At 41.0% G+C, this 123,133-nt stretch overlaps 5 protein-coding genes across 5 annotated transcripts; 2 read left to right on the top strand and 3 right to left on the bottom strand.

Moving 5' to 3' along the window:
- Positions 1-33,291: 33,291 nt before the first annotated feature.
- ESM1 (endothelial cell specific molecule 1) lies at positions 33,292-42,212 on the bottom strand. The gene is made up of 3 exons (XM_009502896.2): positions 41,306-42,212; positions 37,199-37,354; positions 33,292-35,324 (listed from the first exon to the last, which is right to left on the bottom strand). Exons 1-3 carry the CDS (start codon positions 41,628-41,630, stop codon positions 35,224-35,226), a joined length of 582 nt encoding a protein of 193 aa, XP_009501191.1. The 5' UTR covers positions 41,631-42,212; the 3' UTR covers positions 33,292-35,223.
- Positions 42,213-54,428: 12,216 nt separating this feature from the next.
- Positions 54,429-60,257, bottom strand: LOC104043302 (granzyme A-like). Its single transcript, XM_064438797.1, is given in 5 exon segments — positions 54,429-54,782; positions 57,142-57,265; positions 57,945-57,964; positions 59,964-60,109; positions 60,197-60,257. Coding segments are annotated over 5 exon segments (705 nt in total).
- Positions 60,258-66,380: 6,123 nt separating this feature from the next.
- LOC104039811 (granzyme A) lies at positions 66,381-70,914 on the top strand. Its single transcript, XM_009502898.2, has 4 exons — positions 66,381-66,514; positions 68,257-68,395; positions 69,092-69,364; positions 70,148-70,914. Exons 1-4 carry the CDS (start codon positions 66,423-66,425, stop codon positions 70,304-70,306), a joined length of 663 nt encoding a protein of 220 aa, XP_009501193.2. The 5' UTR covers positions 66,381-66,422; the 3' UTR covers positions 70,307-70,914.
- Positions 70,915-75,767: 4,853 nt separating this feature from the next.
- CDC20B (cell division cycle 20B) lies at positions 75,768-98,540 on the bottom strand. The gene is given in 12 exon segments (XM_064438808.1): positions 75,768-75,931; positions 81,294-81,423; positions 81,927-82,052; positions 83,130-83,373; positions 86,619-86,704; positions 87,544-87,734; positions 89,390-89,500; positions 90,330-90,334; positions 92,193-92,299; positions 96,448-96,569; positions 98,195-98,411; positions 98,523-98,540. Coding segments are annotated over 12 exon segments (1,521 nt in total).
- Positions 98,541-100,971: 2,431 nt separating this feature from the next.
- GPX8 (glutathione peroxidase 8 (putative)) lies at positions 100,972-104,992 on the top strand. The gene is made up of 3 exons (XM_009502097.2): positions 100,972-101,201; positions 101,812-102,073; positions 104,579-104,992. Exons 1-3 carry the CDS (start codon positions 100,995-100,997, stop codon positions 104,740-104,742), a joined length of 633 nt encoding a protein of 210 aa, XP_009500392.1. The 5' UTR covers positions 100,972-100,994; the 3' UTR covers positions 104,743-104,992.
- Positions 104,993-123,133: the final 18,141 nt, after the last annotated feature.

Consider the following 123,133-nt stretch of genomic DNA (forward strand, 5'->3'; position numbering starts at 1 on the left):
CCTGTGCAGAGGAGTTTGTCATGAGAGTCCTTGGATATACCTCAAAGAGGGCAGCATCACTTGCACTGTAGGCCTTGGGAATTAATATTCAGAACCACATTACGAAAAAAGTAATGCAGCAGATGCTTGGATGAGAGGCAGGAGGTAGATAAATAGGAGTACCGAATGTGTATGGTGTGTTTGGCAGCTAAATGCAGAGGTAGTGGCACAGGGCATGTGGAAGCCCCAGTATCACATGCAGGGTCGGTGTGGCCACATTCAGGACACTGTCCAAGCAGGGGCACTCCGTGCTGGACCAGTTGCTAGCTGGAGGTCTGAGTTTAGAGAAGGGGAAAACAAATCAGTGACACAGTTGGAGATGTCACACTGCATACAGACCTACCAAGCTTTTGTGAAAAAGAATGAGGCTTTTTTTTAAATACCTTGTGGTTCATGGGATAGGATGAAATTTGGGAATGTGATGCATTTTAGGGTATATGAAACTTACAATCTATTCCACATTGTAGGTACACTCTATACAGTCACAAAAGTGTCATCAGTCAATTATTATGTGTAACCCGAGTAGGTAACTCAGCAATCACTGAACTAATATTATCTTTAAACAAAGTAATCTCTTTTTTTATTATGCTCATTTCAAAATTACCTCTCATCCAATGAAAGGCAATCCACTCTAATGCAGGAGAAGGGGCTTACAGAGCGGGATTGTTCAGCCTGGAGAAGAGGAGGCTCAGGGGGATCTCATCAGTGTTTATGAGCAGATGATGGGAGCATGTGAAGAAGATGGAGCAGGACTTCTTAGCTGTATCCAGTGAAAGGACAAGAGCTAAAGGGCTGAAATAACTAAGCCCTAAACTGAAATATGGGGAATTTCATTTAAACACAAAAATCTTCCTCACATTAGGGGTGGTCAAGCAATGGAACAGGTTGCCCAGACAAGCTGTGGGTTCTCCATCCTTGTTGATATTCAATCCTTGAGAGGACACAGCCCCAAGCAACCTGCTGTAGGTGACCCTACTTTGAGCAGAGGGGTTGGACTGACTCACACCGAAATGTCCGTGGTCATTTAAAACAAACAAACATTAAGAGACTTCCAGAAGAGAAAGGCCACATCTTGAGAAAGGCCTAAATGGCCTACATCTTTAAGCCACGTTTTCTTAAGTCATTCAGGAGTTTCCAACACTGAACACCTCTTGCTATCAGCAGGACTTTGGTTTCTTAAGAAATGTAAATCTGAATTTATCTTTGTTCCTGCAGTTGGGGGGGTTGGGGGTTTTTTGGTCACCTTTGATTTTTATTACTCAAGGATTTCTTACATCTTGCAAGCATGACAAGACTTGTTTCCGAAACAAAAAATCCTGGTCATGTGGTCAGACAGGCAGAAATCTAGTGTGTAAAACATACTGGTTTGTGTTCTTTCTTCTTCCCTTTTTCCTATATGCCAGCTGCAAATTCAGTATTTGACCTCTAGTGCTGAGTACTTCTGTGCAAATGTGAAAAATCATTCAGCTAGTTGACATTCCTTCCTGTTAATGGTGGAGATCTGCTTGTTTGCATCTGACAGCCAATCAGTGTATTAGTTAAAGCAGAATGCATGATGTTACTGATGACTAGAATTCACTACACATCAGTTTCTTTTTATTGAATTTGGTTGGAGAAAGGTTCCACTGAGAAGTAAGGAGTTTCATGTGGTACCAGAAGCCATTTTAGAGTCCAGTTTCTATTCAATTTTCAATCACCAATACTCTTTGCAGATTGCTGCTGCAGCCAAGACTTCCTTAGGGTTCCCACAGGCTTTCAACCAATTTAAGAAAACCAAAACTCACCATGTGATTTGAAACAACTTGTATCAGATTGGTTTGGTTTTGGTTAAATTATGCTGAAATTACTGTTGTGGATAAGTAACAAATGCTTAGAAGACATGGATGATTCTGATGGGAAAGATAGGACACTCTCTGCAAGCAGTCAGGAGAGGTCCTGTGCTGATAATGTAAAGATCTCCAGCTACATAGAAGATATTAATAGTCTTCAAATAAAGCACTATTAACCCAACATTTATGGCATTAAAATGACATTTTCATCTGACATCTTAATTTTAATTTAACACTGTATCAGATGGCAAATGTTCACTTTGGATTTCCTGCGTGGAGGGGCAGCATGGTGGACCAAAACTTCCTAACATCTCAGATACAAACAAGAAATTATGGATGTATGCTCTACAGTCTTCATCAAAAGCAAACACAAACTTGCAGTGGTCCATACAGGTTCCCAAAGAGCCTCGCTGTAATGACACTAGAGGGAGTCCTGATGCCGCAAGAAAATATTTTTCCTGTAACAATTTCTTAAGTAAATAGTGCCTTATAAATTAAAATGTTGCTGAAATAGAGCTTCTGGGGAAAATGAAGGAGCCATTCAATTCAGACGGGATCCAACCGTACTCAAGTTTTCCAATGATACATTAAGCAGTCCAAGTGAATTTTAAAAAGGGCATTGTTTATAAGGACTTTATTTTTTCAGTAAAGAGGATATTTAAAGTCAGCATTCAAAATGGAGTAAAAGAATCTCTTATGCTATTGTTCTGGTAATTTAAATCACAAGGGCCCTGTTCTACAAAATCTTGTGATCCCTCATTGAAGTCTTAAAAGGTAGACCATGTGGTCCTAAGTTATTAAATTAGACAACTAAATTTTTACAGAAGTCAATAACAGCTGTCAATGCACAGCACCTTGAAGCTCAGGCTACACATCTGCAACAAAAATAGGTTTCCCAAAAGTGCATGGGTGCATCCCACATGTTACTATGGGATGCTGGTCCATGTATGTTTTAAACCACTTTCACAGTTTTGAATATTGTAGGTACCTAAAGAGAAATTTGTGTGCACCCAGGACTGGCAGTCCTCAGTAGTTCAGAATGATAGCTTATCCTCTGCCACTGGGATTGAGAATACAACTTGTGCTGTGGGAGATCATAACATGCAAACCCAAAGCAAGGCAAGGCTCTCTGCTCTGAATAAAGGAGGATGGCGGCATTGGCATCACTAGGGATCCAAATGCTTCCTTTCTTCCCCTTGGTGGACCTCTTAGCCTGCTTCGGGCATTCACCATACAAACCCTGTCCCTTCCAAGATATCACAGAATGAGTACTCAGCTCTTGCTCCTGTCCTGATGTTGGGTGAACTCTATCAGAGAGCTCTGAGACTGCATTCAGGAACAGGTGATCCAGGAAACTAAAATCTTCCTCTTTTTCAGCCAGAGTGGCACAGCCTGAGGGACTCAGGAGAGGAGGCTGCAGGTGCTACTAGGAGGAAGAGGTTTGACTGTTGGAGAACCCAGAGAAGAAAATGGTGGGTGATACTGGTGGGTAGAGGTGCCCTTCACCTGGACAGCAGCAGTGTGGCTTCAAGATGACTATCACTAAGTGATAGTCCTTACTGAGCTGCTCACAGGGCCAGCCCAATGGAGATCCCCAGTGTAGTACTGTTACAACAGCAAGAGGAAAATCACAGCCATGTAGGCAGGCCAGATACTACATTTTCTCCCTGGAGCTATCCATGAAGTGAAGACTTAGGCATGCTCCTCCTCCTCTTCTTTTCCCTGTGGGTGGTAAGGCCCATTACATCAGTTTGTGGCTGTACACGTATCTACAGGCTGCGCAGTAAAGGACTTGCTGTCCTTACCTGCTGTCCTCAGGCTCATGCCTGAATTATCACGGCTGATTGATTACACTAATAAAGGCTGTTCTTTCTGCGAAAGCAATACAGTTTTAGAAAAGACATGCCATGAAGAAGCATGAGTATATATTATGATGCTGCCATGGTGTAGACTGCCTTATTCCCTACAGGATAAGTGCCAGCAAACACAGGATGCTTTCCATGTAGTCTCTCCTAGTCACAGATCAACATCTCATCTTTTCTTAGCAACACAATTCCTTAATTTACAGAATATAATAATGAGTATATTAGTTGCATAGTACGTGTTATTGAAATCAAACTATGATTATTAAAACAAATGTGGGAAGTGCACCAAACGATGCAGTAGCCTTAGCTTGTATTATTTTTGCTTGTTTCTTTGGTTTCAGTATGTGAAGATGCATTTCTTTATCCCAGGTATTTACTGATATATGCATGTGCAAGTGTCTGAACTGTCACACTGGCCTTAGAAGAAATACTCATTTGCCCCAAGTTCAGTGTTAATCATTGCAGTTTAGTGGCCTCTCTTCTGCTAATCTATATGCAAGTCTCAGGTCATTTCTTTCAAGGGAACCTATTTAAAGATTCCAACTCCAGAAGCTTCCTCAGAGATAATCTGTCAGAACTGGGACTCTTGAACCAGGTCTTCACCCCTATCTGCCAAAGCAAAACAACTGTCAGCCAGCCAAAAGTCCAGCAAAGAAAAAACAGAAACACAACTACAGCAAAAATATGCAAGTTATCTTACCACAGGGAGGAGATTAGAATTCAGCTTTTGTACCGGTCAAAGGAGGCAGAGGAACTTGAAGGGATGGTGCTAAAGAAAATGCTTTCATATCCCTGGCTTCAGCACACTGAAAGAGAAAAACAGCTCCCCAGAGAGGGCTTCACTTCCAGGGCAGTGGCACGTGATGTCCCTCAAGACATTTGCAGAGATAAGTTCTTAGGTTTTAGTGAAAAACATCATCTCATTCCGTGGCATGGCTGATTTAGAGACTGTCTTGGGATCAGACACTGCGGCAGCATATTTACAGGCAATGTGTGTCAGAATGCTGAATAAAAGTAGTAAAATAGAAAAAAATTCATACAGTTTTGAGGTTTGTTTTTCTGATGCACTTTGCTTCACTGATTTATGCAGTTTTACTATTTCTTTTTGGCTTCAGCAGGCTTTTTATGCCACTTCTGCTGATCAGTAACTTCATGATCGCTGTTTGTAACTCAGTCCCCTTTAGTTAGACCCCTACTGTCTAGGAAAATCATTTATATTCATCCACACTGATCTGTTTTTCTCATTTGCCCGTGCAAATAGTTCAGATTCTTCCAATAAGGGTAATGCACCTTTCTTTCACCAAGTGAATTCTGGATTACTGAGAACTGTCCTCAGCATCATTGTTATCATTCTGTTTGGGCATCTGGTGCTTTTTCATGTGCTGCCTTTAATGTCAGTAGAAGTGAGTGATGTCTTTACAGCCCTCCTGCTCTCATACTCACATGGCTGTCATTTCTGCTGCCTGTATTAAAAGGTGCATTTGCAAATGTGTTTTGTACGGCTTTGCTTTTGAGATTACTTACCAAATGCAGCTGTAGTTAATTCACACCATGGCTATGCAGAAAGCTGCCTCTTCCTGTAAACCAATACCCTCTGCTGAGAGTTGCTTTTACATCTGGATTGGATTCCTGTCTTGCATCGATCTTAACACGGGTGCTGCTGTGCTTGCTAAATTATCTATGGCTCATGGTAGCTATCTTTGCAGCCTTCACAGTTTTGACTGTTTTGTTGTTATTAAAGCACTTGCATTAGAAGCAATGGGAGCCTCTTTTTTCTCTGTTGGCTGTGGGTACAGAATAATGTTGGCTGTGGGTGCATAATAACGTAGGATGGAAGAGACCACCTGACTCATTAAATTCCCCCTGCCGGCTACTACAGACATTACCTCATAAAATAATTACTGTTGTTCATTTATTGAACTCTGTCTTAAAACACACAGATGGCCTGGTCTCATCCCTGTCCTGTACCTGATTCTGCCTTTGCAAAACTGCGGCTGAACATGATTGTTCTAATGCTTTGGAAACTTCTGATTTTCAGCTGAAGTAGTTTATGGGTAGCTGATATTTCACTTGTGCCAACATTGGTTTTTAATCTGAACAGTTACCAAGCCCTTGCTGCTGAGCTTTTCCCTCAGTGTATATGTAGATGGCACACTTTTTCCCCTCAGCCCTGGCTGAACCAGCCTAGCTTGTCTATCTAGCCTCCTCTCACAAATTAGATTCTCAATACCCTCGCTGTTCTTTACAGCCTTCTCTTGCTCCATCTCTGATTTGAAACCATCTCTGAGAAATCCATGTGACTAGAATAACCTGCAGTCATCCAGACCTGGTTGCAGAAAGGCCTTGTCTCACAACTTCCCCTTTTCCTTCAGAAGGTCTAACTCTACCTCTGCCTTAGTCCAAGGACCAGATTGTCAAATCTAGGGGAGACCATTTACCTCAAACCTGGCAAAGGAGGGGACAACTACAGCAGCTGGCACATGAGATGGCTGTCATCATGCTGTTCTCCGGAGACCCCAGCTTTCCCTTTTGTGCTGTCTGATAGTAACCTCTCAACAATGGCTCAGACTGATAGGAACTGCTGGACTAGCACCTATGCTTCCCCATGCCATATGCGTGGAGCACAGCTGGGATTGGCATGGGCCTTCTGCCACAGCGAGATTTACCAAACCTCTCACAGCAACCTGGAGCCTGTGGAGTATACAGTATATTAAGTCCACTACTATGGCTCTTTATTCCTTAGAATTTGGACATTATTGGTTTCATGCACCCTTTAGAAGCTGTGTGGTTTTCTTTTTCTCATATCTGAACAAGTTACCTCATTGCAGCTTTTTCTTGAGGAGTTTCTGCCAGTTCTCTGTCACTTTATCATAATTTGTTTGCCTGGGGTAACAGAAGTGCTGTGCTTCTCGCTGCATAGGCAGTTTAGAAACAAGCACAGCCCAATGGGATAGGAAATTGGTCTGATGAATAGAGGAGAGAGAGAGAAATAGTAGACTGAGATGAGGTGTGTGAGCTGGTCTGCAAAAGGGACGTTATGTAGAACTGCCTCTAGGTTTTTAATATTTTGGTCATACGTTTCTGCAATGGTTAATACAGTTAATATTTATATATATATATATAAAATATATATATATATTTATATATTGTATAGGTATAGGTTTTGCCACAGAGTTTGGAAGACTGTTTTTTGAAGGCTGTGCTCTTGGCTTGGTGCTCGGGTGCCTGGGGGCATTGCATTGGGTGAGAGGACCTGGGAAAGTACAGAAGGGATTTGGAGTGAAGAGAACATCAAAAAGACCATAAAAGCTAGTGTCCTTGATGAACCAGATGCCACAAACTCAGTGATATATGGCCTTGAATGGAAAGGGAAATAATAGTACTAACCTAAAGCCCTACTAACACAAGCAAAAACATTTGCATTGAGCTTGACAGGGCTGGGATTTAATCAAAAAAGTTTTAATCTAGTACACATAGAAACATGGAGACCTGGAAGGTCTCAAGGTGACTTGTTCACCAGTAAAAGCTGATTCCTAATGGCTACAGTTTTTGCAGGCTGGGGGGATAAGTCCTTACATAGCTTCAGTTTTTGTCACTCTGTGGCTAATTTGTCATCCAGCCAGGTTTCCCAGTGTTTCCCAGCAAGGACAGTGCCTTGTACAAAGAAGAACTAGATTGTTTTAATTTTTAATCCATTAATTTTCTTAAGGAGGGTGTTGGTTTGAAAAGCTACCTCTTAGCACTTAAAGGCATGTTTGACTCATCCTGTCTGGCAGATCCCTCAGTGCCCTAATAAACCCGGTGTGAACACTTTGTTCTGGTGTGTGGTATTTCAACCCTGAGATTACATTTTGGAAGCAGCCTAGTTATTGTATCCCACTCCACTGTCCAGACTGGCTGAACTGGAGCCAGGTCACTCTGCACTGTTACTACCAAGGAATGTTTCAGTCGTTTGGGTGACCCTGTGGGAGCTGAGAGGGAGAAAGATGTACTCTGAAACATGAGCTACAGACCATCTGTAAACGGTATCAATGATACCTACTCCATTTTATGAAGTGGCTTTACTAGTCCAGATAGTATGCCTGTAGACTGCTATATAGGGGGTACTTCCCTACCTTGTGTGTAAGCAGTCCATAAACCCAACCATTGCCTACCCACTGGCAGTGCACATAGTCCCACATCTCACTGCACATCTGCCCAGCCACCCATTCAGATAGGGGCTCCAAGATCAGTAATGCTGTCGCTCTGTGTTTTTTTCCAGCTCTCTGATCATGTGCTATTCCTGTGTATCTTTTTTAGACTGATGAAAGCTTGTTTCCTTGCTGTTATTTAGCCACGAGAACTTGGTGCAAAAGCAACAGACAGCAACAAGATGATCTGAGAGACATCAAGCTTCTCCCTTGACAGCTCATGTTCATAAAGGACCGCTTGTAAGACCAGAAATACAAGTTCAGGTACTGACCAATCACGGGTATGGCTCATCTGCAGTATCTTTCAGTGCAAAATCTCTATCAAATATTGTGAGACCTAGTTTCTCCTTCCAGCTTTTACCAGTCACCTCAGATCGACGTAGTGGTGGTGTTTGGTGTTCTGCTGGGATGGGAATCGTTTTTCTCTTCAGCAGTTTAAGAATGACAGCTGCCATGTGAGCAGGATTTCCCCACACTTTCCCACTGTCCCCAACCTGGCAGTAGCAGTATCAGCACTGGTAAAACTTGTGCCCATGTTTGAGACCTGGTCTCTAAATTTGCACTCTAAGCACTAGGTACAGTCCTCCCAGCCAGGAGAGTCTAGTAATATGGTGGTTGAAAACAGCAGCTGGGCCTGGAGACCCACCTTCACTGAACTGTTGCATCATACAAGTGGACCTGAGTGTGCTCTGAGAGCAGAAATAGGACTGGGTATGTGGACTGCCAGTATTACTTCCCCAACTCTATCCAGGCTGCCCCAGGCTGCTTCAAAGATATGTCCACTCCCCAGGGAAGTTTCAGAGTAGAAATTATTCACAGCAGCATCGTTGGAGTCAAAAGCAAGCAGAGATGAGTTGCTTCAAAACAGAGGAAGCCTGGATGCTGATGGTCGTTCTGACTTCTATCAGACATCAGGAAGACCTACAAAGGATTGTGGGGATGGATAAAGAATAGAGAGAAAGAAATGTTGACAGACAAGGAAAGAAAAAAAAATGTGTAAAGGAAAAAAGAGCAGAAGGGAAAGAGAAGGGAGAGTTTCTTCCTTGCTGCCCCTGCCTTGCTGTCTGCCCTGCAGGTGGTAGGTGGCTATCTGTATATGTGTGGCTGGTTTATAGATATCAGAAAGAAAAGTAAGTATCCTAAGGAACTAGGGAAGAGGTTTCACTGATCATTTACTTTTACAGTCTGCATTTTCCTCTAAATCCAAGGTAATCCAGAGATCTTATAATTATTTCATAGGCAGACCCCCCAACTTCCAGTCGCAGTTTTGTTGCCCTTCAAAAGAGGGGAACTTCTCTCCACTCTTTTTTATGCTCACAATGAGATGTGATTTTCCGAGGCTCTAGATTTATATTCTTTGCACAGAAAACAATACTTTTTATTGTTATGTAATCTGGCCATGCTTCTTCTGCAAACACTTTAGCTTTTAAGCACAGTATGCCTGGTTTATTTTGGCTTCCTTACTCTTTTTACCCAGTATATGAGGAAAATAGACATGCGTCTCCATTGCATTCTGCTCAGCTCTGTATTCACAGCACACTAATCTGTGCAATTTTCTGGAGACGCTCTTAGTTCTCCTGGCAGAGTTTATCTTGTGCTGCCAGTGAGAACCCTTTGAGGTAGACATTGATCAAAACACTCTAAAAGTAGAAAAAGCTTTGCTTTCCTAGTGTTGTCCCAATTTTCTTATTACCAGTGGCAGAGGTCAGCCAAATCTAATATGATCCCTGTGACAAGATCTCAGGTCTAACTACCTGTGTGGGTGTTTGCTGAGGAACAGTCTGCCCATTGAGGACCCAACTCCCTCCTCACTCCTACTGATGTGGCACCACTGAATCCAGCTGAACTCCAGTGTTTGAAAACTGCTAACAATGAAAGCCTGCTATTGTGCATTTTGCAGGTCTCTGTAATTTTTTTCAACCCACTCCTGCCTCTGCTTGAGGACTGTAAAATTGACGCTCATAAAATCTAATGCTTGACAGATCAAGTGAGTTTTTTTGTAGTTCTTACAGGTGTAGAGTTTTGAAAGAAAGCAATCAGTTGCCTTCCTTTGTGCAAATGTGGTTTTTCGTATGGAAAAAACAGAATTAGTCATCTGATAGCTGACATTTGAATAGTGGTATGTTGCAGATCATCATTTTTCCCCTAAATACAGTGTGGAGGCTTTTTTTTTTTTAAGTAAGCTGTAGCTTTCAGACATGTGATCCAATGAAAATAATTAGAAGTAGGACAGGGACTTTGTATGGATCTCAGTGATCCAAATCTCTTTGACTACACAAGTGCCTGCTGCTTTGACCATCAGAATCCATCTATTGTAAAAATGTCCTTAACATTTGGGTTTGCTCACAGAGTAGATTTAATCCTCCACCTGACAGTCAGACAGGGATTTCACTGGTACGGGCAGCCTCAGAGCTGTGTTTTGCAACTGCTCAGAATTCTCTGAATGGAGTATGACTTCAGAAATAGGCCCATTGATAGCATTACTTTCCCTGATATATAATTTTATTTATAGGATATTCCTTCGTCTGTGTAGCAGTCCTCAGGAGGGAAGTAATAACAAAGGGAAAAATTTGCTTGTTCTGTTATTCTCATCCTTTGATACTATCACCAGGGTGTGCATGGCTGAGCTCTCCATCCTCCAGCAGAAAGAAGGATTTGCTTTGTGCTTCCTGTCCTTTTCCCTGAAAGTGTTGTGCATCCAGTGTCTCCTTCTAGTTCCAAGACAAACTGCAGCACGTTTTCAAAACCCAGACAGCATGTTCACCTGCCGAGAAAATGGAGTTAAGAGTTGTACACCTCTTAACCAATGGGCTTAACTTCTTGTCTTTGTCTTCAAGCTTAGTACTCTCCAGTTGCTGCTGTTTTGGATGATCAGACTAAGCAATTATGTTATTTTGACTGTTTAACACCACCCTCATTGTGTTAATTTTCAGTGGAAAGATTTGCAGTAAAAGGTCAACGTTTGCCATAGAAACCACTGAGTCACCAGTTATTTCTATTTGTGAAATCAGAGAGTAACTGGGGAATCTCACATATGCTGTCTAGTCAGGATAGGCACATGCCAGCACCGATGTGACAGACACCACAGCAGTATCAGTCAAAGAAAAATTCTGAAGTGTGAGGGGAGATGCTTTGGAGATGGTTGAGACTTATGAATAAACATTCATTAATTAATCAGTGGGATAAGAACACTACAGTGATTTGCTTTTCCGTGGAGAACTTGTGAAAGCTTATATTAGACTGACCAGACCCGAAGCCCAGCTGAGATATAAATTGTCTCAGTTCTGCTTCAGTGAGTACAGCAATGCTGATTTATATCATCTGAGCATCTAAGTAGGTGTTGTTGCATGTAACCATGGTGGGAAAGGTGTGTTCCAGTGAGCTAACAGAATGACATACCATACTGGGGTTTAATTCTTATTTTTTTCTAGTAGAACTATATCATATTATAGAGCCTTCCCATAGAAAAAAAGAGAGGTCCTCACTTTCTCTTCATCTCATTGATGTTATAAGCAACAAGAGAAAAAGAATTAAAAAGAGCTACAGAAACACAGATACAATTTTTTATGTGTAACTTTTACAAACCTGCACTTGTTGAGGTGGGGACACAAAAAGTTGGTATGTTTATTTGTTTGCAAATATTTTGTTAAATTCCAGGAAATATTACCTACTATTTTTGTCAAAAGGTCGAAATCTTAGAGTATTATATACCATTCATTTTCCAGTGTGAATGTGTTTCATTCCTAATTTTTCTGATGACTCATTCCCTTTTCTCATCTCGTCTCCTCCAGATGTAAATTGGAAAATATATGCAGTCCTTGTGTAATTCTCAGGGTTGTTTTGGTATGTAGGTGAAGTTCACCAGGTGTTTTAAGTAATTCTTAGGAAGCATGCAAGGCAGTCACGTTGTTCTTGCAACAATAGAGAAAAATGTTTAGATTAAAATTATCTGTTATCTTTCTTTGTTAACAATTTTCTGAATACACTGAGAACAGTCAAAGAAGCAGTTAGGTCTGAAGTATTTGTTTCTTAGTCATATGATTGTAGAAAAGTGTGAATTATTTGATTTTTCAATTAGGGGGCTAAACCAGAAGAAATTGGGAGAGAAATATTTTGGGTGCACCTTGGAAAAAATGTGGTAAAAATGTGGTGAAATGAACTAGTTCTTTATTAGATACACAAAGCAAACCTTTATTTCATTTTCAGCAGTGTTGGGAAGGAAGCACAGTGAAAGAGAGTTTGCTTGCTTATAGGCCTGTGGATGTTGAAGCATTCCTAAATGGCAAGCAGATGAGTCTGGCCACTTTATCACAACAGCACTGATTTCTTCTTTCTCAGGGGCAGCAGGGAGAAGAGGCATCTTTAAAACTTTTCTAATTGCATTTAGCCAAGCTTGATTTTAAGCAGGTCTTTTAGCTTTGGTTTTTATTAATAAGAAATCTTCAATTGAAAGAATACTTTTAAGAACTCACAGGCCAAAAATAACAACTTTGTTGCCAACACCACCTCCCCTTCCCATCCAGCTCTGACAAGTACTTCCCTTCCTCTCTTTCTCCTCTTATCCAGCCACGTCCTCCAACAGCACCAGAGGCTGGGGTCTGAAAGCATACAGGAAGGCAGCTGGGGAGAGTGGAGATAAAAGCATTTTAGGTATGGGGAGGACAGAGACGTTTTCTCTTGTTTCTTGTATACTTTCTAAGCATCCTGCCTGCCTTAGAAAGACACCTTATCTGCCAACCAGCTTTGATGTCTTTTAAACTGATACCCTTTTCCTAATACAGTATTTGGAAAACTGAAATGCCAATTGACAGTCATTTCAAAAGAATATTTGAAATGGTTTACTTGGAAACTTTTTAAAATTACACGTCTTGAATTTTCTAAAAATAAATAAATTATCTCTTTTTTTCCACTCCGAAAATGTTTACAGAATCAATCTAAACTGTACCAATAGTTCCATCCAGCACCAGCAGTGCCTTTTTTTAACAGACCGAATGTCTGCAGCCTGCTCTAGTGCTTTGTCAGATCCCAAATGTCATCTGCAACCTGCCAGCCACTGACTTACATCTTGATAAACAGTGTTTTTCATTCCATGTGAACTGGGTTCTGTTCTTGTTTATACCCAGCTGTATAGAACAGCTCCTATTGTCCATTGTTCCCTTATGTACTTTCAGAAAACCTATTTTGTTTCTGGCAGCCTCCTCTTCGAGGAATGTGATGCAGAGCACAGATAAAAGCACAAGCATCTGTTAAGATGATTGGCATTATCCTGACAACAGTGTAGAAGTTGTCTGCCTGGAATGGCAGATGGGCACAGACAAACAAAATTAACAGTAGCTTCAATTTGCAGTGGATATGATAAAGCATATGCTTGAATTCAAGCATATTGAATGCAAAGCTTGCTGCTTATTTCCTATGCGTGGCAGTGGTACACACACACTGATTCATTCAGCAGGAGCTGACACTTACATAGGTGCTAAGCTCCAAAATACTTTTGAGGATAATAGTATGGATAAAGGCAAAAAACCTCAGAGTTCTTCAAATATTAGTCCATTCTTGGGAGCTTCAGGGAATATTTGCAATCCTAGAAGCTGGTACTTGACAGTCTTCAAGTGTTGATGCTTTGAGTCCTGAGTGATGGAGGGAAGTCTTCCAAGTCATCGGTGCTATTTCAGGCAACAAAAAGAAAATTATTGGTGTTTTCTCATTCACACTGTGACCTGACCTGACCCTGCTTAACTTTAAAATTTGGCAAGCATGGTCTGGAATTATTTTTCTATAGCTAAGGGTTAAACGCATATTTAAATGTTTTAGGCCTTCTACTATCAATGTTAGTTCTCTGTTCAAGGATATATTGTTCTGTTTGTCTTTTATATAGCTGATTTTGCCTAGGCATCCCTAAAAACATTTCTGTAGGGAAAAATTGCCACAAACTGACATCCTTTGTGTGTTTTATATATCTCACTAAAATATATTTTAATACCGAACTAAGAAGCTTCACCGGTGTCTGTTGAAATTTACTGCTGTGTTTCTGCAATGATTTTTTTTCTATCATTATTCCTGATTTTCTGTCTAGATTAAACAACATAACCTCCCTGAAAGAGACCAGCTGTTACTATTCCTTCCATTCTCTCCTCCTCCAGTGTTTTATTTTTGGGTTTGTAACGCAAAATGCAAGAAATCCTTTTAGATGCTTTCAACAAAGTGTCAAATTCCCCAAACATCAGCAAGCGAAAATAGCTGTGGAGGGTATCCTGCAAGACATCAGTCCCCAGCACTTTCATAAAATGATCAAAGTGAGATGACTGGCATGCAAACCAGGGAAAGACTCTCTCCCATCACTGATGTTTCTCCGTGGGCTGCACAGAGATATCAGGTTGATACTTTGATAGATTGCAATCTGTTTTCAGCAGCTGACCCAGACATAACATCATCATTTCCTGATTATATTGATATGTGTTTCTATTATTTGCTTATTTTGCGCCTTGAGAAACAATTCCTTTTTGTTGTTAAACTGTAAACAGCATTGCAAGGCCTCATATTAAATCATAATTATTTACCATGCTGTTCACGCACCTTTGTCCCTGGGGAATGTGGTGACGTGAATTTACAGGAAGATCGGGGTATTTCTCACCAACAGTTTCCTGTTATTGATATGCTTTTGTTTAGTTGTGATCTTTTTTTTACCCTTTCAGGTTCTCAGGGGAAAAATAAACAGGCACATGACATTAATCACAGTCCTTGGGTATCGTATTAGAGGCCTCACAAATACTTTCAATGTGAAATTGTGAACTAGTTTTGGATCTTTCAAAAACACCTATGACAAATTATTGTTTATTAGTACCTAATCTCCTATTCTGTTAAATTATTCCAATAATTCTTAAAAATTCTTTTGTGATCATGCTCCTCATAGGAAGCAAGACGGGTTCAAAAGTTTGTGAAGACAATCCTGAACAGTTTGCATCTGTGTGTGTATTTTTGTATAATAGGGCTACGTTTCTATTCAAGACAAAACACATATCACATAGAGATACAGAGGTAATTAAAAAATTCAGAGTACTTTCAGCAGATACTAGTAAACATGGCCAAAAATATTTTCTTCAAGATGGTTTGCCAACTTCTTTTCTTTATAAGCAAGTGAAGCCCATAGTCTTTCTGCAAAAAGATAACACATGAATTTTATTCACTAGTGTGTCAAGACTCACCAGAGTATCTACCCAGGTAGTTAGCTAACACACGTAACACATAGATTTTAAGACTTTTTCACTGGCTTTGGCTATCCAACTTCTATTTCTGTCTCTCTGGACATGTGGTATGCTCCTAGCCAGCGACCTTTGCATAATAGCTTGATTTTGCAATGAGGAGCTGCAGCAGAGCAGCCAAGAAATTTAATGTCAAACCAGATTTTGGGAGGTTTAGATTTTTTCTTCCAAGTCATTGTAGAAATATTGCAGTAAAAGGCCAAATGGCAGCATGTCCCAGAGAAGACACACCGGGAAGACGACTGAGGGATAGATCTGTTGCCTAAAACAAACCAGTAAAGTAAGCTCACATGTAATGCAGTAGCTATTCAGGTTCACTACCAAATTCTCAGGGTTTAATATTTTTGTTTCATATATTATTAAGTAATGTAAGTTAAATAAGTTAACTTAAGTTTCTGAGAAACTGTGTCATAAAATTTAGAGCAAAATCTCAGAGTCAAAACTACGTGTCCACATCCTATTAGTGGCTGAAGATTTGTTGTATTTGGTATGTAGTGTTCTGCTTTGACTGTGTGACACAGCTGTGTTCCTTCATTACTGCTGCTAGCATTAAGGACTACTAAGAACAAAAGTTGTATGTGATGTAGTATGAAGAAAAATCCATGTTATATGACATAGTATGGAGGTCATTAATTGCCTTCTTTTCTCCTTTTGGAGTATTTAACATCTGGATAACCTGTAGATTTTATCTGAATTCTTAAAATACCCAACTGTTCCTTCTAGAAGGCTATGTAATGAAAAAGACCCTGTAAAAGTTTCTCTGTGGCCATGCACAGTCCTTCTCCCACTGGATTCCTGTAAATTTGTCCTCATCTGTAAGCTCAGCCAAGGGAGACCTGGCTGCTTTTCAGGTGAGGAATTTCTAAGAAATCTCAGGTTATGAGGTTGTTCTAGTTGTGACGTTTCATCCTCTGGACTTCCAGGCCTTGAAAGCAAGTTTTTGGTTCCATTACTGAATTAGGTATATTCCCTCCCAGCAGCATCAGTTTAAGATTTCACATCCTGCGTAAAAAAAGCTTTTTCTTTCTGGAAATCCCCCTGGGAAAAAAGAAGTGAAAAAAATACAGCAATTTCATTAAGTAGACCATAACAAAGCTTCCTATTTGATTTTGTTCTCTAAGCACGTTCATCCATCAAACCATAAAAGCATGTAAACCAAGTTCTCTCCATTCCAAGTGAAGCTCAAGACGAACAGATTGAGTCCCCAGCACAGCAGCAAGCTCACCTTCCCCTCTCTGATATCACCCTTGAAGACCTTGGGTGCTGCATTCTCTCCCAGCACATAGACCTCTAGATTGGGGTCTCCTATTACTTTTTTTCCAACACACTGCCTTTTTCTGAGCAATTGTTGGGATGTCAGCTTCGAGCTGTGTACCCCTGCACTGTGCCCTGGCTATGTGTGGCCTGAACAATTGTGTGGTCTGAACAAAACAGTGGCTTCACATGTTATTCATACAGCTGATGTAGCCTTTCACCTGCTGCCAAAGCCGGTTGACCTGGTGAAGATGGACTCAGTAAAAATGCTTTAGAAATGAATGAAATGCCTAATTCCCCTGTCATATCCGCACTGAATGCGCAGAGTTTTAACACAGTTCTTCCTTCCTCTGTAAAGGTTTAAGATAGGGATCTGGATCTTCTATTTGAGTACCAGACAGGATGGAAGGAAGTCAGAATTACATTTCATCCAAGATGTTTTGGGCTCTTCATTTCTCCTGGTTTGGTGTTTGGGATCAGTCCTAAGCAGAAAGGAAGATAAAGGGTCTGTCATTTCTCTGAGTCCTCAAGCATTTTGTTACTGTTGTTCCTCTGTAGTTCTTGCTTTCTGCTAACCACCTCAGGAGCCCTTTCTGCCAAGGTGGTCAGACCAGCTTGTACTTTGTTAAATCCCTCTGAAACCTTGGTGCGTGGTTTTGATACTTCTAGTATCTCTCTGGAGAAATTTATTATTATTCTTCTGTGCCACAAGAAAAAGTTATTTCTATTGTTGTTAGGTGCTTTTGGGAAGCAGATATGTCAATCATGGTCATTACAGAATCATGGCATGAAATTGGATGCCTTTTCCTCTGCATGGATGCTTGTGGCCACTTTGGTTGGTTTTATGTTTGATGAACCAATTGCTTCCATATTTGTCACACTTGGGAGGACAAATGTTCAAGATAACAGACAAAGGATAGGTGTTCAGAAGTCAATGTTACGTAAAAATGTTTATTCACAAACCCTGTCCCATTTTCAGAAATACTCAAGTTCAGAAATATTCAAGTTCTGGAAAGATAAACTTTCTTAAAAGCTCACAAGTGTCTACTGTTTCCACAGTTCAATATCTTGTGGAAAAAGATTAATTTCACCCAGGATGTGCACTTATCTGTTAGATCAGCAGATATTTTATGTATTCCTTTTCTTCCCCAGTGACAATTCTATAATGTTCTTATTGCTTCCTGCTGGCCAAATAACACTTAAAAGGCCTTGATTTTCTTGCCAGTGCATTTTAGCTTTGTGTGATATGTAACTGGTCAGGCAGTCAGACTAGATGGTTGTTGTGGGTCCCTTGCAACTGAAAGAATCTACTGTATTCTATTGTATTCTGTTTTCATCTAAACTTCCATTCATCAACTGCAGGGTAATGTACTCCCTTGATGAGTTCAGGCACAGTATTATCCTCAAAATATTGGTTCACCATTTCCAATCTCTATATGGCTATAAATGCTATTTTAACACAGGTGCTGGAAGAATACTGTGGTATTTATCTCAGTTGAAAGCATGGGGTAGTATTCACCTGACCTAACTCAGACAACTGCAGTGTGGACACATACCTCACTACCAAGAAAAATAAGTTCTTTGAGTGAATTTCTCTCACCTTCTAGAGGACACCAAGAGTATGTCAGAGGAGTATGTGCAGTTGTTGCGACTGACCTGCGTTTAGGAGCATAGAGGTTTAGCAGGAAAGCAAATGACACTGCAGCTACAGGTGTACAAACACTTTAAACACAGAATTGTGGAAGTGATGGTGGAGGGGACACCTGGAGGGCTTGAGGCCCACCTGCCCCTCAAAGCAAGACTCACCATCACTGGATTAGGTCAGCCATAGCTTTGCGTATAGAATCACAGAATCATAGAATCAAGGTTGGAAAAGACCTCTAAGATCATCAAGTCCAACCGCCAACATAACACCACCATGCATCCTACACCACACCCTGAAGTGCGACATCTACACATTTATTGAATACCTCCAGGGATGGTGACTCCACCACTTCCCTGGGCAGTCTGGTCCAATGCCTGACCACTCTTTCAGTGAAGACATTTTTCCTAATATCCAATCTAAACCTTCCGTGATGCAGCTTGAGGCCATTTCCTCTTGTCCTATCACTTGTTACTTTGAAGAAGAGACCAACACCCACCTCATTACAACCTCCTTTCAGGTACTTGCAGAGAGCAATAAGGTCTCCCCTCAGCCTCCTCTTCTCCAGACTAAACAACCCCAGTTCCCTCAGCTGTGCCTCATAAGACTTGTTCTCCAGGCCCTTCACCAGCTTTGTTGCCTTCTCTGGACACACTCCAGCACCTCAATGTCCTTCTTGTAGTGAGGGGCCCAAACCTGAACACAGTACTCAAGGTGCAGCCTCACCAGTGCCGAGTACAGGGGCACCATCACCTCCCTGCTCCTGCTGGCCACACTGTTCCTCATGCAAGCCAGGATGCCGTTGGCCTTCTTGGCCACCTGGGCACACTGCTGGCTCGTGTTCAGCTGGCTGTTTACGAACACCCCAGGCTGTTTTCCGCCAGGCAGCTTTCCAGCCACTTTTCCCCAAGCCTGTAGCATTGCATGGGGTAAGCATGGTGTAGCTCCATGGAACCCTGGGACTAACACACACTAACTGGCCACACTACTAAGCTCTCTTAGTCTAGTCTCTTTTTCTCTACACGCGTCCTTTTAGTATGGTACGCGCTACTCAAAACCCTAGCACTGCATGTGCATACCCTTATTGCCTTCACAGTTTTTCATTGTTGCTGGGGTTTTTGGTACTGGTCATCGCATAAGTCTAGTTTAGCCATGAACCTAGCATGCAATAGGCCATGCAAATGGAGTGGTCTGCAAATTTTCACTGGGTTGTGAAATGGATGTTCTGAGGGCTCAGCCACAGTTGCAAGGAACTGCATATATATTCTGCCTTTGAGATGCAGGTGGAAACAGCAGGTCAGCCTTAGGTGGACCTGTGCACTGTCTTAGATTCCTAAATAAGATCTCAGTTTTGCAACTAAAATCTGTATTGTCTACCTGAGAGGGCAATTACACAGGTAGAATTTTAGATATGCAAATGTCCAGGGTGAAATATGCAGCCCTTTTATCTGCTGTATTTTTGCAAACAGAAAGCAGTGTCCCTTAGTATGTAAATCTGACTGATTTGAAGGTAAATATAGGCTGAAGTTAGATCCAAAAGCCAAGCGTAAATCCCAGAGTAAATCCTTGCTGGGCAAGGCTGTCAAAGCTATTGCCAAATGTTTCCATGCAGACAGCCTAGTCTTATTAAGACACTGCTCAAACCCTCTGGAGGAAGAGGGAAAGTGAATATAAAATCACTCTGTTTAAGAGTTCCAGTGGTAGGATCACAGGTCCCAGAAAAAGTCTCCAGGAAACCCAGCCAGTTTGAATATTTGAATCCAGCAGTTGCAAACAGCTTTCATTTTAGCTGAGAAAGGGTAACACAGGTCTAGTCCATTCCAGGTCCTGAAGACATTTCAGCTGTGGTGATGTCCTCTGCGGACTTATTTAGCTAATGAGAGCTGAGTCACAGCAGTCAGGAGACTGACACAGAAATGGGAGCGTTGGAGTGCAGACACCCTCTCCTTATATTCCCTATATTATGTTTACAGTGTCCCACACCTGTGAAATGCAAAGAACTGTCATCTCATGGGGGGAAATTTCCAAGTACTTTTACAGTTGCACGTTTGAGTATAGCTTACAGTATCACTTAGATGCTTAAATTTAAACACACCAGTCAAAAAGCTTATCCCACTGGAGAACTGAGCTCCCAGCCATTGAGGTCTACCACAGAGAGTACATTTTAAAAATATAAAGCCCCTCTATCTTTTCTCTTGCAAAATATTTATTCTTGCTTTTCCTAAGCTTTGTTTTTCTCCAACATTTTTCAGATATTGGTGCCAATGTCATTTTACAATAATTTTGGCTCAGAGTACAATATACTAAACTCTTCCTCTCCACACAAAACAAACAAATGAAAGAAGAAACAGAAAATCTTTTATCTGTTGTCTTTTTTTTTACCAAAAAAGTAAATAATTACCCATTGTTATGATAACCACAAATCACTCATGAATGTTAACAACATTCTGGGAAAAATGAAGGACAATATAGTTGCCACTTACTAGTTCTTAGTTTAAAAAAAAAGTGTGTTATCATAGCAATATGCACTGATTTCTTTACAGAACTTCACTTTAAAGTACAAAATGGCTATTTGCACTTAGAGTGAATTATGGCATGATACAAAGATACATGTTTTTCATTATTTTTTCTCTAGCTTTCACATAAAATTCAGCAAGCTGCAATTGAAAGAAATGTTCAGGGGAATGCAAACCTGCCATGTTCCCAGACCACTTTACTGCTGCTTTTAAGACAAAATAACACAATAATTCTTCAAAATGTCCAGGTTGCATTACTTGTTGACTCTTTATTTCATCCCACCTGCTTTCTTCCATTGCACTTGCAAGTCCCCAGATTCCATCCAGTAAAAAACCTATTCAAATGATATACTTAAATCAGCATAAGCGGCAATATATTTTCAGCCAAGGTGGTGGAAGACAAGTATGATCCCAGGAAAGTTTACGCAGGTAGAGAAATTATTTAATTCTTAACAACAAGAAAGGAGCAGAGCACTTGGCTCTTTCTTTAGGAAACTGGGTTCTTAGGCACTATGATTTGAATGAATTGCAACCCTGCAGTGAGCTAGTGTGTCATGCTAATGTTGGCTGTGAGCCAGAAGAAAATTGCCATCAAAAGCCTTAGTGGGTATGCAGTTATTGCAGAAAAAGGGTCTCCTGTCAGCGGAGCTTATTCCACGCTGAACTGGTTTGAGTGACACCAACAAAAATACTCTATGGCTCTGGTGAAGAGATGTTGCCAGTATTGCTAAAACAGAAAGCCTTTTACTTGCAGACAGCCTAACAGTATTGGTGCAGCATGTGCTGCCAGTGCTGCATGGCTGCAGAGATGATGGGTGAGCCCTGGGGGATATACATGGCCCAGCAGGTCCCCCAGTGCCTGTTTTGTTTGAAGAGATGGTTTCAGAGTGGCAGTGAGAGGTAGTGACTTCAGAAGGACTCACTTGTCAGCTCCCTGCCAGGCTGCTTCCATGGGTGCTCGATCCCTTAACCTATTACTGGTTGTGTTCGTGTCACCCTGCAGAGGTGGCATCTCCACTCCAAGAAGGGCAACGAGTTCAGATTCATATTGCCAGGTCTGTAGGGTAAGGTCCGCAGAGCCCACATAGCTCCAAAGCATTTTAGGAGGGCTGTGAATGAGATGCAAGGGGGGAGCCTGGGCAGGGTTTGGGAAGCATATGGTGCTCAGCAAGCAGCATGCCTGGGAGGAGGGAGGACCAAAGCACTAGCAGAGCAGACACACCTTGAGGAATGAAATGAAAAAAGGGAAGCACGGTGGAGGGAAATAATGTGACAGATAGGACCTGGCCAGGGCACAACCTGGTAGGCAAAGATGAGCCACTTCCCCCACTAAGGATTGCTGGGTGTGGCTTTTTGGTTTTCTCTTTCCTTTGGATTTATATGTTTGCTTGGTTTTATTTCTCCCCAGAAGTTCAAGTGTGGGTGGGAATACAATGGCAGTGACTCTTCACCCAAACTCAGAAATAATCTACAGGTTTGGGGATTTCATCTTTCAACTTGCAATACACAAATAAAGTTTTTTTCTGGAAATGGTGCCTCATTTTAACAAACCAGGTAGTAAATAAAAACCTCAAGCATAAGGAGATTTGCTGTTCAGCTGGTAATGGGTGTCTGAGTTTAAACAAGGTTTCTGGCTTTTTTTGAAATGTACTTTATTAGTAATAGACTATTTCTCAAATATAACTTTTCACTGAATCATTTATTTCAAACAAGAGGGCAGCATCCTGTGGCTGATGAAAACATTTGAAAGTGCTAAGTGTACAGCTCAGAAAGAAAAATATTTACCTTTCATGAAGGCATGATGGCAAGGAAAAGTTTCTGGAAACATTTTCAGCTGCTGCTTGGAAGCTTGGCACCGTGGCCAAGGGACTTGTTCTTGCTGTCTTTACACCCCTCATGCAAAATCCTACATGCCCTTCTGTAAGCACTTACAAGGGAAGCACTGCAGAAACAGATGCATTCATCCTCAGGGAGAAGAATCCTAAGGCATAGGCGTAGGTTTTAAAAAGTGACATATTATTTTCAACATCTCAAGGATTAGCAGGAGACCTGAGTCTGTTTCCAGCTCTCTCCTATCTGGTGGGTAAACCCCACTATGTTACATCAGTATTTTGGGTCTCACTTTCTTCCTCTTTGAACAGGAAAGGGAAATGTGCTTTAAAGATAAAGATGGAATCATTATACAAGAGGTAAATATGGCTATTATTTTATATTACAAGTGTAAGACTTAGTCATTGCACAATAGTGTTAAAAGCTTCTCAGCTTCAAACACTGGCTGAATGTTTCTTCTATTTTTTCCTGTTTTCTTTACTGTATGTTCCAGATCATGGAAAGAAACTTACCCTTACCGGGAAGAACTGGATGGAAATAGTATAAAGAAGTAAACATTTTAAATTTAATTAAAGAAAATAATTTAAACCTCTGGTGTGGGAGAGAGAATAGATAATCAGTTTTAGAACAAGACGTCATTTTGTCGTACAGAATTGGAGGAGAATGAGACATGGTTTGTCTGCTGAAATAACTTTCACTGCACCCTGGAAAAACATCTGTGGTGATAAAAATATATAAAAGAACTTTTTATAACAAGAGTTAGAAAAAGCGCAGACAGGAAGAAACAAATTAGCGTAGTAGAGAGGCTGAATTTACTTTAGCACAGCAAGAGGCAAGAAGATAACACTAAATAGGATCTCAAAGAGCTACTCTAATACAGACAGCAGTGACAGATAACATGTTGTCCATATATGAGGATATACTGCTAGTCAGATTCTCGTTGTGTGTAACCCATGCTATAGAGTCATACAGGGAATATCAGGAATACTGATCCACAATTATGAGTTACATCACTATGCAAGTTAATTATAGCCAACATTTCAAGTATACATATTTGCATATGTACATGCCTAGGTACTGGGTGCTTTTCTCAGAGCAGCATGGGTTTGCACAGCCCTGCACAGGACTAGGACTTCTTTGTACTTCACTCTTTGTAAGCTCACAGGAAGACATGGTCTTTGTCCCAAAGCATTTTAATGTGTACCTAGAAACAATAGCATGAAACAAAAAGAGGGAAGCAGAGAGGGAAAGGGACAATGAGGTCTCGCAGTTACGTGAGTCAACTCCATGTACAATAGAACTGACCTGAACCATCTGAAAGGCTCCTCGGGTAAATAGCTTTGCTGTCCTGGCACGTGTCCGGGCAGCTGGTTCTTTTACATGGTTTTGATGGTCTGTCTATTCAGTTTTTGTTCTGATGTGGAGGATGTTGTTTGCATTGTAGGAGAAGCAGGCCTGGTTTTAAGGAGGGAAACGGGACTTCCAGGTTTCCATGCCACTGCAGTGAGATTGGGAAATAAAATAAAACCTAGGACATGCAATGTTTTTTACAGCATGTCTGAGGCATACAACAGGAACTGATATTGGTGTTATCTGTCCCTCTGGACTCTTCTGTGTTTATGGTCAGGTTTAGAGATATATGTGCGCAGGGGCTGTGGAGGGGACCCTGTGATTTAGTTTATGTTCCCTGAGAAATCAACAAGATTTAATTGCAGATGACAGTCAGTCAACATAATTCATGTGAACCCTCTGTCTTACACACAAACATAATTGTGTGAAAAAATACTGGTTCCCAAAATATCTGTGTGAACAAAAACATTTTCACATGAGTCTTCCTGGAGAAAGTGTTGTGAAGACGCATAAGCCTGCTAGAAGCAAACATCTGTCCAGAACCAGAGGAAACATTCATAATTTGTGCAAACTTGTTGAGCTGTGATAAATCAAGCTGCAGCAGTAGCCTTTTTATGCTCAAAGCTTCTTCATTAAAATTTTAAGGCTCTAGGATACAGAGAAAGTACACACCCTGCACTGTAAAGTCCCCCCCGTATCAAATCATAGCAACCAGAAGTCAAACTGATAGATATCCTTCTTCTTATTAAGCCACTGAATGCATGGAAATTTGCTTTGCAAACATTTTGAAAGCACTTTGAAAAGAGGATGATCCAATATGTAGGTCACTAACCTGGTACTTGCAAAGCTGGCTGGAGCCCTTGCTTTGGCACAGAGTACCAGCAGGGTCCTGGCCAGGACACCTGGCCTCCTCTTTTCTCAGTTTGCCGTCTGCAAGCTGTAGTGCCCTTCTCTCTTTGAGTGCAGCAATGGGGAACACACTAGTGACTGCAAGATGCTCATGAAATGGTGGAGGAAGCGCCACAAGGTGGTGAAAGATTTTTGTAGTACTCAGGGCTCCCCGTTGTTATTTTCAGAAGAAAAATACTCATACCTGCTCAGCGCAGATTCAGCTGAGTTCCTACATAAATTGCATCTGAGCTTTTTAGAACACAAGAGACATAGGTGGCTCATCTGCTATTTCTCTGTATGTGAGCCGTGCCCGTTGAACTCTAAAAGCTTCTCCTTCCTTATTAAGGGTGCTATTTATAGCCCCCCTAGCTGCATTCCACCTGAAGGTCAGATTGTGTACATGGAGTGAGGACATATTGTGTTTTTCTCAATAAAGAGCACATTTTTTGATTCACAAAAAACCCTTCTTATTACCTACATAACATAACGGACAGACCTTACCTCTCACAACAGAGGCCAAAAAAAAAAAAAGTCAAATCCAAGGAGTTTCAGAGAGCAGAGATGGATGAAAATTTGAGAAAGCATAGTAAGGGTACTCATGTGCATGCCGGAAAGTAAAGAGCACCCATGTAATAAACACAAATAAATAATGCAGGGGCATTTGTCTCCATTACATTTTTAACCCGGGTCTATGTTTCTATTTCCTGCAGCAACTCCCACTTTGCTAGTAAACAGCATATGAAGTCCTGCACAATTTTGTATTCCTCAGGCAGTACTACTGTTCCCGTTTTTTATTTTCCAGTCACAGAAATTTTCCTATTTCCTTTATTGGAAACAGGATTGGGTCAAAAGTTTCGGGGAACTACAAACCCAAACAGAAAAGGAAAATGGCAGATGCTCTATAAGGTAAAATGTCAATTTATGTGAATATATTATGCATTATACCTATTTTTTTTCCCACCAAATGCCCCATGTAATATAGAAATAGTTTGTGTCCTCGTAGAACAAAAGAGTCCCTGAATATGACATGATATGGTTCTCCTTTCTCTGTGGTTTTCCAGTTCTTCAGGATCTTCTCACCTTAATATAACATGGGGAAAAGTATCACATAAATAAGAACTACTCTCTCCATTCCAACATTTGCAGACATAAATAAAGAAAATGAGCCATTTTAGGACTTTGATAATGCAGTACTTTTCAGTATAGAAGCCCATGGAACAGGCAGAATCTGTCTTCCACATGGAACCAGGTAGTTCACACAGACCAGCCAAAAGAGCTATTTTTGGCATTTTATTTTGATCCTAGGAAATTAAGTGTCCTGGGAAAGAACTCTTATCCAGTGTATGATAAGAGAGGCCAGCGTGTGGCCAGTGAGCTGATTATAGTCTCAGACTTAATGGGAGAATTAAGGGAATTAAGCCTCTCCTCTCCCGCTAATTCTAGCCACTGCCACATCATGGAGTTGCAGCAGTACAGCCTGTCCCTGAAATGCAGCCTTCAACAGCCTTTAAGCCTGGTCTTTTCCTTCTATTACTAAGATTACTGCAAAGTTAAAAGCCTAAGGAAAATAATTAAAATTTTAAAAAAGACAAAAATAAAATTAAGTAACTGGAAAGGACTTTTGAGTACCCACCACCCTGCAAAGGCATTCAGGGTACTGCATGGGAGATGCTGCCCAGCTGACCTTTATCCAGACGTATGGCAAGGAGGAAAAGAGCAGATGCAAACCCCACAGCTGAATTTGCTAACATGCTGTGGGCAGCTGGGAGGCTCATGTGGCTCACATCAGAGAATCAACAGTATGGGTCCAGGGATTAAGGTTGGATGGTTCTTCAAGAGTTATTTGAGAGAATAGAAACAGAGAGTTTCAAGGAAGTCATCCTATCTTGGACTAAAAGGTATGCAAAGCTGCAGGTGGGCCACCAGTTCATGAATTGACTAGACTAGGGTCTGCCCAACCCCTCAGTTCACAGCTGAGTCTTTCAGGGCTATTCAGCAACACAGCACAAGCATCTCTGCCACCTGCACTAATAGGTGCTTCCTAGGACAGTCCCCTGGCTTGTTGGTTATGATAGACCTGGTCACTGGAAAGAGCTGATGGATCCTGGGGAGATCCTGAGAAAAAGACTGGCAGTATGGACAGCTGTTAGGGAGGTAAAAGCTGTTATGAGGAGGATCTTGGGCAAGTAGGATCTTCAGTCTGACCTGATATGACCATCCTTACACCCTCCTTATGTTATGCTCTTCACTGAGGTTAAGCGGCAGCACTAGAAGACAGCTTTACTTTACCTGCTGAGAACAGCTACCATGTACTTCCTATGTGAATTTATGTTTCTGGTTTCCCAGTATTTGCCCCTTTGAATCGGCTGAGACTGATCTCACCTTCTGCTTTTGTCCATCTTGGCAAAAGATAGAAAACAACCTCACACTAGATCATCTACTTATCTGAGACAGAGCCAAGCTAGCAATAGACTTGAACACCATCAGGACATGGGAAATATCTGGACACAGGCATAGCCTATGCTGTCTTGGTAATTATTTAATTTTGTGCCCAGGACATTTGTGCAAAATTTTCATCAAACATTGTTGTATCGATGTTAAGCTGGGTGTAGTAGAGGAAAGGTGCTGTGGTTGGCAGTGCTGGGTATGCCTGCCCTCACACTGGACAGAGGGAGGCAGCCATTTTTACTTGTCATGGTAACAGCCAAATTTCAGCTGCCTAAGGAAGCTTTTTAAAGTAGGGAGATGAGACAATTCGGAGAGGGAAACAGATGCTTTCTCTGGTCACCGTCCGTTGTTCTGTGCTCTGGTTTCATACTCACTGTTGGGCAGTACCAATATTGCCAGCCCTGAGCTTTCAGTCTCTGTTGGGAGCCAAGTGCCAAGAAATCATGACATCAGATTCAAAATCTTGAAGGTTTTAGTTGGAATGGGTTTTTTTACCAACACCTTTTGGACTGGGCATGTGGCTGCTGATTTCTGAGTCTCTGGGTGCACACTTTCAATGAAGTGCATTCCCCTGCAATGAGGTTCATCGTGGGGGAAATAAAACTTTTCACAAAAAGACTTTCTGTTTTTTTAAATATCAGCTGAAGTTTGTAACTAATTCTGTGTGGATAGGTCCTAGGCTACTAGCAAAGCATTCAGTAACGTGAGATCTGTGTACGGTTTTAGGAGGTGATAACATTTCCTGTTCTATAGATCAGATATATGGCTGTACAGATTACAAATACTTCAATATATAAAGAAGGGGGGGGACACATGATACAGACTTCTTTATAATACAGTGTTTCACTAGAGCCCATTTTGTTCCTTTTTTTATTAAATGTCATCCTGGAATTTTAATGTGGGACTGAATACTGGCAGTTTCCCAAGTGCAAAGACCAGGACATACTGAAAAGCACACTTGGATTCTCCTTGTGTGCTGCTCTTTTCTTATGCTTATAAAGCCTGAGCATGTTCAAAGCTGAAAACTAGCAATGTAAATTTCCTAAATGCCTTTAGAAAACCAAGAACTCAACCACTGCCAAGAGAAACATGAGTTCCTGAAACTGGACAGCATTGCTTGGGTTTCCTTTGAAGAAAAAAAAAAAAAGCCAAATGCCTGAAATATGTAAGACAGAGATACACAGGAGTTAAAGGGAAGCTGCATAGGAAGCAAAGCAAAGCCCAAAATAAAAAGCGGGAATGGAAAACTAAAAATAACAAACAGGAAAGTGTGACACAGCTGCAAGGGCTCTGGTGCATTCTCCCCCAGCATTGTACCTTTTATTTTTCAGGAACATGCTAATATTGTGTTTGGATTTCAATGGCATTCCAATCCATTATTTGTTCTTCAAAAATAGATATTTCTCTTGCAAGGAAGAAAGATATTTTCAAGTAATATTCATATTATGTCAGTTATCCCAGTTTATCAAATAACACTTTCATAGGCTTCATGTTGGCTGAGCAGAAAGACTGCATCAATTATGTCATTTCAAGGAAAATCAATCTGTGTCTCATTAGAATGGTGAAGATCAGCTCACATGTAATCAACTGTTACTCTTAATTTCAGTTGAGTATTTACTTGATAGCTTTCACAAGTAGGAAGGGAGCTAGCACATGAATCTGAGTTGCAGCTACTATGGAAGCACAGTGGATGGGAGGGGATCAGGGAGGATCAGGAGCATAGTGTACTAATAAAGTTAAGGAAATCTCTGTCTTTTTCTTCATCCAAATACCAGTTTGTTTGTTTACATAAAGCATTTTGCCTGCCCTGAAAATCCTGAAGGAAGGCAGCATGGGGGATACAGGGCTGCTAGGACTGTGGACAGATTCTAGCCAGCACCTGCAGAAAAGCCAGGCTCCCCAGCCACAGCCAAGGTACCCAGCACATGCACAGGGGTCACTGGCAGCTGCTGCACAAGGAGATGGGAAGGAATGCTTCAGCATTCAGAGGTCTTAATGTATTAACACCTATTTAACTGCCATACCCACCTATTCTGCAAAAATTAAATCACACGGTTGGGTTGTGCATGGTCTGTGGCCGCCCAGAAGATAGATGGACAATTGACTACACTTGAACAATGCTGGTGCCTATTTTGGGAGAGCAAGAAAGCCAGAACATGCCAGTTTGTCAGCCAAAGTTCTCTTGGACAGTCACAAAAGCCAGTAGAAACCACATTAAGACCTGCCGAACTGGAGATAGTAGTGCCTGTCAACTTATCAGTCCAACTTGTAAAATTCCTATTTTCAGCAGACACAACAAAACCAGGAAATATTTACCAACTTTGCAGGTGTCAGGAAATACTTTCAAAGCACTGCTGTGACCTGACAGTCCATTTAAATAGATAGCAAGCATGTACAGAGGTGATAATAATTATATTTTCATTTAAAATATATACTTTGATGTGTTTGCTCTAATATGTATGTCCTAGCAGATCAGAGCAGCAAATTTATATTGTTAATATATTTATGTGTATGATCTATATATAGATCTCATCATTACTATCTTATATGATATATGATAATAAAATCGCACTCTGGTGATTAGGCAGTGATATGTCTCACAATACTCATGCAAATATGTTTGTATAACGAAGTTGTACATTAAAGTACATTAAAGATGTTTTGCACAGTTGAAGCAGATTATCCTGTTTTTCATTAGAAGTTGGTCAGCACTGAAATACATTTGTTATATATTATTTGAATAATGAATGGAACACATCTGAATGTATTTCAGGCTTTTCTGTTCTGTGTATTTCAGGTATCAACTCTAAAGCATATGATGATATATTGTTTGAACTGTGATGGTGTCTGCAACTTCCTGTAATACAGGCTGTAATAGAAACTATAATATTGCATTATAGCATACTTCTTATCAGTGTTGTTGCACATTTAATATAAAATAAGAGGCAGTGCATATATTACTAGGTTACTGCTCAGTAGTTGAGAAAATAAAGTCTACCTACTAGAAATGAGGCCTATTTGCCAAACATATTAATACTGGAAATAATATATGACCCCACTGAAAACTAATCTAGAAACTAGATGACAGGAGCACATTATGTGATGAACTATCTATTGACTTTTACCCCAGGAGAGAAAAGCATCTGTAGCTACCTTCAGCCTTGTGTGGGAAAGAAAGTTCATCTGAAAAGAAGATGCATGGAACACAGAGTTGGGCAAAGAAAGGAAAAAAATCTAAAAGAAAATCCTCAAGCAAAATAGGTGAAATGAGTTGGAGGGTGCAGTGGGGAATGAGAAGACGTGAAAGGAAAGGTAGAAAGACAAAAGGGTGGAAGATGAAGAAGAGGCTGGTGAAGAGCCCTTGGTTCCATGAACATCATGTCATGTCCCTTGGGAGGCAGTCCTGAAGGGCAAAGGAGTCCAGGAAGGCTGTACATTCTTCAAGAAGGAAATCTGAAAGGTGCAGGAGCAGGCTGTCCCCATATGCTGAAATACAAGCCAACAGGGACGAAGGCTGACCTGGCTGAACAGAGAGCTTTGGCTACAACTCAGGAAAAAAAAGGAGAGTTTATGGCCTTTGGAAGAAGGGACAGGCCACTCAGGAGGACTACAAGGGTGTCATGAGGTTATGCAGAGAGAAAGTTACAAGGGCTAAAGCCCTAGAACTTAACCTGGCTACTGCTATAAAAGACTGTCTATAAAAGACAATTAAAATGTTTCTATAAGTACAATTACAACAAGAGCAGGGCTAAGGAGAATCTTCATCCTTTATTGGATGTGGGGGGAAACACAGTGACAAAGGATGAGGAAAAGGATGAGGTACTTAATGCCTTCTTTGCCTCAGTGTTTAACAGTAAGACCAGTTTTTCTCGGAGCACCCAGTCCCCTGAGCTGGAGGACACGGACAGGGAGCAGAATGAAGCCCATATAATCCAAGGGGAGATGGTGAGTGACCTGCTACACCACTCTCACACACACAAGTCCATGGGGCCAATTGGGATCCATGCAAGGGGACTGAGGGAGCTTGCAGAGGTACTCACCAAGCCACTTTCAATCCTTCATCAGCAGTCCTGTCTAGCCGGAGGTTAGCAAATATGATGCCCATCTACAAGAAGGGCCAGAAGGAGGATCTGGGGAACTACAGGGCCTGTCAGCCTGACGTTGGTGCTGGGGAAGGTCATGGAGCAGAGAGTCTTGAGTGCCATCACACAGCATGTACAGGACAACCAGGGGATCAGGCCCAGGCAGCATTGGTTTAGGAAAAGCAGGTCCTGCTTGACTAACCTGATCTTCTCCTATGACAAGATGACCTGCTTAGTGGATGAGGAAAATGCTGTGGATATTCTCCACCTAGGCTTTAGTAAAGCCTTTGACACCATCTTGCACAGCATTCCCCTGGAGAAACTGGCTGCTCATGGCTTGGAGGAGCATAGTCTTCTCAGGGTCACAGAATGGCTGATGGCTGGGCCTGAAGAGTGGTGGTTAATGGAGTCAAATCTAGTTGGTGACTGGTCACAAGCATTGTTCCCCAGGGCTTAGTATTGGAGCCAGTTCTGTTTTAGTGCCTTTATCAATGATCTGGATGAGGGGATCAAGTACGCCCTCAGTATGCACCAAGTTGGGTGGGAATGTGGGTCTGCTCGAGGGTAGGAAGGCTCTGCAGAGGGACCTGGACAGGCTGGATCCATGGGCCAAGGACAGTTGCATGAGGTTCAACAAGGCCAAGAGCTGGGTCCTGCACTTGGGCCACAACACCACCATGCAATTCCACAGGCTTGGGGAAGAGTGGCTGGAGAGCTGCCTGGCAGAAAACAGCCTGGGGGTGTTCGTAAACAGCCAGCTGAACACGAGCCAGCAGTGTGCCCAGGTGGCCAAGAAGGCCAACAGCATCCTGGCTTGCATGAGGAACAGTGTGGCCAGCAGGAGTAGGGAAGTGATTGTGCCCCTGTACTCGGCACTGGTGAGGCTGCACCTTGAGTACTGTGTTCAGGTTTGGGCCCCTCACTACAAGAAGGACATTGAGGTGCTGGAGTGTGTCCAGAGAAGGCAACAAAGCTGGTGAAGGGCCTGGAGAACAAGTCTTATGAGGCACAGCTGAGGGAACTGGGGTTGTTTAGTCTGGAGAAGAGGAGGCTGAGGGGAGACCTTATTGCTCTCTGCAAGTACCTGAAAGGAGGTTGTAATGAGGTGGGTGTTGGTCTCTTCTTCAAAGTAACAAGTGATAGGACAAGAGGAAATGGCCTCAAGCTGCATCACGGAAGGTTTAGATTGGATATTAGGAAAAATGTCTTCACTGAAAGAGTGGTCAGGCATTGGACCAGACTGCCCAGGGAAGTGGTGGAGTCACCATCCCTGAAGGTATTTAAAAGATATGGAGACGTGATGCTTAGGGACATGGTTTAGTAATGTACTTGGCATTATTAGGTTTTCAGTTGGACTTGATGATCTTAAGGGTCTTCTCCAATCTAAATAATTCTATGATTCTATGCTTTTATGATCATTTGAATTATTTCTTCTACCAGTGTAGTCCCACTAGTGGCAAGAGGTAGACATTTCAAATGGTAATGGATAAAATTTTCTTGTATTCTAATTTCATCCTGGAACCTCTTCTGTGTGGAGCAATCTGTCACTGGAGCAACTGTGGAAATACAAAAGCATTTTACAAATTTGATGGAAAACAGAAGAAAACATCCCCAAAAAAGTTTGCAGGAGTCCTTCTTCTTCTTCTTTGTCCTGACTTGCCAGGCATGGTTCCACAGGTTACTCCTCTATCGTAAATCAAACAGTGCTGAGGAGTAGCAGTCTCTGCCCCAGGGCTACATGGTCTCTGGCATGATGGTGGCCTGGCCAGTAAAAGGACTCCCAAACCCTTCCTGCACTGGAGCTGGCCAGGGGCTGGCTGTGCCCAGTAGGCAGCCTGGATCCAGCCACCTTGTTTTGGAGGTGAAGACAATTGAATGGTAAAAGCACAAAAACCATTCTGGACATGGGCCACCACTCAGCTTCAGCAACGGAGAATTATCCCCAGCAAATTCACTAAAATAGATGCAGCCATTGTGAAACTGTTTCTGTGGATCTGAGAGCAAAACTGTGCCAAGTCTGCATGCACCATGGCTATGCCCTCACAAGCAGTCTTACTCTGTCATTAATGGATAGACACAATAGGCAGCGATACTTTCAGCTGTGTTTTTATTGAACAATAATAATCATATACATTTTAAAACCAACCAGCTTATTAGATTTACATTCAAGAACTCACAATGTCATTTATGACATTGTTGCAAAGTAGTAATAATATATGCAAATATTTACTACATTCTTTAAATAATTCTTTTCAGGCTGCTGAAGGACTGAGGGTTTGATCCTGCTTTCACTGAAATCAAGAAAAAATTACTTTTGATACCAGTAGATGAGAATCAATACACTTGCTTTAAATAGCCCAAGATAATATTGCTCCCTCTCAGACCTAAACATTCAATACAGATTAAGATGTGGTACATGCTAGTTTGAGATTTATGTTTATGTGTCTCCAGTTATCAGGATGAGAGAGCCTGCACTACCATACTGATGTTTGGATGTGTGCTGCTGTCATCGTCCTTTCCTTTCGTCCTAGAACAGCACTGTTCAGTGCTGCTTTCCCAAGAAAAAGCAGCCTGCTTCCACAAATGTTGGCTTTGGATCAAGATCTGGACTCTTTAAAGGCTTTGGAGTTTCTGTTGTTCATAGTTTTAAAAGTATGTTTTCAGATCCTGCACCAAACTTTATCTGCAGTACTGTGTGCTCCTTCTTTCACTGAAGTCACTGTCAAAGCTCACATTGATTTCAAAGGAAATAATCAATTCAAACCACATTTCCAGTGAGAGTCCTCTACGTCACGAGGCAGTTGCTAAACTCATGCAATCCAGGTTCACTCTGACACAGCTACATCAGTTTCTGTTATCTGAGGATCTGGTTGTTTCCAGGCATATTAGAAAACCCATTTCAGTGTGGATTTTTCTGTTACAAATATATCGTCCATTCTGGACTGAATGAGGGACTGACAGTTCCTGCAACACTCTAAGGTAGATAAATTATTCTCCTGGCTGAAATGGGACTACTTGCTCATGCCAGTAAATGAAGAACTGGGCACCAAAATGGTGTAGGATGTGGCTGCACTACCACTCACTGAGGGTCCAAGTCTTCCCTACTTTGGATCAGATGAACTCTCTGTAAGTCGCAGCTGGGCCACAGCCAGTGATGAAGGTGTAAAGTACAAGGGTCTGTTTGCTGGCCTCTAGCATTGGACCCACTCTTCCCCAAGAAATGCAGACGTCACCTTAACGGCACCAAAGTGGCTGCTCTATAAAAAGATATATATTTAAATAATGCTAAGCAGCTTATTTTGTTTGAGATCCCCATCTACAAATGTGTATAATTTACTAAGTTGCTTTTTCTCTATACAGAACTTAACTTTATAAATCCATCTCAATAAAGTACATGTCTGCAGTGTCAAGGCTAAGTTATTCACAATGTATAAACTGAAATGCTGGGTGTTTTCTCACTGAAGAAAGGTATTTATGTCCGAGGAATTGTCACCAAACTTCCAAAAACCAGAAAATTACTAATGACTAACGTTGGTTTATTTAATTCACACTGCTATGCTCCTACGTTATTATTATTTTTGTGATTCAGGGATGTTGCTTTCTATTCTGGGATTTGTTGATGTGTGTTTCTTTCACGTTGGCTCAACACCAATAGTTTCCGTCACCCAAACTGTCCACTGAATTCAGTAAGAGCTTTCCTGGCCTCAGGCTGCAAGAATGGGCCTCTGGCATTGTTTAAATGAGGAGGGTTGAATCATGTTGTTTTTTTAATATTACTATACATTCAGGAATCCACAACACATTTCTCTGTTCAAAATACTTATCAAAACAAATATCAAAAATCATATACACTGTACAGTCTATATTTAAGTAAACATTTTTCTCATGAAAAACAGAATCATAATTGGCCTTCAGAGGTTACATTTTCATATGCTATAGATCTACTTTGTTCTTAAAGTGTGTTGTTGCATACTCAATAATCTGTGAGAAATGTATTCACTTGAAAGTCTTATGAGTGTAAGTAAATATCAGCGAGGATTTAGCCATTTCATTACCGGAGAGCGAATAGCTTTCTCCTTAACGAATTCCTCTTTTACAGAATTGCCATCCCCTGATGCCATGTCATTCTCTGAAAATATACAAAAATAAAGGTGGATTTTGTGAAAATGAGAGAATTAAAATATTGTCCTGCAGCAATGTTCCTGCAATGTGCAGCAAATTCCCTGGTTTTGGGAATACTTCAGAAAAACCTTAGCTGACAAATCTTGCAGAAATCTCCTTGAATGCCTCCAATTATCTAGCTGCAAAATTTCTGCTAAATTATGGCATAAGCAAGATGTGTTTTCTAATAGTTTAAGCATAAGGCAGGTGATTTGAGTTTAGTTTCCAATTCTCACTGTAACACTCCAGTGTGACATGGGACCAAGTAGCACATCTTCAATAGCTATAGCAGCAAATTAAACATGCCTGGAGCTATTCTCTGACTGAGGCCAGCTGGTGTGGAGTAGCCTGGTGCATGCCACTAAACTCTCTTTCTCTCCAAAAAAAGGTAAAAGATATCCAGGTTGTCTACTGGAAATGGTCCCTGGCTGACACTGATTCCTGAGCAGTGGCTGGGGTTGTTTGGCACAGCTAGTTAGGCTGGGACAAAGCATGCTGTCCACTGCCATACTGTTTGACCATGAAGGTGGTCAAACTGCAATACACAGGAACATGCTCTGGCACTGTTAAAGTTATTAGGGTATATGTAGCTGTAATGTCTTTATGAAATACACGGGCCAGAAACTCACCTATTTAAAATACAGAAGCATTCACAGCTGGTTTACTTCATTCAGGATCTGTCCTATATGCTATAGCTACCTCTGAAGGCTACTATTAAACGAAATCCCATGTGACCATCCCATGCAGTACTACCCACAGTGTCTGTTGTCTAATTCCAGTGAGGGAACTCTGAGGACAGAAATCAGTGTGAAACCTCTGCACGGGTAAAAAACACCATTTGTTGCTAAGAGGTCAGGATCTCATCCTGGCTGGGATCAGACAAGTTACTAAACATTGAGGCCACAGAAGGTTTGGGACCAAAGGCAAGGGAGGGAGAGGAAAGGGGAGGAGGAACTGATGAAAACAGAATACCTGGGAAGATTTGGAATATAGGCTAGGTACAGAAAAAAGCAAGACAAGAATATTTTTCATGTTATTTCATCACCCTTGGTAATAAACAAAACCTGGAAAGGCAAAAGAGCACAATCATGTAGAAAAATACAAAAGGATCAGGAATGATCCATCTCAAAGTTTTTTCAAAAATCATTGTTCAGTCAAATATACTTCAGTATCATCAGGTTGAGAATAAAAGGGGAAGAAATTTTATTTCCAGCTTCAAAAACTTCAGTGATCTCTCCCTCCTGCCTCATAAAATGCTCCATTTTCTCATATGACTTTTTTTTTAAATTCTGGAAAGATCTAAAACAGGCTTCAGGCATACTCTTAAAGGTAAGAACTTATTCCAGAGATGCTGTGATAAATTACTAAAATAAAACACTTCATAAAATAGTTCATTGATACCTGAAAATGTATAAAGGTCTGTCTTCATGGAAAAATGATGTTATTTTTACCATATATTAGCTGACAGCAGTAAATGCAACCTAGCGAAATCCTGTTCTACGCAAAGTAGCTACATGGATCACATCTGAACTGACTAATGCAAATCCTAGCATAGCCTCCCATTGCACAGGTGATGTACTGCTAACACACACAACAGCTGCAAAGCATTTCACCCATGTTAGGATTTCAGAATGTTTTTACCATGTGTCACAGCTCACCTAATTCCTTGCCTTATGTTAAAGGAGCTGCCAATACAAAAAATAAATGTACCTTGTGTTGTTAGCTGTTTGCACAGCTCCACCAAAGTACACATCACTCAAACAGAGCGTACACAGTGTGGTAGTAGATCACGTACTGACCTACTTGATTTCTGCTAAAATCAACTTCCCCATGAATTCTTACCTGTGTGTGAAACTATTTTTCGTCGATTTGGAGGCTTTGAAGCAGACAGTTGAAAAAATGGGAACTTCAAACACTTCCCAGTTACTCTATCACAGATGCCAGAGGGACAGTTGCAGGTTTTCCTGCATTCCATTCCATACGTACCGTAGGGACACTCTGAAAAAAAGTAATATAGCAAAGCAGTCCTCAGTGATCCAAGTCAGCTGCCAGTGCTCTTAATAGCTGGTCTGCTTTCCTAAAAGTGGAAAACTTTTGAGTGGAGGTCAGCTAAACCTTAACTACAGGATTTCAGCATGCCAACTGCTTGTTACAAGTATTTTCCAGTTTTAAGAAACCTTGACACACATTATATATATAATTTCTTTTCCTATAACTTATTTACAATGTGCTATCAGTAATCTTTCTCTGAAACACTTGTTGTATTAAAATGTAAATTACAGGCAGTATGAATATGTAAGTATGCAATCATAGAGGATGTGGTTAAAGGATTAGCATTGGATTTAGAAAAGAAGAATACTTCAGAAAGCTCCTGAATTCATTGGGGCATGATATTATATGACTTACATAGCTGTCATGATTTGGAGCTGTAACCTATGGCTGGCACTGGGCTGCCTGCGGCAAGGGCCACTGCACAGAGGCTGTGTGGAGGCTGCCGCCCTGACCCTGAGGAGCTATCCAGCAAATGCACCCTCCGCCTGGAGACACTGCTGGCTCCTGGGGAATAGCCTTCCTCTGTGAGACAACTTCTCAGACAGTAAAGGCCTGCTGTCCCATGCCAGCCAGCAAAGAGTTCGCCTACATTTCCAGCCTGAAGAGTGAGCATGCTCTAAAGGGATCACTGGCACTAAGGCAGCTCCCTGGTTATACTGCATCTGATCACATACTGCCCCAATTCAAATCTCCCATCCCTGAGCAAGCTTGTAGAGGAGCGCCAAAGGGCAGCTGTCAGGATGGGACAAAATGTTTTTAAAAAAAAATTAAGTCAGGTACAGAGGATTTGCCCCATCCCATAGCTGGCACATATCGCACGCTGCATCATATAATTTCCCACCAGGTTTAAACTTGGGATCACAGCCCTCGTCTTCCTCTGCCTTGCTGTTGAACAGGATACCTTTCCAGGACCAGAGCTGAAGAGTTGGAGACATGGAAAATCCAGGTCAAATATCCTCTTTCCAAACCCCCAAAACAAGAGATCATCCCAAGAGAAAGGATGTCCCAGGAGAAAGGTCTTTATGCTTAGGCTGTTCTTGCCAACCTAGAGTGCATGGTCACCTTAAATGGCAAGTCCTGAGAGTTTCCTGTTCAACTCCTAAGGGCACGTGAATGACCATTCAGGGCTGGACCAAGGATCCATCCAGCCCAGGCTCTCACAAAACACTTAAGAAAGATGACCACCATAATCACAAATGATACTTCCCCCCTCATGTTCTCCCCCTTTTTCAGCTCTGGGACCTCCTGAAACAGATGTAGTATCTCTGCATACAACGCCCCACAGGAAGATTATCCTTCTCAATTTGTCCAGTTTCCTCTTGAATCAAGGCAAATATTTATTTTTGCCGTACAGCCTAGGCTATCTGAAAATCAGACTAATGCCCAAAATGAAACTAACATTTTACAGTTCTCTGCATGCCCAGTGGATATGCTTTTGTAAATGAAAAGCACAGTGAAATCAACCAATTCCCTGCTAGAGACCACACAGTGAATCCCTCCAGCCTGGAGGACCTCACTGAGCTTCACCATACTCCCCTTCCCAAGCAAGGACACTCTTTGATCTGCTGTTTGTCCAACAAAAACAAAATCCAGCCAAATCAAAACAGGTTTTGTGCGCACAATCCTCCCGGAGGGACAAGCTGAGAGCACACACCACATGGAGCATCAATCTGCCCACTGCAGGTGCTCAGCTGCTGAGCCCAGAGAGGTGGGATGCAAAGCTGTGCACAACTGCATGGAAAAAAGTCTGAGCCCAAAGCACTTGGCTCAATGTGGAATAATCCTTGCATTGATGCTGCTCTTCAGATTTGACAAAACGGAGATCTGAGTCAACTTTGCTGTTAGAAGATTTTGTTGAGCAGGAGCCTGCTCCTAAATAAATTACAGTTAGCTCCCAGTGATCTAAGGGAATCAAGAGCCGGTTCTTTACTGTGACAGACCTCAGGTTTAGAAAGTATTTACTAACAAAAGTGCAGAGTACCAGTATTCCTTAGTCTGTTTTGGACAAGAATGACATTGCTACTGACAATAATATGATGCACTCATAATACTAAAAGTACCCCAAAAATCACTCTGAAACATATACTGTCCATGTTTCACCCATTTTAGAAATCAGAAACTGAAGAACAGAGATTTCAGGTAATTTTTCCACAACTTCAGAGTAAACCAGCTGCAGGCAACCAGAAAGAATTTAGCTATCCTGACTCTGCAAATTATTACAAACATGGAAGTTACTAAAATGAGCAACTGATAAAATGAGTGATCTGGTATCATAGCTATAAATGGATGTATAAAATAACAACACTTGGACCCATACTTTGCCTGATAAAATTCACATATATACTGAAAGAGGTTGTTCTATCTCTGAGCCAAGATAAAAAAAGAAAAATAATTAGAAATTACGTAAATAATGTTTAATGCAAGTAAATATATGGGGAATATAAGCCTTAAATGCCAGCTTACAACTCTAAGTCAAGATATGGCTTTATTGAAATTAATAACAGTTTTTCCACTGACTCACTGGAAAACAAAGAAAAAAATTTACTTTATATTTTCTGCAGTGTTTCCGAGATTCAGCTACAGGAATTCAGATCTCATGTCCCCCAGTGTTTCTTTTTTCCCATTTGAAGGGTACTATTGCAAAGAAATTCCTATGAGGACAGTGAAAAGTATATAATCATTCAAAGGAACCGTTAAAAGAATTACAGATGGTTTCTTGCACTGCAATAATTTTTAATAAACTGAAGGTCAATCAACTATCTCAGTAAAATGCTTTTCTAGTGGGTACACCAAAGATATTAACTTTATGTGTAATTTCTAGTCTTTAGAAATAAAAGTAGTATTTGGGGTTTCACCCTCAAACATGCACATGAATTTGGTTCTAAATACCAATATAAATGTGTGCTGTATGTGAGTCAGCCTGAATTATTTTTGCAGCATCTGGTTCTAAGTCATTACTTTAACTAGGCTATTAATACTCCTGATATTTAACTGCCAAGACATCTCCATTTTTAAGGAAGTTATTCAAAGGCATACCTGTATCTACTTACTGAAGTGGTACATGAACACAGGAAAACTCACTGCATTCATACTTTGCAAAACCCTTTCTTAAAATTATTTCTTTTAAAAACTTTCATCCTACTTCTTAGTAATTTAATGCCTCCTCTCCTTTTAAAGATTCTCCTTTTTGCATTATGTGAGGACAGCTCTTAAAAATGCCAGTATGTGACTAAAGAAATCAGCATGCAGCATACCTGGAATAAGCTGGGAGCAGTGGCTGGCTGCTCATCTCACAGTCAGCTCCTGTTCTGTTATTCCCATCTTTCAGGCAGGGTATCTGCCTCCCCTGACCACATCCCCAGGGTAGCTGAGCACCTCAAAGGCAGGACTGAATTAAACATGACAACATCCCCAGGTGCTCAGGCAGTGCTGTTATCTCCATCTCCCAGACCCCAGAGAGAGCACCTGGTCCCTGGGCAGGCAGCTGGCAGTGAACCTCACCCCAAGGAGAGCCCAGCAGGGGCAGAGACCCTGTGACAAGGTTGAACTCACAAGATTAAAGTCTTTTCAGTTTATGGAAAGCCATCTACCAAATCAGCGGAAGGATCAGGACTTGTGCCTGGGTCTCCAAGACCCAATTAAAAATCTCATACCCGAGCACACCCCATCTGTATTTGCTTAGATATGTCCCCAAGTCTACACAGCATTCTCACATTAATAACCCTGTCCCACCTACATGAAACACCTTTTAATTCCAGCAGGTATTTTTCACTTTCTTTTTGGCTAAGGGCTGAGCTGGAAAAATCTCGTTTTAGACCTTTCAAGCAGGAGGCAAGCTCTATATGTAGGTTGCTGACAAACTGCCACAGTGGGTGCATGCAAAGTGAATATTGTTACCTTTGCAGATACCAAATTCATCACCAAAGTCATCCTCCTCAGTGTAAAACTGGCACTTCAGCCCAGGACCACACTTGACACCATCCATACCCGAGACCGTACGATAGCAAGTCTCCCCCAGAGCAGCTGCACACACTCTGCAACAGCCACAGTCATCCAGCACCGTTCGCTTACAGCGCAAGGTACTTTTGCATGCGTTACTGTCACAGGGCTCGGGACAATCTACTGCATATTTCGCACTCCAAGCAGTTCCAGCGTGCACGGGCATCAGGACGAGCGTGAGAAAGAGGAAGCCCTTCATGTCTTGCAGGGGTAAATGCTCCATCCCAAAGAGGAGGCTTTAATGCTCAGCCTGCTGGTGCCTTGTGCCGAGGGAAGCAGCAGTACAGAATCCAAAGTGGTAGCTGCACACATCAGCCTACAAGTTTATGAGCTTTATACAGTGTGTTGCCCACATGCTGCACCGTCGTCAGCTTCCTCAATCCGGCAGCGTTGCTCCTGCCAGCCTCCCTTGTTTCAGTTTATGAAATCCAGGATGAAGGTTGGATTAGCACTCTGCTGCCATCCAGGAATTGAAAAGCCTGAGCTGATGTAATCTGTTATGTTTAGTTGGTTGTTTTGCATGAGGACTAAAAACTCTCTCACATCCGTCTCAACTGCTCAAGGACGTCTGCCAAAAGAAAAAAAAAAATCCACACACAACCAAAAAAAAAAAACAAACCAAAAAAAACGAAACCCCAGCCCCGAGTAGGTTGCATACCTTCCTGCAGGACAGAGATTGCTCTGACACAGGGCACACTACTGACAGGACAGCTCTGCCTCACTAACACAGCTCATGCAGCCAAAAGAAAATCACACTGAATCATCTCACTGCTGAAAGAATAATCTTTAAAAGAATAAATCTTTGCTTTCCCCTTTGAGAGGATGTGGACAGTTACTTTAAGAAACAAAGTGAGATCATGCCATTTAACAGTCGAGCTGAGATGTTTCAGTAGTGTTTTTCCTGCCTGCATTGAAATGGTACTTTTTAATCTGTATTTAGGTGGAGGTGAATTAAATATTTCACTCAAAGATTACTGCTAGAACTAAAAACAGGTCAGACAGGAACAAGCATTTTGTGGGATCTTCCACAGGAAATTCAGAATGATCAATGAGCTCCGCCGACCTCACAACCAAAGGGGGAAATCCCCATCCATCACCAGCGCCATCTGCACAGCCTTTGTGTGGATCCAGGGGAGCTGATCATCCTCTCTCCTTTGTGCCACTTCTATGCTGGTCAAGTTCTATGGGATGCCTTGATGTTGCTCTTCAATTAAATAATTGTAAATAAACAGAATATAAGTCTCAATTTTCCCCATCCTCCCTCTTAGACTTTATTCATGCTGCCAGAGCCTTGACAAGAAATAGCAAACAACCAGGGTTCAGTGAAACAGATGAACCACCAGAGAGAGACATTTCTGCTTTAGAGAAAGATCTACAGGAAAGGAAGGAAGGAATCAAGATAGCCATAAATAAATCTCTGAATACCAAGAGTTGCTGCCACTGAAGTTAGTGGGAACTGAATCAATCTAAATTTGTATGTGACCAGCTTGACATCTGGGGATCTTGTATCTCAAGTGGGCTGAGGACACTGCCAGTAGGCTGCCAAATAAAACGAAGGGTTATAATGGAAATACAGGAAAGCAGGAAAGCTTTTTCTTCCTGAATACAAATGTGAATTGATAGACCCAAACCAAAATGCTTAACTATTCTCTCTTGTGAAGAAGATGAGAAAATCAGCATACTGTATGTTGCATTTGGGTAGGTTGTTCATATACTTCTGGTATTTGTGGGTATAAGAACCTGGATAGCATAGCATAGCATTGCATAACTGAGAAAGAGAAGCACAGAGAAAGAGAAGAGGAAGAAAAGCACAGAGAAGCAAAGGAAATGGAATGGAAGGAAAAAGAGAAGAGAAGAGAAGAGAAGAGAAGAGAAGAGAAGAGAAGAGAAGAGAAGAGAAGAGAAGAGAAGAGAAGAGAAGAGAAGAGAAGAGAAGAGAAGAGAAGAGAAGAGAAGAGAAGAGAAGAGAAGAGAAGAGAAGAGAAGAGAAGAGAAGAGAAGAGAAGAGAAGAGAAGAGAAGAGAAGAGAAGAGAAGAGAAGAGAAGAGAAGAGAAGAGAAGAGAAGAGAAGAGAAGAGCCTACTATGTTTAATACATGTCAAAGGGAGACTACACTCAAGCAAATATTTGCAGGAGTCTGTCTTATACAGTATGTAACTACTCAAAATACCGTTCTTGTAATCACAGTTGCCAGCGGGCAGATGTTTACGTGCACTAGCTCATGCCTGTTTTCACATGTAATCTTGCACCAATCAGTGAGTTTAAAGTGTAATAATTAAAGCATTAGGCTGAAGTCTTGTATAAACCAACAAAGTGCTGTTAGTAGCCATGAGGTGACAGCAATTAGTAGTAGGCAACTTCTTATTCAAAATCCAATGCAACTAGCCTCTGGGAAGTGAAGGAAATACTGCAAACCTGGAAGTGAAGATTGCAGCTAAAAACTGAGGAGGAATGAAAGTGCAAGGTTATAATGAGCAGATAAATTAGAAATGGATATACTATCCCTGACCCCATCATAACTACAACAGGAAAAAGCTGCTTTTAAAAAAAAAAACCAACCCAACATCTCCCCTATAGTTCACAGGTCAGCAGAGTGGTGTAAATCACTGCCCCTTTCTGCTGGCATAAGCTTCAATTAAAATTGACATTGGTTTATATTAATACATCAGGCTGTAACCTGTGGGGCTCAGGAGCCTATGTAAAACCCACTGGGCAATCGGTCTCTCAGTAGGAGATACAGGCTAAGTTCAATCAGAGGGCCAGAAAGAACAGCTAAGGGCTGCAACCATTTCAGTCCCCTAGCCAAATCTGCTCATAAAGGTGAAATAGCCCAAAGAAGCAGGTTGCATACTTAGTGCATGAGACTTCGCAGGTCTGCAGCAGTAAGGAGCAGGAAAGTTCTCCCTTAAGTCCCTCCCTTAAGTATTCCTTAGGTTAATTCACACCTGCCCTAAATTCATACTTGCTTGCTTACTCAGGGGAGATAATAGAGGAGTGTGCAGAGCCATCCACACATGAACTTAGGCATTTATTGCTGGTAGTAAACACCAGCTGGTAAATCTTGTTCTATAAATATATTTAGGAAATGCTCCTTGTATAAAACACCAAACAAAATCTGAAAGGGCTGCATTTCACGTCTGGGTTTCTCACAGGGAAAATGTCCTAGGGAGATGATAAATAAAAAAATTACACACAGATGTGGTGAGGAAAAGAAATCATAAAAGAAATCAGCACACTCCCCTAGCAACTAGCCAATATTATTTGGAATAAGATGGAAACTGTATTCTGTGCTTGGAGCTAGAAGCCAAAGTAAATTATTACAATGGATCAAAAAATACATGTAATGGAAGAAAACAATATGAACAGATAGAGGTCTGGCTTATACATGAATATTGTGGAGGAAATAATGATACTATGATCTTCCAATGTCCACTGATTAAGTAGTGAAATAAAGCCAATGTCACTCCCTGTGGTTTTAATGTTTCTTTGTTGTTTTACCTTTTGAATCCATCAAGCTTTTCTTTCCAATGCACAGTTTGATCCTGTGAAGCCCTGAACTGAGCTCTCCCTGAAACTGGTGCAACAGAAATTCATGAAGCTTCTCAAGCTATCAACAGCAGAAAATTTGGCACCATTATTTAACTTGTGGTATAAATATACTTTAAATGTGGAAGATTTTCTGGATCAGATCAGATTGGAGGTATTTTTTTTTCCAAATTTACAGTATAAATTGTCTTCATTCCAGTTTACATTGTAATTACATCACCATATATAATGTTTGGCATTCCTTCTAGAAGCAGAAAATGTTTCAAACCTTAGGTTCAATGCTTTACAGGAAACTGAGCAATTACTGGTTTAGTATCAGTAAGCTGTGAACTGTGTTTCCATCTGAATACTTCAGAGCACAAATTTTCTAGTTCTTTTGCAAATAATCTATTTCTCAAGCGAAAGCATCTGTGTGGGGGGTCTTGAGGTTGTATTTATGCCCTCTAAAAACTTTGACCCCAACTGTTAAATATTCCCATGAAATTACATACCTCATGATACATGATTAATCTGTGCTAATACATAGGACTCATCTATTCATTAGGCCAATACTCTTAAGGCTGTGCTCATTTTACTCTTTAGATAGAGAGAGTATCATTCATTTCATTTCTTCTAAACTGAAGCATTCTGGCCACTGTCATTATCCAGTCTTCTGAAAATTTAAAGTTAGGATAAGCAGGAAGCATTAATATCTCCTTAAATATGGGAAAAGGTTTAATACATTACCCTTGTTGCTCATTTCCAAAAGGCAGTCCCTAAACTAAAAATATGTTACCACACATTCCTGAATGATCCAAACTTTTCCCAGGCTTCCTTTACAAAAAGCCATAGGCACAATGCTATATGAGAAGCAAAGATTCAAAGGGAAGCACCGAAAGGAAGCTGAGCTGCAAAGTCCAGAAATAGGAAGTAAAAGATAAGAATCAGGAAAGTGAGATAGCAGCAAGGACTCCCCTTTGTATGATTTCTTTTCTTGTATCTTTTCCATGAATTGCTAATTACTCTTTGTTTCCACTGTAATGTGGCAACTCAACTTCACTCTGATAAAAATAGATGCTTTGGGACACTTCCTACTTGCTGAAGGCAAGAGGTGTTTACATCCTTTCTCCGGGCAGACCAGGTGCTACACAGAGAACTGGGTAGGCTGGCTGCCTATGCACAGACCTCAGGAGCTACTACAGAAATGACTGGGTAAGTCGGGGTTATCTGCAGAGAGCCTCAGGAACTAGAGCCATAGCTTGTTAAGAGCATATTCAAAATATACTTGCCCTTAACGCCACATACCAATATCTCGCATGTCCAGCCTGGGAGCTGGAAGACAAACTGACTGCACATAAATTCTGCTCTGAGTTTCTTCCCTCAGACCTATGATCTGCGTAGCACAAACCACTGTCTTTCCCTCAATGAATTCATTAATCGGGTCAAATCATTCTACTGTGCTTAGAGAAGGTGTTCAAGAGACAAAAAAAACATCACAGAGTGGTGGGAAAGCTCTTCTACATGGCAATAGGGGTCAATTTTCTCCAAGGCAGGCAAGTTTGGGTTTTTAACACACAATAAACAGGTAGCTGATATAAGTGGGGAAAATTATGAAAAAATAGGTTGTGATTCCATTATGCTGAAGTCTTTTTTCTGCTCCTTTCAAATCATCTACATTTTGAAAGGAAGAAAGGACTTTCAGTGCCCAGCACCTCTAAGATCTATATTACAGGATTTCTTAAAAGTACGAGAAAGACACATACCTTCTCTGTACTTCAGAAAATTTACTTCTCTGAATATGATGCTAAACTTGACTGATCACTCACACACAGCCCAAACCAATGGTCTGCCTTCAGACCACCCCCCACCTTATCAATAGTTTTGTCAGTAGCTGTTTCTTTGTGAGACTTTTTGGTCAGAGGAATCTAAATCACCCTGATGAACTTATAGGTCCACTTCAGAAAAAAAAAAAATAGGCTTTCCACACAGAAAAATATCTCCACTATTTTTCACAGTTATTGATGTTCAGCCATTCCCCTCCACACCCCCACCCTCCCCCACTTGTGCAGAATCTCAAAAGTGCACCATTTGGTTTTCAAATCCTAGGTCTATATTGTAGAATAAGATATTTTAGAATTGGTGCAGAGCATCCTTTTACTTGCAACTCAAGCTGATTTTGATCTCTGCTCTTTAAGAAAAAAAAGGTGACATCTCTTTAGACACTTCTGGGAGTAGAACCATATCTTACATATTAATATGATTTCTACTTTTCTCTACTAAAATGTGGTTTTGAAAACCTTGTTGTGATTAAGCAGTAGTGCTATTGCCTACAACATTTCTGCAAAAGTTTTATCTTTGCTTTATATATAGTTCAGACTTGACTAAGTAGCTATTTCCTGTAATGAATGACAAAGCTATTAAAAGCTCAGCTCTTGTTCTTGATGGGTTGCTAACAAGAAAATCTCTGATCATATGTGTGAAATGTTGAGTTGTTTGAGCTTGGGATAGGTGTCCTCATGAGCTAGTATTTCCATGTATTCTTTGCAATATCGCCAGGATAATAACCTTTCCATTGGCAGAGAAAAACAATTTTAATTAATTCATTCAGATAAGCAGAATGATTAAATTTATATCAACCATCACTTTTCTTTAAGAAGAAATCTCTCTTCCTTTTCATAAGTACCCATCTTGAAGCATAAATACTTTTCAGAAAATTAGATGATTCCAGAAAGGCCATAAGAGAACTTCAGCATCTCCTAGGTAATAAAACTTCAGGGAAGAGCCAGCCAAAGGCTGAAAGGAGTAAGGACACCGATGGGAACTATTCCGCAGTTTTACACACACTTTCTTTCCTTCTTCTTTCTGGCTTCTCTCTGCCACACAATGTCTCCAGCTCACACTTAGTCCTCATTATGCTGTTTTTCTTCACTGCTGACAATTTCATCTCTTTATTTAAATGTCCACTTTCTGTCTGATTTATATGCAGCTTTATTCTTTGCAAGTCTAGTTATGCCACGCACAAAACATACCCTAAAAATAAGAGTGGAACAAGACTGTACCCCTTCAGCCCACCTTTATTGCTTTCTCTTTTTCACAGTCCTCACACTCTGTCCATCTCGTGTATTCAGACTGAAGCCTTTTTGAAACTGGGCTAACTGGTGCAGAGTCACCTTCAAGGAGAATTTTGACAGTTGGTCTTCAGGCATTTCTATGCTATATGCAATTGGTATTGAATTCAGTGAACAGGTTTGGACACAAATTAAATTAATATCTTGGCTTCCATGAAAAGACACACCAGTCTAGGCCTCCCAGAACAATACACTAGGAGGGACCTAGCACAGGCCCAGTTGTTTCCCCAAGTCATCAATATGACCTTCACGCATGCACATACTTCTTACATCCTTTGTCCCTTGCCTCATCAATCATATGGCTGCATTTTCAAATATTTGAATATTTTTTTTGCTGGGGTACATGTATTATGGGTGAACACTGACCACAATGACATAAATACTTTTCTGCTCATTTCAGTGGGGCCAGGATTTCAAACAATATTTTCAATGTGTTATGATCTTCTCTGCTGTAAAGAAACCAAAGCCAGTTCAAAGCTTTTTGAGTGTGTGTTTTTAGTTAGAGTAAGGACAATAAAGTTTGCAAACAAGCTCTAATTAGAAAGCAACGAGGAGTAACAGCTACATATCGCCTGTGTGTCATTAAGCAACAAAGCTGCCAGAAAGCTTAGAATTATAAGACATAAACTGAAAAACAGCCTAATCACTTCCAAATCTGTTTTAGCTCATATCTCATTATTTTCAACTTTCTTAATATATTGATAAAAGAGGTCTTATAACTAAGCAGTGTTACAAGTGCAGAACACAACCTTGTGTTCTTACTCAGAAATTTTATAATTTATACACATCTATAAATTCTCTCAGCATATTTGAGAGAATGAAGCAAAATTTGATTACTTATATTGCTTTTTTATTTTGCTCATAGATAAAACTTAATTGTTTGATCAAAAACTTGATGTTAATTTTCAGTCATTTAATGAAATACCCAGAAGCTTAATCATTAAGACAAATGCCTAAAAAAAAATCAGTAAATTATTCAAAGGTGCAGCTATTTTCCCACATTACGAAACTGGCAGACTGTTTATGTGATTTCTCCATACTGGCATATTTTTCTTCTCTTTTGCTTTACCTTCTGAATTACCATAAACTGACCATGGGGGTTTTTAGATGTTTCCTGTCCTTAATAGAATAAACTATTTAAGCAAGCAGAATTTCTGAAATACTTCACATTCACATACACTTTCTTAGATGATTTAATTAAAATCAGATATTACTGCTCAGCCCCCAGACCTATGTTCTAATTGCCCCCCATGTTGTGTTAAGGATCCTCTTCACTGTGCCAGGGGTTGGCCTATAATGTTGTAAACTATGAATTATGGCCAGGTGCCGGGTAAGTATCTCATCCTGCCTGTCAAGAAGCTGCAAAGGGACCAAAAGGAAGGTCACCTACAGGTTTTTGTTGACAGTATGTGTATGCCCCAGAGTTTAATTAGTGAAAGCCACATCACTATCAGTGTAGTCCATTGCCATTTGAAAATGTAACAGGTTTTGCAGACACACTAGTCCAGAGCTTCCTTTTCTTGTCATGCAGCTGCTTTAAAAGCAGGGTAACAAGGGGGCTGAAAAGATGTGTGATGCATCTTTATTTATGACAGCTTGAGACAGGGATGTTTCAGGAAGCCTGGACAACACATCCTGGTAGGTAACATCTTCTAGATGGTTTCAAGATAACCTAAACCAACAACCATGTGCCATGTATTCATTTAAATTGAAAGGGTTAATTAAATATTCATGACTAGCATTTTTTATGACAGCAGTGATAAAAAGTGAGTTAAGTAACTTTTTTTTTCTTTTACTGGTGTCACTGTTTTAATTATTGCCTATCTTACTTTTCTATGTGGCTGCATAGAGGTTTGATATTTTATCAAAATAAAGGTTTTGTGAGAGCATGTTAATAGGGCAAAGTCTCTTTCTTTTTAGAAACAAATGTACATAAGATTGAACCCTGTGAAACTCCGTTGTTTATACATTAAATCTAAACTGTGCCTTTGGAAGTAGCTAAGATCTGCAAGTTTCTGTTCACTTTTTCATTAAAATAAGGGCTTTTTTGCTCATCTTTCTGTGGTTTCCTCTTTGTCATGACAAGGATGTGGGTCTTAGTACAGCTTTTAGAGTTGATGACTTTTTGTGAGACTCAAAGCTAACTTTCAATGCACATTTCACAGCTAATTTCAACAGCTTTGAAGGAACCTATGCCACCTTGAATTGAATTACAGTTAAATTTAACCTATTTGCAATCTGCTAGATACTAAGTATGATTAGTCAATCCAAGAAGAGCTTCGTCAGATGATTGTGGAGTTATAAACATACTGGGATGGAGCTGTCTGGACCATCTGCCAGATCATTAATGAGATGAAGATAAATTTTGGAAACTAGTAAATCCTAAATAAATGATGTAACAAACATATTAAAAGGAGTCACTGTGATTTTCTGACTATGGTGAACTGACCTATTCAGACTTTGAAAGAGCCTTCTGGTTTATCTTTATTTCTTTTTGGCAAGTATCCAAGAAAATTATCCTGAAAATCTGATGGCTTTCTTTGTTTCAATTCTATTTCCTAAATGTTTCTTCCTGATGCCAGATTGAGTTGCCCAAAAGGAAGGTTACTTTTACAGCTTGCTAGATGGCGGGCAGTTCTGCAGTCAGAAGATAAAACAAAGACTTTGACTAGGAGCTGTGGAGGCAATCCATGCTCCAAACATATCACTGCACTTTCAGGAAATAACAGTTGCTGATAATAGAAATGCCACTTTCTGGACTGAGAACTAGAAGTTTGTTTAAAAAAAAAAAAGATTTCCACATGGATTGCCATGGAATGCCATACATTGCACATCAATGCCATATGTCAAGTCTTTGCATGGCCTGGCCAACCCTACGGGCTGCTTTCTATACCTAGATATGACTATGTGACAGGTAACAAGTAAGTCATGCTTCTCAGCAAAAAATCCTTTAGAAATATCATTTACCTGGAAGACCTCAGTAAAAACAGAAATAGATTCAAATGTCTGACAGAGAAATCAACTCAGAAGAGACCAAGCTGCAAAGTACCAAGTGTAGATAGAAGCCCAGCCCTGGCCAAGGGCAGAAGGATTCCTGGGACAACACTTTAATCCACTCAGAAATTTCCAGTAAAGATAAACACATATAGTATGAGAGAGCTAGTCTGGTACAAGAAGGCAGTATTTGGAAACTGGGAGGTAATGTGTAAGGGGACACCTCACAGACACCTAGAGATTAGTGTTGAGGCGTTCCAGATTAAAAAAGACACAACCAGATTTCTCTTACTGAAGGAAAGTGGAATTGCAAATGCCGTCCTGGAAACAACTGGAATCTGTAGTAAACTGCCACAAGCTGATGAATACAAGCTCCTCTCAGTCTAGTAAGAATGCACCTCTACCTTATTTTTGTCAGGCTTTGTGGGTGTCTGTTGTTGTAAAACTACGGCGTACCTAGAGCTACTCACTGTGGCTTTCCTGTTTTCAGCTCAGTTCTGAGAACCAGCCCAGCAGTGGTTTCAGCAGTGAGTGACACCTGTGGTCACCTTGTTTAGCCAACACACACCCTTTCTGCACCTTTGCCTAGCCCCAGCTCTAGAACCGGTCATCCTTCCACTGCGTGCTTTCATGGGTGCTAATGAAATAGAGAATTGCAGAACATTTTGCAGGCCCACTGCAAAACTCCTGCCATGCTCCCTGGCCCAGACTGCCCCTCACCCAGAGGGGCAGATGAACAGGCACTCTCTCAAGACCCAGGGATTTCAACACTAGCAAAGACTTCCCTCCTGTTGCACATGGAGCAAATAAAGACTCTGCTCGCCTCAGGGTGGACTGAAAATGAGTCAAGGTTACTGCTCAGCTGACTGCTCCTGCACCTCCCTGAGGACAGGCCAAGGGCAGGCCAGGACACTGGCCTGCAGGTAGGCCCAGCTCAGCAGGCCCCAGGGCAGGGCAGGGCCAGGCTGAGGGCAACACCTGCTGCAGTGTTGCTGGGGCAAGGGCTGATGACCCTGGAGGCTGACATGGGTCCTGGGCTGTAGAAGCCCTGGCAGCTGGGCAGGGCAGTGGTGCCCTGGGGGCCTGGCAGTAATGCCCTTCCACCTGCTACATCGCCCATAAAAGAAAAAGAGGTGCTGTAAATGAAGTAATTACAGGAGATCTCACACACACACACAAATTTCAATATCTGAACTGGAGTTAACTTTCTGGGTTATGGTTTCCAGACTTTATTGCTCATTATTTCCTATCGATGACTGAGGTACAGCCACTGTTTGCATGAACAGAGGAAGTGAAATCTTTCCCTCCAATTGGTTAAACACCAATCAGTTGTTACTGTGCTGCAGGGTGTGATGATTCTCCTGTGGGAAGGGCAGAAGGATATCCTTGCTGTCATTTACCTTACAAAGGTAAAAGGGACTAATTTGTGTTTGCAACTTCCTCTAAGACCCCTCAGCTGAAAAGTGTTAACAGCGGTTTATTATTCTATCCACTTTGATATTGCTTCCCCCTCTTTCCCCCAGTTTTTCCCATTTTCTCCCTGTGTTCCAGGCCTGAGCCAATTCTCACTGGCATCTCTTAAGATCTTCCTATGACCTTCAGTGAGAATTGGATGAAGCCCCCATATGCCACCTCAGCAGATTTTATTGCACCATGGCCAACTACCAACCCAGCTACGCGGTGTCCATTTGCTCCCTTAACTGCATAGCCTTTATGAGACAGGGCTTGCTCCGCCCAGCACAGTGATGCAGCTGCTGGTCAATAATCAAGGCCAGTATGTTGATGTGTAGAAGTTACTTATTCATGCCTCTGTGACATCCCAAAGTTTACAGTATTCAGTACATATTAATGCAAAAATTAAAGAAGCAGAGAAACCCTGCAGACGGTCACTTCTAAACTGTTCACAAAAAAAGACCTTGAGAATATTTGCAAGATAATGGGAATATATCAAGCTAACCACAGGCTTAGACAAGTATAATTACTCCCTTTATAATCAGTATTTATACTTTTTTCAACAGACCACTCACTGAAAGGGTAAGATCATGAACCAAGCTGTGAGAAGAGATGATTTTGTTGATTTGATCACTGAAAAAAAAAATTAAGGAAAATAATTAGGAAAAAAAGACATTTTTTTCTCTCTCATAATAGAAGATTAATTGGAAAAATGTTTATCTGTTTAATACTTCAACTCTTTGAAAATCAATCTAGTTAAATATTTAGTAATGGGGAATTTAAGAAATTGGTTTTGAATAACGTCACAGCAAAATATTTGAACACTTAAAGCTTTTGTTCTGTTTTTTCTTATTCAGCAGGCACCTCATTCACTATCAGGCTGAAATTGAATTTTTCTGCAAATACACATTCAAAAATGTTGCCTCATCCCAGGCACAACACAGAAGGTGAGCAGTACTTTCCCATCGCACCAAGAAGTAGTGTGAAGTCCAATACAAACTGTGTTATCTAAGAGGCAGTTTCCTACTAAAGATGAGAAAGCATGTTATCTGTACAAATATTTGAACTATTCTCATCAAGCTGTGGTGGTGTTATTAAAGCTGTAAAGTTGGGAGGTACTTTTTAAGGGTGGCACACTAAAGCAGCATCATCTAGTTCTAACGCACAGCACAGTATTTATTAAAAATGTCTTGCCTGTCTCATGGATCTCTGTGAAGGGAAATTATTTCTTCTTTCCAGGCAATATATTCTTCAGTCAGTCTTATATAAACTCCAGGCATGCCTCTTCTTCCACATCCTTTTCCAAAAGAAGCATGTAGTGCCACCTGCAGTGTGTAAGCATGCTTGGAAAAGTTGCATCTAATCTGTTTCAACATACAGAATGGATCAGTTGGCTTTTGTCACTTCATAGGAGTTGGGTGAGGTATAAAGCGAGGTGGATTTTAAAGCCTGAGGAGCCTTTGATGTAAATGTTGCAGACCAGCACAGTGGTGAAATAATTCTATTTCAAAAGGTATTTTTTTATTCTTGGTATAAATTGACTCTCACTTCTATAACAATTGGCTTGGCCCTTCTGGACTCAGCACAGAAGGCATTAAAAGCAAGATTGAAACAGCATTTTTGAATGTACAGTTAATTCTGTACTATTCAGATGTTGACATCTGAAAGGGATCAGATGATTCAGACCCTAAAAGTTGTTCTTTTTCTCTGATAACTACAGGTGGTGCCTAAGGAGAGCACCTTAGCTAACGAAATGCAATCATCCCAGACTCAAATTTGCATACTCTGGATCTTTTTGTGTACATTGACCTAAACTACTCAAAGTTTTAACACTTCCTTTTCACAGCAATAAAGTCTGTTACAAATGTGGTGAAAATCACTGTGAATCTGATCAGTAATCATAATCATCACACAGCGAATCATTAAGTGTCTAGCACCACTTTGTTCCCAGTGAAAAGAGAACCATTGTTAAAAGCACACCCCCTTCTCTTTGTAACTTTGTTTCTTTCCTTGCAAGCATCTCTTCTCAAAAATCCAAGTGTCCCTTTAGCACACAACATGTTGCTTGTTATTTTTGTGTCATTTCCATATTTGCTGTCACAGCTTTTCCTATCAACAATTTTAAGGGCTGTTTGCCACAGGTGTTTTGATGGCTTTCCTGAAGCTCTGACTCCCCAGCCAGCCACCCTGCATGTTGTGCCAGGTTTGATATCTTCACAAAAGACAGGCAGAGGCAAAAGTTGCACGTATTTATTCAGCTTTGCCATACCATTCAGCTAGAAAAAAGAAGAAAAAAAATGCTTTCTCTTGCAGAAAGGAAGGAAAGTATAATCTAGTTTCACTTGGCATTTAGTCTCATTTTACCAATACTTTATAAATTACTTTTCAATACACAGGAACAGATCCTGAGCTTAACTGTCCCTTTGCAAATCCAAAAGAATTTTCCTAGTGTCTGTATAGCAATTCCCTATCTACAGCAGCAGTAGTGAGTTCAAGCCCAGCTTCCCATTGATTACAGCAGGAAATTAAAAACCTGCACAGGAGTTAGGCTTTTGGATCTATATCCTATCTGAGAACCTAACTTGCCACTGAGCGTCTGTGTTGAAATCAGACTCTGGTGCTTGACTAACACACAGAAGTGTCTCAAAGCAAGGTGCAATGCACCCAGTAACAAAGATGAAAACAAAAGCTATAACCAGTTAGACGTGACAGCAGCAACATAATTAGGGAAAAATTAAGTCTTGAACTCTTTAGACTGCCAAGTTTTTGCTCTGAGAGATTCATCATCCAAACTGTCTGTGTTTTCATGGCCTTTACCTGACAGATTCATCCTTCAGCAGAGACCAGTTTAAGCCTGCAAATCAAAGCATAACAAAACACTAATGCATATGCTCAATGTGCTTGGTAAGGGCTCACAGCTACTGAACAGAAATTTTCTGTTTTACACATGATCACTGCACCATGCTTCATTTCACAGGCGGCTAGATGTGTTGCTGAATGGTTGTCAGTTAGACGACTCTGGCTTTATACCTTTTAAAAAAGGCATTCCAACAAATCACAAATTTATCCAAAAAATCCTTACGGTTTATTATCTCCAGTACTGGTGGGAATTTCCAAAGACTGAAAATTTATCCCAAGTCACTTAGTACCGCATTGCAGCGGAACTGTAGAGGTGGGAGATAAACCCTGGTGATAACACTATCGCTAGTCTGTGTCAAATTCAGACAAAGGATTTTATGGTATCCATGTCACTCTGGAACAGAGTTGTAACTTTCAGCTCTAGAAATACTAATTCCTAGCATCCATTTTGCTGTTGTGTTCACAGATAACCTGGTGCTCCTGATAAGTTGTTGGTGGACACAGGAGAAGCCATTGAAATCAATCTGTCTGCCTTTGCAATGAATCAGATGGAGAATGCTCACTAACATCTGGGACTAGGAACTTCTCACACTTGGACTAGGAACTTCTCACACTTGGGCAATGGCAAGTCGCTGGGGGCACAAGTGTCTGTAGATGCTCCAGCTAGTTCCAAAACCAGACATTGCTAGTTTTCTCCCTGTGTCATTGTCACACCAAATGGGTGATACCATCTAAATATTAGAAATCAGGTTCAAGTCATCACTTCCTTTTCAGTACAATTCCACCAATTATTTCATAAGTGTGGTAATATTCATAATATACTGTACCTAGTCAATTATTTTACATATACATATCAATCTTTCACATAAAATTATTTCTTCATTATCACAGGTGTAACATTAAAGCATAGCCTGAATAAAGATCCATCCAAGATTTCTTAGGCATCATACTGAAGTCATGAACTTTCTAAAGGTATAGGCAAGATGATGTACAAGTCTTATCTTTCTCAGGGACTTTGGATCAGCACTGAAACTGCTGGTACCAGGAAGGTAGTCCTCCAGAACCATTTAACCATTTTCTGCATAGAGAGTGGCCTCTCCCTGTTCAAAACACCTGTGGCTGCCTCCATGTAAATCTCAGTGCTGGATTAACAAAGTTCTCAGTGCAGGGACACATGAGGCATAAACCAGACTAAGCAGGAGCTGGTATGCAGGAAATTCTTACAGCCCTGCCCCACTTTGCCATCCAGGATGATGATGTTGGTGAGGACATCTTTCCATGCTTCATTCTGCAGTGTCCTGAGCCTTCTTCACTGTGTGACCACTCTGTGCTCCTAGAGCTGAATTCATCTGTGTTCTATATTATCCATACTTTTATTTTATATGTTTACCCCAAATAATTAATAGTAAGTTTCAACTCCATTTTTGCTTAGTCCAGCACAAGGTATCCCTTTTGGATACAGCTGTGACCCAGACTCCATTGCATACATCACTTCAGCACTGCCTTTGAAAAAGTGTTTTGGGGTTTTGGAGGGGTTGCTGTGTGTGCTGTGAGTGGATTAAAGGGAGTTTTAGAGCACTGAATGGGCTTGAAGTGTCATCCCTGCTCACAGTGCCACTGATCCTGTAGCCCTCCTAAATTAGTACAACCAAGTGCAGGGTGTTCTGTGATATTGTGAAGCTACCTAAATAATGTACAATTTGATATCAAAGAATAGCCAAAATTATCATTAGCAAAATTCCTTTTATAATAATACAACAGTAATTAACCCAATACCTTGAGGAGCATTATATCATTTTCCTTGGAAGACCAGTCAAAATGAGGATTAGGAAAGTAGCACATAACCTTAAATATCTGCTGTTCTTTTACAGCTATGGATGCTTGATGGTCTCCAAGAACTCTCCCTCCTGGTTTGTTTAATCTGTAATTTAAAGAAAGTACAAGGTGCGAAGGTCACTACTGGAACTAATCAACATCTCTCAAGATAATCAAAAGACATGTAACATAATACTCACGAATTCATTTTACAACAACTTGATTAAAACATAGGGAAGGACATTATTCTTTTCGATGTTTGGCATAAGCTTGTGTTTTCCTCTACAAAGTAATATTTCTTTACTGTAAATCTAGTTTGGTGAAATAATGGTGTGATAGCTGACTTTCAGGGATTTCCAGAGTTTGGAATTAATTTAATGAAAAAGCCTGCTGGCTTTCTAAGGATAGTCCCTTGCACAAGGACTGCTGGTGCTGATGCCTTTCATTAACCTTTTAATGGTCTCCTTTGGATTTACGACCTAATCCTACAAAGGATTGAAAAATGCCAGATTAATGCATGTAGGTTGTCTTGCTGACATCAGTGGGTTGTCACTACACACATCAATACTCAATAATCATTCTGAGCAATATGCATACAGGTGAGTGTTCTGCTAAAGTGGACATCTTTAATATTAGTAAGAGTTTTGTCCTTAACTTCACTAAATACAGGATTCAGACTATTAAGGAAGAAGGATGGGTGTTAACCTAACTCAAGACACCCTTGTAGTGAATATTAAAAAGGGAGACTGCCAAAACCCAAAGACAGTTATATGTCCAGTTCCTGCTAACAAAGAGTAATAGTTAAGCAACTCATAAATCTCCCTCTGCCCAAAGCTATCTGACTATCAACAGAAATGTACGTATTAGAGTTTGTATTTCTTCATTTTGCCCTGCAAACCTAATGCAGCCCAGTAAGATGACATTGCCAGAAGACATACTGCTAGTTTCCTGTGTTTCATCTTCAGAACGTAATTTCACTACACACAGGACAACTTATTCAAGCCAGAATGAAGACTTTATCAATCCAAACAAAAAAATAGTTATTTTTTTCATTCCAGCTGCATGTCTCACTGAAAGATGTGATTCATTTAATTGTATGCAAATGTTTGCTTGTGAAAATAGCTGCAAAGGCAGTGCTGGATCCTAAAAATTTCCTTTTTTATCTACAAAGCATACTTACACAGTGAGAATGATACAAGACTCACACAACTCCATCCCGGGGACTCTCATGTATCAATGTATCATCCCCAACAGAGGTGCAATGTATCATCCGCAGCAGAGGTCCAACTGCTTGACTTGGAGAAAGCCCAGTCAATCAGTCATTGTGCATACAGAGAAGCCTGGGGAGGAAAAAAAAAAAAAAAAACCAACCCACTGCAACCTCATCCAGGTCTCTGACAGGTTGTTTGCAGGCCACCTGTTGCTGGATTCATGCTATTTTTTCTGAGACAAAAATTATTTCAGAAGTGATTAGCACATAATATTTATTGGTTAGAAAGGCTTACATGCACTGCAATTGCACCTGCTCGGAATAGTCTGGACATAGCATAGGGTGGGTGGGTTTTTCATGGGCATCATCATACAACTCAGGAGAAGGAGACCAGACAGATGTTGTTTCATTTTGCCCCCAGTGACAAAGAAAGTCAGACCAAAACAATGTGCTTGTTAGAAAATCAAACCAGTGACCAGAGCTGCCCTCTCCTCAGGATCAGAGACAAACAGTCATCTTCCCACTGAATAGTTCCCAAATCTGAATTTTTATAACCATAACTAACTGGATATCTCTAAGCCGTTGACTGAAGAGTGAGAGACTTCAACTACCACCAGAAAATCCCTTCATTCCGAAGGGGAAGGCTTGGCTTTTGTTTTGTAAATGTCCAAACCAGCACGTGCTAGGTGTGAATATTTCTACCCTTACAAAAAATACAACCAAACCTGATCCAGCTGAAGAAGTGTGGAAGTCAATTTCACTTAGAAAGAAGGAGAGGAGCTGTGTCTGCTATTTCAGACAGCTGATGGAAGAAGGCTGGCTAAGCTGCCCATGCTGTGTTTGAGGAGGTCAGGTTTGCACATTACATTACATTGCAATTACAATTGCAAATTGTAATTGGTTTGCTTTTAGTTACTCAAAATACAGAAAAAAATATGGAGAACTAAAATATGATAGAATATTTTAGCAAAAACATAGGTATTTAACCTCCTCATGTGAACAGCAAATTATATCATTACTCTGAGCCAGCTGTTCAACAGCCTTGGGGTATCCCACCTGGAGAAAGGGTGGTTGGTGGTTGTGCTCACATTTGACTTGTCAAAAGGACAATGCTTCTTGTCATTGTCATAGTCATAGTCATGACTGACATTCAGTTTTTATGAGCCCAGGTGACTTAAAATGAGAGGAATAGTGTTTCCATCTCATTCAACTTCATCTTTTTGTGCTTTGAGGCTTAGTCCAGACACAAAATTGAGGCACTTTGGAATATATCTCCAACTCTAAGACGCTGCTGTTGCAGATGCATAAATGAAGAACTGGGTCTTTTATTAGCACAGTCTCTATCCTGTAACATTGGCAGGATCTGACTAATGAAGGTAACTAACTGTACACAATGCAGATCAGCAGTTTACAAAACTACTTAAAACAGAATGACAGGATTTAGATCAGTTTGGTGAGAGAGCTGCAGCTTTTAAAAATTCTTAAGAAATCAAAACCCACTTTTCTTTGCTTACAGGCTTGTATGCCATGCCCCACCTCAGTGAATAGTTAAAATTGCCCCAGTATAAGATACTTACTTATAATGTGCTGCTGTCAAAACCCATTGCTTTTTCACAGGAGCTCCTCCACACACAGTTAAATGGTCTGCCTGGACAGCAGCCATAAAAGGCCAGGAATGAGGACACACAACATATCCCCTGATAATGTCCGTGCAGCCATCTGAAATGCAAAAGAAGTGCCATTATGTTACCTGTTATCCAGAGGAAGTGGGAATTTGGACATTTTTATCCTTAGATGAGTTCCTACATCTCAGGGGTACGATAACAGCAATTAGAGAGACCAGGAGAACTAACAGGTGGCTTGTCATAGTAGCTGCTATTTACTGACAAGAACATTGTAAGTCACAATACAGCCTTCTCTGTTTAAATGTCCCCTACAGAAAATGGTGGTCAAAACAGTTTATTAATAAGTCCCTCTCTTGAGATTTCCCTTTACATCATCGTATTTATTGTATTATTTTGTAATTTACTGCATTTATTGCAAATTTATTGTATCTATTACAAATCTATTAATTTGCAATTTATTGTGTTATTTTAACTGCAGCTTGGTTTCTTTAGATTTTTTCTTCAGGTTTATTTAAAACCTGCCTGTTTCTTGAATGCCCAACATGTGTCAATATTAATTGGTCCAAGTTTTACAAGAACTTCAGCAGCCCTTTACCACAGAAATTATATTAGAAAGCAAGCACTTAAGAAAATTCCTGAGCATTACATGGGGTGAATGTATAATAAAACCTAAGTGTCTCAGAGAATTCAATGTTCTTTCAAATTTAAAGGAAAAAAAAAAAAGGGAAATATGTGAGCAGAATTAAACTGGCCGTCTTCAAGCAGGTGAACGAAAGTGAGAACAAGCACAGGGCCACCTGAAAAGGCTTCATAGAACACCAGTGAGAGGGAAAAATGAGTGCACATAAGAGTAAAAGAGCCATTCCCAAATTGTGGACGAAGATACAGCAGCAGCCAGCAAATCCTCTGCAGAAGATGGACTAGATAATCGCTGAGGTCCCTTCCAACCTATGATTCTATGTGAATTATACTGCCCAGGTAACATTTTCAGTTGAAAGACTGAAAAGGATTAATTCATTGTTTATGAGAGCCACTGGGAATTGGCATGCATCTGTTGTCTGATAAATTTAGGAACACCTCACACAACAGACAAGCTACACACATGGAGCGCAGAGCAATTTGTATTTTCTTAGCAGCAATTTTTGAGGGTGCAGGATTCAGATGCAGAAAAACCTAGAGTGTGCAAGTGTCAAATGCAAACAAAATGTCTCATCAGTGTTCACAAGAAAAAGCTAAAAAGACACAGTGGATGTGAGAGACGTTTCTGTATTGTAAACACTGTGTCTGCACCCATGTTTTGTATGCCTTGCTGGTAAACCACTACAAAAAAACAGAATGCCCTTGTGTGAAGAACTTAAAAAGCCTGCTATGATCTTAAGTACCTTTAGAAAGGATCAGAAATGTAACTTGCCCAACATAGCTAGCTCTCGTATTTATTCAAGAGTTAGAGAATAGCAGCTCACCAGATTGTTGAATGAGATTATATAATTGAAATGCTTGTTTCTATGGCACAGAATCTTACTAGTTATAGCCCAGTTTGAAAACATGTACATGATGCAACATAAAGTAACACATTTCATATTTCAGAATATTCTTCCAAAGCTCTTTTAAAAGTAAACACATGACTTAGAATTCATCAGCTTATGAATGAGCCAGCTCTAATTACCCCAAAATCACTCTTCATCCTCCAGCTAATCCTGGCATTATTAATCCGCTGGAGGTTACCTCTGCAAGGAGGGTTCCTTGCATAATTATGTTCAAGTCCTTTATGGCTTTGTTGTCCCACTAAGTGGCTAGCTTGGAAAGCAGCATAAGAGACAAAATGGGCAACAGACCCACGTTCTGACCAGACAGGGGAAGACTTGTGTTTCCAGAGTGTAATATCTAATGCTGGATTCTTTCTGCCAAGTACATTCAACCTCATAGAAGTAATGCTGATTCGCTACAAGGCTTTGAGGACTCTCTGAGTTAACTACATCTACTTGTATTTCTGTGCTACTACATTTTCCTTTGATATCACAGAGTAAATAGGTGAAAATAGAGAAGATGAGCACATAGCTGAGGCAGAAAAGACAACGGTAAATATCATAAGACCCTGAACTGATAAGACTTCTCACATCAGAGAAGAAAGTAAAATAGGCATTCCCAGCATACGTCCTGTCCCTTCCCCAGTGAGCCCCTGGGACTGTGTTCACCAACCACTGAGGGATGTGTCCAGGCAAACCCACTGGAATGGGGGTGGGGATGGGGCAGCCTAGGGAGGAGACAGGGAAGGAACCCCAGCTCTGCCTCACTGTGCTCCTGGCAGCTACCTCCTCTGTACCACTCTCCTGCCCTCCCTTCACCAACCCCAGGTGCCAGCCCTGTTGCTGAGCTAAGACGCTGCCTGAAGTCGGGGCACCTAGCTGTTCTGGAAGGCTTAAAGTTGTGGTTCAAACTGGTCTCCTGAATTTGTCCCCTAAAATCATACCTGATGTTCACCTTTAGCATCATAGAAAGCAGCGTGAAGGAAAAAGGAACATAGTCATCGGGGAAGCAAAATGATCAAAACAACTGAGTACAAGATAAGGGGCAGAAGCACTTGACACAGTACAGGACAGAGTTGAATGATCCACTGACCCACGAGCCTAATGACCTGGGAAATTTCCTCAAAGGCAAAGGCTAGAAATAGAAGCTGGATAGACTTGTTCTTTTACTCAGGCAGTGGTTTCTGCTGAGAGAGTGGCTATGCCCCTTGCACACTGAGGGGGAAAGGATGGAGCATTTTGCTTACGTATGTCAGTCCTCTTGAAGACAAATTGCTTATGCATCAGAGGAGCTAATAAAAGAGTTGGACAATGCACTCAAATAGAAAAGGAATTTTTCCACTGAGTTTGCCTTTACATGCAAAAGGCCAATAAAATCCAAACTTGACTGTAAATGACCATAATGAAAGGAACCTAGCCAACTTGTTGCACACCGTAAAATTTGATGACAATTTTTCATCCACATCTACACAAGTTTTAGGCTGAAGAGGGCACTCTAACAAAAGCACTTGGGGCTAAAACTAGAGGCTGGTTATGTGCATATCAATCTAATCTTTAATACCTGTGCAATTGAGCAGAAAGCAGTCAGTTTTTATCAAACAGTATTATACACAATATATTTCTCATTCTAATTATCAATGTAAATGAGATTTCTCAGGATTAGAGGGGATTTCCTAAAAGGCATGGGCATGCTCATACCTATGGAGTTTCAGAAAAAAAGTCTTGAGAAGTAAGTAGGTTTTAGAAGTAAATAGGACTACATTTAGATATTGAAAAGATATAAACAGGCTATAGAAGATTTGTTTTTAGAAGGTAAGCATAGGTTTATCTTAGTTGCCTGGAAAATATCTAGGAATATTTGCTAATGTTTTATTCCATGTCTCCCAAATGGGTTTTTCTTGAAAATAGATCAGGTAAACATAGGATGATACACACCAAACTTCTTTTCACTAGACATGGCTCCTCATATAGGAATATCCAAGGATGAATCATTGTAGTAGTATGAGTTTAAGCAAGTGTCAGTGTACAGGATTTTTGCTCACAAGTGCTCATCCTGATCATGTCTGTGCAGATTCCAGAGAGGAAACAGCCTCGGTATGGTAAGACTGCTAATTAAAATGTCATAAAAACAGACTTTGGCAATTATTTATATGTGAAAAATGAAAGAACAGTACCTATGATAACCGGTGATACTGTGTTCAGGAAAACACTGGAAAAAAAAACCACTAAGAACGCTAGTGCTACAAACTGCTGATACTTAGAGGGGATATGCAGGTAGTCAGGAGAAAAATTAAAGAAAATTAAAACCTTGGTGTGGTTTTGCAGTGCATGGAGCTGTCACCACATCACATAGGTGACAGTGTTTCTGAAAAGCCACAGCACTGACAAACTGCTCTGCTATATCTGAAAATAGCTCCAGATCTGCCTTCTTCAGAGAAATCACCAACAATTACCCTCTGTCCCAGAAGGGAGGACAACGGCAAATTCAAGCCAGCTGTCTGTCCAAGGTTTTCTACAGGTAAAACTCACATCAGGCTGGGCCAACTGAGCTCAAAGTTGCAACACGGCCAGAACACAGAAGCTTTCTGCAGGCTGATTGTAGTGGGGCTCAAGTCTTCAAGAAACCTTCTAGGCTGTGTGGTAGCGACACTGCACTGAATGTACATAGTTAGTTAATAGAATATTTGATATTCCAAATTATTTAATATTGATGGAAGTTATTTCTATTATTTGGATGTATATTTGGAAGTGAGGAACTGTGCCTTTACAAGGCTTTAATGAGATTTTTTCAGTTTTCAGGACTCAATTCTGTTGCCCAAAACTCAGCATTTAGTGACATCTGAGATACCCTGGCTTTCATAGACATGGGCACAGGGCTGGCAAATCTGACATAGCATCTGCAGAAGACCCATGGCCTTCTGCACAAGGAGGCAGATCTAAGACACCTTAGGACACTTTAAATGGCATTATATCCTGAGATCTACATCACTAAACCACAATCAGTGCTACATGGATGCTCATTCAGTGAAAAGCTAATGAGTAGTGTCAGGTGCTGAAAGGAGCAAACATCAGATTCCTTGGCCTGAGGGGCTCCTGAACAGTGCCGGTAACTCTCTAATGGGGAATCGGCTGGGATTCATCTCTGACCTGGAGGGCATCTGGGGTGTCTAGAGTGAAACTACCCGTCTTCATGTGGGCAACTGAATCAAGCCAAAATTTATGTGTGCTGGGTCCCACTGTGTAACTGGACACACAGAGGCTGCAGGGTTTCACCCCAGTACTCATATATTAGCTTTCTACAATTGCTACAGAGAATACATGCGGCGGGGCAGATCCTGTTTTCACATCACAACAGACAATGCAATTTCTCACTAATACCTCTGACGTAAGCTACCTTGTTGGGGAGGTTTTTTGCCTTGGTCACAGTTACAAATGTCAAATACCATTAAAAGGAAAAACAAAACCCACATCCTTTTCACTTAGATATATATATTGAGCAGTGAATAAGGGGGAACACAAGACAGAAATCATGGGAGCTTTCCTTAATTTGTCCACCTATACTGCTGCCATTCTCCTGGTAATTCATGGAGGTAAGTGCCCAGCTGGATCCTTCTGAAGGTAAATGCTGAACATACAGAGTTCCAGTTAAGCCAGCCTATATTAATGTAAAGGAAATAGTCATAATTATTATTTGAGTTCTTATTATTAGCTCTTTTCTACTGTCTGCATGTGTTTGATCTTCTGTACAAACAAAATAATTTCTGAATGGGTAGTATTTAAAGCCACGCAGAGGACAGGCTATTTGGAGTTGTTCAGAGGAGTTAACATAAAGATTATCTGACCTTTTTCTCCAGAGGCATACACATACATTAATGCCTTGATTTTCTGTTTTTCTGAAAATCAGGTTCATGTAATATGACTACATATAGTCACTTATATAGCCCAGTTTCCAGGTGCCTACATAAGTCATATATTGTACATTTATCATGTAGCAGATCTGAGATTGTTACTCATTGTAAGTTAATTTCTTAACTACAGCAGCAAACTTCAGGAAAAGAAATCTGCAAGAACAACAATACTTTGGTGCTTTTCTTGTCAAAGCTCACCCCACTAATCTGATTTTGTTCCCATTGAAACATAGAATCATAGAATGTTTTAGGTTGGAAGGGACCTTTAAAGGTCATTCTAGTTCACCCCCACTGCCATGGGTGGAGACATCTTCCACTAGACCAGGTTGCTCAAAGCCCCATCCAGCCTGGCCTTGAACACTTCCAAGGATGGGGTATCCACAGCTTCTCTAGGAAACCTGTTCCAGTGCCTCACCACCTTCACAGGGAAAAATTTCTTCCTTATATCTAATCTAAATCTACCCTCTTTCAGTTTAAAGCAATCACCCCTCATCCTATCACTACATGCCCTTGTAAAAAAGTCCCTCCCCAGCTTTCCTCTAGGCCCTTTTCAGGTACTGGAAGGTCTCCCCACAGCCTTCTATTCTCCAGCCTGAAAAACCCAACTCTCTCAACCTGTCTTCATAGGAGAGGTGCTTCAGCCCCGCAGCCATCATCGCTGCCGTCTTCTGGACCTGCTCCAACAGCTCCAACAGCTCCAAACATATAGAAGTAGTACTACTGAGCAATTTTAAAAGTCTACCCTGAAGACCAGCATTGTGACATATGTAAATACTTGCGCACAAGTATACTGTATTATTGTATTATGTAGTACTGTATACTTAGTAATTACATTAACTCTTTTTGCTAAAAGACTTTGTGTGTGTTCAGTATTTGTTAGTCCAGCTGTGTGTATTGTTATGTATTTTTATATTTAGGTTTGTGTGTGGATATCATTGGTGGAAATGAAGTAGCACCACACTCGAGACCATTTATGGCCCTGATCAATGACGCAAATGGAAAAACTCTTTGTGGAGGAGCTTTGATCAAGGAAAACTGGGTGTTAACAGCTGCCCATTGTGAAGTGTAAGTTCTTACTCTGATTAAGAGATTGTCCTTAGTGAGAATCTGATGTCTCTCTTTGAGAAGGAAAGTTAATATCCCTGGCGGTTTTGTGCATTTAGCATGACCATGATCATGTTCTGATTACTGTGTTTTATAATTTATATTGGCCAATGTGCTTCAGTGAGTAAAAAATAATATAACAATGTATACAGATCTTTACTGTTTCTGAAGAGATATTTACAAGCTCCTAGCTTCATGCAAGCACAAAATAGAAACACTGAAGTAGTGAATTTGGGGCAAGGGTTTATTTCTGTTTTCTCAGTCAAGCAGTACACTGGGCCAGAGGATGGGCAGACTAAATAGCTGCTCAGAAAACAGAAATAAATTCTTGTCATTTTATTCTGTAAAAGATACGCAGTTCACCATAGAAAGAGACAGCATGCAGTTATACAGGAGCAAAAATCCTCCCATCAGATGACAGGAGACACTGAAAAGTCTCAGCTCTATTGGATATGTTGGTTTGTCAGCCAACATTTTTCTCCCTGTATGACTCAAGGTGCAAATGGATGTTTGGCCTTGCAGAGTAACTCAGTGAGGCAAGATGTGACGTTTAAATGATACATCCTATCCCTTGCCTTTGTGAGGAGGACTGGAGCTGTGCTGAGGCAGACCTCACACAGGCTTTGCCAATGGCCAGCCCAGGACCAGTGAATCACTGGACTCTGCAGACATCAGAGAAATGTATCCATCTCTCCTGTCCCATTCAAACAGGGAGATATATGGGACCTACTACAAAGACAGCATAAGGCCCAAAAATTTTCATATTAACATAAGGTAAAAAGTGTTTCCAAAGGAGATCTCATTTAAGAGAAAATACAATAAATAATTAACTTAATGATGTTCAGTCAACAGTGAGACAGCTCTTAATAGCTGAAGGGAAGGAGCAACCACTTCCTCAGGGTTGTGTTTGCTGCAGTAAGTTGCAAATGATGGCCACCTACACATCTGCTCATCAAAGATTCTCCCATTCAGCTGTAACGTACATTGTTCACCCAGAAACAGCTATACCTGTGGTCTGATATAAAGGTCTACTTGGACTGCTTGACCAGGGAGTGCTAGACTCCTGGTTTCTCTGCTAGAGAACGCCAGCAGGCACCACTGTCACCACTTCAGTACCTAATAAGTATTTGAATTTGCAGAACAAGTTAGAGAAAGAGAGTGAGCTGTCTCACATGGACTCAGAAAGTGGTGTTGGAATGGTGTTAGGGCAAAGCAATGGTACAATTCAGTCCAGTCATGATGGTTTCTGAACTAACAGTGCTGTGAGCTATTCTCCCAAATTTTCAATACAAATTGCAGAGGACACAGCTGGTGAGACTACTACCAACAGCAAAGCTGATGCATCCACCCCTCATTCAGTTCCCAAAGGGAAACAACAGGGGTAGGTTCAGAGTCAAGTACCTGAACCCTGACTGTGCTCCTGAGAAGCTGAAAATAGGATAGCATGAATTTTGATTCATTGAGTCCACTTTTTTAACTACTTGTTAAAACAGGGTAATCTTTTCTGTTTTTTTTTTAATTACTGTGGTTTTCTTATTTAATTTAAATTGATGTTTATTATTTTTATTTAAATTACATGCCTCTTCAGACATGAGAAAAGAGACTGTTTAGCAGCAGGACACAGCTGAGCACCACAGTGAACAGCAAAGAATTATGGAGTTACAGCAAGTGAATCCCACTAACCATGTTGTCTCTCTTCTCAGGGAAAGAGGCAAAGTTATTCTTGGAGCTCATTCTCGGAAAGCAAAAGAAAGAGAAAAACAGTTTTTTCAGATTGCGAACCAAATTCGCCACCCTCTCTACCGTCCTGCTCATAAGGAAAATGACCTCATGCTGCTGCAGGTATGGACTTACATGTCACTTACAGAATATGCATCTCCTAAGATGTACCAGTTTCTTCCTTCTGGAGGGAGATGAGCCAAGGGAGTTTCTAGTGACTTTTCTTCTGGGGTGATATATTCTGGTCTGCTAATCCAGCAGACTGGAGAACTGCGGATACGCAGGGAACTAAGGCAGTCAACAATTCCTGTAATGCATGCCATTGCCAGAAGTAGAAAAATTCTGGAGCTTGACCAAGATATTTCAGTTTCTGGCTTTTCAGTGAACAGTGAAAGAATAAAGATTGTCCACAGAAAGAAGCACATTTCACTCACAGAAATAATTTGGCTAAAACACCTAATGTTCAGTCTGAAAAATAGTTCTAGTTAAAAATTTCTGACTTCTCTGATTCTCAGTTTTGCCAGCTTCAGTGATTACTGTTAGTTTGTCCTCCCAATGGTCTGAGAGCCAGAGAAGTAAAACAGGGCATTTTTGTATAGCTAATATTTCAGCAGAAGATAAATGGGTTTTTATAATACAAAAAATACTCATTTTCCTCATTCTTATGTTGACTACATAAATTCTGTCACAAAGACCTGAGGAATCTCAAAAAGAGTTTGCAGTAACCCCCCATCACCATAAAGGAAAAGACCCAATGGTTACATGCAAGGCCTCTGTTAGACTCCACCCCATACTAACTATTTTCCATATCTTCTACAGCTTCACAAAAGAGCAAGACTTACTAAAGCTGTGCAGCTCATTCCACTGCCTAACTCAGGTGATGATCCCCAACCAGGAACAACTTGCACAGTAGCAGGATGGGGAAAAACTCACAATAATCAGAATGTGCCTTCTGATACCCTGAGGGAGGTCAATATCACTGTCTTCAGTAGGCAAACCTGCAATGACAAAAAACATTATAGAAAAAAACCTGTTATAACAGACAACATGATATGTGCAGGGTCTAAGAATGGAGGAAAGGACTCATGTTTTGTAAGTATATATACCGTCTATATCCACATAAATCATATTAAAAATTAAAGTACTAACTTTTACACATTTATAATTTCTGCATCTTTTCCATTCAATGATTAATTTTATTTTAAAAAAGAGTGAATTTACAAGGGTTGTTCTTCTAAGCTTTAAAATCAAAACTTCTGAATTGATAAATCCACCTTCACAGACTTTGGGTATTGTGGTTTTATCGAGACATGGCAGGTAGCTATTCTATTCTTCAATAAAATTATTTTAATAGAAAAGTCTCTACAGAATAACTTATGAGCCCATTCTCAAGCAGCTTACTTCAGTAGAAAAACTTCTCTGATGTCAGAGGGCTTTGAAACAGGTTTTGCTGATAAAAAGCATTTTGGCTGGGGCCCCAAGTCAAATGCAAAACTGTGTAAGAACTACCATGTTTTAAAAGATTTAAATATTGAATTAATGAAGTTACAGAAAATATACCAATTTCTAGAGACTTTCTGGTTTCCAAGAGGAAAGTTTCCAGCTTTTTCTTTTCATATTCAAAAAGACTATCTATTCCTTAGCACTGAGCTAGATTCACTCTCCATTACTCACACTTGAAAGATCAGATTGAAGTGTTTTTTCTTCCTTTTTGCTAATTAAAATCTTACTTTCCAATGAGGAAAAAAAAGAAATCCACAATAGCACTCTCTACATTTTTATTTCCTCCATGCATCTGGTGCAAATTTTATTTAAAAGAAGCAATTTTTAGCTTTTGTAAATTTGAATGACCATTTTTTTTTCCCCTTTTTCCAGGGGGATTCTGGTGGACCTTTAAGATGCAATAATGTGATGAGAGGCATCACTTCTTTTGGGAAGCCAAAGAAGTGTGGTACTGTCGATGGCCCTGGTATCTACACTCGACTCACAAAGCAATATCTTCGGTGGATAAGGAAAACCATAGGGGGAGCCTAATATATTGGGTTTTGACCAAGTGGTTTCCTACTTTGTACTTGTGCTAACAATATCTAGTTTTGAAATACACTTTTAAAAATAGCTTCATTATTCTGTAGAAGAGGTATTCCCATGCTGAATTTTAGTAGCTTGATGTCCTAATAGATGAAAATACACACGTCTGTTTTCAGGGCAGATGTGATCTTGACTGGGCCATAACACAATGCTCTGCTATAACAGCATTTGTAGCTTATACTGTCAGCCATGGAGTCATTCGACAAGTATTTGTGACTCAGACTTCCAACATTCTTGCATTGCTCATTCATACTGAGCTTTATGTGGATGAGTATTTCTGAGCAAGAATCTCAGCTGTTTGTGTCCTCACTGCATGCTGAGTATAAACCCCATTCTTCTGTATCTGGGCTTCTGCAAATAACCCTGAAAGTTAATGAGATGCTAGGTACAACTCCAGACACCTGAAAAACTTGGTAGTTTCTCTGCAGCAGAGTTCCTGATTTCACAGGTGTAGGGGACTGCTAAGCTTCAGAAAATTTTCAGAAACTTCATTTGAGTGTGGGACATAATAAATGTGTTTCCTAACTGTCTAGTATTTCAAACCTATAGCTTTCATCCCTTTATGTACTTTGCATTTAATAAAGAAATGGCAATAAAAATTTACTGCTTGCAGCTGTCACTATATGGAAAGCTCCATCTGTTGCAGTACAGACAGTCTGTGTACATAACGTTTTGGATGTGCAATATGTTTGCAGAATGCACCAAGATCAGCAACATTATGTTCAAAAATCATCTGAAAACCCATCCTCCAGAGAAATGACAGGATGTGTCTCAGCTGGAATATCAGTATGATAAAGTGCTCTCCATAACATAAAACAATCTTAATTTTATGATGCCACTACTGCTGTTCGAGATATGCAATGAAATTAAGTGCTTCAGCAGCCACTTGTCAAACAGCAAACAGACGTATTGTGAAAAATGCTTCTGCCCACCTCTGTATTAACAGTCTTGGGCACTTTTGATACCATGAACACCTCAGAAAAGGGCTTGGTTTTATTTTGTGTTCCTTGGAAGTAGTCATTAGCTAAGAGAAAGCAGAGGATGTTCAAAGAGTGAAAAAATCTTTATTGATTTTCATTTTAAAATGATTGCTCAGTTCATCATGAGCAACTAAACATCACTTATAACACAACACGGGAAAACACAGACTAAAACTTTTTACACAACTGCCTTCACCAGATCTTGTTGAGAAGAGACAGTAGTTTTGGCATAGAGGAATAATGAAAGGCGAAGGAAGGAGAAGGCCTAAACTATAGGGATCTTTACTGAAAGTTTGTATGCTGAACATCTTCTTTTATGTTTTCTGTCCACTACAAACATTACACATAACTTTTCACATTCCTTATTCTTATTTCTAAAATGTTCTGACACTTGGGCTGAACACACAAACAAGCACACAGACACAGAGGCAAACACAAACATAAGAGCAAAGCAGGAACAGAGAGGAGAATTGCCAGGAAAGTAAGTCTGCATCAGTGAAACTGAGAGCAGAGTTTGACCCACTGACTGGTACTGACACCCAAAACAGTGATTTTGATTCTGTCTTTAAACACATATGAAATAATTAAGGCAAGTCCAGACTTTTTCTGTTTTTGCAAACCACCAAACACTTGCTTACGAAAGAACTGATTCTAAAAAACCTTCAGAAAACAAAAATATCCTTATCAATCTAGTGAAAAAACTGTAGCTAATCTTCAAGACAACTGATCACCTAGGGTTATTTGACTCTTCCCATATATTAGTCTTACTTAATTTCTTTCTTCTTTGTCCATTTTTTCACTCTCTTTCATCCTGTTATAATATTTTTTCATGTTACTGCTTCCTCTTTGGTCTGCTTCTTGCTCTTCCCTGGAAGTCACAGGCAGCAACCTTGTCAATGGAAAATCCCACTCAAAGCCTACCATTCAGTACTTCTCAATTTTTCACACAGTAGTTCTGACCCAAGTGGGATCAGAAAGGAGAGGTTCTAACCCAGGAGAAGTTAAAATGCATGAAGAAATGTGCAAGAAAAAATTTGCTGTCTTCCTCCTCTAGCTTGACATTTAGGATCTACCCAAAAATACTTTAAAAACTTGCTTTTTTACATGTGTGTTATTTAGTGAATTGTGCAAAATGAGCCAGTGGAATGGGACTTACATGGTAAACAAAGTATTCAAGCCTCTGTCACCACTGCCAGTAGGGGGAACTTGGGAAAAACAGCAGAAGCAAGGAGATGGAACTGAGTTTTCATCTAGGCTGGGACTTTCTCTGATCAAGAGACATGAACCCATCCCCAGTACAGCTCCAACACTATGGGATGCAGCCCATGCAAGTTCATGTACTAGGTAAGAAAAATGTTATGATCATTCAATGTCATTTTGACATCTAGAATGTAAAAATTTCTTCTCACCGTGGGTATATGTGATAACCGGGGGAAACGAACAGGTAATGAACTGCATTACACAAACTAATGCCCCATTTATGAAGGTAGCATCAAGTCAGATAATATAGTGGCTGAAGAACAAAGGACTGTCTGCTAGAGACTACTTAGTGCATTTATGTGTGGAAATAAAAGGATTCCCCAACCTGAGTTTCTTTAATACATTTCATTGCATTACAGACAGACAATCATAATGTCATATTGGCATACCTGGGAAGACACATGCCCTGTATGGGCAATGAAGTTTTTCCTCTTGTAAAAATTTTTTTTGTCCTGAAGTTTTGGATTCCATATGTTGTACAGTGCTTAACCTTGGACAGGACTGTAGGGATGGCTGCCTGAGTTTAGGCAACTTAAATTATACTTAATCCTCTGTGCCACCCCTGGAGACTCAACCTTTAGTGCATACAGACCTCAGGTGCAGAACAAGCTGACCTCTTAGAAATGGATTCTGATTTCTGTCTCACTATAGGCCTGAATGATATACTAGGCATGTAACAGGCAATGAGCTAAAATATGCCATATTCTACAGGGAGGAAGTAAGAATTTCACATTTTGCCCAAGACTTCACATGTTAAGACCTTTGCACTGGCAGGATGAGGCAGCTATGCAAAAGCAATTTACTTTCAGCAACGGCATACTCTATACCTGCAAATATTCAACATTACCTGCAAAAGATTAGTGAAGCAGAATCACACTGCTTACTCAAGTCCTCAAATTCCTATTACAGAAAGATATATTTGGCAGTGAGGGAGCCTATCTAGAAAAGAAACACATCCAGAAAAGGAACTCCAGTTTATGTTTAATTTCATTCCAGAATAGTCACAGTCTGGAATTTAAATGCATGCTTAAATGCTTTCTCAGACATGGTCACAGAACAGAGCTACAGATCACATATAAGATTCTTTCATATTTATGGGCTGTTGGTTGGTTCTACTGAAACCAGTGACTTCTCTTGCTTTTAGATACTATGTCAAAATACTGGGGGAACAGCCTGACCACTAATAACGAACAAGCATAATTAACAGATATGAGCACTTCTCAGTCTGAAAGAAATATATTTTCTTATTTTGACAGTTGAGGGTCCAACAAGATATGCTTAGCTTCAATATTGACCAGCTCCTTCCCCACCACAGCCCCCCAACCTGTGTTACACATCTCTTCCTGTGCTTGGCAAACCAATAGCATTTAGGCACTGGCAAAGGAAAGAGGAGAACTTACGGGAGAATCTAAAAAATATACGAGTAAAGAGACTAATTCCACTGCTATTTTTCCCATTCAAAAGAGAAAAATGTTTTTAACATTTTTAAAAAACTTTTAAATTATTTAAAATACTATTTTGAATACTTAAATCAGATTCTAAATGTTTGGTAAAATCTCCTCCAACAAACATGCTCATATGTGAAGACAGACACAGTATAAGTTATTTCCCATTCTTAGACATCAGTTTCTTGGTAGGCATTTCTCAATTGATAATCAATGTTCCTATTCTCTAACCTGTTTTGAAGACCACATGAGATGAGGTCAGAAACCAGTAGTTTAGTAGAAGATTTATTGTAAATTAACATCTTACTAGGTAAAAAAGATCAGTGGTCTCAACCTTCCAGACCTAAATTTAGCAACCACGTGATTTACGAACAGCAAAAGATGAGGTTTTAAAAATTATCAGAACTAAAGACATCACAGTTTCACATTCATTTCCAGAGATACTTGTGCCCCTGTTAACTTTGCCTATCTCTTTTCATGCACTTGATCACAGCTTAATTTTCCCTGGGCTGACACTGCTCTCCTCCCCTAATCTCCAATTCTTTCCCAGCTACAGGAAATATTCTAAATAAATTTCCAGCAGAAAAAAAAAAATACAAACAAAATGAGTTTCTGAGCTCACAGGGCTTTTAATATACAAATGCCGGAGTGAATCCTTACCCCCGTGTCTCTTCATTCCTAATAATGAAAGCAAAGCTCTGAAAATGTCTGTGAATAGAACACATTTTGAATAGCACTACTGAGTTGCATCTGAATAGCATCTGAAGACCAATCCTGACAACCTTACTTAGCTATTGACAGTGTAAAAGTCTTACACAGGCAAATTTCTGTCAAAGTCCAAGAGGTTTGGTCCTTGTGAGTGCTAAATTAAATTCATAAGAGGGTAACAGCTGCCAGGTTTGCTGACACCCAGAATTAAACTGGTACCCTTAAGGAATGTATGAACTAACTGCTGTGTTTGATCCATGCTCAAATGCTCAAACAGCATGTTTCTTTGACTATGTCCATCTGGCTTATTAACCAGTTGATTACATAATTATACATAATAATTCTATTATATTTATATTTATATTTTCAATCTATTTATATTTTCAATCATTGTCAAACATAGTAGGTGGGTTTAAGGAAAGGAAACAATTAAAAATCCAATAAAGACATTTTCTAATTAAGCTAATTATCATTACCACTACAAAACCAATAAAGAATTCCCAAGAAATAATTTCTATTTAGTTACAGTTGTATGTTTAACTGACACTCCAGAAATATTTAGACAGATTCTGTACCATGATCTATGTTTATATATATATACACCCTGGACTGGTCTCTGCTGATCCTAGCCTCTGAATGATTCAAGGCAATTTACATGAACTGGCATGTGGTTCCCAATGGGGATGCTAAGAAGATGTAAAATTACTTATAAGAATCAGAGCTAAAAGAGGGACCTAAGACTTTATGCTGGCACCTGGCACAAAGTGGATTCCATCCATGCTTGATAGTTTAATGAAAATAAATGCGGTGTTATTCTTCAGAGTTAGAATATTTTTCCTCTAAGGTAAGTAAGACAAGCTACTAACATTTCACATGATAGACTGATGGGGAAAATTGCTTTCTCTTTAAAAAATTGTACTAACTTTTGCCATGCTTCCATTGGAAGGAACACACATATTTTGAATTATTGAATGGGCTAAATACATTTAATCACTTGCTTTCAAGGAAAAGAAGTCACAAGAATGAGCTCAAATAACCATCCGAAAAAGCCTTGCTGCTGTGCTTGCTGTCCTCAGACTCGTGGCACTTCCACAGACAAGCTATCACATCAGCCGCAACAGAAAAGAGCCTGCTCTGATCTGGGCTCAGGGCTATATGCAGGACTCTCCCTTTGTGACCTGTAAAATAAAATACATACAGAAAAATAAAAGATACACCACAATTCTACACTGATTATGCTGGTCACTGCTGGTCACTTTCACCATCCCCATCCCCCCCTCCCCCACTATGGCTTGATGCATTTTTACTGTAGCAGCAAAACATGCTGCATAGGATGTGGGAAGCTAGCATTATCAATAGAATATTTCTGCATCCAGAAAGAGCTGAAGGCAATATTTTCTTATTAGTGACCAGGCTTTAACTGCCAGGACTGCACCACATTGAGAAGACATTTCTGTCAAAGGAGAACACTGAACCTGAACTCTTGATTCCCCACACATTTACACCAACAGTCTCATCTGTGTTTGGTAATCTGTCTCAAGGCTGAGCTTTCCCATCTGACTGCACACGCCCTGCAGACAGTTTGCAGCTGATCCAAAAATAATGAGATAGTGTCTCCAGCTGCTCAGTTATTACTGCTAATGAGATCTTTTAAAAGTGATCCCACTAAATAATTTATTGGAGTTGTATATTGAGTTTGTCTGCAATTGTAGTAAACTTTGGGAGCTAGACACTGAAGGCCAGAAGCTACCCCAGTCTAGCAGCACAAAGAACATACAAAACTCATTAACCTGGTTGTACAAGAATCTCCCTCCGTAGAAGCAACTGAATTTGAACTGAAGGCAGAAAGGGTCTGGTACTAAACTGAGACTGCTGAGACCTGTATTCACCTCACTGTTCTGCCATTGACCTCCTGTATCATCTAGCACAATGTCAATGCTAGGCAAACCCATGAGGTTTTTAGGCACATAGAGGAATGAGAAATTAGAAGCCTTTTTATTCTAAGTTACTGGCCATTAGCTTCTCTGGTTGGGTTAGTTACTGACAATCATATAGCTGAGCTAGTCACCCAAGGGGAAAAAAGAAACTTCTGAGACATAGTGTATATCATCTAAAACAGTCCAGATGAACCACATCCTAAAAGAAAGTTTGAAGGTATGAAACAAGTCTTGGGTGACCAACTTGAATGACCCTAAGTAACCTGTGTCCTCCCATTATCTGTATCTGAGTTCTCCATGAACACAAGGGGATAGCACTTCTCTAGCTCAAAATAATTTTATGAGAATAAACATGTGAAGAACTGTAAAGCCCTCTGAAACTCTGATACCTACCACAGTGGTACCTGATGAAGATCCACAGCACTGTTGCAGATGGACAGTCTGCCCTAACTTTATGAAGCTGCTACAATGGTTCTCTGGAGCCACTGTGACTAAAAGCAAATATCTGCTGTCCTGGTGCTGAGTAATATGTGTCCCTCCCAAACATTGTGAGTAGAATTTTGACAACGCCACTAAATTATTTCAGCAGAGATTCATTTTCAGGCTTTGCTCCTTCTCAAGTTATCAAAGTGTACATGATCTTTTTTAATATTTAAGACCATGAGTTTAGAACTCAGCAAATTCTTTATGCTATCTCCATTCAGTGGCTGTAACAACTTTGAAGGAAGAGCTGAGGATGTAGTCTTTGGAGGCATCCAAAACTATCCACAACACTGACTGAAATTTGATTAATACTTTCAGTCAAAAAGAAGTGAAGGGGATAGGGAGAAATCAGAAAAGCTGAAATTATTCATTTCCATGTCTTGTGAGTGGAGTTTTCTGGTTTTATTTAATTTTTTCAGGGTCACATTCAGATACTTTTCAAAGCAATTACATATTTTGTTTGCTTGTATGCTTTCTTTGATTGCAACAACTTTTCTAAGGGGAGAACATTTACATCCAAAATGAATCTTTTTTTCTAGTAAATTACTGTAATAGTTCTATCAGAAGTATTTCAAAAACTGACTCAGTGCTATAAAAAGGTTATTCTATTCTGAATATGCTCGGTAATAGGAAACCTCAATTGCTAAAGTACTCAACAGTAGCTGATGGTACTTCATTGTTAGCTGAGGTCTTCAGCATTTTGCAGGAGGATTAAACAATGAGATTCAGTTATGACTTATCTGTTCATTTCTTTGGGTGTAAAACTGAAGTAGTTAAGGGTGTCTGAGGCTGACTTAGAACCATCTCATAATCATCACACACAGAGTATTTTTTCTGAACATATTTTGATACATGCACAATTTCTTCCAAAATTCAATTGTTTATCTCTCTTCCACCCATCTTTGTTTTGACTCTCCTGTGCTTTCCTCTTACAACCTAGTGTTGAAGACAAGTCTGTCATTCCACCTGAGTCCCTGGTTCCAAGGAAAGCACACAAGTATAGCTGGGATTTAATAGATGCCTTTAAATGTAGCAATAAGGTACAAAAAGTACTTGTAAATGTAAGCTGTCAGGTTAAAAATCCAAAGCTTCTTTGGCCATATCTTGTCAGTGAGTGTGAAAAAAACATACTTGGGAAAATGTAGGCAGTGCACAAATAATTTATTTTTCTTTAACTTCAGATGCTTCTATTGGATTACTTCAGTTAACATTAAAACAAGTAAAATTAATGGATAGGAGTGACGTCACAGAATCACAGAATGGTGGGGGTTAGAAGGGACGTCTGGAGATCACCTCGTCCAAACACCCTGCTTGAGCAAGGACACCTCGAGCAGGGGGCACAGGAACGCATCCGGGCGGGTTATGAATGTCTCCAGGGAAGGAGACTCCACAGCCTCCCTGGGCAGCCTGTCCCACTGCTCTGGCACCCTCACAGCAAAGAAGATTTTTCTCATGTTTAGCTGGAACTTCCTGTGTTCCAGCTTGTGCCCATTGCCCCTTGTCCTGTCATTAGGCACTGCTGAAAAGAGTCTGGCCCCATCATCCTGACATCCACCCTTTAGATATTTATAGGTATTGATGAGATCCCGCCTCCATCTTCCCTTCTCCAGGCTGAACAAACCCAAGTCTCTCAGCCTTTCCTCATAAGGCAGATGCTCCAGTCCCCTGGTCATCTTTGTAGCTCTCCACTGGGCTTGCTAGACCACTTTCCTTCTTAAACTGGGGGACCCAAAATTGGACACAGCACTCCAAATGCGGTCTCACTAGGGCAGAGTAGAGGGGGAGGATAACCTCCCTCGACCTGCTGGCCACCTTCCTTTTAATGCAGCCCAGGATACTGTTGGCTTTCTTGGCCACAAGGGCACAGGGCTGGCTCATGGTCAGCTTGCTGTCCACCAGCACTCCCAGGTCCTTCTCAACAGAGCCGCTTTCCAGTAGTTCAGCCCCCCGCCTGTACTGGTGCACGGGGTTGTTCCTCCCCAGGTGCAGGACCTTGCACTTGCTCCTGTTGACTTTCATGAGGTTCCCCTCGGCCCAGCTCTCCAGCCTTTCCAGGTCTCGCTGGATGGCAGCACAGCCTTCTGGTGTATCAGCCACTGCTCCCAGCTTGGCATCATCAGCGAACTTGCTGAGGTTACACTCTATCCTATCGTCCAGGTCATTGATGAGTATGTTGAACAGGACTGGACCCAGCACAGATCCCTGGGGAACACCACTAGTAACAGGCTTCCATCCAGATTCTGCTCTGTTGAGCACGACCCTCTGAGTTCAGTTGTTGAGCCAGTTCTGTGCCCACCTTGCTGTCCACTCATCCAACCCACACTTCCTTAGCTTGCCTGTGAGGATGCTATGGCAGACAGTGTTGAATGCCTTACTGAAGTCAAGATAGACAACATCCACTGCTCTCCCTTCATTGACCCAGCCAGTCATGCCGTCACAGAAGGCTATCAGGTTGGTCAAGCATGACCTTCCCTTGTTGAATCCATGTTGACTACTTCTGATAACCTTCTTGTCCTCTACATGCCTGGAGATGACCTCCAGGATGAACTGCTCCATCATCTTTCCAGGGATGGAGGTGAGGCTGACTGGCCTATAGTTTCCCTGATCCTCCTTCTTGCCTTTTTGAAGACTGGAGTGACATTTGCTTTCCTCCAATCCTCAGGCACCCCTCATGTCCTCCACAACTTTTAGAAGATGATGGAGAGTAGCTCAGCAAGAACATCCACCAGTTCCTTCAGCACTCATGGGTGTATCCCATTAGGGCTCATGGATTTGCAAGGATCCAGTTTGCCTAGGTGATCTCTGACCCAGTCTTTCTCAACCAATGGGAATTCTTTCTTCCTCCAGATTTTTCCTTTCTCTCCTGGGGGCTGAGATGCCTGAGGGACAGCTTCACAGTAAAGACTGCAGCAAAGAAGGCATTCAGTAACTCCGCATTCTCTGCATCCTGCATTGCCAGGGCCCCTTCCTCGTTCAGCAGTGAGCCCACTGTATCCCCAGACATCCTTTTACTGCTGGTGTATTTAAAGAAGCCCTTCTTGTTATCTTTGACATCCCTTGCCAGATTTTGTTCCAAGTGGGCCTTAGCCTTCCTCGTCACATCTCTGCATAACCTGACAACATTCCTATACTCCTCCCAAGTGGCCAGTCCCTTTTTCCACATACTGTGAACCTCCCTCTTCCATTTGAGTTTCTCCAGAAGCTCTCTGATCATCCATGCAGGTCTCCTGGCTCCTCTGCCTGACTTCTTCCTCCTGGGGATGCACCAATCTTGAGCTCAGAGGAAGTGGTCCTTGAATACTGCCCAGCTCTCTTGGACCCCCCTGCCTTCTAGAGCCCTAGTCCATGGGATGCCTCCAAGCAGGTCTTTGAAGAGGCCACAGTTGGCCCTCTTGAAGTCAAGCACCAGAAACAAGGTTAACACTGAAACAATTAAAATTAGTGGATAGAGTGGATAGAGTGACAGTAAGCACCAGAAACAAGAAGGCTTAATAGCAAGGTACAACTTGGAGCGTAGCCCTACAGCACCATGGACCAATACAGTGCTGCAAGGAAACTCCACTTTCCTCCAGCTGTCAGCATGATCCCAGGGAAACATGCTGCACCACACTGCTTCACGGCCAAAATGATTCATTAAAATGCAGACAGCTATAAATAAGACATGGAGGTTTATTTCAAACATCATTTGGAAGCTGGTTCAGGACCCTTGCACAATGAGTTGCAAAAATGAAGAGCTATATCTAGTTTGTGTTATCTAGAAGGCCATCAGCCTGAATATATTGGAAGCAACCTGACATTGGCACACTCAATCCAGGCCTAGTAAGCCTTACGGAGAAGTGAAAATCCATACCCTGCACCTGGGATGGCCTTGGAAATTATAGGAGAGAATCCCTTCATTACAGCCAAGGAATTTTACAGAAGCAACTTACACTATTATCTTAGTAAGTCAACCTTTACAATCCCAGTAATCAGGATTGTGCACATGGATACATGTGTGTAGGCAGAGGGAGGGTGTGTAGGTGACTTCTCTTTTAACTCTTTTTTAACATAAATGCATAAGGTATGCACTTGCAAAAACACACTAATTAGATCCTTAACTTAAATAGTTAAAACTATTAACTGAAATACTTTCCATAGAGATCTGATTAATTGATAAGTATTGGATACTTCCATATTTTCATCTGATTTCCAGGAAGGCCTTGTCCAATCATCAGTTCGCTGGTTTTGGGTAACCAGAGCAAGGAACAAATCTATTGCAATTTAAAATTCTGCTTTAGTTTTCAGAATGGGTCAACATATACCATTCAGTAGATGTAATAGCTCCAGCTTAGAATCTCTTCCTCTGCCTCCTAATATTTAAACTCCAGAGACAGATGTTTGCCCTCTGACTCTTCCACCTCACCCCAGCACTCTGGGAATTTTCCCTCTGCCTCAACATTCTCTCCACACCAAGAGTTTTGGCCAAAACTATTATTGCTAATAAGGAAAAGATGATGAGAAGTGTCTGGCTGTGAGACCACCTCCTCTTCAACCTCCTCTGTGTGGAGACAGAAGTGGTGAATGAGAAACAACAAACTGCTTCTGAGTTCAGTCACACGCTGCAGTGCTAAATGTAGTGCAATTGCACATCCAGAGAAAATCCTGCTGTTCTTCTGACCACAGAGCTGCCGTCAAGGTCAGTGGGAGTCTGCCAGATGAGCACAGTTACACAAGAAGAGCACAGCCTAAGTATGCAGACATTTCATCATTTCACCTGAGAATCTGTAGCTGCACTTTGGATTATTTTCTCACGGTTTATGTCCCAGACATGCAAAATCCCATCTTTCATTCCACCCCCTGTAGCAAGGACTTTGGACTGCCAAGGACACCAGTTAATAGCCTAAAAAATAAAAAGACAAAAAAAAAAAAAAAAGAAAAGAAATGCCAGAACACACTAGGAGGTTCACTGGAAAAACAGAGTGGTTTTTGCTTAAAAGCGTAGTTGTAAAAATGAACTGCAGCAAACACCCAGAATGTACACACAGAGCAATGTAGGATCCCAAAACTCCAAATGCTGCTTCCCTTGCTATTGCTTCACAGTAGGCTACACTGTCCCACATATGCTCCTAAAACTCCAGCTTCTCTGCTTACCCTTCACAGACCACATCTCAGTACCAGAAGAACCCAGCAGGACAGAGTCTTATCACCTGAGCCAAACCATCACAGAAGCCTAAGCAACATGACTTACAGAAAAGAGACCTGGTTTATTCTGAGATATTTCCAGGATATGCCTAAGGCCCAGATTCTACCTGAAGAAAAGCTACTAAAAACTCGGTTCCACCTGTTTCAGTAAATTCCTCTGACCCTTTAACCCCAGTGCTTCAAGCCAGTCTTAGACTCTTTTGGGAGGATAAACAGCTTTTAAGTGCTGGACTCCCCTGCCTCTTATTGCTAATACCTGTCCTCTTTCCCACACAGACTGGGACTTCATAAAGATTAAGAATTTTAAATTGTCTCATTTCCAGTTTCCCACTTCAGTTTATTTGCTACCAGCAGGGATATGAAAATATGGACAGCAAGGCAAAAGAAACCATATATTTAAATTAATTGCAGCAGCGAGAATTTTCCAAAGCTTCAAAAACTGAAACTATTCATTTGTTAACTTGTAAGTATTATGCTACCAAACTTTTCTGTGCAAGGCAGAGAGATAGAGGAGAACGCTGTAAAATTTATTTCTATTTGGCATTATATTTACAAAGGCCTACTAATTTACTAAAATTTCCTAATCAAAGGCCTAGCAAACTTATCTATGACTTGGAATGACGAGAACTGGTCTTAAAATTAACTGCATCAGAGACAGGGAAAAGAAACCAATAGATATCAATAAGATAGTCTGAAAAATACCCTAACTGTCCACATCAATAATGTGATTTCATGAAAGCAAATATAAAAAAGCAGACATTCCTCCTCCATATACCTTAACTGCTGAGGAATGAGGTATGGTTTTCGGTGGTAGTGACTGCAATTTCACACCAGGATCACTAGGTCAGATATTCAATATACCGTCACTAGACCCACTTGCCAGCAACCAGTTGGTTAGCGACCATTTCAGGCTGCAAATGCTTTGTGTGTTTTGGCAAAGAGTCCCAACATGGTGCTGCGCGGCCCGAACATCATGGTGATGAATAGATCCTAGTCGTGAACCAATATAGATGACAAAAGACAGCATGTGTTTAATGTTAAATAAGACAAGCTACATTATCACACTGATGTTTCTTCTGTGGTTTCAGAAGCAAACCACATCAGAGTGAAATGTGTCTGCAGAACAACGGTATTTCAGTAAAAGGAAACACAAACCAACTCTCAAAAGCAGACCCTGGCTGCAGAGGTGGCTTACAACAGAAAGGAGCCAAGCAGCTGCTCAGTTCAAACCAGGCAGAATACCTATTCTCTCCCATGCTTTTCAGTTCCCTCAAGATATATTGCATTGTATGCCACTAATCTGTACCCTGTTCAACTGTGAAGTGATTTAATGTGAACTATTTCCTCTCCTTAATGAAAAATTGTTTTGCAAGATGATTTTTACCAAGGCCAGATATGACTCCAGGACCAAAAATGAGGCAGTGTAAAACTGCATTGCTCAGAGAAAGGGCTTACTAGCAAATAACAGTGTGTTGTTTGGCTCTACCCCTTCCCTCGTGTCCTTTCTCCTTCCCACTTCCAGGCTTAAAGAAAATCTGCACAGCTTGACACTGTTGTACCAATTGTCTGTTAGGAAATGGATGCATGGTTCTACAGCCAGTATCACCAGTCTACCAAAGGAAGAAATACCTGGCTCCCAGACATGGGTTTTACACATCAGTAGTAGAATTGCACTGAAAATATTGAAAATACCTTGCAGTGCATTTTCTTTTCCTGCCTTTCTATGGATATTTCTTTTATTAAACCTATGACAAAACAGAAGAGCTTCCTGCTGGGAATTCACACTTGCAACTATTACGATGACATTGACAAAATCAGCAAGTTCAATACCATCTTTCTGGGTATCTGAGAAGCACATATCTGATGTTACTGCAATAGATTGATTTAAGGCAATAATGACTGAATACTTTCCAATACTGGCTCTTAAAGATCTTCCAGATCCAAGCTGAGTGATTTGGAAGCTCTAACAATGCACACACAAAACTGACTGACTGCAAGAAACGTCATTCTGTTGTGCTTGTATCATGGACTTGCCAAGCTCTTGAAATTCACGAAAGCATGAAATATTCCACCCAAGCAGTGCTCCAGTGAATATTAAGCACATCTTTGTGGAAAATACCTACAGAAATAAATGGGAATATATGCTTTATATACAAAGGCATAATCATTCGCCTCCTGAAGTTTTATACAGATGTTTCCTACTAAATAATAAGCAGAAAAACTAAACAAGTATATTGGGTGTATTAACTCCAGCTGAGATGGAGTTAGTTTTCCCTGCAGCAGCCTTCATCATGCTGTGCTGTGTATTGGTAGCTAGAAGGATGTCGCCAACACACCGGTGCTTTGGCCACTGCTGAGCTGTGCTCACACAGCATCAAGGCTGTCTCTCCAGCATTCCCCCTCACCAGTAGGCTGGGGGTGGGCAAGATTTTGGGAGGGGGCACAGCCAGGACAGCTGATCCAGAGTGACCAAAGGGATATTCCATACCATATGACATCTGCTCAGCAATAAAAGCTAAGAAAAGGGAGAGGCGGGGGGCACTTGTTATTACAACATTTGTCTTCCAGAACAACTGCTTCAGGTGCTGAAGCCCTGCTTCCTGGGAAGTGGTTGGTCATTGCCTGCTGACGGCAAGTAGAGAATAAAGCTTTTGTTTTCCTTTCCTTCTGCACACAGCCTTTGTTTTTGCCTTATTTAATCGCCGTTACCTTGACCCAGAAGAGTTTTTCCCATTTTATTTTCTCCCTGTCCCCATCCTGACAGGGAAAGGAGAGATAGAACAGCTTGGTGGGCACCTGGTGTCCTGACAAGGTCAACCCACCACATCAAGAGAAACAGAACTGAATTGCCCACTTTGGCCACATTAAGGTTTTCAGTAATTCTAGTGGTATGAGTGGGAACGAACTGGGCTCCTGAGAATCCAGGCTGAAAGTACATTTCCCCACTTGGTGTAAAAAGAAATCAGAATTATATCCTGTTGACCCTTAAGATGGCATATGTTTTGCTAAAAACAAGGTGAACTTTTTTGTGACAGGTTAATTTATGGTACTGAAATTTATTTACAGGTTCAGGATGATGTGTTGTTGGACTATTTTTAACAACAGAAATTAGTATGTAATCCCAAAGTAGCACAATTAATTGTAGCATCATTAATTTTATCATCAATTTCCACTCAGAAAGATTTGTAATTTAAGTTTCTGTTGTTTTCACTCCTTTGGCCAAGTTGAAATGCAACTGAAACTAATGCTTACTGTAATAAGGTATGCCACTTGGCATTGGCAGGATGTTCTAACTGCATCCTTGCAACTTAACAGTGTACCTACTGCAGCGACAGCATTTTATTAACTGGTTGTCCAGCTGGTATCACTCCACCCAGCAGACGTAATACAATCAAAAGCCACAACACTACCTCTAGTGTTCCTATCCAGAGATACTAGTTTCATTTTAGTTTAACAATAAAATCAGTCCACCCTTGCTATCATTTCTGCACTTAAGTCAAACAGAAGACTATCACATGATTTTAAAATTGTAGAAGCATCCATCATAAACAAGTCTCCCCTCAGCTCCTTCAAGTCTGAGTCAAAGATCTCAAAGAGAAAGTGGAAGGAAGAAACCACAAAAGAGAACACTTGATCCTCATCATCTGAGTCACCATATTGAAATGATTCCTGAATATAAAAAATTCACCAGCTAGTATAAAGTTCACCCTTAGCAAAGCAAAGGTTAACCACTTCAGTCCTCCATCGGTTGTGCATAACAATGAGCTGGCCTTCCCTTGTAGATACACAGCTAGAGGGGTATGCAGCTCTACCAGCTGTGTTTCACTGTGTCTGAAAAGACAGCTGCAATCTTGATATCAATGGAGGGGCAGTCTAAATTACATGCCGTCTCCCTGGCACCAGGCAGGCTATGATTCTGGGAGTCCGGACCCACTGGAGACAACACCATTTCAAGCTCAGGCTTTGCACAAAACCAGGGCCACAGCCTCCACATCCTAGTGAAATTCTGCAAGTGGTGACAGCTTTCTGGAAGGAGAGTAAGGAACAGAGACTAAGGAGGCAGGCAAAATCCCCTTTGGCTGCTTTCCTGCCACACAGTAAATCTACATGTGATTTCTGAGATGGCCAATAAGTAGAGGGACAGGATAAATCACCTTTGAGCAAAACCAATAAAAACAGCTCAAATGAATGGGACATTCATATAAGTAAAAGCAGCAGGACTTTCTGGGAATATACTATACCACTCACCTGCTCAGAATATAAATTATTCCAGCTCAAAGCTCCAACTACAAACAGGTGACCAAAAATATTTCTCAACCTCTTTTTGGTTTCAATGTCCCACATTTGCCAATCCAAAACAAACAAGAATTAAATATTTAACAACAAAATGAAGGAAGACTTTTTTCTCTTAATTTGTTTGCAAGTAAGCCACTGCTCCATTCTGATTTGACATATGGAAAACCTCAAGCTCATTTATTTCACAAGTAAGACAAGAAGGAGTATTTCCAAATTTTGGCACCTTTATCAGTGATGCTGAAGTCAGACAGGATTGAAGGGAATGCACATCTCTGAGTTTAAAGAAATATACTTACATAGCAGTATTTGGAACCACTAGCCTTCAGTACCTTCAGATTGCTGACTCAGGACTGCAGCAGGTAGGTGCCCATATTATCCAGCATCTCAGCCAAAGTCCCACAAGAATCTTTTGATAATAGCACTACAACAGCAGGCTAAGAGGTATGTATATTAATCACATGGAAGTTAAATCCTCATGTGTGAATCCATAAGGAGAGTTTTGGCTTGAGTTCTCAAAGCACTGATCACTAGAGTGATCTTAGCAAGAGAGAGAGAAGAAAAAGTAGCCTGTGAGTAATTTAATGAAAGAGTTCCTCTTACTGGTGGAAAAAATCTGATTGCCTCTGGACAACTGAATCATTAATTCAGTCATCAGCTTTTTAGTGGCTTCAGAGGACCCATTCCATATAAATAACACTGGATGTCACTAAGCCATTTGGTAAGGTACAGCATGATACAAGGAAATGCTATATATTGTCTCCAGCAGAGTTCTTCTGTAGTTTAAGCAATCTTTTTCATTTGTTTCCTTTAAAAAAATCAGTATCAAATTGTCTTGTGGCCACTTTAGCTAAAAATGGAGGAAGCCTCAAAAGTAAATTAGCTAGTACTTGCCCTTCTCCATCACTGGTGCCAATCACAAGGCAAGTTCCTTCTTTTATCCAAGCCAGAGATGAAATGTATTTAGAACTGGAATTCAAATCAATGCATTTGGTGGCTTGAAGAGTTCCTCCATTCCAGATGTGTGCAGCAGGTCCTACAGCAATAGCAATGAGACTTTCAAGGCTCCAGTCCAGTATGTTTAGATCTAGAAGAAAGCTACTAAAAATTACTGCAAAAAAAGTTATAGGTGATACGATGGAGTGAGGGGGAGTATGGTTTGGGAGAAAAAGATTTTTTTTAATAGCCATGGAAAAACTTTAAGAGAATGCTTCTATAAACCATTACTAGCAAGTACTCCTCTTACATGAAGGAAAGATCTCTAACAAGTCAAGGTCTTCATAAGGCTAATCTCCACAAATTGGTATGTTTGCACAACAGGATCTGACTTACAGCTTCCCCACCAGAATTTTTTAATCTATCACCCTGCATTTTGGATCACCACATCACTTACTCTAATTTCTGCCACCAGGAATGAGGCTTCTCCACCAAAAGGTACAGTTCCAAAAACACCCTTGTCCCAAGGTAATTGTTGTTATTGAGAAACACATAGGAGAGAGACTACGTTACACTCTGTCCTACATCCTCAGGTTAATGATAACATTTACCCTGCACGTGACAGGAAAAAAATGCAGAAAGGAATTAGGAAAATTCTCCTCCTCACCTGCAGAGCTTGCTTAGCAAGCATATGATGGAAATACTGTTTCCTCTGCCCCTGATGCTGGGTGCATTGCACTTGCAGATCCTGGTAAAGCAAGTGACTACAGAGATTAGCCTCAGAACAGCCTGCTATGTCAGGTGGGCCAGAAGAAGTTGGTATACAACATTTGATACCAACCCAGGATATTTTCCCATGTCAAGGGAAATCCTCAGCTGTCCATTTAGGGCAGTTTAAAAGTCATTCTGCAATGACCCCTGAAGCACAGAAGATTGTTACCATAGGCCAAGGTCTGACATCATATTTTGGTAACTAAAATCACTCTGAAGAACAGCTGAATCTGTCAGTCAGCTATCTGACTACAGCCCTGGTTGATGCAGCCAGAAATAAGTATTAAGAAACCACTTCCAAAGATTTCTGTTAGTGCTGTTAGTCTTGGGACACACCTTGTGCACAATCAGTGTAAATCGTGCTAACAAACCTTTGTCCTGTTCACAGACATACATGAACACTTGCAAGGATATGTTGAAAAAAACCTCCACAGGGACAATTATGAACACTTGCACATACAACATTGTTCATTAGATCTTATGAAGTATTAAAATATGTATTTGCTGCTGTAGACCAGAGATTCATGGGTGCTCATGTGTAACTTGACATGTTTAATTTTTGCTGGTGCACCACCAAAAACATATGTAAGAATTCAGTTCAGAATGTATCTATCATCCAAACAATAAACCATGTCACTGATGTCTCCCAAAATATGAGATTTCCAAGTCTGCTCAATAAAGTTGCTGCTGTACTGACCGGCTGCTAGTTATCCAAGGCTGATAGCTTAAACATTTAACTAAATTAAGTGGAAGCAAGTGTATTGGTTTGATTTGAGAGTTGTATTGAGATCTACAGCTGAAGGAAACTGCATGAGAGTTAGGAAGTATTGATTATAGGGTTTGATCAGTCAGATCTCCATCCTGGGACAGGCAGTTTTTATCCTTATAAGAAAAATGACATCATGCATATGTCCTGCAGCATTTCCATTTTATGTGAAAGGTAGACATCTTCACCATCTTTCTTGAAACATAACATACATAATATAAGAATTCCAAATCTCTGCAAAAACTACCACAAAGGAGAAATTAACTCACAGTAATCATTGTGCAAGCCAGTAATATGAAGCCTCACTTCAGGCTCCAATGGTATGGAAGACTTCATGATGATAACAGCTCTAAACTCATTCTGGGTCCCCTCTTGACACCCTGTATATGAAGATGTATCACACACAAATCAGTAATGCAAAGCACCACCAGTTTTTCTCAGGCCTAAGCCTTTCACATTCTTACTATATTTGTCTCTCCATGGTCCACAGGAGGCCAGAAGAGCGTAATTTATCCTGGGTAGGCTCAAAACACTAGACACACGAAACTAGGTGAAAGCCACCTTTTACCACCTGTTTCAAACCTCCATGGATTTAGTCCACTAGAATGGAGAATGGGGTCTGCTATATTTTGTTTAAATTGTACCACAGCTCAATACAGAATGTGGGGGGTTTTGTCTTTTTCACCTTAGTTTTCTGTCAAAAATTGTTAGTAGCAGAATGTTTCATACGTGCTCTCCTAATTAAAACCTCCTCATAGAGCAATTAACTTTTTTGCTTTCTGGTGTTATTTTCCCACCAAAACATCTCTCCCATCAATACCACCACAGGAAAAGGTTTTTAAAGCACACACCCTTTGATCACAGCACACTAAGTTTGTGACAACGCATAAGTGAGAAACAAAAGCAAATACAAGTATAAGCAAGAAGAAGAGTCATCCTTTGTGGTCACTGTTTTCAACATGCTGCAAGAACTCCTAAACATCATAGCAAAAAAGCCAGATCATTAGCACTGTGAGTCATTTAATGCTAGATTTTTACATATAATAAATTACCTTGCTGTAACATGCAGAGCAGAAAGCTGGAGATTGACACTTCTGTGCTTTTCACTCTGTTTTGACTTGCCTTTTTAATTACTCTCCAGAGAGGAGTATTTAGAATGAATATCAAAAGTTTCAGGGGCAGAAGACTTTACTTATCTCTGCAACTGACCTTCTCTGTTCAAAAAAATTCAACACTGACAAAGTTTTTGTACTCTGTAACTTAAATACAAAAATAAACATCTCATATGGAATTCCAATGACAAATTGTGGAGAACAACTTCAACACAGTCCTTCCCTACTCTGTCCTAACCTTCTCCCCTAATCCAAAATTTATTTCTGCCAGACAACAAATGTTCTCCCTCACAGCTATGGTAACCCCTCTCTCTCCAAAGACTGAAGGTGAGCAAGAAGCAGGCCACAGTGATTTTATTCTGTATCTAAAATTTTGTGGAGTTGAAAAATCAAGAAAGCTCGCACAAATTACTACCTCAGACCTGCTCAATGGGTTATGTAACACTGCATTTTAACCCTAAAAAGGTCTAATATCACTGAAATGAGATTTCTCTATAAAGAAAAATCTTTGAACACTTTACCAATCCCTTCTGAACCTGGCCAAGTAAGATCATTCAGGAAAACTAAGGCACTTAATTTTAACAGTTGGATGAATGGCAACACATACTGAAACACTCTGAAAATGTTTTTCTTCTTTAACATTGGTAGCTGGTATTGAGCAGTGAGATATAAAGGATTAAATCATCTCTGTAACTCATTTCAGATTTCCCTTCTCTCATGAGTAACTGATCTAACCCAAATTCATACTGATCACACTTTCAGCTGTATTCACATACTTGACAGACCCATGAATGTGCCTAAGGGGCTTTTTAATGAGTAGAAATTAAGCTTCATTACACCATTTTGTGCTATTTTGCCTGGGGACTAGCAGGTATCACTGACTTTTGATGGTATTTCAGCCCCCACATGTTTGTGTCACTTCTCAAAAAGAGACTCAGGAAGTGGTAAGTGGTCAGTAATGTCACACCAGACCACTTGATCAACAAGTAGATGGTGGAATAAAACCCAGTATTCCTGATACCTGCATTCATTTGCCATCAAGAAAAGAAAACCCACTGTGACTAATCCCTCTACTGTTGCTATTGACTGCTCTGAAATGAGTCTTATTTGCATGGAGAAGAGCAACAAAGGTATCTATAAACCTGGAGCTGAACTCCAGATTCATAAGGAAGCTGTTTCTTACTGTTTTTACATGAGCATGAATCAGGGCCTGACTGGCAAGATCCCATCATACACAGAAATAGCCAGATACCAAAACAAATCATCTGCCCAAGACAGAACACAACAAAATATTGTTCTGATATTTAACAAACCACCTCATACTCAGATAACTCCAGGAATATCTGTATTATTTCATAGCTTAGCTCCTCACATACCACCTGTTTTCCAGTCAGCTGATCATTCACACTCCCTTACGCCCATTCACACTCCCTTATGATCATTCATTCCTAGGATATCTTTTGGAGCAAATCAACCAACTGCCCCACAGAAGAAACCAGAGGCAGTGCTAGCAACAGTTTGCTTCAGCTACCTTTCCTGACAGGTGGGAGCAACAGGACCCTACCATCTCTGCATGTGTTGCACTCTCATGTACCCAACAGTCCATACGATACATATGCTGTGCCCTTTCTGCAGCACAACCCCACATTATTTGTAGGGTTCTGAAACTGAAAAGCTGAAAGGAAAATAAAGTTTTAGGGCCACCGATGTGTCAGTTGGGGCCCAAAGGACAGCCTTGTAAAATACCTTGGGTTAACCATACTGGAAGTGGTGGAGTACTATCTCTTCACAGGTGGTGGGAGCTATAGAAGTAGCCCAGAGCAGCATAGACCTCAGCCACTTTGTATTATTCTGTAAACTTGTAGGAACAGGCAAATGCACTTGCTTTTCCAGTACAGAGGCAGCCTGCTGTATCTTACTGTTCAGTGTGCATGAGAATATTTGCTATATTGGAACATACCTTTCCAGATGCTTTCCAGAACTGATATTTTCACAGACCTTCATGTCACCACTTTCTGCAATGCTATATCCAACCTCCTGGATCACTGGAAGCTGAGAAGGACATTTCTGCCAATACATTGAAGTGAAAACATGACTGAATGAAGAAATCTGTCAAAAAATGTATTTGTCATGGATAACACAATTCCCATCAAAGGGCTCAACACTTGATACATAAAATCTTCAAAACAGCTTGGGATGGGAGATCAGTTACAAATACAGAATACCAGTGTCCAAATCATGTGCTCTAACTTGACCCACCATCTTTCGTTCCATAAAATACCAATTCACTGCTAATGATCACACAAACTTCAACAAAGCTGTTTGAACAAGGGCATCTTACCAGTGGAAGAGGTCCCTGACCCTGCACATCTCTAAGTACTACCACAGGTCACCTGCCAAACTTTAGCACCCTTTTGTCCTCTTCTGAATTGGCATTTGGGCTAATTTTACCAGCATACAATGCCATGTTTTCTGCAAGCAGACAGTAAGTCTGATGCCTCAGGCTTGCTCTGTGAGGGAAGATCAGTTTTGTGATGCATACACTGCAAGGCCACTGATTCCAGCATGAGGACTACTGGATGCTGGAGTCCACTCTCAAACCAGGGTCCCAGAGCCTGGACTCCATGATCCGATTCCTTAAACAAGTATTACAATATGAAACTGAAAATATATGCATGGCATCTCAGAGGAATAACATTTTTATAATTACATTATTATTTTCTTGGCTGTCAAAGAAACAGATGATGCAGCAGACAAAGATAAGAAAAGGGAGATCTGAGTTGTTATTGGAACTTCTTCATTTTTAAAAAAAATTAGCTTAGGCCTTTAGCCAAGATTCAGGCAAAGGCTCACATCAGCTCACTCAGGATATGAATGTCTTCACCAATCCCTAGTAACATGCATCTCTTTAAAATGTTCACTGAGTTGAATGCTCTGATGCCAGCTGTTCTGTCTGGTCTGTAATTCTTTATTTACAGTCAGGTGGAAATGCAGCTGATGTTTTTACCAGCCACACAAGATTAGTATGTTCTTCCTCTGATGTCTGTGAAACCTATCCTTCCAAGCACATTCAGTGTTACTCTTCTTCAAAACCCTGTTGCAATCATGATAAGAAACATCCTACAAAAACATAGCTAGAAAAAAAAAGTGTTCCTCCTTTATATATCCCAGCTGTTTTACAGCAGGCCTTCAGCTTTGAGAGGCACTTTCTGTATGATTTATATAGACAACTTGGCAGAAAGCTGATCAGATTGCTTGGATCTTTGTCCCTCCAAAATAAGTGCAGACATTTCTGTGGAAAACCAATTGTGTATACAAGGAAGTAATCTTTTGGCCCACAAAGAGACCACACATGTTCCCTGGAATGTGAGAAGATTTTATTTTCAATGCATTCCATCCCTTTATGCTACCAGGCAGCATAAATTAAATAGCCATTAATTACTATATCCAAGAAGATTAATAGACTTTTGCATGGTTTTAACCAAGACTAACTTACAAATGGTTTTAGGAAGAACTTGGGTTTTGGTCATCCCACAATGTTAACTCAATGACACCCACATTCACTTTTAGGAAATGGTTGTAGATGTAGAACTCTGTATATCTTAGTTCTAACTCAACTCCTGCTTGTAAATTACAGTGTAATTCTACATAAGTCACTTCACTGTAGAGGTGAAAGGCTGACACACAGAAGGCTGACATACAGTCCATATCGGGACCAGCACTGTTTAATATCTTCATCAGTGACATGGACAGTGGGATCCAGTGCACCCTCAGCAAGTTTGCAAATGGCACTAAGCTGAGTGGTGCTGTTGACTCGCTGGAGGGAAGGGATGCCATCCAGAGGAACCTGGACAAGCTCAAGAAGTGAGCCCACATGAACCTCATGTAGTTCCAGAAGGTCAAGTGCAAGGTCCTGCACATGGGTCGGGGCAATCCCCACTATCAATATAGGCTGGGGAATGAAGGGATTGAGAGCAGCCCTGCAGAGAAGGACTTGGGGGTACTGGTGGATGAAAAGCCAGACATGAATAGGCAATGTGTGCTTGCAGCTCAGAAGGCCAACATCAAAAGCAGTGTGGCCAGCAGGCTGAGGGTTGTGATTCTGCCCCTCTGCTCCACTCTCCTGATATCCCACCTGCAGTGCTGCATCCAGCTCTGGAACCCTCAGCACAGGAAAGACATGGACCTGTTGGAGCAGGTCCAGAGGAGGGCCACAAAAACGATCAGGGGGCTGGAAACCTCTGCTATGAAGAAAGGCTGAGCGAGTTGGGGTTGTTGAGCCTAGAGAAGAGAAGGCTGCGGGGAGACCTTATTGCAGCCTTTCAGTACTTGAAGCAGGCTTACAAGAAAGATGGGGACAGGCTTTTTAGCAGCGTCTGTAGCAACAGAACAGGAGGCAGTGGTTTTAAACTAAAAGAGGGTAGATTCAGACTAGATATAAGGAAGCAATGTTTTACAATGAGGGTGGAGAAACACTGGCCCAGGCTGCCCAGAGAGGTGGTAGATGCCCCATTCCTGGAAACATTCAAGTTCAGGCAGGCCAGGGCTCTGAGCAACCTGATCGGATTAAAGATGTTCCTGCTTATGGCAGGGGGGTTGGACAAGATGAACTTTAAAGGTCCCTTCCAACCCAGACTATATTATGACTCTGTGACTAAGAGTGAAGACAATGACATGTACTTATCTTTTAAAAAACATTATATTTTAAGGAAGAAATAATGTTTTATGTATATTATGTCATAGAAAATTCTTATCACCTCACAAAAAAGTTTTATTAAATTTCTCTGTGGTGTAGATTCAACTAAGATTCCTATATTCATTGAGTTTTGTATTTTAACAATTCCATAGTTCACAGACTCTTCAGTCAGACCATGGAGGAGGGCAGCAGAAAGGAAGGAGGATCCTTTTTCTTGAAGGAAGAAAGAACTGTTGATAAAAGGAGGATTTTCCAGACTATTTTGCTTATTTAGAAAGAGAAGTGATTGCCCTGAGGACCAGATTTCCCAGAATGATGTAAAAGCATGGCCTTTTTCCAAGATCCAATGACCTTCAAGAGTACAATTATTAAAAGATATCAATCAACAAGCCTGTTAGCCCACCTGTCTGACACTACCTCCTTTTCTTAGAAGTTGAGCTTGATAGCCTCACAGAAACTTCTCAGTATTATTAATTAAGGATTATAAACCACCATAAGCAAGGATATTGAGTATGCATCTCTGAAGCCTCCTTACTCAACGGTTATGGTCAAAAAAGTAATGTGAAAACAGCTATCAGCCTCTTCAGTACTGGCAAACAACTGGTGCAATCAAGGAAAACAGAGCACAAGAAAAAGTGTGGTCACTGACTAAAAGTTTACAACTTAAAATATGAACAGTCACAATTAGATAGCACTAAAATAGGTGGTTTTCAGTGTTATGTTATGGTAATAACTTCTAATAATACAGACAAGTATAACCATGCTTCACATAAGAAGTCAATTTTCAAGAAGTTAGTGAACAGAAGCAGGTCGGTGGCTGGAGCATAAGTTTACTTAAGATGACCAAAAAGCAATGGATAATGCCTAAAAAGAAAACATATTGGTGTGCCAGTGTCCACTAGGAAAAATTGAGGGATAAAGTGTACAGCAATAGAAAACCACACCTAAATGGGAAGTGATCTAAAGTCTTTGTTTCACATGTTAGGCAGATTCCACGTGTTTCTTCATCCTTGGCCAAAAATCTGACCTCCTATTGCCATGACAAATATTTTTTTTCTCAGAAAGCTACTTTTTGGCAACTTTTTCATAGCACATCATTCTGTCTACATGACAAAATGAACAGCTACATCCTGCACAACTGAAGAAGTGATCTTCACACATAGTGGTTATTAAAGCAAGTGGAGAACTGAGTCATTCATGCTTCTCATGCGTATTTTTTACAATATATGGTTTCCCTCAAAGGTAACAAACGTATCTTGAGGGCTTCATTAGCTTGGTTTCAATTTTAGTTTGCAGGATGATAGCCTGGAGGAAGGGGAGAGAAGCTGAATCGAATGACAAAACAATTGCTCTTGACATTTCTTTAGCAGGCATTTCCTAAATGGGCCTCCTCTTGTTACTGTTCTCCATGTCAGTAAGGTAGTATCCACATAACGGATTCCAGGCAAAAGAAGGTTAAAAAAACCCGCACCAGGAAAGCAAATATCCTATCTGTGCATTTCAATGTTGCATTACTCACCTGCTTCTTTTCCATGTCAGCTCTCCTGTTATTCCTCCCTTCCAAGCCCCTTGTTGCATGACTGCTAGTTAGAGTCACAATGGTTTTCATGGTGGAGAATTTCTTAGGCACCTGAGGTATCACTGGAAAAACAATTTTAATGGAAACAATATCTTAAAAACCAGACACAGGGAAATCTGTCAAGGACTTTTCAGAATATCGCTGATTTCATAGTAGCAGTACTTTAAAAGCAAATTTGACACACTAAGTGGGACAATGCAAATACTGGCATTTGAACCAGTAATCCTGCTTTCCTTTTGTCAGTGTAGGGAAAGAGACATTTCTACAGCACTATTCACCTTATCCTAAAAGAGGTGTCTAAAAAAAGGTCAGATTGATCATTCCATTTTTAAAGAGTGCCTGTTTACAACTGCAGCTCATATACAGCCTTAGATTTATTGACCGGTTACACAGGATCCTACCCCAGAGTAAATCAATATCTGATTTTCCAGAACCATACAGGCTTTCACCATTGCTAGTACAGACCATGCAGGACTTCTTGTTCTAGTAACTGAAGAAGGAAAGACTTCACCTTGTTTTAGAACCTAAGTTATCTACAGCTGGGTAGGTATTATTGAACAGTTCTGGCATTCTGCTTAGCAGAAGATAGAATTGCACTTTCCGACCAACAGCCATGGCATCGTCGGAACACACCCTGAACACTAAACAGCAGCTTTTATTTGCTCTCTAAAGATTTCAATTATTAATCAAGAATTGAGCCTTGTTTAGTTCCCTAGATCTTCCAGGAAGCTCTTCTTGTACATGCAACTTGTAAACCCTTCCCTGCTTTCCCCTAGCACTGCTGGAAGAAGGGGTCAGTGAGTTCAAAGGCTCATTTAAACTTCCTCAGCTCCCACTGTTGTTGACAAACAGCCTCCCCTAGCGTCGCTCTTCGCCAGACCAAATCAGAGTACTCTACGTTTGATGTGTTCTGAATGGCCCTCAGATAAGTCTCTCCCTGAGGTAAGTTGAGTGTGAGTGTCCCTTGGCCTCTGTCCCTTTGTCAAGACCTGACGCCTCACACATTGGTGGAGAAACAATGACAGAGGGCAAGCTTCTCCTTCAGTGAGCATACACTATACCACACCCAGGCATGCAGACTGGTCCAAGTTCTGCAGTTATGGCTGGATCTGTGATAGCTATGTGTAAGGCAAAGGAGAAGCAGAAGGAAGGGAAGGGGAAAGGCCTGTATAAATTCTCCTGCTCTGCTGTCAGTTATTGTTAACTATTCCAGATACAAAGGTGAAGCAACAAACCCTATGCACTGTTACAGCCCAGTGCAACTTAAATCCAGATCAATACAGCCCCCATCACAGAGGAAAAAAAGACTGGTTTGCAGCAGACATTGCTTGGCTGGGGATGAGGCTTTGGTCTCTTTCCCTTCACCCGCCTTGATGTCAGCTCTCAGTATGACCTGCTGTCCTAGGCTGTCTGCGCACTGGTAACAGGAACCTCAGGCCCAGCTTTTCTCTCATGACAGCAGCATACTCATGCTGAGAGGATACTGGCCCTGCACTTGCTCTGCCCGTGAAGTTCTGCACAGACTGCTGCTGCTGCACACCCAAAACCACACCCAAAGCCCCTGACAGCTGGGACACGGCAGGATACCAACGCACACCTTACACTAATTCCGTGCTGCAGGTTATTTCAAAAGTCCCTGCACGAGGCCATCCTCTATATAAAAATGTTCCTTTGCATCCTGTCTGACCCGGAGCCTTCCCAGGTATGCTGATGAACTGAGGCCCCGCGGAGGCACAAATACAGGTCACACAACGGGCCCTGTTCGGCTCCTCTGCGCAGCCTCTCGCGTGCGGCTGCTGCCATCTTGTGACAACAGGGCTGGTCGCCGCAGGCGCCCTGGTCGCCAGCTTCCTCTTAATGGAGCTCTTGAACCTGGAGTATGTGGTCCTTTCTGAGCCTAGGGCCTGCACAAGTGAAAGGAGACAAAACACCACAATTAGTCATGGCTTAATATCATTCTGTCCCTTCATGCTGTTTCAAGTTTTCCTCTGCCACGTGACGTGGGCTCAGCCCACCTCAGAGCAGCAGGCCATGGGGATGATGGGCTAAGGATTACTCCAGCAGCCAGTCACCTGCATGGAGAAAGAGTGAGGGGTAAAAAAATAGAAAGAAACAAAAGTTTCTGGTCAGATAAGTACCCCTGAATCAGCTGTCACACAGAAAGCCTGTGGCAGAGAAGAAAACTAGATTTGTGTCATTCATGCACTAGGCTACAGCACTGGCCTTTGAAAGACCCAAGGCATCTTCAGACATTCAGCATAGGATCCTGGGTCTGGTCTTTCCTGAGAGGTGGGCATTTGGGCAAACCCACATGTTGTCTGTCTGGAAGCAGGCTGGTTTTCTGACCTTCACCCAAAGACGAACTTAGCTTGCTTCTGACGTCTAAATCTCACCACTGCTTTGGCTTGCTTGTGTTTTTATTTTGTATGTGTTTTTAATACATTAACGTATAGCAAATAGACGTTAAATGGCAGATTTATATTTCTTACTTTAAAATTCATCCACAGAGCAATTTATGTGAGAAGAAACATAAAAGATAAGAAGGTATCAAAATTTTAAATGTAAAAGCTTTGATAATATAGAACACAGTATTTTCTTTTTCAGACAGTTTTAAAACAATGTTTTAGGGAAAACAGTGAAAGTAACAACAGTAAGCAAGCACAGCAAGTATAATAGGCTTCTGGATCATTATTAGGTACTCCAGGAAATACTTATAATACATTAAGTCTTGTAATTTTTCTCTTATTTCTGAAAAAAAAATTAGATGCAGACTACAACCTGTTGAGACGTAACTTAGACACCAGGATTTTGCATGGATTTTCTGAAACCAAACACAAGCTTGCACAAGGTGAGCATTAGTCACCTGTGTTTGCTTGTTGAGTACAGCTTTGTTCATTTCAGCACAAAAGCCTGCACCTTTTCTGTCCCCACCACCAAAACACCATGCCCACAAACCTCACTACCAGGCTGAGCTCAAGGCTCACATGTCCTCAGATCACAGGAAACACCCATACAAATTCTGAAATTTCACAGTATTTCCCAACGATCTCTCTGTTACATAAACCTTGTGGAACTCTATACAGTCTTGTAAAACAAAATGAACATAGACCGTAGGTATTAGAGAACAGTTGAATATACTACAATGATATTATGCAAATCAAGGATAGTTGAGGTGTTATTGAAGTCACTGAAAAGCAATAGACCCCTAGATCACAGGTTTCAGCTTCAGACAGTCCCATGCTGTTTTCATCCTTTAAAACGTAGCTTCTAGGTGCAGCAAGAAATTGGAGTGATAAGAAAAACAACCGTGACAGAAATCACTCTTCAATGGTGATTTGGACTGCAAGGAAAAAACAGCAGACTGACGAGCAACATGGGCTGAAAGTCAGGTAATAACTTAGAAAAGCCCAAGAACAGAAATGTGAGGAGGACAAAACAAAATCCCAAAAGCTGAGAGGGAAAGAATGAATAGCAGATGGACAGAAAGAAAGACGGAAGAACTGAGCAAGAGAAGACATGAAAAAAGACAGAGAAAACTTTGGTGTTTTCCTTAACTGAGTTATAACAACTACATGTTGATGTACCTTCAGAAACCAAGGGCAACAGGCAAACATCTTTAAAATATAAAATAAAACTAAGAAAGATAAAGACACCAGACTTTTGTGGCTCTAAAGTTCAGAGTGTTTTTCACAATTGCCTCAGCAAAACACCACTGGAGCTGCCTGGCTTAGACCCGAGATTTTCAGCTAACTCATTCTCCTCTTGTGCAGGCCTTCTATCTTCTCATCTCAGCACAGCTAGTTGCTAGTTAGCCAGTGGCAATAAAAATAGCAGCCTACTTTCTATCATCAGCCACCCCTCCCATTACAAAAGAAAAACATTTTATTTTCTGCCCTTACAGCAGCCTATAAACAAGGAGGTTTTTATCTGCCTCATGTGCTCTGAGTTTTGCAAACAAAGCTGCTTGTGTACCCACAGCAGGTGTGACAGGCAGGACAGAGATGTAAAATGGGTGGCTTCTATCACATTGCCCTCCTTCTACTCAAACACTTGGCCCCAAATTGCTTCTCCCAGTCTGTCTGATAGCACAGGTGCCTACTGCTGAACAACTCTGCCAGGGACACCTGAGGAGCCAAGGGGGTGTTGCCAGAGCTGCTGTACAGACCCAGAAAAGAGGCCCCTCTCAAAACAGTGTACAAACACTGGAGTATCCCACACAGACCAGATAAACGGAGGAATCAGCATCCTTAGGTGATGAGTACACACTTCTCATTCATCATTTCTTTTATTCTTCCCAGCCAGAGAGATTTCTGTACTTTACCTAAAAGCTCTGAAGCCCCACAGAAGCACTGTGAAATGAAACAGCCACTTCTGCAACAGGGATGAAATGAGCAGCTTGTTCTTTCCAGTACAAGCTGCAAGTTTCATATTTCAGCTCCTCCTCCACATTCCAGGCCTGTCCAGGCTCCTCTCCAAAGATTTCAAAAATGGAGTCTCTCACAACTACTTACCCACTGAAATACTCAGTGCCCAAGGCCAGGGTCTTTGTTGTCTTTCTGTCAATGGTTTTGTGTACTGCCATCCTCTGCCTGCTGCAACTCAGATTTTTTAAACCTAAAATCAAAGATTTTTATTCTTTTGAAGTCAAGGATTCACGAGGAAGGATTGTTTCCTTGGAGAAGTACAGAGGGAAAGTAAGTTACAACTTCATTGTATCTTTGTCTTGAATCTTTACTGAAAAACAGGTCTCAATTTGTAGGTTAAAAAAAGGTCTGGTTATGGGAATTTTTGACAGAGATGAGCACTAAATTCCTGTTCTTCAAAGAGTAGGCTGGAGAACTTTTATCTAGGTCTGCGCCAGGAATTAAGTATTAGATATAATAAATCATGAAAAATGGTTTTTCACATTCTTTATCATAAATTAATATAGCCTAATAATACAATTTGTGGATTTTACTCTTAGTTAAGAATGGTAGCATGTTGTGTTCAATTCTGGAAGTTGATCTAGTAAATATGATTTTAGCGCCTGCCCTAAATATCTGCTTTTTTACATGTTTATATTTAAACAATGCTGTAAGTTTAAGTTTATCCATTTATTGGATTTTTAAAACAGGTTGTCTGAAAGTAAATATTTTAAGTTGCTATCATCCTTATCTGTTTAACGAAATTATGATCAGACAGATTAAATTTAGCCTTCAGGCAGGAGGGATTGTAGTAGTGGGAGATGCCATTTTAAGACTTAATTGTAATCTCTATGCAATCTCTAGGTTTTTTTCTTACTATCATAACTTTATTTCTCTGAAGGCAACTTTGGTTGTAAACGTGGCCAGTTACTGCCAGCACACAGACAAAAATTACATCGCACTGCAAGAACTACACAGAGAGTTTGGTCCCTCCCACTTCACTGTGCTGGCTTTTCCCTGCAACCAGTTCGGAGAATCAGAGCCTAGTTCAAGCCAGGAAATAGAATCTTTTGCCAAAGGAAACTATGGAGTAACCTTCCCCGTTTTCCACAAAATCAAGATCCTAGGATCAGAAGCAGAGCCCGCCTTTAAATTTCTAATAGGTAACTATTTTCTTTTATATATCAAGCTGCCTGTAACCATGGTATTCTCCCTAAATTCCAGTCTGAGTTTGTTGGGAAACATTGTAGTCTTCATAGTCTATGGAGAGGCACTCGGCATACAATTCATGTCGTTTCAATGTGGATATCAAAAATGTGGTCAGAAGAGTTGTATCCTGAAAGCATCCATTTCCTCCCACTGATTATAAAAACAGACTACTGCAACCAGCCCAGCTAGAAACATCCATTCTGTGGATGTACAAACTTGAATGCAAAGACTCCTACTTACAAGATCCCATGTCAAATTCTGAGACTTGTATTGAAAAACAACTTTTCTCATTGACAAAAATGTAACTATGGGAGGTCTTAAAACTGCTGGAAGATTTTATGTAAACAAATGCAGATGAGAAGATTCCTGTTTTAGCAGTCATATGCCCACCTTTATGTAAACTGTATTATAAAGCAGGATTATATATACTGTATTTATATATAATCACTGATTTGCATTGATTTGTCTTGTGAACTTCAGGGCACAGCCTGCTAAACCCACTCACGCAAATACTCCTGTTACAGCAAGCATTTACTGACTTAGAGCCTCATACTCTCACAAGCAAAATGAAACTCTCTTCAGTTGACCAAAGAGCCCACAGACCCAAAGCCAACTTCAAAAACCTCTCTGAATTTTCCTGAGTTTTGGCCAGGCCTTGAGCCATACTACACACTGATATAAAAAAGGAAGGATAATTAGAACATGACCCTTTTCTATCACATCATTTTTACTAGAAAATAAGGTAGGAGAAAGCCCAATCTCCCTGCCCCAAGAGAGGATCACATTTACCCAAATAAGTACCACACGTGTTTCTCCAGACTATTGCAGTATGAGAGATTCCAAAACCTCCCAGTCTATGCCAGTTCTTCACAGCAACTCTTGTCAGAAAGCACTTAAGTCTGTTGCTTCTTGCCATATCCTCTGTGATACCTCTTACGTACTTGAACATTTAGGAATAAATTAAGTGGTCATCATTGTCACTGTAGATGTTTCTTACTACCTTCCCTTAGGCATGTCACCAAAGACCTCAGGTACAGCTTCATTGCTGCTCTGAGTTGCCTGGCGTCCAGTGGAATTACTGAATGCACTCTGGAGGTGCCTCTCAGTTCATTATAGAGGAGACTAGAGCACATAGGTAACAGCTGGGTGGGATGAATCCAGATTCTAAATACCAGTGCCACCAGTATGAGACATTAATACCTATACAGAAACAGAACAGCCATATTCACTCACTCGGTTCTTATTTGACATGCTGTTCACCCACAAGGAGAAAGATCCTCCAGTACTTAAATATTTTGAAATAAGGTTTTTCTTCACTGACATTCCTCTACTTCACATGAAATTACTGTGCATCTTCAATTAAAGAAGCACCTATTTTCTTCATGTACCTGTCTTGCCAATCAGAAGGTTGAACATGTTCATGCGACACCCCCTTGTGACTGTGAGCAACAATTTTTACAGCACTGTCAAATAGTCTAGTGTAAAAAGAACACAGTGGTAGCACAAAGATGGTTCCAAAGACTTTCTTTATACAACTTCTTCCTTTCACAGCAGTAAGGCATTCTGTTGGGCCAGCACAAGATTTGTGGCCTCACCTTTCCTCAAATAATCTCCAGCTTCCTATGTGTTTGAATTATTTTGAGTTATTCATATGCATTAATGAACACTGGAAGAATATTCAGAGATGGGGTTATGTGACTTCAAGACTGATCCTAGACACAACATCTCAGCAAAGGTATAATTACTAGCTGGGCCAGAGGCTCCACAAGATGAGCTTTACCAAACCCATTTGCCTGCCATGGTGTCCCCTGACAGTCACAACATTACAAGTGTAGTCCAGTGGCAAAATACAACCCATTGCTTCCAACAATCAGTGGAGAGTTCAGCACTGTTCCCCAGTCAAAATCTCCTGGAGTTTTCTTCTAGTTCTATCTCAGAAAGCAATTTCCCTCTAAACTTGTGAGACTCTCCAAGGACAAAGCCAGAGCCAACAAACTGCTTCTGCCTCCTCTAGGAGCCACAGTTTCCTGATAGACCCTTGATCTCAGAAATTATCTTGCCAGGTATTCATGATAGCAAAGATACAGGTAAGCTTTTGCCGCATGGGATGAAAGGAGCTGAACTAAGACATCACCAGTGTGACTTCCTGCTCCCATTTCACTTCCCCTAAAACCAACATAAAACTAGGGATTCCCAAAATGAGTGTGCAGCCCTCATATCCTCCTCCCTAGGAAGCTGAGGTAGTCAAAGTAGGAACTCTTAAACAGTTTCACAAGAAGTGGAGAGCATAATTCACGTACCACTTTTCAGATCATTAATACCACCCAGTAAATCCATGCCCAGACTATAGCAAAAAGCAAAGTGGGATTACTTAAGCACGAGTAGCTGAAGAATCACTGCAGGGTAATGAAACAATGACAAGTGTAAGTCACTAAAATGGTATGATGCCGTTCTTACAGACTCTTCAAAGAAAGAGCCTCGATGGAATTTCTGGAAGTACCTTGTCAGCCCTGAGGGTAAAGTTGTGAAATTCTGGAGGCCTGAAGAGCCCATAGAAAGCATCAAGCCAGAAGTAGCATCATTAATCAGGCAGATTATAATGAAAAAAAGAGAAGACCTCTGAAAAAGCCGTTCATACTGTGAATCCATTCAACAGCTAGTAACAAACAGATTTTGATATTCCATTAATACATAATTTCCCTGACTGAAAGACATGGGGCCCAGAGGCATTGTACAAGGTTTTTAGAGACAAATGCAACTGAAGATACCAGCTTTGCAATTTCTTCTCGAGGAAGATTACTGAATTGTGAAGCTGTCACTTAGTTGTAAAAAATTGTACATATAAAATTATTAAAAGAAAAAATTAAAAATTGCAAAAATGTTTCTTTGCCTGCTTTGTATTTTATTAATTTTACATTTCATGTTTACAGCAACACCTTTAACCTCTTTAGCCTTCTCCATACATTTGCGCTGCAGTACAGTGCCTCAGCTGTGAGCTCATCTCTTGCTGGATTCCCAGTCTCCTGACCTGGATGACGGCAGGGCTTGTGTGAATACATATGGTTGCTTCCAGCAGGATCCAAGGGGCAACAAAAAATCAACAGCCTGGTACTCTTAACAGACATCTTCCTGAGACAGTCCAAGACAGTGCTCCCCAGCCAGTTACGTCACATCTCTGGAATAAAACAATCTTCAATTAGAGGTAGAAGGGGATGAAGGTTCATGCCTCAAGCCCCACTCTTTTCACCTTGCAATTTCCCCAATTCTGCATGTAACTGCAAACCCATTACCAGCTCTGTTCCATTGTTATATTTCAACTTGCCAAGTGGTTTGATTTATCTGTTGGATGAAGGCAGACAGTAAATTGGAATAAGGAACCTCATTCCAGCTGTCCAAGTCTTAAAGGAGGGCTGAGAGAATAGAAATGAGGGAAAACAGTGTCTCAGCAGGGTTTTTTTAATATGAAAAAGGACTGGTAGCAAGTTCTCTTGTAAGACTAACAGTGACTGAAAATACCTGAAGTACTTCAAAACATTTTCCAATAAAGATAACTGCTTAACTGTTTTAAAAAGGTGAGAAATTCAAAAGCAATTGAAAAGAAAAAAGTATTTTTTCATTCACTTATGACATTAATTGAAAAGTTCACAGAAAACCTCTGAAGGATAAGGGCACTAAAAGATTTTGAAAAGATTGAGGTACTGATGTAGAGGATTAAACAAAGTTACCCTCAGTAATGACAACGATCATTTTGGAAGGGAAGTCAAAACTTATGCATGACAATTTTAGCCACTCTAACTTTCAGAGATCAGTTAAGGGCCATGTAACAACCTAGTTAGTCCAAATGAGCCTACTGCTGGTGTTTTAGACCACCCTCTGAGCTGTTTGCCATTAGCCTGCAAGATTCCACATGCAATTGGTCAAGACAGTTCCTCTTCTTATGCTCAGGTCCTGTGTTTTAATTATAGAATCACAGAATGGTTTGGGTTATAGAATCACAGAAGAATGGTTTGGGTTGGAAGGGACCTTTAGTGGTCATCTAGTCCAACACCCCTGCCATGACCAGGGACATCATCACCTAGATCAGGTTGCTCAGAGCCCCATCCAGCCTGACCTTGAATGTTTTAGGAATGGGGCATCTACCACCTCTCTGGGCAGCCTGTTCCAGTTTTACTCCAGTCTCCTCATATATGTACAGATCCAGCCTTGGGAACATTTGGCAGAACATGTCAGGTGATTTTTGTCCTCTTATGTCCCTGCTGCTTTGATGGAGCAGGAAGTGAAGTGAGCTATGGATCCTCTCCCCTCACTGGGAGCAGTCTTGATTCCACAGAACTAAGTGGCAGGACACAATATTTTTCCCATAAATGGTGGATGATATCTCTTCTTGACATTGTACGTGACTAAAACATGATGTCTATTCATGGGCACTGCTATAGCTCCCTGCTTTTCATATTACTGAGTAAAAAAAAGGATAAGTATAAAGAAATGTTGGATGCTGTCAGTGGAACACCTGACAAAAATCTATTTTAGTCCTTGTATTACCTGAGAATTACTCAGCATATGAGACATTTCACTCAAGTTTTTTAAATACCCTATGAAAGATAAACAGTGCAGTACCATTTTCTGGTTTGGAAGGGATTAGGAAGAGAGTGTGCATACCTTGCTTGTGATTCACTCACTAAAGCTCATATTCACAGTATACACTGTGATCTTAAATAACTCAATGCCAGCATTAAGCTCAACTCTCTTCCTGGTATTCAGAAATAGCATTGGATATTAGCAAATGAGTGGACAAAATTATTTAACTCACTGCTTCCTGAATTACTTTTACTTCAGATTCCTAGAAAAAGGTTTTGCCTGGGAAAACAGTCATTGAATTTCTTATTGACTCTTATATCTCTTATATGACTGTATGGTCACAATCCACTACAACCATCTTCTGCAGAAAGCATCTTTAACTGCCAAATCTACAGAGCTGGAAAGGCAAATAAATAAATGGAAGTTAGAACACTGCTATACAAGAACACATTTATCTACAGTCAAAAGCCAACAAAGTAATATGAATACATGTTTGTATAAATATCCAGTTACAATTTATGTAGGATATAGCATATTAAAAAAATACTAAACTACAAATCCTATAAACAAATTAAAACCTATTTATTAGAATCTTAAATTATCCCATCAATTTAAGATAAAACTGCTCTGTTAAGAAAGTTAACAGAGTTCAGGCCATGAGTGTTAAGAGTTTCTTCAACTCCATTTGAGCATAACCTACTGCATCTTTCAAACTAACACTTCCCTCATTCCTGTCTCACGCTTCCCTCACTCCTTAAGTCTGACACATCCTCATTATCTCTACCAGATACCATCTAACTGTCAGCTCCTCTTTCCAAAAAATTGCCTGGGAATACAAATATTCTAAATCCACTTCAGTCACTGATTGGACATGTCCCTGTTAATTCAAGTACTATGAGAAAATACTTGTTTGCTGAGCCCACACATCAAGGCTCCAGTAAACATTTAATGGTGTAAAAGAAACATATTGACACAGGGCCCGAACCTGAAACTCTTAATACTTATATAATTTCGTAAATTCTTTAGAAACCAGTTGGATTAGCTGTCTAAGTGTGTCAAATACAGTTACATTTATTTTATACCCTACATTCACTCACTTTGCATAACCCAGCACAGCTCCTTTCAGTCAGAGGAACTAGGCAGGCACTGGACCCCATACCAGCTAAGGATTCAATGAGTTATTTCTAACAACAGTGTTCATAATCTTGTCCCAGCTGTGATGTGCTAATGCGGTAGTGTAGTCAGTTGCTGCTATAAGAACAGCTAACGAACAATACACTACCTAATCACCACATAACAACACTAGGATCACCCTAATTCTGCAGGTCTTCACAAACATTGGTGCCATTTCTCTTCCTAGGAGACCCTCTCTTTGCAAGGCACATACAGCAGCACCCAGATCAAGCAAGTAATAACAAAGAGTTTCTTTTTCATTCTCTAAGTGCCTGAAGTTCCACGATGAGGATAGTGGTAACACTCTGTTGCCTGTGGCACTATGTTTGATAGAAGCTTCCACTGTAACATGAATCAAAAGGATCAATGTGCTTCCAGCCTTTATTCCTCCAAAGTGTAACACTATGTCCTTTTCAAATCATGTCTCCTGGTTGGTGAGGCTATGTGCAGTTGTTTACAAATTAAGTAATTCTGAGAAGCAAGGGGAGAAGAAAAACTCTGAGGTTGACTTCTCTTTTTTTTATAGAATGGACAGGTAATCATTTTTCAGATATAGCATTTCGGCAGTTAATTTCCAGCATCTGATTATTCAGTTTACACACACACCGCACACACACCCCCAAAAAAACAAAAAACCCACAAAACCACACCACTCTTGATATTTGGCAAATATCATTACAAAAAATGTAAAATCAAACTTTAAAATTTGTAAATTTTTTAACTACTTCTTTTGCTTTAAGAAAACTTCCAGACCTTAAAATTGTTTGAAATCTTTGAATTATTTACCTGTTTCAAGTATTTATAAACTTCCTGTTACCTTGGTATCTAAAAGCAGATGAAAACCAGAGCCTACATGAAGCAAGAATTATCACAGTTCTTTAGATAATGGTGGATAGCAGAAATACAAGATACCACTATAATACCAAAAATTAGCCTGACAGCCATAACCAGCAATAATCAGGTGGACCCAAAATATTCCTTATACAAAAGTAGTAGCTCTCCATTTTGATGATCAAGGTGTGTGGAAAAGATAGCAACTGCATGTTAGCTGATGTCAGGATTTCAATCATTTAGCATGCACTGCCATCCAAGTCACACACAGATGCACAATCTGCATTCCTGGAAATTAGAGCCCTAGCACTTTCCAAAGGAACCGTGTTTAAACAGCGATGAGCCAGCCCTGCAGCAGGTGGCAGTGCAGTACTAACTGCTACATTCAGATACAGCAGTCAGGTAGCAGTACACTGCCTACCAGACACAGAGTCCGTGCAGAGCGAGGTGCATCACGAAATAATATGCCTGGAAACATCTCTTGTTCTCTACCTAAATTCAGCATTGCTTACCTGTTTTGAGGTTCAAGTTTCATATCGATATACATACAAGATCAAGAAGTAAATATTGTCATGAAATAAATGGTGCAGATAAGTTTCTGATTCAGCAAGACCTGAATTAAAGCAGTAGAATAAAGCCTATGTGGAGTATGACTAGAGTCAGATCCCAGACTGTGCAAAAGGAACTGTATAGTGTTGCAAACAGTTTCTTGCTGTAGTTGTAGGAACACCAGTACGGTATGTTATGTCCACAAGTTAATTAGTATCATACACACTCACTTCAGTCCTTTTCTCCCTCGGGCATCCATTTATGGTCAGAGTTGGAACCTGGCCCTTAATCTAGATGAGCCCAGAGTCTAACTCAGATTAGGCAGTTTTAGGTTATTTTGAAGTTAGAACTATAATTGGTTGCTCCATAATGCAACTTAACTTTGTGTGACGAGCCACACTGTACCTCCATTTACAGCCGTGTAAGGGAAGATGCATAAAAATCCCAAGATGCAAGCTTACGGATTTAGGCTGGATGGAGGTAAAATTTTACCTACAACATCCATTTTAATGGAAAATCCTTTGCAGCCATGCCAGAAAGCAGCCACCAAGTTAGACACTTTGTATAAGCGTCAATGAATACCAAATGTGAAGCCCTTCCTTTTGTTTCTTAAAAACTGGTCTTAAATGACTCCAAATAAACATCAACACAAAACAAAACACTAAAACACTTACTTGCCTGAGTACTGCTGTTAGCAGCCACAGAAAAGCACTGGCTAATTGACTTCTGCTTATTCCACAGCAAGAGGAAGCCACCTCTTGAGTTTTCCACGATGCTTTTGAATGAAACAATACCGCGTGCAGCTAGCAGCTGTTGACACATCAGAAACAGTCCGCTAACTGCACTGCCTCACTGTTACATTCTGTTGAGTTTTGGCCAGTAGTTCTCCCTCACCCCACAACCAGATTTTCTTCTCCTAGAGCCCGGTCACTGCTCTTTTTAACAACATGGCTCTTCCCATGGGGCCACTTATATAAAAAATTTATGTTGGAGCGACATTCCCAGCAAGCTGGTGGCTACATTTCTGTACCGTCATTGTACGTTAAGGGCACACTGCTCATCTCCTGCCTCAGTATTTTCAGTATGGCCAGTTCCTTTTACACCTTCACCTCCCACTCCACCAGTCTGCATATTGCAGTCTCACCAGGTTTTGAGATCTATGGATACTTCTTGAGGCAGAAGCTGCTTGTATTTTGCCTTTTGCTTACTGTCAAACATATTGCTGGTGATTAATAGGTTTTCCACCTAGGTTCCTACTGTATATGCAAGTTCTTTGTTGTCCCTTTTATCTTTACCACCTTCTAAATGTGGACAAGTCAGATTGCAGTGCCAATAGAAAGACAGCTCTGTAAATCCATACAACCCCTTAAGTAACTTTCGCTTTAAACAGCAAGCAGTCCCTCTAGCACCAAAGGAGAGAAGCCCACAGGTGGTTTTGATCTCTTGCCTCAACAGATGTCATTTTACTGTAACTTGTGCTTTTCTGACAATTCAGATGCTACAGTTAAGAAAGTGTGATAAGGATTAGTAGGAAAGCAAAAGAAAAAAAAAGGGGGGGAACCACGTTCTTTTTCCACAATCACTTATTTTGGACAGTTTCTTTCTCTCCCTCACCTAGAAACATAAAGAGAGTAACTCTTTAGTGCAGTGCACACAGAGAGGCGTGCACGCCTCTGCCCGCCCTTACCTGAGCCCCTTACGGTGGGCTTTGCTCTCTGTTCCGCTTCAGGTCTTTTCCAAGACTTCACGTAACGTTCTCCTTGAAGGAAACACTGCGGCGCAACAGTTCACAAACTCGTGGCTCGCAGTTCCTTCATCCTAAACCACCCTCCAACCTGCCCTGCTGCTGGCAAGGCTTCGCTGGAACCCGCGGCCCCGAAGAGAAGGCAGACCAGGCGGAGAGGTGCCTGCCAGGCCGCCCCCTCCCCAGGCAGCGCAGCCCCCCACATACCCCGAGGGAACCATTACCCGTAGCAAATCCGCATCCCGCCTACTCATCCTCTGGGCGGTTTTTACTAACTTCTCCATCTCCGCCGGGGCTGCCGAACCCGCCGACGCCTCGGGTTGGGTCCCCGCGGGCCCCCGGAGGCGGTGAGCGGGACGGGTAGGGCAGGCGCCGTCGGCAGCCCCCAGAGCAGGCAGCCCCCGGGGCGCCGGTTCCGACGGCACGGGAGCCGCCGCCGCTGGCGGGGCAGGCAGCCCAGAGGGCGCCGGTTCCGACGGCACGGGAGCCGCCGCCGCTGGCGGGGCAGGCAGCCCAGAGGGCGCCGGTTCCGACCGCACGGGAGCCGGAGCTGCCGGTGCCGCCGCAGTCGTCGGAGTCGTCGCCTAGTGAGAGCCGTACCGCTCCCCGGCGCCCTTTAAGCAGCCCACAGGCGCGCTGCCGCGGCGGGAAGCAGCAGGGGGCGGTGCGGCCCGGCCTGGCACAGCCCGTCCCGTCCCGTCCCGCCGGCGGGAGGGAGGCAGCGCGCCCAGACTGCGCGGCGGCGCCAAGGAGCGGCGGCGGGCGGCAAAGGAGCGCGGGAAGGCGGGGGGCAGCGGGGCTGCGGCGGCCGCCGGTGCCGAATGGCCCTGCCTCGCCCCCGGGGTCCGTCAGGCCGCCAGTCTTTCGGCCGGGGTGGCCGCTGCCTGCCCCCGCCAGGGTTGTTGAGTCATCTCTGCAAGGCTACACCGCCCCCCGGGGGTGCCGCCGCCTCGGCACCTGCCTGGGGGAGGGAGCGAGGGTGGCTTCGCACGATCCGGGCGCAAAACGCTCCCACGTCGGTTTGTCCCTCACGGAGGTGTTTTCGCTGCTGTGGAATTTTAAACAAAGGAGTTTTGTTTTAGAAAAGCTATCCACTGCTAAGCGTATCGCTTCTGAAATGCTTCCAGCATCTCAGTGATGTGTCTTCAAAGTGAAATAAGAAGGTCATCTTAGATGTTTTCATTTCTTTCTCACCATGGACTCATTTTAGGCTCCTTATTATGGAACCTATGCAGCGAGTTGTTCAATTATTTCACTTACGTACTAGAAACTTTGGTGAATTTTTGTAGCTTGTAAAAATAGTCCCAAACTAGTATATAGAAACTGTGTAGCTTGTTCCCGCTGACAGCAGAAGGTGTTGATACATCCTTGAAGGCTGGCATGCAGGTTCTCTTTTTTTTTTTTTTTTCTCATCCATTATCCTTAAGGTCTTTTAATACTAATTTGTTTTCATCATCAGACTTTGGAATTTATCGAGATAAAATACGAGTTTATTGTCTGAAGGTGAGATTTGGACATCCGTAGCAAGCCTCACAATATTGTCAGAGAATTAAGCGCTGCCTGAAATAACACATTTCAGGAAAAGTTGGATTCATTACATGCAGACTGCTGAACAAGCACCACAAATACCTGTAGTGTCCAGGTATCTCAGGATGTGATAATGAGGGTGCTCCTTGCCAAATGATCGCTGACAAGAGATGGTGCTAGCTGACACCAAATTCTGGCAAGTAGAAAGATCACAAGAGCAGGTCTTAGAAAATTGTCTTAAAAGCAATAGAACACAGGTTGTCTCCATTTCAGTGATAGGGAGACATAGCAATACTGCTCTTTATGTAAGTTTCTGGATTACCTTGCTTAAACCAAAGGCCTAGTTAGAGAAATCTTTCTAGCTAAGGACCACAGGGCCCTAACGTGGAGGGCTTACTGCACTAACTAGTTTTCCAGACAGAATGTAGTCGCTGTCTGTGATATGCAGTTTGACAAACTAAGAAAGGTGTAACAAATTATGTTAAGAAAAAGATTACACATTTGGAAGTGTGAGGGATCTGAATGAGACGTACCACAGGATTGAGTTTCTATTTGAAATAGGTGGGAAAACTTGCTGAACGTATTTTGATGAAAATCTGTTTCCATTTTGCAGTTGCAGACTGATGCGATGTTTCTGGAAATCAAGGCCTCTAACCTTCTGCCAGGGAGAAAATTATGTCCCAGCTTCATTAGGTGAGATCTTGAGGTACAGAAAATTCTGCATTTTTCTTCCTGTATTTCTTCACTGTTCTCTCTAGCTTTTCAGCCAGTATCCCAGAAAGATCCCAATCTTGTTGCGTGCTCTGTCATATCAGTACTCAGATGCTTCTGAGTGGGTTAGAGGAATGGTTCTCATGCTGGTACCAGGCAAACCATGGGAACCTTCTAAGTGACCGACAATAGTAGTAGATAGTAGTTCCCATTTATAAAAGGGAGCTTTGACCCTCAAGTGTTTCTAACTGCAATGGAAAGCAGAGAAAGGGTGGGGAAGGAAGGAATCAGGAAAGTGAAGGGGCTCCATTCCTGTGGCTGTTCTCTTCATATCATTTTATGTTGTAATGAGCAACTGCTGTTTAGACTCTAGTATGTTCACCAGGCAACTGGAATATTCTGGCAGTGAACCCACAGCTTCATTTTAGCTGTACAAAGCACTGGTTATTAAGATGTCCTTCAAAGGACGAAGGGGGAAATAAAGTTCCTGCTTCTTTGCTGGGGTTTACCTTAAGCCGAGCACTCAACATCCCAGTCCGGTAGTGTGCTCATCAGACATCTCCCATCTCATTTATCTTTGCCAGCACAGTAAAAGTGGTTGTGAACATGTAGCGCTTGAACTCTGAAATTACTATCCACTGTTCCTCCTCAAATGAACCTCAACACCTCAAACATTAAGCAAAATTACATCTCCTACACAAACAAGGAGGAAAACAAAAAGACCCTGAGCCTGTTCCTTATGTTGCTGCATTCTCTTGCCACAGGTAGGCTGCATTATCTGGATAGAATGACACATGAAAGATGGAGTACCATATTTATATTTTTCTGGCTCTTGTCCATTTGTACCACACCTTCCCCAGTACTTGTATTTCTTTTATTTCCAACATTAAATTTAGCAATAATGGTGAGCCTGGTTGGCAAGCATGCATAAGTAGACTCAAGATCTCTCACTCAGGCAGGAATTTGTGCCAGCTGTCAGTTTTTGGCTTGAGAAAGATTTTTATTGGTTTTAAAACAAAAGGAAAAAGAACACAAGTAAACAAATGTATCAGGGGATAGCTACATTTCAATAAATTATATGACTTTTCATGTTACTGTTGACTCCCAGCATTGTCAGTTTTAATGTGACCTTCAGCTTTCATAGAACAACACAACTCACAATCCATTTCTTCAGCGGTAAACTATAGTAATTGCCCATTTTTGCTGTTCAGTGGGCAGATCAAGAGCTGTCCTGCTAGTTTCTCTCTTCAGTGTGTACTCATATTAAGAATCCGTTTCAGCATGCGACTGCTACAAAGACTGTCTCAATTAAGGCTTCCAACATGCTGGAGTCCCATGCTGGCTCTGAGGACTGCACACAACATACAACTACATTTTGTTTACCTTGGCCAAACTCCAAAGCAACAATAGAACCTCTGGGTTTGTTGCCAGCTGCCAACTGTGTGCCTAAATAATATTTCATCCTGGAATCCCGAGAGTCTGGATTAACAAACTGCCAAAATGCCACTCAGATGTGGTTCTTTCCAGAGCTTCTCTAGCAACTTCTCTTGTTAGCATGGTACTTATTACTACATTGCTAGTACCAAACCTCTATAAGTTATTGTAAAACTAAGTTATGCAAAAAGTTATGGCTTTGAATAATTATTAATTGTAACTATATCCAAGGCTTCAGGCACCTGTTGTAGATGATTCCTCTCAGGTGGTCTCGGAGACTGGGCAAGGTTTCTAACATTCTTTCCTGGATAAGACCAATTAAACGTACACCTTAAAAAGCAGTTGTCATCTGTCTTTGGAAATACATTTCAAATCAAGTAATTGCTGACAGGTTCAGCTCCATCAGATGTGAGTTCCTGAAATTCTGTTGCATCTCTATTTCCCATGGAACCAAGTTTCTTGTTTCACTTCAAAAAACTAATATTCAGGGAATCAGGTCAGACTATATTTTCAATATAGTTGAACCTATAAGCCAAGTTTTCAATTAAAATGTATCTTTGTGGGTTGTTTTTTTTCAGTTTGGTACTACATTCTTTGAAAACAGGTCAGTAGTTACAATCAGATAACATCGCTCACTGTTGACATCCTGAACTCAGTGGCTTAGTTATGCATTTTCTAGATGACATAGGTTAATTCATATCCTAAGACTGTGTTCTTAGTTAATCACTTTAAGAACTTAATGGTTGAAGATATGCAGTTTGTACCTAACTCCATAGTAGATGTTCATCTATTTCAACTCTTCCACCTGTTTAAGCTTCTAAAACCCTTTTTTGTTATTCAGGGTACAGGTATAGGTCAAGTCATGTCTGTCCATCCACTGTATGTGAAATTCTCTCCCCTCAGAGCAGATACAAGTCCATTCCAGCTCCTCTCAGAGGCAGTGTAAGTCTCCAGTCCTGCAAAGATCTTGGAACCACTGGATTCCTGAGCCCACTCAAAGACCCACTGAGGCAAAGCAGACTTTGAATTTCACCAGGAGATACAAACTTGATAACAAAAGAAAAGAGGGGAACACAATATGAACATACATACAAATGGAGCTATGTTGGAGACTATGAGATCAAACAATATATATTTATCAGTAAATATATATGTAGCCGTTTTATTAGTAACACCTTTCACACAAAGAACCCCAAGTAAGAGATTCACCTGTTCTTTTTAGCCTCATCTCTTCCTTTCCCCTTCATTTTCTTGAAGTGTACTTACTCTGCACTGCACAACCCAGAAGAACCTAGAGTACATTTTGCCCTTTGCTATGGTAATGTGAATGCATATTTGATAGCTCTAATTAGATTTCTGAAGAATACTCTGCAGAGGTGGTGGGTACGTACCTTTTATCAGCTATGCAGCCTTCCCTAGAAAACCAACCAACTGCGGAGGAAGCAACAGGTAGGAGTTTCCTAAAAGAAAAAGGAACTTAATCAAGGCTTTTAGAAAGATGAGCAGTGGTGTGTCACAGGTTAAATAGTGACTTTGCAGCACTCTTTACCTCTCACCACAAAAAAAAGATGCAAAATGTCCCAAGGATGCAAACAACTGTAGGAAGCCAAACTGAAATGTGTCAGGAAACCTCCTTTGTCTGTTCATTTCCACCTGACATCCACCTCAGTAAGGAAATTACAAAACCACTTCTTTGCTGATGCACAGACAGTAAAGGCCCATTAGAGCATAACAATATAGACTGCCTTCAAGACAAAACTCTTTGCAGTCACGTAAACTTTTCAGGTGTTCAGCATCAGTCAGTATTAATAAATAGTTCTATGAACTCTTTTCAGGATTCATTTAAAGTTAGAAGTTCCAACGCTTGAACTAGAGAACTAATCTGCTGATTTTGAGCAAGGTGGGCATTTTTCTCTAAGTGGTATGATTCCTTTTATTGCATTCCTCATGATTGCTACTTCTTACAGCAACAAAGTACTGAAATACAAAACAGTAGAGTCATGATCTCTAGAACATCACTTAAAAAAAAAAACAACTCCCTTCTCTTAAACCTTCCTATTCAAATAATTAACTAACATATCCTCAAATCCCATGAGATCCACACCTTACCACAAAAACCACACCGGCAGAGCCATCACGTATATTGTATGACTCGGCCTAAGTAAAGCGGTCCTGCTAAAGTCACTAGGCCAATTTACATACCTAGGTTTAAGTGGATGTACTAGAGTTTATAGACCTCAGGCCAGAGTACTCCCATATATGCCCCAGCAGCAGCTTCTCTGTTGTCCATGAGAGCTGGGACAGGCCTCAGTAAATGGCTTAGACACCTGTAAGTCAGGGAAGGATGCAACCACACACATTGGCACTGGATGCCAGATCTGGATACATGCCTTTGGCAAAAAAACGTGAATAGAGACAATTGTATAGGTCAAGTGCAGTGTTTTGGTAATACCCTTCCACTCTGAGAAAGGAATCTAGAGCCTGAAGAGAAGAGGTAGCTCCATACACTGGCAGCCACATGCAGTTCTACCCACACCTAGAGCAGCACCCATTTCACCACCTGACCCAGGATGCTGTTCGGAGGACCTGCCAGTGTTGAACAGTACACCAATACATCTGAACAGCTACAGACCACTCTTGCCAGCACGGAGCACAGGTGGGGCCAGTGCTTGACTTTCTGCCCCTTGCTGAGTACACGTTTAGATTGCCAACACGGAGCCAGAGCAGAGAGAAAGAAGGGGATCTCGGAGTAGACACAAAGCCAAGAAAACCTCCATGCTAAGTTGCCTGAATGGTGCATTAAGCGCAGGGAGGCTGCCACAGCACCACAGCACCCACCTTGAAACAGCTACCTCTAAATACACAAGATGAAGAATCAAGACCCTTCCCTGGGGTCTCTTCCAGCACCTTCCTGCAAAACCTGAGAAAGACCTGCTATAACCTGTTTTAGCAAAGCCAAAGTTGGTTCAGCTTTCCACTGTCTACCTCTTAGACAGGATTTAACCTCATGGTTAAAGCACTTCCCCACAAAGAAGTGGGTCCAGGAGTCCTGCATCCCAAACAGAGGCATTGCAATGCCTCAGCCTCCACTGGGTTTTTACCTCCCCGTGTAACGTTGACACTTGGACGCTGGTTGTCAGGTATGTGGTTGTGTTTTGGAGCAGGGATTGCTATGATCAGGTCTCTTTCCCAGTGGATTAGTGAAAGCAGTTGTGAGCAGATACTGCCTCTATTTACCATAGTGGAAATATAACCGTGTGCTACTGATTGCCTTCTGATTTGCCTCTAACCTCTGCCTTCACCTTTTTTACCTTGACTACTATTATATTTCTTGTTTGTGTGTCATCTCTCTTTGCTACTTATTTTTTGTTCCACAATTTTAATATTTTCTTATTGAAAAATCTTTAATACGAGCATTAAAAGCCAGTGGACATCCCTCAATAGTTTTCTCCACATCCTAGTTTGTGTCACTCTTGATTCTCACTGAAGAACTTTTCCTTGCTGTCAAAATCACTTCTACATCTAGCCCTTGTGCATTTACTGAAATGTAAACATAATTGACAAACATTCATTATCTTGAAATTATTACCTACTTGCTAATTTGCACTGTACTGGATGCTAGTAAAATGCCCCCTTGGTTACACAGGTATATTTGCTTTGTGATTTGTTTTGTGTTTTGTTTAAATGAAGTGATTTGATTAGACTATGGGGCAGTTTTCAAAAGCATCTGACACCCCTAATATTTGTTTGTTTCACTAACTGTTTCCATATATTCCATTGCTTAAGGCTTGGAAGAAGCAGCATCTCTGTGAAACAGAAAACCTTACTCGTTGTTCTGGAAGAACAACATAGGCAAGTCTGCAGATGCTGACAGAGTTTCACATGTTTACAACAAAGGCTCCTTCTCTAATAAGAGATGGGTGAGGACTTAGGCCAACAAGCAGACAAAATTCAGGACTAAAACCCATTTCTAGTTCCTTTCTAGATGGATCCCCTAGTTAGTGGCAAAAATCAGGTCTAATATCTGTTTGGTGGCCTTTGTTTATTTCATTAAAGTTGGTCAGAGCAATGTGTTCGCTTGCTTGTTGGGTTATGTGTGTGTGTGTATCCAGAAGAGATGGAAGGTCTGCACAAATGTTCAGACTGGCTGAGGTGCATCTCCATTTTCCAGTTCTTTGCAGCTTCATGCACTACAGTGAGTTCTGTCGCTCATGTATTATGTTACTTTCACTCGTAAAACATGTTCTGATATTGTTTGAGAATTTCCAGAGATACATCACCAGTGCTATGATCTTGTTTTGCTGTCACAACTGTACTACTATGACCAGTAGAGGTTACACACAATATATGAGATTCCCCAGTCTTCTACAAGACATGCTCCAGGTTGCATACAGTGGCCTTAGCTGTGTCTGCAGAAGTAAGGAGTGAGGAGTGGCATGAGTGGACCTGGTAAGTGAAACAGCTGATGCTAAGATCCAGGGTCCACACTGTACTTGCTTAAGGCAAGAGTAACAGAGAACCAGCTCTAGTCCAGGCGTCTGGACTAAATGGCCATTAGCAGTTGAGGTAAAGTAGATGAGCTCCTGGTGGGCATATTTGGTTTCATTTCATCTGTAATCCAGCTGACAAGCTTCGAGACTACTGTGCAATACAAAACCAAGGTGGGGAAGATGGGATCAAGCATGAGACGTGCTTCAAACACACATTCTTCATCTGGACTAAAGTGATAATGTTGCTGTAGTCCTTATACAGCTGAATACTGTCAATGAAGGGTTTTTGAAGTGCCACCACCTGCACAGATGCCTGTCTTCCCCAGATAGGTATCCCACAGAGCGAAAGAGAGGAGACATCAGAGGGGGCAAAGCAGAGTCCACTTTAGCTATTCCTGATATTCTACTGGTGCAAATTAGACATTCATGCAGATAAACTACTGTGTATCAGTGAATAAGGACCCACCACTTCCTCCACATGCTTCAATAGGATGGAGCCAAAGTCAGCAGAGCATGGTTGTTTTCTAGTCAAGCTGAATCATTTTCAACTTGTGGTAAATAAGACTAAAGTCATAAATATAGGGCCAGATACCATATGTACAGTTAGAGGCAGTTTTTAAGGTTTTGCCAACATGCCCATGGACCTTGAAGGGCAGTTTGTAATCTGGCTGATCCCAGGGCTGGAGCCCAGTCTAAGGTACAGAAGGGAGCACCTGTACATGGGTGAGGCTGTGATTGACTCATTTTTCTAACATTTTTATCCCCTGACAGAGACAAAGCCCATGCTTTTGAAGTTTTCATGTTTTTAATTTTGCACAATTTTGGTGGTACAAATCAAAACGGAACAGAGCAATTCTGTGGTTGAGTCCAGTCTTTATTTGCATTTTGGAAGTGCTTATATTTCATCCAGGAAGAAAACCATACACAGGTGAGGTGACCTTTACCTATTTGATAACTCCACACATGCCAGAAGCTGCAATTTGAACTTCATAACTTTGATTGAGTGTCCGTCCTTTGTTGGACACTTGTTCAAATGCATTCATAAGCTCTCAGGGTCTGTGTTGTAAACACTGACTGAAAATAGAGTAACAATACACTGAGGTGTGTCTTTGGTACAATAAACAGGTTAATCTGGCTAAACCTTTCATTAACATGGAAAGAGTTTAGGGCTGTAACATAATTTTTTATTGCTTTATTGCTTTATTTAAACAGCTGTATACTGTTGAATAAGTTGTAAAGAATGCTTTTGTACTGAGGTTTAGAATTAACATGTTAAATATATTTTCCTACAGTAAAAAAAATCACCTTACATAAATGTTGTGGTTTAGCCCCATTCAGCAGCCAAGCACCATGCAGCCACTTGCTCACTCCCCCCTGGTGGGACAGGGAGAGAATTGGAAGAGTAAAAGTGAGGCAACTCATGGGTTGAGATAAAGACAGTTTAATAGGGAAAGCAAAAGCTGTGCACGGAAGCAAAGCAAAACAAGGAATTCATTCACTCTTTCCTATGGGCAGGCAGGTGTTCAGCCATCTCCAGAGAAGCAGGGCTCCATCACGTGTAACGGTTACTTGGGAAGACAAACGCCATCACTCCAAAGGTCCCCCCCTTCCTTCTTCCCCAGCTTTATATACTGAGCATGATGTCATATGGTATGGAATATCCCTTTGGCCAGTTTGAGTGAGCTGTCCTGGCTGTCTCCCCTCCCAGCTTCTTGTCCACTCGGCAGAGCACAGGATGCTGAAAAAGTCCTTGACCTGTGTAAGTGATACTTAGCAACAACTAAAACATCTCCACATTATCACTGCTGTTTCCAGCAAAAATCCAAAACACAGCCCCATACTAGCTACTACGAAGAAATTTAACTCTATCCCCGGTGAACCAGGACAGTATCCATCCCTTATTCCATACCATTTACATCATGCTCAGTTTCCACACTATCCAGTACAACTTCATTAACCTCCACACACACACCCTCCTTCCATCCTTTGATAAAATATACAGATATAATTTAGTCCATGGCTTTGGGCTCCATCTTTTGCTATGGTCACTTAGGACAGGAGAGGTGGGGTGTTGCGTGGAGTCACTGGGCACCAAAGCCAGCTCAGTTCGGGTCACTGCTGCACTTGCACTGCTTCTTGAAAGGCTTGTCCTCCATTGGCTTGGGTGGTTCCTGCTGTAGTAATTCTTATAACATGCAGCTCAAATCACAGGTTACAACAATTTAAAGGTATATCCATTACAATCTCCACCCCTGGCCCCTTTGGGCCAGGTTATAGCTTTTAACATTGCAATGAACTCCTCCCCTTGCTCCCAGCCTGGCTAGCAGCAAGGGGTTTCTGCTATAGTAATTTCCATAACATGTAACTCAAATCCCAGGTTACAACAATTGAAAGGTATTTCCATTACAATCTCCACCCCTGGTCCATTTGGATCAGACCATCAGATTTAACATTGTAATGACCTCCTCCCCTTGCCCCTGCTCTGGCTTGGGCTTATCCACAGACTGTAGTCCTTTAGGCTTGTACCTGCTCCAAGGGGTGCCTTACCCAGGAGCCACAGTCTCTCCAGGGACACACCTGCTGCAGCATAGACTTATCCAGAGCCGCAATCACTTTGAGGTGCTCCTGTTCCAGCGAGGCCTTCTGCATAGGCCTCAATGCTTTCAGGGCTCTACCTGCTCCAGCATGGCCTTGCCCATGGCTGCAGTCCCTCCAGAAGTAAACCCGCTCCAACACAGCCTTGCCCATGGCTGCAGTCCCTGCAAAGCCTGCTCCAGCATGGCTTTGTCCCATGGCTGCAGTCCCTCCAGAAGTAAGCCTGCTCCATTGTGGGCTTATCCATGGCCACGCACTTTGAGGTGCTCTGGCATGACCTCATGCAGAGCCACTGATGCTTCAAGGTGTACCTGCTGCAGCACGGACTTATCTACAGCCACAGACACTTTGAGATGTACCTTCTCCAAGATGGATTTAACCTTGGGCCACAATTGCCTCAGAGGTATACCTGCTATGGCACAGCCATAGCCAAGGCCACAGATGCTTTGAGATATACCTGCTCTGGCATGGGCTTATACACAGCCACAGATGCTTCGGGATGTCCTGCTCCCACATGGACACATCTAGAGGTCACAGTCCCTTTGACTTGAGCTGAAACCAGGACAATAAACTTAATGATTATTAGTATACCTTAACAGATCTTTGACCACATGAAACTACAGCCCGGTCATCTATTGCAACCACTCGAAGTATTGTGACAGTAGTGGAAAGTGACTTCAGTTTCCCATGTCCGCTCCACCTGAGCTAAAAGAAGGTGTATCACAGAGAGTAAATTTGCTAATTCATGTTGTATCTGTTGCCAGAGTAGTAGACAACTGAGCATCTGCAAAGAAAAAAAAAAATTCCCCGAGGAGTTATGACTCAAAGTAGAATTGTTTGAATAACCTCCAGTGAAAAGTAATCAGGCATACAGAGACTGCGATGTGTCAGAGCACCTGCTAAACAAATAAATATAAATGGTGATAACCCTTCTAGTTCTAGGCATTTACAAAAAGAAATGTTTCAACCAGCTTTTTTTTTTTTTTTTGACGACTTATTCATATGCTCAACTTTTTTCTTCCTAAATCAAGACTCCATACAAAAGTAACAGCATAGTATTTATAAATACTTTCTGCAGGATCATAGTTCTTCTTGTAGGTGTTGATTTTGGCTTTAACCCAAAACCCTAAAATGAGAAGCAAAAGGATTTAATTTTGAGGATGTTGAATCCATTGCTCACAGGAAATTCTACTCATGGCAAATATTTAGTGTAAAACAAATACTTCACTACAGATCTTGATTATACCTGCTCTGAGTTTTATTCAAATTTAAAAGGATTTTTTTCTGTGTTTTGTGAAGAATTGGAAATGTCATTGTATTTAATAATTTCGAACCGAGCACTAAACTTCAGGGGCTAAAAATTACATTATAATTGTACACTG

Source organism: Phalacrocorax carbo, chromosome Z, assembly GCF_963921805.1.
Source record: "Phalacrocorax carbo chromosome Z, bPhaCar2.1, whole genome shotgun sequence".
In the NCBI taxonomy this organism is placed as follows: domain Eukaryota; kingdom Metazoa; phylum Chordata; class Aves; order Suliformes; family Phalacrocoracidae; genus Phalacrocorax; species Phalacrocorax carbo.

Bases quoted from the DNA above. Each gene is read 5' to 3' on its own strand.
- GPX8 (XM_009502097.2), top strand. From the start codon at position 100,995: ATGGAGTCTCTCACAACTACTTACCCACTGAAATACTCAGTGCCCAAG. The intron at 101,202-101,811 runs GTAAGTTACAAC...ATTTCTCTGAAG, and splicing joins TGGAGAAGTACAGAGGGAAA to GCAACTTTGGTTGTAAACGT. The intron at 102,074-104,578 runs GTAACTATTTTC...CCGTTCTTACAG, and splicing joins CGCCTTTAAATTTCTAATAG to ACTCTTCAAAGAAAGAGCCT.
- ESM1 (XM_009502896.2), bottom strand. From the start codon at position 41,630: ATGGAGCATTTACCCCTGCAAGACATGAAGGGCTTCCTCTTTCTCACG. The intron at 37,355-41,305 runs GTAACAATATTC...ACTTTTTTTCAG, and splicing joins TGAATTTGGTATCTGCAAAG to AGTGTCCCTACGGTACGTAT. The intron at 35,325-37,198 runs GTAAGAATTCAT...GTATATTTTCAG, and splicing joins AAAAATAGTTTCACACACAG to AGAATGACATGGCATCAGGG.
- LOC104039811 (XM_009502898.2), top strand. From the start codon at position 66,423: ATGGCCCTGATCAATGACGCAAATGGAAAAACTCTTTGTGGAGGAGCT. The intron at 66,515-68,256 runs GTAAGTTCTTAC...CTCTCTTCTCAG, and splicing joins ACAGCTGCCCATTGTGAAGT to GGAAAGAGGCAAAGTTATTC. The intron at 68,396-69,091 runs GTATGGACTTAC...TATCTTCTACAG, and splicing joins ATGACCTCATGCTGCTGCAG to CTTCACAAAAGAGCAAGACT.